This window comes from Haemaphysalis longicornis, unplaced genomic scaffold, assembly GCF_048455015.1.
Source record: "Haemaphysalis longicornis isolate Haplotype H1 unplaced genomic scaffold, Haemaphysalis longicornis Haplotype H1 scaffold_3, whole genome shotgun sequence".
Lineage (NCBI taxonomy): Eukaryota > Metazoa > Arthropoda > Arachnida > Ixodida > Ixodidae > Haemaphysalis > Haemaphysalis longicornis.
In genome coordinates this window covers 186,273,162-186,417,340 of record NW_027526335.1, presented here as the reverse complement: position 1 = coordinate 186,417,340, position 144,179 = coordinate 186,273,162, and the positions used below count along the sequence as shown (strand labels likewise).

Here is a 144,179-nt window from a genome sequence, read left to right as displayed (position 1 = left end):
ACGGTGAGAAAAATTTCGAGAAGATATTTTGAGATAGCAGAGTTCGAGTTAACGAGGGTTTAATTTGACGGACAGGCACCAGGAATGTTTTTCCCTTCCCTTTCTTGACTCTGCGCATGAAGCAAAAGCGGCGGGGCGCACATTCTATAGGCTGCAAAAAGTTTACTGTTTTTTTACGTTCCTATTTGGAACGAAAATACCAAGAGCGATCCACTGGGATACCCCTGCCGTTGATGCTTGTACTGCTGTTAGTGGCCACGAAGTGCCAAGACTGCAGAACCAATCCTGCATGCCAGGGGAAGGTGCCGCTGTGTTTACTACTACCTCTTGTAATTTGGGGGGGGGGGGGGGAAGGGGGGGGACTTCTGAATCCTTCCGTGCATTTTTTAAAGCTTATTAGTGATCTCTACGGCGTTTTTACCAGTTGCTTCAGCGACAAGGAGCTCCACCATGACAGCGTTATGGATGTGCTGCAACCATTATTCACAACAAACACCTTAACGGCGTTTATTGCGACCAGCACGTGAGACCTTGACAGCAAATTTGGTCGGGTTCTGTATGCATTGTGACACGGATTCATTTCTATATAAAATGTTTAAACAAGTTCCATGATTACATGCGAAGGTGGGAGAAAAACCTTAAACTTAGCCGTCGCTAATGATCGAGGGCGAGTTATGAAAATGTGTTGGCCAAAAATGTAAATTTAAATCTCCATGTTAGCGTTATTCCTAAACATGAACCTGTGTAGACTTTGTGCATGATTTCCCGCTTTACATTTCATTTGCTGGGCTATTGAAAATGAAAACAAAATGTGTATTTTGTTCCAGTTCCGTTTATTTGAACCGCGGTGTTAGCGTTCTTGAAGCTTTACCTCTATATAGTGTACGTGTTATATTTCATTTTTGTCGCGGTCAATATATTTTCTTATCTATGTTTTCCATTTGGTTTATGTGCGTGTAATTGTACTCTCAGCATACTTGTGAATTAAATTTGTGTTAACTTGATTCAACTCCTTGCTCGACCGTGTCAGGTGAAAGGTGGTGCAATAAATAGAACGTTGCGGGAATAGTTCTATGAAAGACGGTCATTGGGACAACTGAGCTAACCGCTGGGCTTACCCTTTTTTAGTTAAAAAGTTATTTTGCTTGCGCGTCTCATTTTCTGTTCGGCCACCACGGTGACCCGTAATTATCCCAAGCGGGCTTAAATACTGCTACAATAACAACTCACGCAATAAAAAAACAAACGCAACTTATGATATTAGCCCACATAACTGCAGTCCGAGCGTAAATTGCAAGACAATGAATAAATTCTTCTGAGAAGCTATGATCCCAGTCCTCATATTTTTTCGTGTCATTTGCGTCGACCAATTATATGTCTCTTAAACAGCACAATAAGGACACAATCATAAATCAATCATGAACTGGCTCATATCAGGTAATTTCACGCAAAATACTTTTTATGGGAAATTGAAATAGCGAATATGTCGCTTCAATTACTCTATTTGGAATCCGCTACGAATGCTGCACCAAAGGAAAATCCGTAATTTTCCTTGTTGTTGTCGAGCGGGAAAGGCAAAACTAACGCAAAATGAGCTGCAGCGTTTATTTTTCATTTCGTTACCCACAGTCCACTGTACCTACAGTATATTTAAGCAATCGGACGACCCACAGAACAAATTTCGAGCGCTCCGTGCGTAAAGCAGCAGCGTTTCCTGGCCCGACTGGGCGCCCGGCAGTGCGCGCTGCCAGCCGCCGCTTTCGCTTTTAGTGGTTGTTGACTACAGCGCCGCCGCTATTTTCTGCGCGAAACGAGCACCTCGCCGGACGGCCGGTCGGGTCACTCTAAAACTTCTAGTACACTCTAGCGAGGGGCATTAGATTGGATTCGATTGGATTGGCTTGGATTGGATTAAAGTGGATTGTGTTGCGTCATAGCCGCGGCAGACGCACTGGCGCCGGCGCGTCCCCTCACCGTTATGCGCGCTATAAAATGCGGTGCCTGCGCCGCTCCGCTCCATCGTTCCAGCGCCGTTCCTCCGCTGTCCAACGCTGCAACGTGAACCCCCTATGCGTCGCATCTACACAGGGGTTCCCGCGAGGGGAGGTGGAGTTTTAACACATGGCGTATTTACTGTGAGAATTTCCGGAGTGTTCATGGTCATCGCCTGGGCGTCTACGTTCTCGCAGAGCAGGTGAGGACACTGCTGTAGGTATTTATACCAGAAGACAAAAGGACGTTGAGAGCATTAAGATTTGTAGCTGAGAAGAACTTCTTGCTGGGCTAGTTGGTGAGTAGATGCCATGGTTTGAAGCGCAACAAAAGCGCACGTACGAAGAACAGAGTAGACGAGACGAGTTGGAATTTAGCGCCTGTCTCGTCTACTCTGTTCTTCGTCCGTGTGCTTTTGTTGCGCTTCAAATCATGGCAGCATTAAGATATGTCGGGCTAGTTGGTTCATACAGAAAGAAAGGTAAACTGCGCGAGAAATTAAGACAAAAGTAAGAAATAGATACCCCACTTAGAAGTGCAGTCAAAGGTTCTTATGTGTTTCTTCCATTGGCCTTAACCTTTAGCGCAGTTTACTCTTGCTTAAATAGACAAAATTCTCCTCGAAAATCAGGTAGCGCATTCGATAAAAATGGCTTCCACAATCTTCGCAAATTCGGCAGCGCACGCTTTGGTTGCTTGCGTGTGGCACCGAAGTTGATAAGCGATACTTTTTTTCAGAAACTGTAAGCACATCCCTACAGTAAATACGCTACCAATCGTTTCGTTATATCTTGATTTCACCCGGCAACAGAAATTTAAGCTCTCCGAAGGCAGCGTTTGTATACAAACAGTGAGTGATATGCATAGTGTATATTCCGACTTACCGCAACGGATGATTTAAATGGCTTGTTATTCAAATGTTTTCATCATGCGGGGAGCTCAATCTTTTACAAAAGGCGGCGCCTATAGAAAACGAGATTAATACCGAACGGTCGCAAAAATATTAATAATAACACGCTCAAATAAACATGCATATTTCCATTTATGCACAGATCGTGCGCTATAAACAGGTAATACATTCAAACTTCTACTGCCAATGTCCACTTTTATTAGAGCAGGAAGCACAATCGTATCGGCCACGCCTTTTCCGCTATTGAATTGTGCAATAAATATACATTTTTGTAAAAGTTTCTACATCAGTACCGTGTAGAAAGTAGGTTATGCATTTCACAGAAATTCAATCTTGAAAGAGGGCGTGTATACGTATTACCATGTTTTCTCTTCTTATTCATCTTTTAAGAAAAAGAAAGGTATGTTCGTTTTTTACACGCGTTTAGCTCCCTTTCGCCTAGACGGTTTATTGATAAGATCTTAAACATTGACTCTTCAACACATCCCAGTACGGCTACTATGTGTCTATCAGCTAGATCACCTCCGTCGCCCTACGCGATGCATTGTTCTGGGCGAGTTTAGCATTTTTACATCAGACTGAAGATCCACGCCCCCTGGATGAGAGCAGTGCGACTTTCATATAGTGGCCGCGGAGGAGCTGTGAGCTGATTTAAGGATTGCGCACATTATGCAATAAACAGCCTTTTCGAAGCACTCATTATTGAAATCGATCATCTTTGTTTCAGTGAGAGGACATATGCGGGAGGCTTAAACTTTTTCGAATGAAACCACGAAGTCTGCCATTTTTTTCGCCATCGGGAGGGGGGGGGGGGGGGGGGGCGAGGAGGGGGCGCCTAAGCCCGGGAGGCACGGTTCATCTAGCGCTTTGAACCATGGATAATCCAGCCCTTAACCGAGGGCTATATTCCCTCTCCCTCGGAGCACCTTCGGAGAATCAAAAACACCAGCCGTTCCACCCTGGAAAGGGGGAAGTCGAGCGAAGCTTTCGCAAGGAGGGATTTGCTTTGTAAGGGCCGAGGCGCGATCTCCACGTCACAGTCTAAAGACACAAACGATTGGTGGGCCGGCGTAGGCTCTACTGCGCCGAAATGGTGGCTGCCGATGAGCCCGCAGCATTGCGCAATCACAGTGGGGAGACGCAAGCCGGAGCACTGCCGACATCACGGAGTGCTGACGACGCGGGGTGGCTGCAACCGCCGCAGCCGTTGACGGAGGAGGCGACGAGGGGGCGGACGGGGAGGTGGCGGTGCGGTGAGTGCGGAGGTACACGTTGAGATAATTTACCTCCGCATATTTTCATTGCTGTCATATAGATGGCGCCACAACAGCACTGCAAAAACTTGTTTTTCTTATTTGTGCTGATATTTTAACAAGATAAAAGACCAATTTTCTCGGTGGGTGTACAAGCATTGTTGACATACTAATGATATTATAACAAAATACAGTCATGTAGGGGGAAAGCGTTGCAGTGAAAGCGCATTAATTATATATTTACACGGAGTACAAGTAGTGCCAAAGTTCACCTTGCTCGTCAATTTGTTGCCGGAACACGTGGATTCACGTGCGTGCACGTTGTACTGTGGTTTCGTGGGCTTCCTCACTGCCTTTTTTTTTTTAATTGTGAATACCGGTCGTGCTGTGACGATGGGTGGATATCAAAGCAACATCCTCTTCTTGAATTCGCAATGCTGAACAAGTGCTGCATCCCTCAGTGCCGTGGAAATTACCACTCCGCAAATGAAAGGTGTGCGTTTTCATACAATCCCCAAGACGATGAACTATATATACGCCGGAAATGTGCGCGCGTTATTCCACATGGAAACTTACGGCCTTGTTATGCAGCAGACCTTTTTCGGGCTTCCGAGCGAAATTAAGAGTACGCAACGTTTCGCCTCCATAAAGCACATTATATTGGGCAACGTAGCGCGTACCCGAAAAAGGATTATTTAAACGAGGACTCATGTCGGCGGGCTGCACTCCCTGCCCGAAGATGTAATTCACGGCACCTCGTACGTTGACGGACAAACAAGCTGAAGGATGAGAAACTCAGACAGTACGACTGAATAAGGCGATTTCAGTGTCAGTTGCAGAAAACCATTATGTCCCATCAAAGCGATGGATCAAGGGGACCTCGTGAATGCAGCAATGTCTGTTATAAATACTGCAGCGCATAATTATGTCATCGTGGAGCAATTATCACAAGATTAAGTGTTCTTGAAACTATCGAACCAGCGCTGAGTGGTTACAGACCTCACCTCGGAGCTCCTCACCAACGACGAGTCGTCAGGAAATGACACATACGATGACGGAGACACCAGCACGTAATATGGTGTAGAACGAGCATTCTCCTGAAGAACTTTTGTGAATTAATGCATGACGACATTTTGAAAGCTTGTTCGAACTAAAAAATGTTGGAAACGCTAGGCAAAGCTTAGCTCTGAATGTGCCTTTGCTTACGATGTAAATAAATTTGTTTAGAAAAGTGCTCTCAGTCTTTTGATCTCGTTTATACAGCATGGACAATGTCTTAGCACCTATAACATTTGGTAGTGGCATCTGTTTACTACCTGCCCATACCTACCCGAGTGCTCGCTATCGAAAATGAGAAAAAATAATGGTTGGCAAATACGCATTATCGCCCTAAGAGAGTCAACCTTCAATTTTTGCTAAACATCGAATGTTAACGCACTGCTACGAGTCGCTTCTGTTCATTTTGACATTCGTGAATGCTTTACGTGTTGGTAATTTTTTTCCGAGATGCGACTATGGCTATGTGTTCAAACAGTTTTTTTTTTTCATATAATAATTAGAACAAAATTTGTGTTACCTATTGGATACATAACCAAGAATCAAAAACGAAAAAAAATCCCTCCACCTCCCCGAAGGGGATCGTGCGGAAATGCGAATGCATTGGGTGCACCGATGAGTGCGCTGCGAGAGAGACCCGCGCAAACACGCCAGCCCGCGCGCGAGCTCTCTCCCCGCCGAGCTCCGCGATGCGAGCGCCCTCACACGCCCGAGCGCGCTCTTCCTCTCCCCTTGCCCTCCGCTACTCCCGCCCGAGCTACCACCTGCTCCGGTTGCTAGGCGAGCCACAGCTGTTGCTAGGGCACGGAGAGATAACACCTGCGCGCGGACGCCGGCCAACGGAGCACGACAGCCCCCGACTAAGAAATGCATTCCCATTTAAAATGAGCTTCGAGCATCAGATATCTCTTCCTGTTCACCACCGCACTGTAAATCTGCTTGAAGCTCGACGAACGACGTTATCGAGCGCTTGCTAGTCCTTTTGAGCAAACATTTTTTGGGGCAGCTAGAAAGAAGAAAAATGTTTGAATGTGTGAGCCTTACTTGTCATCTCATATTTCCAGCTGTATATCTTCATTTTTTGCTACGGGGGTAGCCTGTTCATTAACTCACAGAGCATGCGAAAAAACAAAACGCCCATGTGTTCGAGAATTCGGCGCACGTTAAAGATCCCCAGTTGGTCAAAATTAATATGGAGCCCTCCAATAGGGCGCGCCTCGTCGCCTGTGTAGCGTCGGCGCATTAAACCTCATCATCAATCAAATCAAGTGCGTGCTAAATACACTCATCCACGTCGACGGGGCGCTGCATCCGCCCCCGCGTTGTGACGTCACTCCGGCAGCCTTCAGGCCTTAAATGTGTTGAGGGTGTTGCGCGAAGGGTGCCCGCTACTCGGTAAAAGGCGACGGCATTAGAGAGGAGAATAATGTTGGGCTGTAGCCATGCTCCTTCCGCATATGGTCATGCTTGACTGTGCAGAAACACCATGTGGGAAAGCAGGTAGACAGACACAAAGCTTACACAGATTCCCCAGAAGTCCGCTTCACCTCCAAACACGTGTGCATTGCTGGAAACACATTTCACGCGCAATATACGCCGTTCCGAATCAAAATACGAAGGCCCTAGTGATTTTATGTTTACAGCAAAGCTGTATACCTCTAACCCCCAACGGTTTCACCTCCGTGGGCAAAAATTCCAAGCCGCCCAGGCCTCACACGCCCAGCGCATGCGTCAGGCTAATCAGGCATACCACATAGAGCTCGGGATTCGTTTCAGGAAACCACAAAACAAGCATCGAAACCGCATATGGATGATAAAACGCCGGCGGACAATGAGACCCCCTTCCACACCATGTGTTCCTTGTAGATCATGTTTGCAGATCATCTTTGAAGGCTAGGCAGGACTAGTGTCACTAAACAGAAGTTCTTGCCCAAGACTCCGAGCGCATGGTTCAAGCAGAGTCCTTCAATGCTTCTCTGGTCATGAAACTCCCGGCCAAGTTTCGTGCGGGGACAAAGGCTACCGCGAGGGGCGCCACCGCAGATCTGAGGGCATCGGGCGGCCGCCGCTGCTCTGTAGCCAGACCGGCCAGACCGGCAGGCAGGAACGCAGTAGCAGCGTGCCCGTTTGCGCGAAATTTTTTCGCCACTCACAAAATGACAAGTCCATTTGAGCGGCCCACAACACGTAAAGTGAAAACGCACTGCTGATAAGGCGGAGAGCGTCTGTTTTATCTTAGTGGTCCGTTCCCTACCAAACGCGCTCTGACCATGCCCCCGGCTGCCCTCCGATCAACACCAGCGCCGCGGCGCGGCAGCGTACGAAGCTCTCCCATAGCGTGATGGCGAAGTTTCATGACCAGAAAGGCATTAAAGACTCTCGTTCAAGCTAGGCAGGACCCACCATTTGCCGCATTTTTGGCGCACTTGTGCTGCTGAAACGCTGTTACACATGTTACCTTTGATTCGCATTCGTAACGGTTCAGTCGCGCCCAGCCGCAGAGCAGGGAGGACAAGCTAAGCCTGCCAGAGTTGACCGACTAAAACGCATAAACAACAAACGATGGCGCTCATGAACTGTCCCAGTGTAAACAAATGTCACGTAATGCGCACTGGCCAATGATCATGGCATCGACAGGGGAAACAAGAGGAAAGAATGCCGACACTCTGTACCCTTATCTAGTGACTCTAGCCGAGCGCAAGCGACAAGCCCGCCGAGACGACCCTCCTCCATCACCATTTGTATTGCATTACAACAACTTTGCTTGACATCCAGTTTCGTAGAGCGGAATGGCGACCAATTTTTTTTCTTTTTAAATGCAGAGCATTTCTTAGCCTCGCCTCTTCCTGCGTCGGACGGCGTCCACAGCTCCGCGTCCGCAGCAGATGCGCCTCTCCTCCTTCCCTCCTCTCTCTCAACAGCAGCTGGCGCGCGCATGCGTCGTAGTCAGCCCGTTCGCTCCGTCGCGGTCTCGGCGTAACAGGTGCGTGATAGCAGCGCGGTGGGGCGTGGAAGGGCGTGCGCTGCTTGCGCATGCGCGCTCTCCCCCCCGTACTGCTCTCCCTCTACTGCGCGCGCTGCAAATATAGCGGCTAGCGGTCGCTCGTGTTTCAGTCACTGCGTTGCTCCTTCCGTTCTTGGTTGACGCTCGCTCCACCCTAACGCGACTTTACTCTCACCTCTCTACCCCAAACCAACACCAACGCAACTATAACCCAACTACCCACCCTAACGCGACTTTACGTGGCGTTAACGACCCCCAATGCTCTGCATTTACTCGTGTTCCCCTCGCGGGAAGGCGCGGAAATTTTTTTTTTTTCATACCCTGAAAATTGTTGGTCCACGCTCGCTACGTCGCCGGAGACATATGCTGGATTTTAGCCATACACAACTGCGCTGTAGACGGGCTTGACAGCTATTTCGGCGCGCTCTTGTCTGGCCTTTACCCGCTCTTAACGGGTGAGGCGCGCTCGCTGTCGCGGTGGCGGGTGTTCCATCTGTTGTGCTTTTCGTGTACTAATAAAATCCGCCAAACGCACCAGACACCCAACAAGCCAGAGGCGCGTAGGCAGCCATGACGTGCGCACACCAGTGAAAGTATTGACAAATCTGCGAAAGCCCATTAACAGTGTATGCCACCGATATGAATCATTTCAGTGCATGCCCATACATCTGCGTGCGCGTTGAGGGGCTCTAGATCCACAATTTTGTCGTACGGTTGCAAGCCATTGCTGCCGCACTGCTAAGGAAGGCCGTGTCGGTAGTAAACGTACAAAGCCGCAAAACGCTGCCCATTATCCCTGGCTACATGACACGGTCGCATGATCGCAAGCTGTTGTCGGCCGAATAATAGTGCCCCCACAATGCCTAACTTGCCGTTTCTCCTCCGATCGCGCGATCAACTTTTACATTACTCGTTTTTTCCAGCTTTCCTTCCATGGGCACTTCAACGAAACCTATTATGCATATGGCAAGGTTTAAGCGACAACCCACATTGATGCTTCGTTAAGGTGAACTTCAGCACTTCAGGCTTCACTCGGAACATCATCCACGCCAGCAAAATGGGCGAGGTATGGCAATGGCGCCACTACAGCTGCCGCACTGGGGTATGGATAGGTGCGATCGCTACACTAAGACTATCATCTTAAAAATCTGTGCCTGACTAAGACTCAACTGAGGTTTATTTACAGTATATGGCGTCGAAGGGACGCAATAAGCTACGGTTATGTCGGCTGCAACGAACGGTGGTCTCTTTAGACTGAAGTTAAGGCCCCACCACATGGACGTGTAATAAGGGCGTACTCACGCATGTAGCTCGGCGTAGGCACCGCCAGCGTAGAGGAATGCATTGCTGAAGACTTGTTGCGCCGAAGACTGAAAAGCAGATATCCGCGCACTGCTCCTGCCCGCACCACGCAAGAAAACCAGTTCCGCTGGCACGTCAGAATGGACGACTGGTTTGGGGCTCGGTGTATTGCCTACATGTTTCTTCGTAGGTTGAAACTTGGTTATCGCGTAGAAAAACAGTGCTTGTTTTATCTACCTCGTTTCAGATGCAATTTAATCCTCGCAAATAGTCAAAGAAACTTCGGCTCACGCGGGTAGCTTGGCGTTAGGCCTAGGCCGTACGGCGGCCGTCGCGGTTATTACGGCTCCCAAGGGGTTGCTCGCCCTCGCCGGCATAGTGCGCGGCAACGGGTGCTTCCTAGCCCGCTTACGTCGATGGGCAAGTACGTCGCTATTGGCGGTGAGATGTTTGAGTGGCGCCCTCTGGCTCTGACGTCGGCTTAGGGATTCGCGCCGCTGTCGTCTGCTACGCTCCGCTTGTTAGGGGTAGCAGTGCCTGCGCTAGAAATCGCCCGCTTTGATGTTTTAGTGCATTAAAAAGCCTATTTTTAGTAATTCAGTTATTTGTGCCAGCTTCTGACACATCTGAATAATTTCAAGTTGTACCCCCCACAAGTTTGCAACACACGAGGAGAGATAGAACAACTTTATTCAGAGCATTGGTCAGAAGATCGTGTGTAACTCGTCCTTTATAGCTTATTCACAAGGTTCAGCACTCAGAGCTCCTCGATAAGTATTCAAAATATGTAGGCTTCCCTCAGTATTTTTGAGATGCTCTTATGAAGACTTAAGAGTCGAATGCTACGTACCAGGCAGCGGGCCCCTACACGCGCATCGCATAGCAGGAAATAAAGCGGCCGTCTTCTATTTCTTTCGTTCTTGTTGAGTTTTATCATGTGAATGTTTTCTTCTGTGCCCAAGGCATTAATTTTTCTGCAACGTCACAAACATCTTTTTAGTAGGTTTGGGGATGTTTGGTAAGCTCACAAAGATCCCAAGCAGCAGAAATCGCCAAGCCCAAGCATGGCAAATCATCAGTGGCCAATGTGTCCGAGCTTGGCAATACCTCGGCCGCCAATATTGGCTGGTGTTTGGGAAAGGTGACAAGCCAACAATTGGCCAAGCCCTGGAAGGCCAATATTGGACAACGCTTGGCAAAGTATCTTGCCATGATAATGCCAATGGGTGGACCCCACGCTATTTTCATGCACATTTTTGGCTTTGTGGCCAGTCCTTATGGCCAATGCTTATTTTATGAGTTGCCTCGCGGCCCGATTTCTGCTTTATAGATGCCATTATACAGGAAATTATTTAACGAGTGCGCATTAAATAAATAATGCGCACTCGTTAAATAATTTCCTGTACAATGGCATGTATAAAACAGAAATGGGACCGCGAGGCACAATAAGCGAACTGCATCAACTTTGCGAAGCAATTATACATACGTGACTTGCCAAAAACAATTCAGCAACACAACACACCGGGTCTCTCTGTGTAGCTTTTTTATTATGCACATCAAATATACGAGAAACCTGGCTTAACAGTGGCAAGAACACGAACACAAACACAACAGTCGAGAAAAAATTTTAAAAAGCGCTGCTCATGAAGCGCGAACCGATTATCATTCGTTTAACTGCTTGAGATGCCTACAAAACAGAAGAATTCAGGTAAATGAAAACAGGACGCTCATTCCCGGTAATTCGCCGACGTGCCAAGATCACAATATGTTGTTGAACAGCACTATTGTAGAATAGCCCAGTTTGGAAAGCTTGTCACTGCTGCATCCGCCACTTGTCCACGGGAAACACCTGTGCGTCGTAGCGCCTGTAATAAATAAAAAAAAATAGTTCACTATAATGGTCAATTCACGCTGATTACTAAATACAGCACCTATACAAGCCTTACCACATGCCCGTGTCAAAATATTCAGCCTAAAGTTCTACCTTGTTAACACTCGCTATGAAACATAAAACGTACTGCACTTCATTTTTCAATACTGCGTTTTACGGGAGCAGTTACTTGGCTCGTTCTTGAGACAACAGTCCAGAATTTCACCGAAAATGGGCTTCACTCGTATTGCAGTCGCGCAAGGTAATATAAAAAGTCCAGTAGACAAAGCAACACGCCAGCGGTTCCGTGAAATTTTGTTGTGCCTTCGCTCACTTCTGCCCCGTCAGACGCGCAAGACGCGAACGGAACCGACGGAGAAGCCCAGCGGTAGTGTAATTACTTAGTCGCTCGACAATACCTTTACGTTGCTCAAGAAAATAATGAAACGAAATCTTCATTAATAGCTAGAGTTTAATCAAGCCAGCTTAATACATCCGCAACTCTTATACTGCACACGAGTCTTGCTTCAACGCTTGCTGAACGTCGTGAACCTGCAGTGGGAGCACGGCTGCTTGTTCGGAAAACACAAATCCGGAAAAAGGATAGCTAGAACTGGCGTCACACAATTGGAAGCACATGTATGTGACCACTTTTTTCTTCGCAAGAACCAACAACACTAAGCAGCACTCGCGAGCGCCAGTTATAAACGACAGCTGAAGTTTTGGCGGGAACGAGTGCGAGCACTCCCGCACCGCGAAAAAATGAAATGGTGACTTACGTTTTCAGCGGCGGCCGTAGCAGGCAAACGATGTTATTACACCAGTCAGGTATACTTCACACAGCCACCGACACCAAAACGCACCTCACAGACACGTACAGGAGTACTACCGCAGTTTCAATGCCACAAAAGAGACGGAGCCGTCGGTGCAGCGCCCGTCCACGGGCCCCGCCGCGGGTTCAAACTTCAAAGAACGCGCAAAGGCACAACGCTGAAGTAGTTCGACGTTCACCGTTGCGTTAGGACACACAAATGACCAATTCCTACTGAACGTTTAACACTCTCTCTCACGCTGCTTTGAATAAGCTGCACTTTAGTTTAAGTACGCTTTGTATCGTGGCACGGTGCTGTGGCTCTTTAGGTAACTACTTTTTGCTGCGTTTTGGCGGTTTTGGCCTGTTCACCGCGCTCTAACCGCCGCGGGCAACGACCGCAGTGCTACCCTCGAGTGGTGCTGCTTGCGCGCCGGGTGCGCATGTACACACGCAAAATAACGCACACGAGTGCTCTACAGTGAGACTTCATGCAACAATATGCAAGGCTGTCGGCATTTACACCTGCCAATACTTTTTATATAAATGTGCTACTTGACACAAGCTTGAAAATGATTTGGAACTACTTTTTTTGTTGTGCGCTGCGCGTGAAAACAAATTCAAAAACACGCAAACTTCAGTAATATTTTGAGTGAACTTGAGTGGTCATTCAACTAACAAGAACATGCCAAGACGTGCGCAAAGGCACTCATAAATACCTGCGTCACATTTAGGCTACTACTCTTCATAAAATTTTATGATCAAAAATTACGTCTGAATGAGCGCGCTGTCCAGTGTGATTTTTTGCGCACCGGCCAATGCGTGTCCTCAAGGCCGGTCGTATAGCGCTCGTTGTCCACGAATGGCTTTTGCGTACAGGCCGGCGTCTGGCCAAGCTATCGGCTGTCCAGTGTGATTTTTTGCGCACCGGCCAATGCGTGTCCTCAAGGCCGGTCGTATAGCGCTCGTTGTCCACGAATGGCTTTTGCGTACAGGCCGGCGTCTGGCCAAGCTATCGGAAGCCAAAGGGAAGCCAAGGGGCGTCCAATGATTGGCTATCGGCCAATGCTGCTTGGGATAGTGTGGATATTTTCTTCAGGCGGTATGGCATACGTTCCCTTCTTCACAAACTGGCTTTCGTTATGGCTGCGTGCAAGAAGGTGCATATCCGCCGCGTGAGTTGTTTATTCACATGCAAATACAAGGAGAAGGTTTGTGCTACGCCACCAAGATCGCGCCCCAGACAACGTTGTCCAGATTACTTGAAGGTGGCTTTTGGGCTCCGAATTTCTATTGTAACCATCGTTATCATAACGAACTGACTCTCAACCAGAACAATTATGTCATGATCACGGTTTTAAAGGCTTTATATACTCGCTAACGAACGTAATAAATAGTATACGTGCATATTTTACAAGAACCGAAACCGATTAATGTTTCCAAGCAGCTCTTAATTGTGTTGCAACCCTTCCAGGCGTAAAGAACAAATCCTGGTCTACTTGGGATGGCTTTCTGTGAATTTAGAAGAAAACTACCCTTACTCTCTTGTCCTGGAGTGAGGACCCGGCCCACTAATCAGCTCGACTTTACTATAACAAAAAGTTTTCTCCTCCTCCTCCTCCTCCTCCTCCTCTTGAGAGCAGTTTTCCTATAACGCATATCTGGCTACTGGGGCGATATGGCTGTGAGAAATGAAACCGAAATTTCACCCCAGGTCTGAACAAACATAGTGTTACTGTATCTTTACCGTAGATGTGATTTGTTTTGCTCAATAAACCTCCATACTGGTTAGAAGCCTGGTATAAAACGAGCACGTGCCTATGTACACAGTGGGCTATTTGGAGCTCAACCTACATTTCTTGCGCGCCATAGTGCATGTCGGCATACTTTCATGCCATGACAACGTAAAGTGATGTGATACAATACTTTCTAGCGTTCGGAAAGGTTGCAAAAACTGTTTTACCTTACAAATGATTACCTTGAATCGTAATGCCTTCTGCCAGAACCGACAGCCCCGAAGGCCTGGAATTTGTTTTGGTCTACTATTCTCGTTGTTGTCGATTACTAGCAGCTGGCTGTTACCTTTTTTCGAGAGATCGCTTTATACAGAAGCTGACGCTTAGCTCCGGCTCTTCGCGGTCCACACAGGACCGGCTTCGCAAGGAATGGGGCGACGGCGGCAATGTTTGTTCCGTAGCGGTATCCAAAACTATACTTCAACTCACGCCTTGAGCTATTGTATGCGATTTTAAGTCTATTATTATGATAAAAAGTTACGCACACGCGAAGTCTGGTGCGGAGAAGCATCAGACGTGAACCGAGCGCAAAGAAACAGCAGGGAGAGTGAGCCCGACTGAAGCAGACGACAAATGCGAGAATCCCTAAGCTGACGTCACGGAGGCGCGCTTCGCAGCGCCGCCCGTGGTCGCGCTCACCGCCAATTACACATCCACGCGGTTGGGCCTTTATGCAGCCGTCAAACATATATACACAAGCTTACCAGAAAATGTATGGTCATCGTCCACGGGGTGGCCGTGTGGGAAGCTGGCAACGTGTATCTGCCCAGGAACCGGCGGTAGTGCCGGCCCGATGCTCGGAAAGCGTACCTTTGGCAAATCCGCATCCTCAGGCCGCGGTGGCCCAACCATCTCCGGGGTCTGGGTTCTCCCGGACGTTGCCGTGGCCGAAATACGTGAAGAGGGCTTGGCCGCGTCATCTGTCGTTCCCCTCGTAGCGCAAGCGGTGGTCGGTGAATCCGGGGCTTCTGCCTGGAAGCCTTTCGCGGATCGTGATGGTTCCGCTGTGTTGCATTCACTGTGAATCGCGTTGGGCGCCTCCGGTCTAGACAACTCCGGTCTGGATTTGTCAAGGGCCTGGGAGTCATCAGAAGGCGAGGATGAGCCTGGAAAACCTGATCCTTGGGGTATCCGGAATGCCCCGAGGGAGTCATCCTTTTTGCCGGGCACATCGTCTCTCGTCTGCTTTTCCAAGGAGGTTTTCGTTGACTTTTCATGACCTTCGATTCGTAGGGGTCTGGGTGACCTCGGCGATGCCGGTGTCTTCACCGATGCCCTTCCTGACGTTTCTGGGCTTCGGTGAGTGCGGCTTGGTGAGTGCGGCACCGCAGGACCTAACGCCTTGGTTGACCGCTGATTGTGGTGAGACTTCCCTGGCGAACGCTTGGCGTGGTGGGAAGACCGGTTCTGTTTAGGCGGCGGCGGCGAAGACATGGAGCAGCAGCGTCTGGGTTCTCCGCGTGCGCAGATTAGAATGAGCGGCGGCGGTGGTGGTGTTTCAAGTGGACACGGCTCATAGCCATGCCGGGAGAATTGGCCTGTCGTGAGGGCGCTCAACGCAAAACGGGGATAATAAATAAACTGAAAGCCTGAATTCTAGGAATTGAGAGAATGTGAATCAAAGAGAACAGCTAAACACACATTCAAGCTGCAAGCGAATGATGCGTCACGGGACGTTAACAGGAATCATAAAATACAATGCCTAAGAAAAGAAAGCAACGTGGAGAAGAAAGAAACCCGAGAAGGGAGAACAAGAAAGCGAGAGCTTTTATTTTGGCAGGGGGACTATAGTAGGTCAAGTGGAAGAAGTTGGAGTAGATGCGGTGTTTGTGCTAGGGACATCTTGAAGGGTGGACAGTTGTAACAGAAACAGGTGGGCCCCATGAGTAGGCGGCCGAGGTCACGTGGGGTAAGGAGAGCAGACTCGTTCCTTCCAACTGCTCGTGCAAGACCGCTTTCAATACAGTAGTGTGCAATTAAAGTCAGCTTGGGGGGTTCCAACGTATGAGGGTCGACGTACGAGGAGGAGGCATTTGGTGGAGTGCCTAAAGGAGTACTGACATGAAATTTCCAAGCTTAGATAACTATATAAAATGCTTCCTTTTTATCAGGAGATATCTCCCAGCAAGTTTCAACAGCAACCGTGTGGCGTAACGTATTTTACATCCTTTTTAATCTTCACCCGCACGAGAAAGCCCAACGCGGGTCGACATGACATCATCTGCTACTTGCTCCAAACTGCCGACGTCGGGGCTCCCGTGACGAGGCCGACGCGCTGCCTGTGGTTGGCGCGCGCTGCTCCGGCGTGTGTACACGTCATGGTTTAGGGACTGACGTCACGTTGCCCGAGCGCGTGGGGACGGTGAAGACCTCGGCCGGTCTGGGCGCGCGCGTCCATAGCGGCAGCGGAACGGCAAGAATGGTGACGTCACGTGATACCTCCTGTCATGGCGTCCGCTCGGCGTTCGTTTTCGCGAAACCGAAACTGACACAAATAAACGACGTCGTAAATGAATGTTTACGCTGCGCTCGACCGTCTAATGTGTCATTCTATGATTAATGTGCTGGTAAGCACGCATAGCAGCGAAAAAAATGTAGCACGAAAATTTCGTCTCAGTACTCATTCAAGGTTAATAAGTACAATACAAACTTGGGATAGTTGGTACATTACGTTGGTACATTGTCCTAAAGGTTCCGTAGCTCGTGAATTTCGGACAGTGCCGAATTGGGGCTGGAGATTGGTGGGTGTAGGGGGGGGAGGCACAGTAGGGCAGGAGGTCGAGGTGGAAGTGATGGGGTGTACCATTTGCCGAATGAGTCTGGGCTAAGGCAGCATCGGAGAAATACTTGTCTAAGAAACTTTTCGCTGGTCTTGGGAGCGGGGGTAGAGCTGATAAAAAGCCGCGGTTGGAGTGAGGGCCTTTAGTTGTTTTTTTTTTCTTTTTTTACCGTAGGAGCTGTTCCGCTGGCGATAGTGACGCAGAATGTGGAGGCGCCAAATCCCGTGAGCAGCAGAGGTTTAGATGTTATGCCCTCCCGTGAAACTGAATGGGCTACCTGGTTCCTCGATGACGACTCCTCGTGTCCGAGTGAAAACCGATGCAAAGATGAATTGCACTAGATTTTCAGTATGAAGATGTGATACAGGAGTTTGTTGGGGATGGTATTAGTCGACGTGGGACTTTTTAGAATCTGCAGAGCTTCGAATGAGTCCGTTACGATGCGTATACGGAAATGGGCGAAGGAGTGAAAGTCGAACACGATGAAGTCTATGGCTTGAATGCTTGAATGGAGTTCCGCTTCCAGGATGGTAGCACATGGAATATTAAGAGATCATTATCCTTAAATGGAGCTGGGATCAGGTGAAGCCCATGCGATACCAACTAATGGAAGAGCGATGCTTGCGCCGGTGTTTGCTATTCTGGAGGGCGTTGGTACGGGCAGCATGGAGGGGGCGGGCGTTACGCGGGCCGGGATGGGTGACCGTAAATCCCGTGAGAGAATGGCAATTCCAGGGAGCCAGAGGCAATACGATGTAGCGGGGTTGTGGTGCATTGAGATTGATAGGTGATGATGAAGATACGTTTATGGAGGGATTGATTCGCTTGCTCGTGAATAATATTTACCAAGGCGGGAAGAGCAACTGAAGCTTGAACGTTTTCCAGAAGATTACGTTTTGGTAGCCCATAGGTAGTGCGAAGGGTGGCTCTGTGCAGGCGTTGACATGTTCTATGGGCGTTTTGTTAAGGTCGTAGGATTGGGCCGCGTAATATATGGTACCAATGCCATTGGTAGCAGCGTGTTTTAAGGTCTGGGTTGCCTTCTGTCTGGCTACACCAAATTTGTTGTAGAGGCGATGCATGGCACGTTGAATAGTTCTCCATTTAGCCTTCAGTTGTAGCCGTGTCGAAGGGCTATTTTTGCATCCAGTTGGGATTACGAGTAATCGTATTGTTGAAAGTTGCGGTTATAAGTGTACCGGCGAGAAGAGTTGGCAAGTTATAGTGTGTGAGGAGGGGCAGGTTGTGGACAAATACGGATAAGCATTCAGTTGTTCTTTTTTTTTTTTTTTTTGGGGGGGGGGGGGCGCAATTGCAGACCATGAGAGGCCAAGGATCTTTGAAGGATGTTTGTTGTGGCTTGGAGTTTGGTTTGCATGTGTCCAGGCATAAAAAGACAGCTGATTCAGTCCGTATAGTTACGTCACCGCGCATATTATGAAGCGTGCAGCAGAGTCACGTTCGAAGTATCGAGCGACCCTCAACATGCCGAGGTTAAACAGGATTGCGGGTAGTGTGGATCCCTGAGGTACCCCGCCGTCAAGGTACTAAGTGCGAGGAGTCGAGCCTAGGTAGGATTTTTTAAATTCGTATTGGTCGAGCTTTCAGTAACGTGCGCAGCTAGATTTAAGCCTGGGCGCGCTAGGGTACGCGTGTGACAGTTCCTCGAGTATAGGGCTCCTACGCTGCCCAGGGTGCGCTCTGCAACCGGCTTCCGGGCAGTACTTCCGGGTAGTACAAAGCTGCGTGGGTCCCATAGGATCCCGTGTTGACAGAAGCAAAATGAGCTCGATACTACCGATTGTTTTGCGACGTGGCGTCCAGCCAATCCCCGACACGTCCAATCCCTTCCGACGATCAACTTGGCATTAGGGAAGAAAGCTTCGCAGCGCGATGAAAGTGCTGGGACGGTGACGGTGCTGTGCCACTCGCAGGTTAACCGATCAGTGTTAGTATGAGGGGAAGTTTGAAGTGAAAGCTTCTTTTTAAACTAATACACTAGGTGAGGAGGACTTTTCAACAACCGATCAAAAAAAGAAGAGTAACGCGAAAGGCGATGATCGCGCGTGAAGGCCAGCGAGTCCGGCGGACCGCAGGCTCGTCTGTTGCGGTGCGCCGCATAATTGTGCACCTGCGCACTTATGCGTGCTTATTAAACAGTGCTGGTTTGCGTCGCTCTTACCAATACATGGTGCAGCGCTATCTTGTCGTTTTATTGAGTGGCTCAATAACAAAATTCAGCGAGCGTCAGAAGCGTGGAATCTGTTCTATGATTCCGAAAATATGATTCCGAAAGTGGTCGGACTAACTGAGCGGCCGGTCTGTTTCCTTGTTTTCTCTCACTTTATTTAATTGCGTTGTTGCATCATGTATTCCCAGTTCGCACTTAATAGGCTAGAATAAGGTCAGCAACATTTTGACGTGTACGGCCGAGTTGCATGAAGCCGACATTGCGGAGGGATGAACAGCTGAACAGACACAATGGCTGAACCGACACAATGGCTTTGAAGGCAAGGAGGGAAAAATCGGCGAATTGCCAATAATATTTGACAATAATCTGGCGAACTGTGAAAACGGCGGGGAGCAATGCAACTGGAAGCGATCGATTCTCTGTACTTGTCTCGCCGTTCAACCCCTTTTCAGGACAAAGCTGGCGTGTTGGCGTCCAGATTGTTAGCGATGACCCCTGCACTAAAAGATAACCACAAAGTCAGTGACGATCGTATGTAAATATTTGGGCCACACACGCTGTGTTCGGAGCAAGTAAGTAAGTATTGTTGAATAAGGCGGACTTAGCCTTGCATAGCTGGTACAGATGTCTGCAGGCAGCGGACCTACGATTTCGTGTTTGTTCCGCGTCCTTTAATTTGGCTTAAATAATTTGTTTATTTGATGCTATTGCCTCACCTACTCGCTAGTATACATGCTCCCTGCCGTTCGTAAATCGTGCGGCGTAAAACGTTTTCTCAAGAATCATTTGTTTTGCGAAAATACGAAACAAATTTTCCACTCGTTTTCAAGTCGGTGCCAGGCCAGCAGTGTCAGTTGAGTCGGCTGCGCTTCTCGCGTCCGCTTGCATGTTCCCGCTGAAGCAACCTTTTGCAGTTACCTTAGGCTATATGATGCGCAGCGTTCTGTGTTTATGCTACTTGTGAACTTTCCTTCGTCGACCGCAGGCAAGAGAGAGATATAAAACATTTATTATCATGTCCAGCAGTAGTGGGGTGGGGAAAGAAGGGATGGGGCGGCGAGGTGTGTGGTGGACCTCCCCGCTACGGCCGCCTACTCACTGCGCGTCTCGGTGGAGACGGCGTTTTCGGCCGTCGCCGCGCGAGGATGTCAACTCCAAACGGAAGCGATATGGACCCCCGTATTCGCCAAGCACATCTGCCCCACGGTTTACCCGACCGACCACTGTCAACACTGCAACGCAGCCAGGGCTAAAACACCACATCTTTTATGGGACTGCAGGCCCCCAGAAGACACCCAAGACCCAATGCCACCAAGCATGCACTCGCCATAAGAAGCGACGACATCGGCCATCAACGCGGCACGGCCCGGCAGGTGACCGCAGGCAAGAAGAAAGGACGATAATTATCGCCAGGAAGCTGGACCACCCGACCTGGCGACACTGTCCCACTCCGCGACGATCAGGACAGCTCGCTCAAAAGAAAGCCAATAAATTGGCTGGTTGTAGCGGATATTATTTCGTCTAGCCGCTACAACTACTTCAAGGGCTATTTCACTCAGTATGCATTCATTTAAGCGCGCCACAACGCGACTAAAGTATACGTACACCTAACTTTCGCTCTGGCTTGTAATTGAAGAATGGCGGCGAGAATCGTCTGCTTCTGTACTACCCACTACCCAGACGCATCGGACACGAGGGGGCGCTGCATGTCGCCAAACTCCAGCGCAGGAGCCATATGGCGAATTGGTTTACGAGCTGAAGAGCCTTTCGTGCGTTAACTACTAGAACAAGGTCGCTAGGAGAGTGTTTATGGTAGGAGCGATTGATCGCTTGGCATAACAGCCAGAGGCTATCGTGTGTTCTGAGGCTTGGGCGGACGCCAGACTGATCAGGGTTTAAAGAATGGTTGGACATATTCCAGGTAATGGGTGATGCGGTTCTTGATGAGCCGTTCTATGTGTTTGCAGAAGACAGAAGGCGGGGGTGGGCGAGATAGGGCTGAGGTTGGTGAGGTCAGTTGGGCTGCTGCCAGGTTTCTTGGGTATGGGAACAGGGAAGATGAGAGCTAGCTTAAGAGGCTCAGGAACGTCACCAATCTCCCAGCACAGGATAAAATAGTCGAGTAACACGACAAGGGTGGGTATTGGCAAGCTGCGAAGGTGTTTCTACGTTGCACCGCTATGTACGGGGACTGATGTGGGTTTACCTTAATGATGGAACAAAAATAAAGGAAGCGATCACTGCACAAACGCGACAATGAAAATACAGCCATTGAGTGAAAATGGGAACTTTTTACCAGAAAGAATGTAAAACAAGATTGTAGCTCACATAAAATGCGACGAGATTAAGAGATCAATGACTACTACAAGTCAAATGACAACGTGGCTGAAACCCATTACTTTCGCCCTGAATCATAAAACGGAAGTAGAGATGGATGGCGGGACAGCTGCACGGAGGGATTTCTCGGCGATCTAGCTCTGCTATAGATACATAGAGGAAGGCATTTTTTTCCTATAGCCCTTTTATGCCCAAATAACTTTTTTCTTAAGATTGTGAAAACATTTTATGGTCTAAAGAACTTCAGACGACGCCACAAATATGAAGTAAAAAAACTAATTCATTAATACGGACACAATTACTCACTGGGCACTGGCTGCCCATATATATACAGTCAAACCCGTTTATAGCGAATTGCATTATGCACAGCGATTAGTTCGATATATCCAATAGTTCGATATAGCCGAACCCGCCTATAACGAGCTTATTGTTACGAGTTCGCAATCCGCGGGAGCCCCCCGCTCCCTCCACAACTCCGCCATCCGCGTATGCAGAAACGAACACAGTACAGTAGCCATTACCATACCAAAATAATCCATTTATTGCAAGTAATAAAGCTACTTTCCGCCTTAACTGCCCACGCTTAAAAAAAACGGTGATTTTTGTTTTCACTTTCGTTTTGGCTGCTCCAACTAGCACAGCATTCTCTACACGAAACATTGTTTGCACCAGTTCGAGTTCGCGTCCTCAAAAATCTAAGAAGCATTGGCGGAGCACATCGACTGCCGAAAACGCTTCATTATAAGCGTCGGACGGATTTCACTCGTGACATCATCGGGAATGTTGGCGAGCTCTTCCCACAGTTCACCGATGCTGCTGTCTTGGTCCGGACTCGCTGACTGGGCGGGTTCAGTCGCGACTACCACGCATCGGAAACAGTTACGGAAAGTATTTGGCGTCACGTCGCTCCGTGCGAGGCGCAATGCCTCAGTCACGCTTTCTTCCGTGGTCTCCGGCCAATCCGCATCTCAGTCGCCGCTCCGAGATCATGCATTTCGGCGGCCATTCTAGGCGCTCAGAGTTCGATATATCGGATGTGAACTTCGTTATAAGGAATATGTTTCCCATGTATTTCCGTAACTGAATTATTTTTGTTCGATATACAGCATAATTCGCTCTATCCGGGTTCGTTATAGCCGGGTTTGACTGTATATATATACATATATAGCGAATCAGAATAGGAAATGAGGGGCTCGTAGAAATAACACAGAAATAAGGGTTGGCAGTCAAGAAAACCTCGGAAAGCAAAGGGGAGGTTGTGGTAGGTCATTTAAACAGATAAAGAATTTGGAAAGAAAGAAAGAAAGAAAGCGAAGAAAAAATGCCCGCCAGGTGGGATCCGAACCCACGACCTCCAGAATACCGGTCTGGTGTATATATATATATATATATATATATATATATATATATATATATATATATATATATATATATATATATATATATATATATATATATATATATATATATATATATATATATATATATATATATATATATATATATATATATATATATATATATATATCTGACGAAGGCCGGTCCCTCGGCCGAAACGTTGTTCTCTTTTTTTACCGTGGTCGAAACCATTTTTGTGTATATTCTACCGGCGTCCAGGAAAACTTTGTTGCTATATATATATATATATATATATATATATATATATATATATATATATATATATATATATATATATATATATATATATATCAGTTGAACAAGAAAGCTACTGTAAGGTCCACTCCCGAGGTCAGTGGCCAGGCGCCCTTGCCTTGGGCGTGAAAGGATAGACCCCCGCCGCTTGGTCTAGAGGCACAGCACTGCCAAAACTACGCTGTGATCGTCGTAAATTCGCTGTGGCGCGTGCGTTCGGGAGACGGCTTGTCTCGGTGGCGAGAATTCCGCGGGAATGATCCCCTTTACAAAGGGAGATGGCCACGCCAAGTTCCGACGATTGTGCGCGTAGCGGACAATGAAGCGGTAATTATCGTCGTCGGACCGCACGGCAGCGGCGGCTTTCCCGCGAGATCCCATTGTCGCGCGCCACCGTAGGAACGGCTGCTTTTCGGTAGCCGCCGCTTTTCCCGCGACCCTTCGCAGTCGTGTGTACGCGCCGCCGCGTGCTTGCTCGCCTGCGCATGGGCTTTTGACCCGAAGGTGGTGGCGCCTAATTGAATTTTTGGCAAACGGCTGAGTGGCAGCTGTTTACGTGAATTTGGGCCCTCCCCTATGCGTCTACGGAAGCTGGAGGGGCGTTCCCTAGAGAGATCAGTACCGAGGTGTTATAAGGCCGAACTTTGCCGTTAAAGAACGTTCTTGTCTGAACTCCCAGCTGGGCAGTTCCCGGCTAGGCAAGAGTCTCGACCGTTAAAGCTAGGTTGGGATTTGTGAGACCCCTAAGCTCGAGGTAGATTTGAGGATTGCGTCGGAAGTTAAGGGTACAGCAGTGTACCGGACAACTAGACGGGTCCTGCCGCGGGAACAGAGTCCTGGCCGCCGTAGCTCGATTGGTTTGCGCACGCTCGGAGCATAGGAGAGTTAGACGGAGCTGAGAAGCTCGAGTAACTTGTACGCGCTTAGAGCTGGCAACTAACTGTACTTCGAAGTTTTTACTTTTCGTTACTCGTGTATGCAGTTACTCTAATGTGATTAACTCTCCGTAATTCCCTTCATCAAATACAAACGCCTCGGGGTTGTCAATTCGGCTACCGACTTCAACGCCGTCACCCTACCAGCCTCCTCCCAATTCAACCGGAGCCGAGGCGATTGGGTTCCTGATTGGAACGGGACTTCGGGAAAACGAACACCGGTGTCTTTACTGCTACCTTGATCAGCATGATTTACGGTTCAAGTGAAGACAATAACGTACAGTTTGTGTTGCTATCATTTCAAAAAACAACGAAATTGCTAAATTTCGCTTACCTGCCACTAGCCCATTGAGGCCCCGGAAGTGATTGGAGTTTACACGCATAAACAATACTTTTTTAGCACACGGAAGTGCGTGCGGCTCTCTCTTCGTTAACCTTTGAAGGTCCGGGAACCTGCGTCTGTGAACAGATTATGCTAAATATCCAAAAAATAAAGTGCGAGAGAAAAAAATATTGTCTGAGTTGTTGCTCCTGAGCAACATTGGGCGTCAAAGGTCTAGGGGGGTGAAGAGTCTGCGGTGCTTCCCGGCGGCTAATGCCGCTTAGCCATGTCCTTCGTCGAAATCCGCTCCGTGCGGGCCACCTTTGTGCCCGATTAGTCAGCAGCCTGCCGTCCCAAGTGCTATAACCGGCAAGAGGCGGCCAACTGTATATTCAACTTCTTCGCCACAACGTTTATGTTGCTGAAAAACTTATTTTTGAGCCTGAGGATGTGGGGAGTGGTCCCTCACTCCAGGAGACCGTGAGACGGCCGTGCTGTCTCAACCCTAAAGACCAGGGGCGGCTGGGAATCCGAATCGGCGCTAGTCGTAAGGTGGAGTGTAAGAGTAGGGGTTAAAGGTGAGAGGGACAGGTTATGCGTGCACCCCTAGATACGGTATATGCCCCGCCCTCCGCACTAAGCGTCTGTTACGCTTCAGAAACAAACAATAGGGGTAGGCGTGAGGACCAATAGAATAATGATGATGCTATAGTAAATTCGCATCAGTTCATGCTAAAACAGGGTTTTCCTTGACTTCGCAAAAGCTTTCGATAAGGTGTGCCTTAAACTACTTTTTTTCAAGCTTAGCAAATTAAACCTTGACCTAAATGTTTTCGCGTGGTTGGAGTAGTTTCTTTTTAACCGTTCACAGTTTGTAACGTGCAATAATCATGAACCTTCACTTAGTCCCGTGTTATCAGGTGTTCCGTTCTCGGTCCTCTTCTTTTTCTCATATATATTTATGATGATTTGCCAGACCATGTCTCTCCTAACATACACTTATTTGCTGATGATTGTGTTATTTTTCGCGATATAAAAGACACTAACGACACTAACGATACTGCTCCCCTGCTTACTATCTCAATAATACCCCGCTTTAAGCCGTTACATCATATATCGGTACTATGGTGTTTACATCTCAGATAATCTAACGTGGTCATTGCATATTGAAAATTTAATGAACAGCGGTAATAGCATGGTAGGATCTTTACGTCGTAATTTCCGTTCCGCACCGGTCTCATTGAAAAAACTGCTTGACAAAACTTTAGTTCGATCTATTCTTGAATACGCCGCATCTATTTGGGATCCTAACTCTGAAACTCTAATTAAAATATATTAGAACTAGTCCAAAACAACGCCGCTCGCTTCATCCTTCAGAACTACAGCAGGACAGCTAGTGTTACATCCATGAAAAATTTCTTACACTTACCTCATCTGGCTACTCGTCGTAAATAAAATCGGCTCTGCTTGTTTCATAAAATTTATTACCATAATTCTTCTTTACGCACAGCCCTCATCCCCCCCCCCCCCCTTCGTATGTTTCGTCCCGACCACACTCACAAAGTAGACATTATGACTTGCCTAACTAACACGTGCTTTCATTCATCCATTCCTGGAACATCGAGCGAATGGAACCCCCTTCCACGATCAATTGCTGGCATCCAAGACAGCGAACGCTTCCGCAGTCCTTTGTCAACAATGTGATGCAAGGTGTCAGTGAACCTGTACTGTTGTTGTTTCTGCCGCACTTGTTTAATTTTTGATGTATTGCTCCTCCTACAGCAGTCCCCACTCCCCTCTGTAATTCACTTGGGCTTGAGGGTAAAATAAATAAATAAATAAATAATGTTGCTGCATCAGTACCCAAACTACCCGCTTGCTTGAGCAAGACAGCGTGTACCAACATCGGGTATCTCGTGCTCCAAAAATAATAAAAGGCGTCGAACGGGGTGGGCAGACAGTGGAACGAGAACAAGGCAAACCGCAAGCTGAAGACCCGCATTGAAAAGATAGGTAATGTGGAAGCGTATGCCCGCCGGCTCCGCCAACAAAACTGGGCGCAGGTGTCCGATAACAACAACAAACTCTTGGAACCCACAGCACCACGCATTGGCTTCGCTTACTTAGGGGTACTTGCGGTTCAAAGTGCTCACGGCACAGGTGCTACGCCGATTAACTCACAACAATCTGCGCACTGAAACGACTTATCACAAGAACTGAAACAACCTTTGGCGACTCGACTTCACATTCAGCCCTCCCAAGCACCCGACTGCTGGGTGCGCCCCGTCAATCGTCGGTCTTAATTGTGGCTGCATTGTGCCGTTTGCACATGTATTTCGAACTGAATGTATCCGCAAATGGCGGCAGAAAACACCCTGCGCCAGTTACAGTAGCCAAGAAGTGCTTCAGCGACATCACACATGATTTGCAAATTATTTTCGTGCAATGTGAGCTTTAAAACCGTGACCTTCCCCGATTTCCTGGTCAACATCGACTTCCCTGTTCACACGCAGGTTGTGCAGGATGAACATTCCAGCAATTTACTAAAGGGATTGGCTTCTACCCCGCGCGGAGCACCGGACGGACCCCCCGCCCTCTACCCGTAAGAGCATCTGCCCGCAGAACTGACGTCACACTAAACTGGTCCCATAACTTCCTGTGACGTCACTAAATTTACGTCATTTGATATGGATTTTTCTTTAGAGCAAGGGGCTACGGCGGTGACGGCGTGTCCGCCATCGTATTTACATCCAGCTGCTGCCTGGGTGGACCTCTGAGATTCCGGCCACGTTTTCTGCAACGCTGACCCATCTTTATCGCCTTGCACAGCGGCTGCCTCGTGTCGCTTTTTTCTGGTTGAGAGGATTGCTTGTGATTACTTATAGTTCATCTCACAAGCTAGCTGCAGCACTGTGGAGGCTACATTGTTGTCCCCCTCAGGGCGCCTAACTCACCGCGAAGGAGGCGACAAAAGGCGCCAGGGCCGTGCGGTGCCACTTGCCGAGACGGGAGAAGGGAGTGTCCTTTCAGGATCCCCTTCACGGCGGATTAGGCGCCCTCAGTGGGCGCACTATTGATAACAATGTAGCCTCCACAGTGCTGCAGCTAGCTTGTGAGATGAACTATAGATGGTGTATTCTTCGAAACGTTATTGCTGCCGTAGTTAATTTTGTGTTGCGCTGTCTCGCGGCGCTTTCCGGAATAGGAAGGCCACCAACGTTTGTGGTCAATGAACGTTTCCAAAAAAAAAAAATATGCACGCCTTGGCTAGCCCAACGCATCCTTTGTTTGCACCACCGCTTCGCCCCGCCTTTTCCCTACTCCTAGAACTGTTGTAAAAGGGTCGAAAGTTGGGCGAGTTGGTATTGACGCATCTTAAAATTCAACTGCGCGCAAATTAACGAGGACGTGAACACACTGAAGACACCACAAGCGCAGACTCACAACTGGTTTATTGTTACAAAAATAAGAACATTAAATACCCAGGCGCCCCACATACGTCACATTCTCAGCGCTATCGGCTGCACACACAAAAAAATAAAAATAAAAATAAAAAAAATAAAAACTCAGAAGCACACGAATGACAGATAATTCCGCGACGATAACACCATCACACATGAAATATCCTCCCCCTCTTCACCACGCATGCCCTGAAGAGGCTTCAAATTCATGTTTAGTGCCCATCTATGTAGGCGACTTCACGACTAAGCAAGGCAATAGATGGGTGACTAATACAATCTGAACCAGCTTTTAAAATGTGTCTGGCTTCGACAATTTCTCTTGTCTGCTGATTCTTATGCCTGAATAAAATGGATGTGCGCTCAAACACAGGGGTACATTCAGGGGTACATTCAGGAACGCATGCGCGGCAATGGGAAGACATGTGGCTCAGGTCCCGTTTCTCTTTCGAATAGTTATGTTCCTTAAGTCTTGTATTTAAACAACGCCCGGTTTGGCCAATGTATACCTTACCACATACAAGCGGTATGGAATAAACAACCCCCGTAGCACATTGGACGAACTTCTTTTAAGTGCGAATGCACTTTATAAGCGACCCCAAACCATCCACCGCCGGCGGCGGCGGCGGCGGCGGCGTCCGCAGTGCTCCTCTATATTTAAAAAAGAAACAGCATCCGGCGCCAGGTTTCGATCCGAGGACTTTGCGGCCGCAGCGCGACGCTCTACCGACCAAGCCACGGACGCGACGGTGATATCAGTGTTAGGGACGCGCCTTATATCTTTAACGCATTCAAACTACGTCGTCAGCGGCGTGCGTTGGCGACTCAGCGGCGTTATAGCGGCTTGATAACTGCGTGGTGTACACGTGATACTACAAACCCGATGGAAGAGATGGAAGAGAAGGCGGCGAGGCGGTGGGCTGCGGGGGCCGAGCGCAAGCGCCGCAAGCGGGCCGACAACCGTGCATTCGCACTTTCACATTCTCCCCCTCGGGGAAATGCGGGGGAATTTTTTGTGATTAATACCACATGCTCCTTGACGTTTTCCTGCCCTTTTGTTCACTTTTGGGCAGATCTTACTTAACTTATTAGGAGCTGAAAACACTATTTTTACGTCATACCGCCCAGCCACTCGTTTTATACCGTGTGACAGCTTGTGAACATAACAGCTGTCACACTGTTTTATACTGTGTGACAGCTTGTGTTTGAGCGCACATCCATTTTATTCAGGCATAAGAATCAGCAGACAAGAGAAATTGTCGAAGCCAGACACATTTTAAAAGCTGGTTCAGATTGTATTAGTCACCCATCTATTGCCTTGCTTAGTCGTGAAGTCGCCTACATAGATGGGCACTAAACATGAATTTGAAGCCTCTTCAGGGCATGCGTGGTGAAGAGGGGGAGGATATTTCATGTGTGATGGTGTTATCGTCGTGGAATTATCTGCCATTCGTGTGCTTCTGAGTTTTTATTTTTTTTATTTTTATTTTTATTTTTTTGTGTGTGCAGCCGATAGCGCTGAGAATGTGACGTATGTGGGGCGCCTGGGTATTTAATGTTCTGATTTTTGTAACAATAAACCAGTTGTGAGTCTGCGCTTGTGGTGTCTTCAGTGTGTTCACGCCCTCGTTAATTTGCGCGCAGTTGAATTTTAAGATAGAACTGTTGTGTTGCCGTCAGGTATGTTGTAAGCTTAAAATTGTCTAATAGTTTACGTGTCATCGGTTCTACGGTACAGCGTTCGTTGTCTAGTTTTGCTTTCTAGTAGTGTGCCATGCCTTGTGCTTTGGGTACTGTGAGCTCAAGGATAAGATGAGTGGATCAGTATTTTTTATCGCGTCATGCCGTGGCTGAAGAGGTAGCTGGCTTTGATGTCATTACAACGCGAGTGAAGACAGTGTCAGCGCGTGCAGGGATCAAGTGTCGTCTGGTAACGCAGGACATCGTCGAACGAAATCCGTACTCCCACGTAGCTCTGCAATTTTCCTCGCAGGTCAGTGCTACTTTCGCCGAGAAGTGTAATCATCCTGACTACTCTGCGGAAACGATCTCTGCACGCTGCGCTGCAGCAGCCCTGCAGGGAGCGCAGCTCCAGAACCATGGATGACCTGGTGAATGCGTAGAGCCCAGCTGCCCGTCCAGGGATGGCATCTACTGGATCTACCTCGGCAACCATCCGCTGGCTGGCTGGGTTTCTCTGCAAGGAAGCTCAAACTCCAACTGTGCTAGTTTGGGAGAAGTTGACCCGATATAAGATCGCCGTTGGTGTCACGTTTGACCCTTCTGCTAAATATATAGCGCTTTGAAGTTCGGTGTGCATAAGATAAATAAGTGAGGCTTCAGCTACTGTTCATCTATGTTTTTCAAATCTGTTCCTTCGAATACCATTACGTCTCCCAATTGGAAAGTCCTAATTCTAGAGCCTTGAAGTAAGCTGCAAATTTCAGTTAATATGTTGACAGCCATTATTGAACGCCGGGGAAACATGTAAAACGTTTTGTCTACCTTGAAATTTTCCATAAACAGTACCTGGAGCTTCCAGTAAATGTATGTAAATGGTTCTTATCTGTTCAAATGCATGTAAAGAAGTGGCGAAGGCAAGATAAGATAGCCCTACACTGCCCCCATTAGTTGATCATCTGCTTGTATATCTCAGGGTTTTGATCACAATTAACACATGTCTTTTATTTCTCTGGTCTTTGCTCCTGTGCTTTCTGCCTCTTCTTTCCCGGTTAGGACACGAAACTTCGTCCAGTCAATATTAAGTCTATCATTATACACAAAGTAAAAATAAAATTGCCCTGCGGAGGAGACTAGTAGGAGACGCTTTCCCGCTGTATGAATTATAAAAAAATCGTTTGACTTTTCTTTGTATGCCCTCAAGTTGAGTTTTCTGGTAGCGCTCAACAGCGGAATTCAAAGCTCAAGCAGCTCTGGTGTTAAAAGCTGCTGCATTCGGGTCGCGGGTCAGCGTCGTACCAGTTCCTCCAAGCGATTGCTAAAGTGTACGCCGTCATGCACGACCGAATGCCTTTTTGCGGCCTGCACGTTCTCGGTGCCGGTTCAGGTTGACACCGCAAAGTTCGTTGCTTTTCCTATTCCTTGCAGCAGCCACATCATCTCTACGTGGTCCTCTTGCCTCCGGTGCCGTGCAGACCTCGATCTTTACATATTCCGAGACGCGCCAGCTAGCTCAGTTCGGTAACCTGCTTCGCAATAGATCTGCTTCGCTAACCCTCCTCCGCGTCCCTGCCAAAGTCGCCGACCAAGTCGCGTCCCTGCCAAAGTCGGTGATCATTCACTCCCCCATTGCAACTACCAGGTTTCGGTCCTCCATCGTGTCCCGCGGTTGCACCTTTGCCTGTTCCATTACTGCTCCGACTGTTTGTCCGGGTAGCTTGCTGACCTTCACTCCACCCTCCCCATGAACCTGCCACCCTCCATGGCCCACCCATGACCCTCAACCCTCCTCCTACCCTACCAAAGTCGCCGATCATGATGATCTGTCGCCTCCTTCCGTTGTCTTTGGCAGGTTCAGCAAGGCTTAAAGGCGGGCTATTTGGCGGTGCATGAACATCTTAAAGTGCAGAGATGCGCTGCCTGACGTGAAAACGCACGACAAACAGGGAGAAAGTACACAGGAACAGAGAGAGAGAGAGAGAAAATGACTTTATTGAATGTTCCTGCGGAGGGAGGGGGCTACGGCCACGCAGGGCCGGCCTCTCCTAGACGAGGGTCAGGTCGTCCCCGAAGCACGAATTCAGGCGCAAGGTGTTGCGCCTCCCCACGTGGTGTTGCGCCTAACGTCGTCTGTTCCTGTGTACTTTCTCCCTGTTTGTCGCACGTTTTCACGTTAGGCAGCGCACCCCTGCCCTTTGGCAGGTGCTCTAGCAGGTGCTTTGCCGACCGGATCACTCGGGTTCGTCACGTCAGCATATCAACTGGTTGTCCTCCTCCACCCTGTTCTACCGCCTCAGTGTTATCCTTGTTATCAGGGTCCGCACTGGGACCGGGATGCCCACCATTGCTCTTCGACGCAACATCCCCAACCTCCGGCGCCTATTCGCTTCCGCTGTCATGCCACTCTGCGTACTGACACCGTTCCAGCCTGACGGCATCCACCGCCCGAGTCGCAAGCTCCTCAACCCGTATTTCGAGCTGGGCCTGCTTCTCCCCCGCTTCGTCCAGCTCAGCTACTGTGCGCATCTGTCGCTGAGCGGCTTTTAAGTGCAATGCACTTCTTAAGCGACCCTGAACCTGCGTCCACCGGCGATGTCCGCGCACGTGGAGATGGGCGCGCGCAGCCTGGCCGCTGACATAGCACATACCCACGCGGGAGATTGGCCAGGAATCTCCTCGTCTTCCTTGGCAACGGGGGGAGATGGGCGCGCGCTACCTGGCCGCTGACATGGCACATACCCACGTGGGGGATTGGCCAAGAATCGGGCGTGAGAAGGGCTAATGCACCTGCTTAAAGGAGTACTGACACGAAATTTCAAAGCTGAGATCCGCTCTAGCAATCAAGTACAACGACAACACAAATAGGTGTCTGTGAATAAATGCGTCTTTCTTTCTTTGTAGTTGTGTGTGTGTGTGTGTGTGATCTCTCTTTCGCGAACATTACCGAACCGCGCAAAATCAACTCCTGCATTCGCACTTTCACATTCTTCCCCTCGGGGAAATGCGGGTTCTTTTTACGTCCCCCTGCTTGGCTATTCGCCAACGCGCGCATCCATCAGGTTTCCCTTAAGCTCATCCACCCTGGCGTTCCATCGCGGTTCACGGCGTTCTAAGCCTTGTCTGGCTCGCTCACATGGCATTCACTCGAACAGCGCCTTCTTGGCATCGGCCAGTCGCCCAATGTGGGTCTCTTGAAAGTAACATTAGCGCATGCACTCCTCGCACTGCACTTGGTCTTCGTCTCCGCAGTGGCGTTTTTAGTTTTCTGGGTCGCCGTCCAGCCAACCCGTAGGCCAACCCCTCCCCAATTAATTATAACCCGTTTAATCTACCAGATTTAAGGGAAATCCCCAAGGTGGAGTAAGTTTCAGCGAAGGAAAGTTTGACATTCACCTTAGTGCAGTCATACGGCTACAAAGGAAAGCTATACAGCTTCCTCAGAAACTTCGCAGTTGAAGAAAAATCCTGTACCAGGACGAGCGAGTTCGCAAAACGCGTGCAGACTGAAACTGGCGACTTCTCGTTGGCGTGGTACTGCCATAACCACCGACTGCTTGCGGGCACAGTTCTGAAGCAGCCGACCCTTGGTCTGGTGCAAACATGCCTCTTATGATACAGGCGCGAGCCAGGCAAGCTCCAAAGATGGGGGAAAAAGCGCATCACATTTGAGAGTCACCTGTGACGCGGAGGGCGTTCATCCACTGCGTACGCCTCGACTAGCGATTGTTATGATTCCAAGTGGTAGGCTTACCTGACGCATTTTACAGCCGACAACGTGGCAGTGGCGTGGTATGCCGATTACTGAGATATCAAGAATGCCCAGCCAACGATAACACCGGATACAAAGCATGTTGTTTCACAGAGCCGAAACTGGTTTGAATTCTTTGGACATCGCGCAATCCCGTAGCACCCTGTGTGGACGTTGCACCCAGTGTGCTTTAGTTGGTGCGGCCACCGCAGACCGCGCATGGTAGTTTTTCTTCTTTTGGGCTCTATAAAAGAAGCACCACTTTATCGACCAGATAACAATGAAAAGTGTGTTTATTTAAAGGGACAGACAACCGATTTTTGCCGCGTATATGTTCTCTAGCTCATATGAAAGCCAGCGTTTCATATAGACCGCCAACCACAAGCAATTTCTAAACAAATTGGCCGAAATAATTTTAATTTGGCAGCAAACTTACTGAAATCTGAAGGGTGGCGGTTCGTAGTGTCGAAACTTGACACTACAATATGTGTCCCTGTCACATGACCTGCAAACCTAGCAGCTACTGTAACTGCTGAAACGTTTATTTACGCATTGAAAACCTTTTAACACAAGTATTTGTAAAAGGTTAAATTGTATATGTATTTCTAAACATTATTTTGAAAACCTAGCCCGCCGTCGCTAGGTTGCTCTCAGTGTGGCTAACTGAGCCTCCATGCCCAGAATCAACGGCAGCGTTCAGTAAACAGGCCCAGTGAAGGAGCTTTGACGATTCTGCCTGAGTCAAGGGCAGGGAACCCGCGACTGCTCGAGAACCCACGCGTTGTGGTGCAGGTAGAACACCTCGCGACCGATATTTCGGTGGGCCTCGATGCGGAGCGGTGGGATGACTTTAAAAATGAAGTGCGCGAGTGTCTCAGGGCCTGGGGCAAGCGGCTGGCACAGGAGGAGAGCGCGGCGATTCAAGTCGTGTCAGACGCGATCCTCCTGCTCTCGTCGCCTGTCTCCTGCGGCCCTGGGGTAGCCGCTGCACTTGTTGAGCTTCGAAGGGAGCATCGCCGCCTCCTTCGTATCCGATGGGATGGCTTACACGCTATCGCTCGCGCCGAACGTTGGGAGTTAGAGACGTGGTGTTCTCGCAACATTTTGAGGCGTAGATTAGCGCGATCGTCCACTTCTCTTTCGTCTGTCATCGATCCGCACTCAGGCACCGTTGTGAGCACGCCAGACGCTGTCTTGGACGCAGCGCGCCGGTTTTCCATTGACCTGTACAGAGCCGAGGCAACAACACCCGAACTATGTCCCCTCGAAGGGCCGCAGGACCCACCTGCCGTGAGTGATGACCCAATCACCGAGGGCGAACTGCTCGAGGCACTTCAGAAATCGAAACGCAACCGCAGTCCATGGCCTACCTCCGGAATTCTACCTGAAGTTTTGGAAGCAGTTGGGGCAGCCTTTCACAGCCCTTGTGAACAGGCTGCTCAGTGGTGGGGTTCTGTCAGCATCTCAAAGGGAAGGGCTGATCACTCTCCTGTGCAAGGACGAGGCGAGAAGCTCCGACCTGCGAGTCTGGCGCCCCATCACGCTGCTCAACTGTGATTATAAGCTGATTGGCCTCAAGGCTGACCGATCACATAAGCAGCATCGTAGGTCCGTACCAGGCGTGCTGCGTGCCCTTTCGCTCGGCGCAGCTGCACGGTTTCCCTATTAGGGACTTGTTAGAGTGGGCAGATATTAAAGGCATTCAGGGGCTGCTTTGCAGCTTCGATCAAGAAAAGGCATTCGATGTAGTTAGCCATTCGTATATTTTTGAGACTTTGGCCAAGGCGGGTTTAACCCTCAACTTCCAGAACATGGTTCGCGTACTCTATAATGGGCCCACTTCCGCGCTTCTAATCCACGGCCGCGTCTCAGATAGCTTCTCTGTTGAGCGGGGGGTCAGGCAGGGCTGTCCTCTCAGCCCTGTCCTGTATGTACTCGCTATCGAGCCACTCCTACAGCGGCTCGCGTCTGATCCGCGCATTGGTAGTATTCCGCTGCCGCCGGGTGCCCCGCGTGTTCCCATCTTCGCCTACGCCGATGATCTGACGATCGTCGTGCCAGACGAGAGCTCTCTCTGCTCCGCGCTGGCCGTGATCGATCGGTATGGCCAGGCAAGTGGCGCGCGGCTCAACAAAGCTAAATGCTCGGTGATGTACCTTCGGGACACACCACCGCAGCCCAAACATGGTCTCCCGGTGGCCTCGGAGTCCAAGGTCCTCGGGTTTCGTTTCTCCGCGACTGGTCCATCCCCTAGTAACTGGAATTCCGCAATGACTAAGCTCCAAGTAAAAGCGCATGATTATGACTCGCTCCGCTGTCCAGTCACTGCCCGCGCCACGATCGTGCGGACTTTGCTGTTCTCGCTGTTGAGTTACGTCGCCTCTATCATGACCGTGCCTGCGCGAACCAAACTGGAGGCGGAGCGCATCGTGTTCCGTTTCCTCTGGGGCGGCAAGCCAGACAAGGTCAAGAGGCAGGTCGTGCAACTGCCCAAGAGCAAGGCGGGCCTAGGCCTCTCCGATGTGGGAGTGTTGGCGAGAGCACTGCATGTGAAGTGGACGCGGGCGGCGCTGGATTGCGACATTCCTTTAACCAGCTGCTTCGCGTCCTATTTTCTAAGCACCCGGCTACGTCTGTTCGCGCGAAGTTCTGTCCGCAATAACGTCGCCCGCGCGGGCACGCCATCGTTGTTTTACACAACGCCCTGTTCGACCTGCAGCAAACTCCAGATATAGACTTGTTCGCGACTCCATTGAAAGTATTGGCGGAAATGCTGTCCCCCAGCCTCCCGCCGCATCTACAGCAGTATTCTCTCACGCGTCAGAAACCCAGCTGGCATTTCATATTGGCACAGTTTTTGGAGCCTAGCAGAGCAACTTTCCAGTGGCTGTTTGCGCGCTTGAACCTTCCTATCCTTCCCACACGGAGGCAGGCCCCTGTGGGGTTGGTTCCAGCGCTCTGCGGGGCCCCTTGTTGGTTTTGCGGGGCGCCCGAGCCCACGGCGCACATCTTCCGCGATTCCGCACTCCCGCAGGCACTCCTTCGAAAATTGGCACAGTTGTTTGACATCCCTGGCATCCCGTATGAAACTCTGAGGTTCCTCAATCCGCTCCCGCGCGCACCAGTAAACCAGTTCGTTTTGGTCCTCGTGGAGTGTTCCCATCAGGTTTGGGTGGCCCGCTGCGCTGCCGCTTACTCTGAGCGGCGGCCAGGCCTCCACGAAGTGCTTGCAAAAGTGCGGAAGGAGGTCTGGTTCCACCTGAAAAGAGAGCAGCGCAGGCTTGGGCCCCAGGGCTTCGCATTAACCTGGTGTAGTCCAGCAGTAATCTTGGAAGAGGCTGGGGGGAGCATCAAGGTGGTGTACTAATGGTTTTCTTTGTTTTTCAGGCTGGCTAACGTTCTTTCCTTTCTACGTAGCCATGGGCATTCACACCGCCACCCTTGCGCCCAGGGGGAAGGGCCGCCACTCTAAATCAAAAGATTCCCCCTCGCTCCGGGGAGGACCCTACCCTGAGTGGCGTTATCGGAGTTGATTGATGATGGTTGGTTGAGTTTTGCTGCTCCGGGGTGCGGCACATTGGTGCCAATCCCCCAACCATCTGACAACGGTAGGGGTTTCCCCAGGCATCGAATCAAGGGGGGGGTGTCTCAATGGCTCTGGGGGGGGGGGGGGGGGTTCATAAACTAGAAAAGCTGTTTTTTATCCCACTAGTTAAATAATAGACGTCTGTTAACCAAGCGCTCATCCCCGTGACGTACGTTTTTCATTTTCTCTCTCTCTCTCTCTCTCTCTCTCTCTCTCTCTCTCTCTATATATATATATATATATATATATATATATATATATATATATATATATATATATATATATATATATATATATATATATATATATATATATATATGTATATATATATACACTTGAGAGGCGGTGCTTTCTATTCAATCTAAGAAAAAAACAATTTTAGAGAAATTCATTTGTTACCATGAAAGGTCCGTATTGAGTTCTTTTTAATTTCTCGCCATTTTTCAACGTATAAGGACATTTTCGAACTTGTTACCAGGGCCAGTTACGAAATTTGGGTTCTTTAAGCAATGTTTAGGTTGTACACGAATTATGCAGCACTTATAAATCAGGCACCGATTGTACGCTCCCGATTTATTAAAACGCCAGAATTAGCTTCCGTAGCGCTTCGCCTCGCCAAATTGCCCATTTTAAATGTACATGCTGAAAAGAGCTTCTGCAAAGATGACGGTTGTAAACAAAGAACGGCATCGAATCAATGAAGAAAGTAAATTATATGTGTTTACTGCACTTAGTTCAAGTCAAAGGCGGCCTCAGTCGAAGTAATTTTGGGTGAGTGCTTCGGAGAACTCGTGCACAAAATGTTCTCGTCCTGCAGTTGCTCCCGCACCCACCCGTCACCCGTACCATTCATATGAATGTCACGGTAGCAGGCGAAAGTTTCCGTGACTAATCTGCGGCCGTTGAAGCTCCCCTTTTCCTTTACTTTTTTTTTTTCGCTACTACCTGGCTGGTAGCAATGTGCTCGCAGCGTGGTCAGCCTCAAACCACTTTGCCCCTTTCCTTTGAAAGCCTTTTTTGTGTGCACGTACGAACTTGCCACGAGTGGTCGAAAAAAAGGAAATAAATACGTGCAACGCTAACAGCAAGCTCGGGGGGCGCACTTTGTTTATTTTGCCCGAGGCTACTGCCAAGAATAGCAGACGTACAGCCCGCGCATGCGCAGATCGATACTGAAAAAGGTCCATACAAGGACTGACAAGAGTGAAATTTTGGGGATTCAAGGGGGGTGTCTAGAAAAACTAGGGGGGGGGGGGTCTACACACCCCCTAGGGGGGGTGTAGGGGGGGGGTGTAGGGAAATGTAGGGAATGAACGTGAATTGCGTTTCAATCAGATCGTGGGGTTCCACGCGAGGGGATGCGGGCGTAGCGCACCTGAAGGAGAGGAGATCGCGGAGAGAGTACTGCACATGCGCACAGCGCCGCCCACCGGCGGAGTGAGAGTGCGCTGCGCCACGCGCCCGCAGATGTTGGGCGAGAGTGATCGCTATCGGAGAGAGGAGAGGGGGTGAGCGGAGGACACACGCAGCTGTGCGGACGCGGACGACGACGACGACGGACGCAGGACAGGGCCGTCGGCAAGAGATGCTCCTCTCAGCGTCGCATCTAAAAAAGTCGCGCCCGGGGAGAATCGAACTTCCCAGCACCACAACGTGAAGCCAGATTTTACCTATCGTCTAGATCAACAGATCGCGCATTTGCGCAAAATAGACCGTCAATTGCATTAAAAAAAACACATAAAGGAACAAAAAAGCCTGCGATTCAAACTTTTTCAGCTGGGGACAAGTTTTTAAATATCGTTTTTCATTTCGCATACAGACAAAAGTATGTTGCCGAGCTACTCTATGTCATGGTTGCCAGCATTATTTTTGGGAGGGACACATACGGCTCGTAGATCTAAAAATTCCGATTTAAAAAGTTCTAGGGCGTTATCAGCAAAACCGTTTCTCGTCAAGGTGCTTTAAGTGATGCCCTTTCATTTGGGATAGAGAATATATACTCGACAAAAATCGGTTGTCTGTCCCTTTAAGCCAGTCTACAGAGTGCAAGCAAAAGCAGGAGCTTGAAAATTTTACTTCAGTGCCCCTTTCAACAGCAAAGCTGCTGGCGAATTGTTTGTGTAGGGTGCCCGCAGTTAAATATACAAGAAAAATGCCGAGCGCTCGTGCATGCGTGCCTCGAGTGCACAATCCATCAAGCTAAGCATAATCACTTAGGATAATTGGCCAACATTGACAAAAAAAAGCCTCCAGCGTTCACTGTGTGCCTTGAGCACAAGTTCGTCAAGCCAAGCCTACCCACTTAGGGAGATTGGCCACCGTTGGCCACAAAAAAGATCCAGCCTTCACCACATCATGGCAACGATTGCTTGGTGTGAGAAAGACTTGTCATACCCCCGCGAAAATGGAAAAAAGCATTTCTAGCAAGGTATAATAATTTATGGCTTCATTTCTAACTCGATTATTACATTCTAGCTGAATTCGACAGCTTCTAACTAGAAAAATTCTTAGTCTAGCTAGAGACGATTATTTCCAGCTTGCGGGTTTGTTTCTTCTAGCTGGACTGACAATTGCTAGCTGGAAGTAAATCTCAATCCAGCTAGAAATAAACTAGAAACTGAATTTCTAGCTAGAGGTTCCGCTATTCCTTGCTAGAATATTTCTAGCCAGAGGAAATTTCTGGTTCAATAATCCAGCTAGAAAAAGACATATTTTCACCTGGGTATAGTGCATGCCCCTCGTTTGTTTGTCCCCATTTCGTGCGCTGGCGCTCTGTGCCACGACTTGAATGTAGTAGCTGCTGTAGGTTATAACTGACTCCACATGGCCAGGCTGCGAATAGTTCCGCGACGGCCAAAAAGAGGCCGCACTTCGAGAGGCTCAGCGTGCAAAGCATCCGCTAGAGACAACAAGTTGTTCTTGCAGAGTGGCGTTTGAAAATGTTGACCGAAAACGACGAGCTCACTCTGGCCTTGCTCAACATAAGGTCATCTAAATGCCACAAAGTTGAGTTTTAGTATCGTGGTTGATGTCGGTCTAGCCCCATGCCAATAACTAGCCATGCCAATAACTAGTTTGGCATGGCATTTGAATGACCTTATGTTGAGCAAGGCCAGAGTGAGCTCGCCATCGAAGTCTTGAACGTGAGTGAAAGGTTGAATTTTTTCTAGTATACTTAGTGCAAGGCCAAGTTTGACAAGAGTGCTAGTGTGTTTCAGATAAAACTAGGTGGTGCCACTGTCTCTAAGTCACCTTGACAAGAATTTGCTGAACAGCAGGAGGAGAAAGGCAACTGATTTTCCCATGAGGAGCCTTCAAAACTAACCTTTGCTGATTAGTCCTCTCGTCTGATGATTGTGCATGAAGTTTATCATAGGGATACATGCTATGTAATAATGTGGGATACAGGGGAGGGGGTTAAAGCTACACCCCCCAAAATCCTCAAGAGTTTGTGGCATCCAGAGGGACACTTTGACACGGTTTATTCCGCCGAAAGCAATTCCCCCTGAGAGTTTCACAGTGGTGAACAGAAGGTATACGCTACTTAAACACCTTTATGGGGAGCGATCCACTGGCAACATTAAAGTGGGCGAGACCGTGTTAACCTCCCAAAGTGCTAATCTCGTCTCGTTTCTTAAACGGGCCACGGAGACAAAATTAGATTTGAAAGAACTCGTTTTTGGAAGTTCACCCTGCTCCATTTCAGCCATGAAAGGCGTTACTTTACCCTTTAAAACAAAAACAGAGTAAAAGATGCAAGAATTATTGAAAGTTTTAAATTTGGCACTACAGTGATGCAATATGTGGGCAGAAGTGATGTCGTAAGGGGCGGCACTACAAACATGATTACCAGTGTGTTAAGTGCATGTAAGCATTGAAGTGCTACGAAAGTCATAACTAGACGCTGCAGTACAATCGCACAGTCATGTTTCTTGGCTAAAGCTTTGGTCAGTGTCCGCCAGTCGTGCAATCAACATTCCCCGACATAGAAAAATCGCCAGAAAGCAGCTGCGGAGTTGCCACTACTTCCCGTCTTAATATTTTCGTTATTAAGGGAGGATCATCATCATCGCTCGGAGCTGAGCGGATGCATTCCACGTCAGCTCTACCTTTTCACGGTATTTGTGGCGAAACCACTCAAGATAACCTCGCGAAACCTATCACAGGGAGCGCCCGAAGTTCTCCGACACCGAGGGACACCAACCCCTGGAGGTTTGGACCACGGACCGGCCTTTTTGAGCCGGCTTCCCTGCCCTAGGCTGGAGCCAGCGCTAACTCTAACTGCAGCTTCGGTGCACCGAGGTGGAACGACGGCGGCGGCCTTGCCCTAGCCGCTTCCACCCCGTCTCCGGCATCCATCGAGGCTTCAGGCGACTTCCCCCGAGAGCCGGAGCAGCGCAATGGACGGCATCGAAGTAGAGGGTGAGCCAATCTCACCGGAAGATATCACGGAGGAAGCTGGCTGGCTAGCAAGCCACCGCCGGCGAGGCGCTCGCGCCCTTGTCAAGCTGAGCCCAACAGCAGAACATCCTCTCGAGCAAGGCGCCGTTGGCTCTCGTGAGCCGGATCGAAAGCCGCGAGCGCAACAGTCACTACGAAGACAGAATCGGGCGCCGCGTCAACCGCACTTGCCGAGTGAAGATATAAAGATAGTGCTCCGGCCGAGAACAGGCCTCGATGTAACCAAAGTCAGCCACGCGGGGCTTCGTGACGGGGTGCTGCGTGCCACCGGCCTTACCTACGACGAGGCAGTCGAGGATCTCCTCCGCATTAATTCGGAGAAAAATATCATCGTTGCGAGCACACCAAGCATGCAACGTGCCCAAAAATACAACGACGTGAAGGCACTCCACATCGGAGGAAAGACGTACGAGGTCACCGCGTATGCGGCACCACCGGAAGACACCGTCAAGGGTGTAATTCATAATATCCCAGACTACGACAGTGCCACAGACATCACTAACAGCCTGGTGTACAAGAAAAATCCCACCATTCTTCAGGCAAGACGAATGGGCCGGACCAACTCAGTCCTTATCGTTTTCGAGGGTAAAACGGTCCCGCACTACATCTACTACCGCGGGGCCGAGTACCGCTGCTTCCTTCACAAGAAGCGCCATGAAATCTGCGACGGATGCGGCCGACTAGGACACCGCGTGGATGTCTGCCCAGCCCCGGATAAGAAGATATGCAAGCTCTGCGGCGAAGAGACACCGGGCGAGGACCACTCGTGCGCGCCCAAGTGCGCAAGGACCACGCCACCGGGGACAAGAAATGCCGACTCCGCTTTCAAACCCCCTACGTACTGAAGAAGCGCAAGTGGGACAAGCAGCGCAGGAAGGAGCAGCAAGACCGCCGGCAACAACAGCACGGTAATCCTGAAGGAGGCAACTCGTCAAGACTTCTTAAATCTGGTGGGGCACTGCACAGAGGCCGGGATCGTTCAAGCTCCTTCCCCCGGTTGCCCCAAGAAGAGCGGCAAAGCAGGCGAGACACAGGCCGCCGAACGGGAATCCGGGACCCCTCCGCCCAGGGCCGTAGCTGTTCGCGATCATCGTCGCGTCGTCACCAACCGAGCAAAGAGGGCCGAGGGCCGGAGCCTCCAGCGGCGACCATCCCGATCCACGTCACGCGGCGGCGAAAGGACCACCCACCACAACCACAAAAACAAGGTGAGCTGGGCAGCCACGGTCTCCCACGGTACAAATGAGCTGAAGGGTAGGGGCACACTGGATCAAAACATTTGCGACTTAGACTCCAATTCGCGTTCCGAACTTACCCGAATCCGCCAAATGCTAGAGATGGTTCTCTTGGAGAACCGAGCGCTCAAAGCAGAGCTAGCTCAACTCAAAGGCAGTCCAGCCCAATCTAATTCCACCCACGCCCCTACTACCGCTGAACAGCACCCCCAAGCTGCCGGCAGTGCCGACCCCGTGGCCGCAGAATTGCGAGAGCCTACATCCGCAAGCGCGATGGACATTACCGGCAGCTCCGACCTACCGGTGGCCTCAGAAATATTGGGGCGCAACTCCGGAAGCGCGATGGGTACAGTCCATGCTACCTCTCCGCCGCCGAAACGCAGGGCCACTGAGTCACAACCCGAAAATCAGACCGCACCCCCCGGACCTGATAGTCAGGTTCAGTATGTCACTCAGACCATGCTCCAGAAATTCGGGGACCAGCTCAGTGAAACCCTTTGTCAGAACCTCAATTCAAAATTTGACAACATGCTTGCCAAATTCGCAGACACTATTAATGCTAAGATCGCCAGTCAGAACGCGCGCGTCACAGCCCTCGAAAACACCTCTCTGAGACCGATGCACGAAGGGGGAGCGGGACCCATCAAGCCCACCAAACCTTACTTCCGTCCATCCTCGGCGGACAGTTTTAAAAATCCTGCGGACCATGCTTAATTCCCTTAATCAGACCACCCGTAAGCCTGACGAACTTACCGTCTGGCAATGGAACTGCCGAGGGTTTCGGCGCAAGCGAGCGAACCTCGAACATCACATAAAACTTAACCACTCGGACGCCTTTCCTGATGTAATTTGCCTCCAAGAAACTGGCGCTTCTGCCAGGCTCCAAAATTACAAATCCTTCTCCGACATGGAGGAAGACACAGCCGTAGCATCATCCAAATTAAAACCGGCTGTCACCACCCTCGTTAGGCGCAACCTCACGGCCATTCGCCACGAGACCGGAGCGGACACAGCGTCGGCGGCGCACGTTCTCGTAGAGTTAATTCCAACCCGAAAAAAGGACTGTGGTAGCATGTTTGTCCTAAACGTATATAGTCCGCCCAAGAACAAGTCCAAATTCACCAACCTCCTAAGGAAAACTCTCGAAATCTCCCGTGGCCACGCTTTACTTATTGTAGGCGACTTCAATGCCCACCATACCGAGTGGGGATACAAACGGGACACCGTTAAGGGTCGTAGCCTTTGGCTAGACGCCCAACAAGAAGGTCTCAGCCTTGTTACAGACCCATTGTACCCAACCCGAATCGGCAATAGTGTGAGTGGAGACACGACGCCTGACCTATGCTTCACTAAAAACATGCGGAGAGAGGCCACGTGGTTTAACACGCAAGAAAATCTTGGTAGCGACCATTACATCGTAGCCATCACAAGCGTCTTCGGTGGCGTTACGCATAAATCTGGAAAAACGCTTCGACTGGTCGACTGGGACGCGTTTCGAAAAATTCGTGCAGCAGAACGAGCTTCCCACTCTGACTCATAATTCGACTCGGGAGCGGCAGAGATAGTCGATATTGAGGCATGGGCTGAGCAACTACGTCGAGATGCTGACACAGTTACCAAAAGTATACCCGCAGAGGCAGGCCTGTTTCAAGCAGACGCACGGCTTCTTCACATGTGGGAGGCCAAGAACAGTCTACGACATCGACTCAGCAAATATAAACTAAATCGCAACCTGCGTCGTCGGCTTGCCCGACTTGACAGAGAAATCGAAGACTATACTCAGCAACTCTTGCGACAAAATTGGCACGCGGCTTGTGATCGCATGGAGAAAGAGATCGGGATGGCTAAAACATGGCGGATGATGCGTTGTCTAATAGACCCTGACAAAAGTAAGACCACGCAACGACACAATCTAAATATTGTCCTCCACAAATTTAACGGAACCAACAAACAGCTTCTCCAGGCCCTTCAGGATCTCTACATTTCCCCTTCGGCTACCGAAACGCTCCCCCCTTACTCGGGCAGTGATAACGCCTTCCTCGACAGTCCCATCACTTTAAGCGAGGTACGGGATGCCGTTGCGGCCCTCCGGATCGGCTCAGCGCCGGGGCCGGACGGCATAACAAATAAGATACTCCGCAACCTAGATGACGACTCCATCGAGACTCTCACGCGCTACTTTAACGTGTGTTGGGACGCGGGCCACATTCCCGCTCAATGGAAAACGGCCAACGTAACCACCATCCCAAAACCCGGAAAAAAGCTCCAAATTGAAAACCTTCGTCCAATTTCCCTCCCCTCTTGTGTAGGAAAACTTCTGGAGCATGTAATCCTAAACAGGATCAACGGCTACATGGAAAAAAATTCTTTATACCCACACACCATGATTGGCTTCCGCCCCAAACTCTCGACACAGGATGTGATGCTTCGACTGAAACACGACGTTATTGACGGAGCGCGCTCCTCGTCAACAGATACTCGTGCCGTCCTCGGGCTCGACCTCGTTAAAGCCTTCGATAACGTCAAACATTCGGCCATCCTAGAGAATCTCAACAGCCTGGGGATCGGAAGGAGGGTGTACAACTACATCCGCAACTTCCTCACCGATCGAACAGCAACTATCACTATTGGCGGACTTAAATCAGACAAAATTCACCTAGGCAGTAGGGGAACCCCTCAGGGTTCGGTTCTTTCCCCCTTCCTTTTCAACGTGGCAATGATCGGTCTGCCCAATCTCCTCAATAGCATAGAAGAGCTCCAGCATAGTCTTTACGCCGACGATGTAACACTGTGGGTGTGCGGCGGTAGTGACGGTCACATTGAGGACACTCTCCAGCAAGCCATAAACACAGTCGAAAAATACGTTACACCCCGGGGCCTCAGCTGCTCACCCGAAAAATCAGAGCTTCTTATCTACCGTCCCACCAGTAGAGGGAGGAAATCTACTTCCACTCCCCCTTCAATCCAACTTTTTGCCGCCAGTTCGCACCGCATTCCCATCGTCTCGAGTATTCGCGTTCTTGGGCTTCGAATACAAGCGAATGGACACAATTCCGAATCGTTGCTAGCGCTTGAAAAAGTTGTGCACCAAACAACCAGGCTAATATCCAGGATAGCTGGTCGCAACCACGGAATGAAAGAAGCCAACCTCCTACGCCTCGTGCAGGCCTTTGTAATAAGTCGGGTGACGTACGCCACTCCGTACCTCCGGCTACAGCGGGCAGAGGCAATTAAAATAGACGCTCTACTCCGCAGAGCCTACAAGCGAGCCATCGGTCTCCCACTAAACACGTCCACCGAGCGATTTGAGGCCCTGGGCCTGACAAATAGTCTGGACGAACTGATCGAGGCTCAACGGCTAGGGCAACTCGTACGGCTGACCTGCAGCACAACGGGGCGCCACATACTCGACTCGCTGGGTATAGCTCACCCCCACAGTGCGCCTACTAGTGTCGCGATCCCGTCAACAATACAGGAAAATATTCAGGTCTCTCCGCTCCCGCGTAATATGCATCCTACACATAACAGGGAGCGGCGAGAGGCCAGAGCCCGTGCCCTGCAAAGACGCTTTGCGAAAGTCGAGAACGTTGCTTATGCGGACGCGGCTGATTACGCTGGTCGCGAGGCAATGGCCATAGCGGTGGTCAACAATCAGGGCAACACCATCGCCTCCTGCTCTATCCGAGCGAGAGACTCGGTGGTTGGAGAAGAGGTAGCCATTGCTTTAGCCATGGTTGCCTCCACAAAAATCAAGACAATCATCAGCGACTCTAAATCAGCAATTCTAAATTTCTCACGAGGACACATATCAAGGGAGGCGTCCGCAATCCTCATTTCTGGTCTCCACCTCGAAAACCGGACAGGCAAGATCAACTTAATTTGGACCCCCGCCCACTCCGGCCTTGCAGGGAACGAGTCTGCGCACGAAGCCGCTCGAGGCTTTACCTACCGAGCGGACGGCCCTTCCGATGCGGAACTCGTCCCAATGTCAGGCAGGGACAGGCTGTTATGGTACAGTGATATCAGCGGTCATTACCGTTTAAGCCGGGCCCGCTTCCCACCCGCTCACCCATCCCTCAGTAAACGGCATTCGGTGGTCTGGCGACTGCTACAGACCCACTCGTACCCAAATCCCCTAGTGTATAGCTATTGGTACCCAGGGCGCTATTCCCCCCAGTGTCATAGACGTCAGGAACGAGCGGACCTGGCGCACATGCTATGGCAGTGCCCGCAGGCGATCATAAATGGCCGCACAATCACTAACAGTGAGCAGTGGGAGACCGTGCTGCTCAGCTCCAGCCCGGAAGATCAACTCTGGGCCGTCCAGCTGGCTGAGGACGCTGCCAGAGCCCAAGGGCTCACGGCCGACAACTAAGCTACACAGCTGGCAAATTGAATAAAGTTTACTCTCTCTCTCTTTATTTGAAGTTTGCAGTAACATTGGTAGCATTGTTATTGGGACAAAGTGGTCTTTCTAATGAGCCAAATTTGTATTTCGTTTCTATGGCTCCTAAGTATGGTTCATTCAGCTTGCAGTGTTGTTTTTTTTCTTCTGTTTTTTACAGAGGTCGAACAAGGGTTCTCCACATGTGCTCTTGCACTGCCCACAGTACTCTGATGTCCAGGTACCCAATGCAGGGTCCCATGTAGTGCAGGGTTAACAACCACATTTTTAGTTTGGGAGTGGTTGTTACTCCCCTTGGTAATGCGTTCTGAGCGAACCGTGCCTTAGCTGCCTCTAAGGATACGAAAATGCTGGGGTTCTGCACAGTGGGTGATGGCCGGCTGTTCGAAGCTGACAAAGTGGAGAAGACTATTAAGGTGAATGGCCACTGCCGAAGCAGAGCATTCTGTGCAAACATTGAGTAATACCTGCTCGACAAGCACAAAACTAGTAGCACGTTTCATAGGACGGTGGTTTAAGGCTACAAGGCCACATAGACGTTTCTATACGCAAACATGTGAAAAGAGCAGTTGCGAAACGTGGAGTCCATTAAGCATATACCTTAAGATGTGACCTTTGTAAGAAATCTAAGTGCAGCAACAAGTTTTAATAACTTATTGCTGTTTTCAATGGGTCTAGGCCCTCTGAAAAAAAGAAATGAAACTTTGTCAGAGTAATTAGAATGCCAATAAAAGGAAATAACTTCTATTTTTTGTTCATATTGACCGCACATTATGCGTTAAAAATGTACTGAGATCAGTGACAGGACATCCACAACTCAGCTACTTGTTTTCTTCTTAAGGTTAGACTGTTCCGGAATTATATGTCCCTCTGCTGTTCCATGGTAAAGGAATGAGGTGCGAAATCTTATGTTGGTTTTCCCGCTACATTCATCATGTCGATACATTCATCATGCGCTTGCAGAACCCAGCACGCTTTTACTCAATGCATCCATGTGTGTTGAAAGGGGGGTCTATTGAAAGAGCAGTCTGCGATGCGATGGCGAGAAAGGCCAAGCCGAACGGTCCTTCCAGTAAGCAGGATAGGAGCTCGAGGCAAGCTGGTGCAATGGGGCTAGACCAAATGGTGATGATTGTGCTCTGGGGTAAAGCCGGTGCATACCCGTAAATGGGAAACTGTCCGTTTCATTCTCTATCAGACCCAGCCAAAGCCGCCTATCTTCGCTACAATCACTACTCCTCATTACAAAGCAGTCATAATTGGCTCACATTTGCCCCCTTTTGAAACAGCAGCATGGAGGAAGCACAGAATGATTCAGGCAGCACCACCTGTTGCGTTCATTCAGCACACTTTTTTGCTTCGTTAAAAGAACATTTCTCATATGTCATACATAGGGTCATTCATAAAATACATAAAATACGAGACCACGCACGGACAGCATCATTGCTGCGGCGATGGAATGGAGCCCTGACTGTCGGGCACCGGCTGTGACCGTCGCTTCCACATCCTTATGAGCGCTGAAACACTCAAACGTCCACGACGTCGGAAGCACACAGACTCGAGCACCGAGACCTATTTGGCAAGCAACCTCTACACCGAAAGGCACAGGGGAAACTACCACCTTGAAATGGACCCCCGGTCGACAGCAAACAGGCTGCGGCAATCCACCCGACGGCTTCAACACCTGGACGCAATCTTGGGTAGCTCACCTACGCGTCCTAAACTCACAAACAAAATGCCGAATCCAGCACGCGTTAAAAAGGCAACACAACACTGCCTGCTCTCTTCGCTTCCGCGCGAATACGTTAGGCACGTTCGTCGCCGTCTCGGTTGGGGTTCGTCACCTCTACGAACCTTTGCCGTATTCGCGCCGGCGCAGTGACACGCAGACCGGACAGTTCGTGCAGCTTGTCTTCTATCAGCCAGTCGATGGTCAAGCTGTCCGGGCCTTCCCCTTCGCCGAAAACCACGATCTCGTAGACCAGTTTGTGCATAAGCGACCGAAGTCGCGTCCTGACATCCTGGGCGACATCGGCGTCCAGTTTTTTTTGCGAGTCGAACATCTTGTCCCAGCGGCGACTGACCTCGTCGAGCACCAAGTCGAGATACAAAGCGCTACTACAGCGCACCGCTGTCTCTGCTTTGTCTTCTTCCATGATAAAAGTAAACGAATAATCCGCCACAGCAGCAGGAACTGCCCTGCCAATAGCTAACGCAGCAAGCGTGCAGGACTTCGTCAGCTTCGCGCAACTCGCGCAGCCAACAGCACCCAACAGCACTTTCGAATGTTTCTAAACGGACGCAGCCAAACACAAACCACTAAAGCAGCCAAGTCAAGCCAAGTACTTCTGTCAATCGTTTTGAGGTCATTAGTAGCCAATCCGAAGCCGCTCTCGTTTCCGACATCCCCAGCCGGTCTCCGTCCGCGGCGCGGCTGCGCTACACGGCTACACCACTGAGAGCTAGCTGCGCGGCCCGAAGGCCTGAGAAGGAAACGGGGCGAAGCGGACATGTTGCTTCGGGTTCCAAGCGCTAGCGGCAGCCAGAGTCGGCGCACCATCGGCGACCCTACGGAGGACTGCGGCTCGCGATAGCAGCCCTCCCGGGATGAGACTGCTGCGTAGCGGCCTGTCGGCGTGATCCGTTCCTTTGTGTGTCGTCCGTCCGCGGCCACCCGTTTTCGTCGCGCTGTGTCGGCCCAAACTGTTTTGAGCCGACCTCCTTGCACCACTACGACCCGACGAGGAGTTCCGGCTGGTGCGTGATCGACGTCTACAGAAACGACCGCTGCGTGCCCGGTTCGACCATGCCCGGTCTGGCCTGCCCGTCGGAATGACTGTCGTCCGCGAGTGCTGCCCATTTGACGAGCGAACCGTCGACATACTGAGGTAAGCCCGATCGCCGGCCCTGTGGGTTGCGCTAGCGAGGCGTCCCTTTGTATATGCGGGTGTCGCGGGGCCGTGTCGGCCGACGCGCGTGTGTCTCTTATTTCTCGCGTTTCGCTTCGGTGACATGTCGCCCGAAGCCTTCCCCGATCGGGGCAAACATCCTCCGCACGTATCGGCGTGTCCGCTGTGTACGGAAGGTATGCGCAGTTGTCGCGGGGCAACCAACTACGCCATCGCCGAGGTCGCCGTCAGCTGGGTAGTGAAGCTGTCGAAACGGACCGTGATTCGCACGGCCGCTGGTTGCCTGTTTTCGCGCTGAAGGCCCGTTGTTTTTCCGTGCCTGCGTCCCGCGTAAAGAGCGACCCCGGGAAAGGACAGGGCGAAGCCTTGGCAGCTTTGTGGACTCTGCCGTCCTTACTCAACGCTGGGTCTTTCCATTGTGAGTCGTGCGTGCGTGATGGTCAGCGCGGATCGCCTTCTCAGCCCTTCGCCCCCGTCGGCCTCGCTTTTCCTTTCCCCCTTAATGCGTGCCGCTTGTCGTACCCTGAACCGAGAGCTTTGACTCCGAGAGAGCGACATATTGGACATTGTGCCGTCCGACTACTTTATGACTCTACCCGATAGCGGCGCTAGATCGGATTCGGCAGGAATTCTTTTGTTGTTGCTGCTGCTGCTCTTGTGTAATTGCGAACGCGTGCGGCGTGTGCTGGCTCTTGTCAGCGATCTCCGGACACGTATCGCTCGGAGATCGGTGTGATTCGAGCGCTTTACTCACGGGGAATTTTATTCCCCGAAAGCCCCGCTGTCCGAAGTCTTTTGACAGCGGTTGACTAATGACCGCTATCGCGATGACGTTGGTTTCGATCGAATTCGTCGCAAAAGCAAGAAAATCGGTCGCCGTTTGTGGCCGGGTTAGTCGATCGTGTACCGCTACATTTTCAGACATTTTCCTAGAAAAGGCAATGTTTTGTGGTTTCTCGCTTAGATAAATGACAGGACTGACTGAGTGGGGGAACCAATTACATTGGCACTGTGGATCTAGCCCAGTCGTCGCAGCTTCGAACGCGGCTGCCGTGTTCACGCGCCCCAAGGATAACGTAGCCTCTGCTGTTGACGCGAATTCGCCCCTATCGGTTTATATCCTTTTGGAGGTCTTGTGCGGCGGCCCGTTTGCGTCATTTCCGTCTGCCCGCAGTAGTCAAGGTAGTCGCGTATGATTGGATTTGGCAGCCGCGTACCCCTATCCTTCGTGCCCCCAATCGCTGCCTGCTGGTTCGTCTTACTGGATAACTCTACGTTACAGCCTGTCGCCTGCGAAGCTTGCAGGCGTAGCCGTTTACGAGCCACTGCTGCGTTATTTCCTGGAAGCATTTGATCGCGGCCCAGAAGTTATTTGTGTTTTGCGTTGTGGAGTTCACGTGCGCTGTTCCCCGTCGTCACTTCCTGTCGCCGGCGCCGTCACGCGCGCCTGGGCAGCGGTGTTTTTTTCTCTCGTCTGTTTGGTGAAAAACCCGCTGGATCGTCGTGTACTGTTTGGTTGACCGCCGCCGCCTGCCCGGCGCAAGGTTTGCCGGCCCCTTCTTTTGTGTTTTTTGTGCGTGTGTAAAGTGTGCACTTGCATGTCGGTTGTACTTGCGGTCTAACAAAGCCGGTTGCAGTTTTGGTTGTGCTGTAGCGTGCGGGTTCGGCGACCGCTACGCCGCTGTGCTTTCTGACAAATGCACTGACCATTTCGTATGGCACACTGCCAGTTTACATTGCGACGTCGTCGCGTTTAGGGCAAGGCTATGCTTCGATGTTTTTTTGTGTGTGTTTGTTTTTCAGGACACGTTCAAGGGCGCCCCAGGTTGTCACGCTAATAAAACTGATGCGCTGTTATTTGACGTTCGAGTCGTCGCCGATGCTTCGAGAATGTTTGTTTGATGGTGGAGCGATTTGGTGGTGAAAGCCGCGGGAGGATTTTTAGCGACTTGGGTGTTAACTCGAAAAGTTCGCGGACGCCGTTGCGTCTTCCCTGGTTTCATAAACCGCGTCGGTTTTTTGACGTCGAGAGAGCCTGCGTTGCGCAATGTGAAGCGCGGACGCGCACGGTTGTGTCGCCAGCGGTCCTCAAACCACGAGCCAGCGCGAGAAAAAAAAAAGAAAAAGCAAAGGCGACGACAAAAACGCGCGTCCGGGCTAAGTTGTCGCTATGTGGCAGTGGTGAGGCGCGTCTTTTTTCGGAGCCCATTGGCGGAGGTGGCTCGGTGCGCGAGCGCTAAAACGTGGTCTCTTCGTCGACCGTGAGCTCGGGCTCACCCGCGAGGATAGGTTTGGTGCCGCCAGTGGACCGAGACGTTCCCCGCGAGGTGTACTTCCTCTCTGCGCGGGTTGTGGCGATCCGAGATCGCCTTCATTCCGACGGGTTGACTGCGCCGTCCGACTTCTCATCTTGGAGCGACCCCGTCGACTTTCGCGGCATGACTCCGCAACCATCCTCCGGTAACCTTATTTGCCCCCATTTCGTGGAAGCGTTTAAACTTGTCATATCGATTGCGTTTCGGCGCTTGGGAGACCCGATCGGAGGGCGCCAACGTGACGTAATCGCGATTGTTGTCTTTTAGAACGGCAGCTTATCAAGCACGCAGTGCAATTAAATGAGAAAAAAATGTAACGCCGGCTTGAAGGCTGGCGGTTTTCGCAATTTGAAATGTCGTTCATTTTGAGAATCGGAATGCGCTTGACCATTGTCGACGCGTTCCTTTTGTCTGCTTGGTCCTCGTGCAACGTTCGTCCGTTGCTGGGAACAACAGTCGGCAACAAAACAGCGCTGCCGATTAGCTGTCCACACGGGATCGCGTTGTCGGTTTAGAACGAGCGTTTTGAGAAGTTCATCAACGGATTTCGCAATACGGTGATACAGCCGATACAAGTGACAGAGAATTTACTGTGCAGATCTTCAATATTGTTGCCGCCGAGACTTTTGCTGTAATCATTCATTTGGCCTGTAATGTTAGCAGTGGGATTTACAAACAATGCATAACTGACAGCCACAGAGGTGGTTAATCCACGAGGTTGGGGAAGTTTGCCTCTTTTACCCAGGGTTGCGTGCGGAGACGGTTATGTTGAGTGTTTCCAGTTAAGGCTTAGAATTTTGCCCCGATTCTGCGGTGGTTGTCGCTGTTTTTGATGGCAACCTTTCTGTGGCTTTCCTCCTTGTCTGTGTAGCACAGCTGGTGCCACACTCTCTCCTATCCATGAGTTCTTCCCTGCTGACAGGGATTCAGCCCTGTTGCACGTAGTCCAAAAAATTCCTTTAGAGGGACCATGCAGACAGAATACAAGTTTGTTTTATTCGAAAGATTCAGTATTCTTAAGGCCCCTAACCACTTGTTCAGGAAGCAAACACTTTATTTTCTGAGAAAAAAATGAAATATTTGAAGTCAATTTCAATTTCCCCCATGAAATCGTGTTTTTATGACGTCGATAATGATGCATTACAGCAGGGCCTTTAAAACTAAATACAGCCTGCTGATTAGGGATGCTACCTATCATTTGTAGATATTTACCATGTTACAGGCGCCAGTTTGATTATCTTGTTTATTGCCCACTTTCATGGGTGGCACTGCAATACTGTTGAAGTGGCAGTGTTCACACTTTGCCTCTAGCCGGACTTCTACACCTGCCGTGTTTTTATTTCGGTTCATACTAATCGTTTCTTCAAACTTAAGCTATGACTTTACAAAGCATGGTTCGACAGACAAAACAGCGACCGTGCCGCTGGTGTCAGTTGGTCAGCGTTGTTTCAGACTTGTCCAGCGTGTTAACGACGTCAGCCGTCAGAAGTGCTGCACTAACCGCGTCGGTGTTTTTGTGTTCGTTCGTAACCTTAATTTTTTACGCCACAATTCTTACTGATATAAAAACAACGTGCTCTACCTTTAAGCGCGAATAGCTCGTTGGGGAAGCTTATTTTTTACAAGCCCTGCCTAATTTGCGTTTGCTTTTGTCGGCCTCCGCCAATCGCAGAGCTGCCACATATGACATCGTAGGTTCTGTTGCGGGAAGTGAGCTAGCGAGTCGCTTGGCCATTCCTTTTTTTTTCTTATTATACAGCTTATTTGAGCGAAGTGTGCGTTAAGAGTGGTGTCAGCAGGATTTTAACGAGGCAATCTTTCGAATGAACCAAACTTGTGCTTTGTCTGCATGGTCCCTTTAATGTAATTATTTAAAAAGATATTTATCTTTTGTTGGTCAATTTTGCTGATTATGAGTGTACACAAAACCCTCTCCCATTGTCTGCCAAGCACTGCGAACATGCAGGGAAGGCCATGATAACTTGTCTTAAATCTCATTAATACTCATGCTGCACGAGCATTTGTAAGGACATCCGAGTCGAATGACCTCCGAAATTTCAAATGACATTCAAACCGAAAGTAGTTCGGCTGATCTGCACGACGATTCTCAAACGCAGTGGGAAGGTTTTGCATTAGCCCACCATGTTTTCGTGTCGCCATTGCTTCCCTGTTTCGGTCATGGAGCTTGACCAAAAATTTAATTCTATAGTTAAACTGGGCCAAGAAAAACTCCATTACTAGTAATAAATTGATAATAACCGGCGAACATGCTCAAAATAGTTTTTTTTTTTTTTTTTTCGCACTGCAGGTGTTACCAAGTCATAGCAAGTCATGTTGTGATCGTGGATCGAATCAGAAAACAAAACAAGTGAACAATTAAACCGTGCTCTTACAAATGGTTTTCTCATAAATAATTATTTTTGTAAATATGGCATGCAGAAACTGCACCCGAGAGTGCAAGCGTTCACACTTCAAAGGCCTTGAATGCTTGTGCTACACAACAGTTTTCACTTGACAATTGAACGCTCGCTCACTTACAAGTGCGTCCTGTGTATTTACAGTCGGGCATTCGATAGGCAATTGGTTCAACAGCCTTCGGAAGGCTTTTGGAACGGCCATGTAGCACACGTATATAAGAGCCTCGAAGGTCATTTGGTGGTGCTGCTTTGACTCAAATGGCATTTCAAGCAAATGCCTTTGAAAAATGTCATGTGGCAGCTCAAAGGCAGCATTTGAGTCAAATGAAATTTGGTTCAAAGGCCTTCGAAATGCCCGTGTACGAAAGCCAACAAAAAAAAAGGGAAGAAAATCTTGTATGTAATGTTACATGCATGCAGTTGACTTGCATGTCGACAAAATTCACAGGAAGCATTGTACCCGTGACCACACTGTCATGGAGGTGAAATGCTCTACTAGTTTTACGTTATGTTCCTGCTCCTGTTGTGTTCCTGTTCGACTGGGTTCCTTTGACGTGGGCGTTGCGAAGGCCCTTGAACCTTGAACATCATTTGACTCAAAAGCCACCTTTGAGCTTCTGCACGACGTTTTTCAAAGTTATTTGGTTGAAATGGCATTTGTATCAAAGTAGCACCACCAAATGACCTTCGAGGCTTTTATACCTGTGCTACATGGCCATTCTAAAAGCCTTCCGAAGGCTGTTGAACCAATTGCCCACTTCTGAGCTGCTACATGTTTTCCGAAGGCATTTGCTTAGAATGCCATGAGTCAAAGGAGCACCACCATCGACCTTTGCGGTTCTCGGAGACCTTTGAAACGCAAATGTTCGTACTCTTTCGCATTTACAAATTAGGTTTAAGTGAAACTTCCTTTTAAAAGAGCACATGCATAACAATCTCTCACTTGTTTTTGTTTTCTGTTGCTCTATCTACAATTACAAGGTACTTCTTTCTGTACTCCCTACACTGGCACTAAAAAATAGGAAAAAAAAAAACAGAACAGAAGCCTACGGTAGCCATATTGCGCATTCTATGTTGAGCATGTTTTGTGCGTGTTTGCACATTGTAATCAATTTTATCACTCTCGGTGGTGTTTGTTTTTGCCTAGTTTAGTTCCAAAGTCAAATTTTTTTGTCAAGTGATGAGAAGAAACTGGGCTGCAATGGTGACACCAAAACATGGCGGGTGACCGTGAAAACTTTGAGCTGACTTTGAGAATTGTCGTGTAGATTGGCGGAACAGAGTTCAAAGCGCATTTGAGGTTTCGAAGGCCATTTGACTCAAATTTTCTTCCAAAAACGGTTGTGTAGCAGGGTATTAAAAAATCTCTATCAAAGCCTCATTTCCTGCCGAATGAAATAGTAGCGAGGTTGGAACCATTGTTGTCAACGTTAGGGTAATTAAATTACCATGCTTGTGGGCCACTTGGGGAATTTTGTATTCGCGGTCGCGTGGTAGTGCAATTTCCGAGCGAAGTGCAGGGTAGTTTTTTTTAATTTGGTGAGCAAGTGACCAAGAAAAAAGATTTTAAGTTGTCAGCTGTTTTGGTGGATAGCCTATGGGCATTTAACTCTGTGGGTTGGCCATTTTGAAAGAGGTGGCAGAGCGCATGCCAGTTGTGAGTGCTACTTTTCACCTCCAGAGTGAGTGTTTGTGGCTAGTTATGTGGCATCACGTACCTAAAAAATTCTGTCCCAATCTATTGTAGCTAGGTTATTTTTTTTTCCGTATATTTTCTGCAGCGTCACGTGCCTGAAAAATATGGTTTCAACCAAACCAAACGAAACCCAACGTGAAACTACGTATTTTTTTTGTTTGAATTTTTTCTTTCAATGTTGTTTTTTTTGTGTGTGTGTGTGTGTCATTGCAATGCTTTGTACGTGAGCAGAAGTGTTCCAACCAAACCTAACCTTAACCTAAACGTAGTCAAATCAGATTTTAGTTCATTCGGCAGGCTGAACGGCTTTCCCTTTCAGCCTAGAGGCAGTGCACCAATCTGCGCATTCATAGGACCTCTGGATTGCCGTTCATCAAGGGACAATTAATAGTGTCCCTCAATAGAGGCTTAAGGGCCAGGAAGACAAAAATACAACTTTGTTCAATTTGGTAGCTTACTCAACTCCACTCCTGCCATGAAAGCCATTTTTCACTGCGAATATCCAAAAATACTGAAAACCTTCAAATTTCACTCTAGAGTGACGTAATATGGGCACGCACTAAAAACATAGTCATCAGTAAAGTCAAGCCAAGTCATAGTCAATTGACATGATCAAACTCAAGTAGCTGCCACTAATTGGGCCAGCAAGGTTTTGCGCCATAGATATGTTGCTTGGGAGTCGCCTCTATTTCATCGGTTTCCCTAATATCGGTTATTTGTTTGATGTTTGCGATAAATCGGTGTCGTCATTCTCGGTACAAGGCAGTTTTTTTTTAAATGAACCATTGTTGTATTTTGTCTTCATGGTCCCTTTGATGCCCTGATTTGTGGCTAATTGTGGGGCATCTTTCGGCCACCCTCTGTGAGGAGTTTCGCAACTTGCACCGTCGTATGAAGTTGAAACTGTTTTTACAACTTGCCGGTTTGACATAACAACTAAGAGCTTGACGTACCTTTTTGTGGAGCTTGTCACGTGAAGCTTGCATGGCGAGCACTTATTTCTGCTCTTCCATGTTGTTGACTTGTTCGGAGGAGACAGAAAAATGTAGCGCAGATTATGCCACCACCCCGTGCATCCATCATTTGTGAGCTGACGTCTCTAACGCCGCTTTGCTCTTCCCTTATTTTCCATGGCTATTATCGCGCAGGGCTGGCTATGCTTGCGGATACCATGGTCTATTTACCACTGTGTAAATTATCCGGGAACGATTGCCGAACCTGACGTCGTTAAATAGTCGTGTTTATCAGAATGACGTCTGACACTATCTATTGATTTGATAGATTGATTATGGGGTTTAACGCGCCGACGCAACGCAGGCGATGTGGCGTGCCGTAGTGGAGAGCTCCGGATTAATTTTGACCACTGGGGATCTTTACGTGCTCGGAAACCTCGTACACACAGACGTTTTGGGTTTTCGCTTCCATCAGAAAAGCTGCCGCTGCTGCCAGAAATCGAACCCGCGGCCTCGTGCTCAGCAGCGCAATGCCTTAGCAGGGGTGAGACAGCTGCGCATATTGCGCAGTTCTGATACAAATTTGTTTTCCTGCACCAGGCTGCTCCAAAAGCTTGAAAATTGCCAAAATTGTGCCAAACTGCTCCAAAACAGTCTGAGAGCCAAGGATTTTAACGCTCCTGTCAGTTTCAGTGGGGGAAATGCTTACCAACGGCATTATTTTCCAGCACCCCCAAGGTGATGCTGTTTGTAAAGGTTCAATCTGATTGATCATGAAATTGTCTCCGAGATAGTTTTTTCGAAAGTCACAATGTCGGGTTGCACATGTTATATTCGGTGCGTTCTTACAGTTTTTCCATCAAAAACTATTGCAAAGTCCTGTAGAAAAAATACTTATGTGTACTAAGGCGTCAAACTACTTGTGCAAGTTGATGAAAAAAAACGGCAATTTTGGTGTAAAGATGTGAAAACGTGGCCGCTGGGCGGAGCAGTTGCTTGTGGTTCAGGCAGAGTGGTCTTCACCGATGTCTACCTTGGTTTCGTTATGGGGATAGCTGGGTTTACGTTTAGTCCTTTGATATGTTGCAGGACTCGAAAGACAGGAGGGAGTTCATCAAAAACATGGCGCCCGCGAATTCGCGGTGTTTCGGCCTTGAGTGTGAGTCCGGTGCGTGTTTGAAGGGAAATTTCGGACTCATTGCGGTGTTATAAAATGCTAAGTTATTGCTGCCTTTCACAGCGAGCTTCCGAGCGGTGGGAATGGGACGATCGACGCTGCAGCAGCAGCGGCGCAGGCTACATTGCCGCAAAATGTTCAAGCAGTGTCCAATAGCGGGACGGGCTATTATTTCACACTAGTAATAATGGTTCATTTATCTGAGTGAAATTTAATGCCAAAAGGGAGGTGGAACATATGAACGCTTTGCGCAACTTTTGCCGTGGCTCTCCACTTGTGTGTAAAGCCGAGTCCTGGATAACAAAAATAACGATTTCGGCATTCACATGATTATAAAAATGCCTTACGATTGCGTAGTCCGTAATTGCATATTTTCAACGGATATTTTCAACGTAAGAATATAAAAATGGTTTGTAAAAAGGTAGTGCAGTTCGTACCTTGTGATACTCTGGCAGGAAAAAAAAAAGTTTATTGAGAGGCTGTTTCAGTGTTATATATGTTCAAAACCGATTAAAAAGTGCACTTTTTCCCCGCGAGTTGCCAAAAAATTTGATTTTTTCTAGTCTCCTAAAGTGACATAATATATGTCTTCTGCTACAATTCTCTTCTGCTCCAAAATGAAGATTTCGCTGCTCCAAAAACTGCTCCCGAATCTGATTCAGCTGTCTCACTCCTGCCTTAGCCACTGGGCCACCACTCAAGGTCTGTCACTAATCTATCAGAGATAGATTTTTTATTCGTGTGGCTAAGGCGTTGAGAACACAAGAACGCGGGTGCGATACCCGGCCGCGGCAGCCATTTTTCTGATGGAGGTGAAAAGCAAAAATGCCCATGTGTTCAAGAATACAGCACACGTTAGAGATCCCCAGGTGGTCAAAATTCATCCAGAGCCCTCCACCACGGTGCGCCTCATCGCCTGCGTTGCGTCATCACGTTCAGCCCTACAATCAATCAATTTTTTTATTCGTGTCACATTGTCAACAATTTACTGAGGAGTTTCCGGAGTTTAGGCGTGTAGCTCTCTGTTTCGTCGTGCCTTTGGTGCCAGCAGCCGGCATAAATGTAGGTTGTTTAGGTGCTCAGCAGTCTTGTAGCTCGGGGCTTAATCACGGCGTTTTGGCATTCTGTAGAAATTCAAGTAGTAACTGCTTTAGCGGCAGGTGATCCGAATTGGCCTGCGGCTCTCCACTACAGCCCCGGCATCTTGTAGCCCAGGTAAATTTAACACATGAAAAAAAGCTGTGAAATTCAGGGTGTTGGATGCCAGATCCGCTTTACTAGGGTATTAATTAGATTTGCTAAAGGTCACAAATGAAGCAGCAATCTCAAAAAAATGGAAAAGTTAGGCCACATTTTGTCTCAGCAGGAGCTTTCCGATAGACTTCAGGAGCAGCTGGGTTAGGGTATAAAGGATCGATAATCTTCTTGTTTTGCAACCAGTGGTTGCCTAGCTTGTATCACCTTTTCCTTTCATTTTTGTTGCCCGACCTTTCCTGGTCTGTTTTTGGTGTGTTTGTGACTGCTATCGTCGGCAGACAAGTTGAAATTTCTCTTCGTATGTGTTACAATGACTGAGCCGAAACACTTCCTCCCCTACAAAAGCTGGTGGTGTGCTGCAGAAAGTCAGAGAAGTGAGCAGATACAGTCGAGCATGTTTTTGACAGCCCTCAATAATATAAATTTTTGCAACCGTTGAAGTCTGCTTGAATATATTAGGTGAACGCATGACCTTGGTAGCTTTGCGGCTGGCCTTCTTTATGACTGCAGCCATTTGACTACAGGGTAATATTCTTACAGAAGGACACAGAAAAGAGGGAATAAAATAAAATAAAAGGGCACAGAAACGGTACTAACATTTTTTGAAGGGGCCAGAAAGGCAAAGTGTAACTTTGCTCAATTTGAAAAGCATTAGCCTTTGATAACTCGCTTGGCTACATTTCAGCCATGAAAGATGCTTTTTTTTTTAACCAAAAATTGCAAGAGATATTTCACGGCACATAAGTGGACAATATAATTTCGCGCTACAGTGGCATAAATGAGCCGAAGTGACGTAATATAGGCCGTCACTAAAAACGTAATTGCCATCGTGTTAATTGCACTTTAGCATTTAAGTCATATGACCAAACAAAACTATATCTTCATTATTTGTTTGAAGCTTCCGTTAAGAGGTATCGTTATCATTTTAACAGCGTTTTTCGTGAAGCGGACTTGTATTTTAAGTGGTTTTTATAAAGCAGTCTTGTATTTTATCTTCATGGCCCCTTACCTTACTTTTATCAGGTTGGAGTCTAGGATGTGTGAATTTTGTTCCAAGTTGTTTTTACCACTTTCTTTTTTTTCACCAGGAAAGTGTGCGACATTCCGTCTGCTGTGATTACAGTTTTACAAGCCCACTGAGTGACAGATCGTGAGCAGGAGGAACAAAAAAGCCGGTGTAACTGTTTAACAGCTGAAAAGATTGGTTTTGAAAACTGAGATAGTTTGCAGCCGCCTTTAAAACCAGCATTGCAACATTGTGGTTTACTGGGCAGCTGGGATTATGGCTTCTAGTGTTGTTGTTAATGTTTTTTTTTTTTTTCTTCCTGTGAGCTTTTATACTCGCTGATGCTCTAGCCTTCCACTCAGCACAAAACCAAAATGATGACGTGAGTAGACTTGCGCAGTGCAACTACATATAAGGGTTTGAAAAAAATCCCGGGCCACCTTCACTAACATGAAAGCTGGGAAGGGCCTCGAAGCATGCGGTGTAAGTGTATTCTTGGCGCCTTGGTGCTTTTTCCAACGAAGATGAAATCGCTGGGGGGGTGCAGGTGTACAGCTTTGTTGTAAAAGCCTTGTTTTTGAAGCACGTAGCGCACCAGCCGGAGGCGTAAACGAGTGTCCCAGTGTTATTTTAGTATGTTTTACGAAGCGTTCTGGTGTGACGCATAAACGCCTGTCCCAGTGTTTTAGTACCGTGACTGCGAGACGATTTTACGACACGAAACGTCAACAGTTCGCCCCTAAAACTAGCTTCAGTGGCGCTTTTCTTAACCACAAGTATTCATCACAAATGGGCCAAAGCACTCGTCGGGATTATTCAAAACAAGTGCATCTGCGTTAGTTGTATTATGTGCGGCTTCTGCAAGGTGTTCTTCATTGTCAATTAATGCTATTTTGTTTCTTCCTCCGGTAACCGCGTCAGGCCTTGGAATTCAGGGAGCGGCAGCTTTAGGGACCCGTGCTTGCTCTTGTAACTGGTGGTTTGCTGAAAGAATTCTCGCGTTGTTTTATCTTACTCACCGGTGGTTTCCACTTGCTGGGGGCCTGTTCCATTGGTGTTATAGGATGAAGTTAAAATATGTTGCATGCAGGGAGGGCAGTTCATACTTTCGACAGGTTGTTGTGGTTAGGAAAGGAAGCAAACTGTGTAAAATTAACACCTGATCTAATGAAGTAACCAGAAACTGCAAGTTATTTCGTTACATCGAAATCTTCATAAAATGGGGGTTGTCACTTTACAAGTAGTTCTATAAACTTGATGTCTAAAGGGAAGTGCATCCAAACAGCTACCATGACATTGTAATTGCGGCAATCATTGCGCTCGCCTGCCGATAATTTAGCATCGTGCCAAAAGTCCTTGCCATGAAGTCGTCGCGCCCCACTAAACGCGTGAACACAGCGCTTTTCGTCGTACCGCTTCTCTGCTGAGTGGAATGTTCTAAGTGCCTCGTTTTTTTCTGGCGGGGCGTAATATTCTTCGTGGCATTCTGGCGAAACACACATGTGAAATTGCGCCTTTTTAAAATGTGTCTGTATCTCAAAATACTTCGTTAAATCGGGAATGTTATTACTTGGAGTTCATAAAAAATTGAGCCCGTATAGGCATTTGCGGGGCTTTGCTCATTAGGTCGGGAAATTCTTAAGGTCGGGTTTTGTTCGATCGAATTTTGGTTGTAATAATAACCATGAAGGTTGACATCAATGCCCTTCATGATGGCCCGTGAGCTTGCACAAATTGCTTGCAAGCTGCACAAATGGTCATAAGAAACAGCTCTGGAGAGGACTTACTGCACCACTAGGGGGGTGTTGAGAGTGAGCAGACACCACTTCCAAGTGGTAATGGCTGCCTCATCTGCATTCTCATCCTCATCACACTCACTGTCAGTAGAGAGGAAGAACACAAAACATTGAATCTTCTCCACCATGGCTGGCACTTCCTTCAGACCACCTTTCTGCACCTTGCATGTGTGCTGGCCACAACCTGAATTTGTGGTTTAAATTATTGCTTGATTGATGGAAACCATAGATTGTCCCAATTGATTATTAGTCATTTCATCAAAATGTGATGAAACTGCAAATTAACTGGACGCAGTGTAGGTCCTGCTCTGCGTCCCGTTAGCTTGCACTATTTCATCACGTTTTAACGTGCCCCAACCAGCCCACCTGCTCCATATTCTAAACATACATTTTGTCAACTATTCACCAGTCCCTCTAGGTTGGTACGTCCTACTCTGTGACTTCTGTTCCATTGCTCAGTGGAAAGAAACGGAGCAATTGAACAGAAGATGGGAACAAGAAGAGTGCAGTGGGTCAGGGAACAAACACGTGTTAAGGATATATTAGTGGAACTTAAGAAAAAGTCGTGGGTGTGGGCAGGGCATGTAATGTGAAGGCAAGATGGCCTTTTGTCATTAAGGGCAACAGAGTGGATCCCTAGAGAAGGCAAGCGTGGCAGTTGGCGGCAGAAGGTGAGATGGGCGGATGAGATCAAGAAGTTTGCCAGGATGAATTGGTCGCTGTTAACGCAGGACAGGGATAATCGGAGATACATAAGAGAGGCCTTTGCTCTGCCGTGGGCGTAGACAGGCTGGTGATGGTGATTACTATGATTGTGATGACTCTGTGACTGTGTGAAACAATGGGGCATGTTTAGTTTGGACGTTCCGCGGGTACCTCATTCTCATTACTGTTGCAAGGGGCTGAAAATAGCGTATGCTTGGTGTACTGGTTACCGGAAACCTATTTGATGTTGAATTAGTTTACGTTACTGTATTTTTGTGAATCAGAATAATGATATGCCAAACTTTTTTGGGCTTTATTTTGAATATAACATACTGATACTGGTTTTACTACGACTACGGGAAGAGAATTCACAGCTGTGGCAGCTGCACTTAAAATTTCGGTATCTGGAAAACCTTATTTCCGTAATGTTTGCCTAAAAAGATAGCGATATGCAAAACTATCGCAGCTGAAATACGCACGTGCACAGCACAAACGACCAGAAAAAAGAAAAAAATCGGCAATTTGAAACTGAAATTGAGAAGCGGGCGGCCATTGTGGCCAGGCAGCCGGCGAGAGAGTGGCCAGGAGCGGCTGGCCAGCATGTCATTTCTACTTCATGGCTGTTTGCGCGATCCGCCGGCAGGTGCAATGTCGTCTACGACGGAGCTATTTTAAACATTTCTAATTTATTAACAATGCATTTCACAGGGCCGCCGATCATACCTCAGTTGGTTTGGTAGTATGTACTGTTCGTTCAAAATAAATTTGGCCGAGGTGAAATTTATTTTGAAAGTGGAACAGACCCGTCAGTGGCCGAGTGACTGGAGCGTTGTTGTGCTGAGCCCAGAGATGTGGCTATGAAAAGCAGCGGTGGTGACCAGAGTGCAAGCTCCAAATTTGTTTTTTTACATTTGTCAAAAGCAGAATCCTGAATGAGTAACGTGGCAACCGTAACTTTTCTTTATTTTCTTCTTGTCTGACCAACCTCGAGTGACACGCCGAAGTTCCTGCTCTTTTGTAGTTGCTGGCAGCAATTTTAAAATCGGTTATCTTTCTAATGCAAAAAAGAATGCCACGGAGGATTCACTGCACTCGCTGCTGCTGTTCTGCTGATAGCGGAGAACAAAAATGCCCACGTTTCAGCACTTCAGTGCGCTCCAAGGTGGCCAAAATTATGTTGTACTTTTTCACTATCACGTCCAGATGTAAGATCTTTGGTGCAAAAAGCCCCATTTTGAACTTCCGGATTTCACAAATGAAATACTGTAATGTTTGCTTTCGTGGAGTTCTCAAAGCAGTTCAATTGCAGCCAGTGTGTGCGTGAGCCAGTAGGGATGGCAATTACCACTTAAATGTTTCGGCTTCAAAATGGCAGTGCACTGTGTTGCTATTTCGCGATGCATCAGGGAGGAGCAAGTTGCAGATGCTCGAGGAGAAGTGATCTTAAGGGATGCCTGCGGAAAAAGAGAAAGAAAGAAATTGCATCATAGGGCAGTTGAGACAGTGAACACCAAATAAGGAATATGTTTTGCAGTGTGTCTTCCACTTGTAAAGAGAGCATACACACCTTAGGGAACGAGGTCAAATCAAGGTACGGAGCTGAAATGGAGCTGCACCAATTTATTTATTTATTTATTTTGCTGTTCAATTAAGTTTATTGATGTTCTGCTAGTACCTGTAGGCATTTGGCTAATTGTGGGTCCAATACAAACCAAATATGCTATGTTTGCAGCTACAGAAACAACACATCAGTTTGAAAAATAGCAAGTAAATGAACAGGCAATAGCATTTCGTAACCCAGCACGTATCCTCATATCTTAATATGAGATAACGTAATCAACATCATCATGACTAATCAATGAGAAAAAATAGTTGATCGTTATTTACAGACGTAGTAAACGTCTTTTTCAAGCTAGACACTTGGTGTTTTTTGGTATACTATTCCAGATATGGGAGCCATTGAATTGGATTACTCTTTGTCAGCAGGTGTTACAGCAAACCGGCAAATTAAATTCGTCATTAGTCGCAGCTCTTGTAATAGACGGAAGCAGTTTATTACAATGGCACGAACAAATAACTACGTCCAGTGCTGCTTGCAAGCATGCGCTGCAACCTTTTAAAACCGGCCAAAAAAAAAAAAGCAAGCCTGGAGCTGCTGTCTTGGGTCCTCTGTGCGATGGAAACACGGCACTTTGTTGTGATGCACTTTTGTGCATTTGACAACACAAACAATGGCGTGTGTTTTGGTTTGGTTGTGTAGTAGCAATTTTTTTATTTCCGATATGAAAAGAGATACAGAACAAAGGAGGGGGCGGACGGAAGCTGTCGTGGACAGCGTGACGAGGCAACGGCCCTTTTATACTCGGTGGCAGCTTCGCAACAAAGCACAGAACCCAGCCCAAACGTTGTAAACATCTGACGTTTGGATCAGTGCTAAAGAAGGGAAGCTTTAGTCTCCTCATTTAATGTCGACGTCTTAGTGTCCACCTTTAGTGTTGTCGACATTTTAAAGTGAAGCTTTAGTGTCCTTTTTGATGTCGTCGTACACAAGTACCGCCTGCAGGAAAGGGAAGTTTCTCTCTCTGACAATGATGATGAATGGTCGTGGGTGAAGGGAAAGGAAAAAAAAAATTGCTCCCACTTCCCCTTGTGGGAACCCCTGTGTAGATGCGACGCATAGGGGGTTTCGTTGTTTCCGTTAGGTTGATTCTCCCATCGCGTGAAACGTGCCGTGAACCCCCTGCCGCGGCTATGACGCAACGTGGCGCGGCTATGACGCAACACAATCCACTTTAATCCAATCCAAATTCAATCCAATCGAATCCAATGCAATGCCCCTCGCAAGAGAGTGTTCGCTATCGGAGAGGAGAGGGGGTGAGTGGCAGAGAGCGCAGCTCTCGCGGTGAGGAGAATGGGGGAGGGGTGTGGACGGACAACGACAACGCCGTATGGAGGGACAAGGCGAGTGAATGAGATGCCGTCGCATCTAAAACGCTTCCCATGGCCAAAATCAAAACTGGGTCTCTAGCATTATGAAGCCGTCGTCTATCCGACTGCTCCATTTTGACATGGTCGATGCGAACGCCAAGCAGCAGGTAGCGATTCGCGCTGTACGCACCAAACCCAAATGTTAGGCCAGCGGAGTGCACACCCGAAAGCTGCTGTGGGTATTCTAGAAAAGTGGTGCGTACCTCCAGAGTAGCACATAGTCGCAGTGTGGGATTGGCTAACCAGAGGATCGATCATGAGTAAGCTTCACGTTCAACCGTCGTCATCATTACACGGAGGGGTGCATGATTTTATTCTACATCATGCCTAGTTCCTGCAATTGGGAGGGTATACACGCACTGACACATGCATACACACACACACACGTTTAACTCGCAGCTGAAGCATGTGCAAAGGCAATTAGCTGGACATTTTGCTGTACATTGCAAGTACGCCCTTTGACCACAAAGAATTCAAAGAATAAGCTTTACCTTTAAGTGTCACGAAATTATTTTATGACAGTAAGAAAGAAAGGTGTTTCATCTAGCTTTTTGGCATAAAACCTTTCCGCCTTGCTCGGGACGTAAGCTCGTACATAGAATTTTTTGGGGCCTGCACACTTTCTGGCCTAGGAAATAAGAGGTGAGCGGGAAAGAGAAGGGAGGCATTTACGTGGCAGGGGTGCCAGTCGACTGTCGTCTTTAGTTGACATTTGCAACGAAAGGAGCTGATACATAGCCATTTTTTAATGCTACTTAACTTACAGGATGATGTGGTCTGAATGCAGGACGAACATAGGCTACGGTTCTGTGCATTTTTTGTTCTGGGTGCGCGGAATTTACTTGCGGGAAAGCCAACTTTATCGCGAATGCTGTAACTGGCTATAACTGTGTGCATCTTCCTGAAGAGCGGCCACTGCCAATGCTCAAGAGAAACAAAATTGCTTTGTACCTTTTGCTTAAATTCGACCTCTGTGTTGTGCGCTAAAAAGCTTCGCTGGTCATCCACCTTCAAAAAGTGGAATGGATCATTTTTATTTGGGGCTGTTGGCATCACCTGTCGTCGTAATTGTCGTCTCATGTACAGTACGAAAACACCGGGAAACTCATTAACGCCTCGCGCTAGAACGTAGCGCGTGCTAAAATACACTGGGACACTAGTTTATGCCTGGTACTGAAGTGCTTCGTTACGCATACTTTTTATAAAAAGCACTGGGAGGGACACTCATTTATTCTTTGCCCTGTAGCGCTTCGTAACATGTATGAAAAAAAAACACCAGGACACTTGTTTACACCTTATAAGAAAGCTTACAAGAGAGCTTCGTGCTTCAAAGCAGAGACTTTTATAGCAAAGCTGTATACCTGTACCCCCCAACGGTTTCATCTCTGTTGGCAAAAATGCCGAGGTGCCAAGAATGCACTTACACACTGCATGCTTCGCCCCTCCTTCATCTTTGTCTGCAAAAAGAGACTCTAAACGTACGAACTGCGTCTATGAGGGTAGTAAGGGTCTCAGTATGCCTTACATGTAAGCACTGCAGTCAAACCTGTTGGTTTCTCCAGCACGGTGGCTCAATGGCCGAGGTGGTGTGCTGCTGAGCCCAGGGGTGCGGGTTCGATCTTGGCTGCAGTGGCTGCTTTTCTGACGGAGATGGAAAGGGAAAATAAAAGCCCTTAAGGTTCTTAAAGGCCTTAAATTAATCCGGAGCCCTCCACAATGGCGCGCCTAATAGCCCACGTGCAGCTTTGGCTCATGAAACCCCACAATCAATCAAACCTGTTAGTTTAAGGCAGATACAGTGCCTGTTCCCTCCCGCTTAATTGATGTGCGGCATACTCTGACCGTAGCACTTGAAATGAGCCCGTAGCTAGCCTGTAAATATTACGGGCAAGCCTGTAGCATTTGCGGGCCTGCCCGTAGGCACTGAAGAGCTGGATAGCAGTCCTGGGTGTAATATGCCCTTGTAACCTTTGCTCCAGCGACAGCACAGGAAAGCTAAGGTTGTTCCACTTTTTTTTTTTTCTTTCCTTTCTCTCTTTGTCTGGGCCTCTGCGCAGGTTAACTGGCGCAGCGGGTACCATGAAGTTGTATTCCTGTAATTTATTTTGCCCTTGGTGGTGATGATACGGTTGCACACATGGCATAGTGATATCATCATGAACTACTACTCACTACAGTGAGGAGAATAACTATGAGCAGCATGGAAGGCAGTCATGGAGCAGAATGGCGCATTGTTGTCCCACTTAACAGTACTACTTGTCCCACTTGGGGAGTGGTGCCATGATTTCTTTTTGTGATGAGTACGGGTGTGTCGTTAATAGGAATGAGAAACGGAATCGCGGTTGCTCTCCTTGAAAGGGGCAGTACGTGTAAGGAACGGTTTCCGTAGTGTTTGCGGGCTTATGAATATGTGCTTTGTCTGTCGTCATATTCTGTGTGGTCACTAAGTTCGTCTGCGGGGGAACGAACCTTGAGCTTTATCTTTATTGCCACCCCCTTTCTTTAAATGTGTAAGTTGCACTATTCTAAGTCAAGACAGTGACCATTGTTGCAGCGTTTGCGTGAGCTGTTTGCTAGAAGATTTAGTGCAGAAGCAATGAGTGGTCTACTCACAGATACTTGGAGAAACTTGGAGGCTCACTGAAAGGGTTCAACTTAAATTGAGGGCGTCTCAACAGGCAATGGAACAGAAGATGATTGGTGTTACATTAAGGTACAAGAAGAGAGCGGAGTGGGTCAGGGAACAAACGCGTGTTAAGGACATATTAGTAGAAATTGAGAAGACGAAATGGACCTAAGCAGGGCATGTAATGCGAAGGCGAGATAACTGTTGGGTAACAGAGTGTACCCCTAGAGAAGGCAAGCGTGGCAGAGGGCAGCAGAAAGTTAGGTGGGCAGATGAGGTCAAGAAGTTTGCGGGGATAAATTGGTTGCAGTTGGCACAGGACCGGTATAATTGGAGATCTATGGGAGAGGTCTTTGCCCTGCATTGGGTGTGGATAGGCTGATGATGATGATGATGAAAGATAAAGCTGGTGTCCTGCAACTGTAGCAGTGAAACGGTACGTAATCCTCCCGTTGGATGTGGCATCGAGCATTTACCCTCAGAGTACTATGTAGTACTAATTCCTAGTACTAGTGGGTACTAGTAGTAGTGCCCACAAATGCTTGTACTAAATCACAGCTCTTTAATAGTACGGAAATGTCCTCCGAATTTTTTTCCGATGACATTGTGGTATGTTGACAAGCATGTGTGAGCAATGTTCATCGCAGCTGGCTTTTTTTTGCCAGAGACCACTGATCCGCCTTCACGATTTCTGCTATGCCACTCAGAAAGTGCCGTGCTTGTTTTAAGGAGTCGATGTTGTTTTATGTGGCACCGGGGGTTGCAAATGACGGTAACATTCAAATAAAACAAAAAAAAACTATAAAAAGTAGCCTGAAGAGTAACAGCAAAAGAGTGCGTACAGCCTTAGTTGCTCCTGGTTGCCAGACGGCCCATGAAATCCCACCGCCTCTGCTGCCAAAGCTGAAAGTTTTCACCTCGCAAACAAACTTCCACTATCCGACCGCTTTGATTGGAGCAGCAAGGCTGTGATGCAGTGGTCACATGATGCACTCCCTATGGGGGGGGCCTCATGACGGGTTCGTCCCCCGTGTGAATTCCCTTAAGGGGGCAGTTGGGTCTTTGGGGCCGAAAAACGGTAAAAAAAAGTGTTTTCTCAAAAATGGCATTTTTGGCCTCTACGGCCATTTTTCTATCAGTCTGTAAATTTCCTCATCAAAAGGCATCATATTTTGTTGTTATTATATTATAATAGCATTTTAAAGTGCACTCTACAGCTCAGTAAGCGCAGAATTCGATGGTGAAACTGCACTTTTCTTGCAATGCAAAGCTAGCATTTCATCCTCAGATATCTTGGCACCCAGAGCAGGTACAACTTTAATTCTTGTTGCTTCTGATACCGAAATGTGTGGAGAATACTATGTTGGAAACAAATTTTTCAAATGAAGGCTTTGGAAAATTATTATTGTGTTCAGTTGGCACCACCCGCGAGCCATTTCTGGCAGAGCGCGAGAGAAGCGAAGTTCCCTGTGTTGTAAAACGACCAAAAATAGCTGAATCAAAAAAGTTCTTCCTATGTTGTATTCTTTAGTCATTTGTCTGCCTAGCCACATGGTAATTGCCATTCTGTATGGAGTGGTTATTTTGTAACTGTGACCCAAAATAATGGCAATTAATCATTAATTGACTCAAAATATAATCAACTTACAAAAAATCTAATGGCAGATTTGAAATCAGCACAAAAAAACTCTATAATGCAGTGCAGTTTCATTAAAATTGGTTGGAAAATAAAAAAAATAGCTCTAAGACCAGTCTGCCCCCTTAAAGAACATACTGACACTGTTCTCCATTGGGATGAAACACTTGGGTTCATGAGGTCTTTTCTGGGTGCTTGTTGGAAGTGGTATGAAATGGGTGAAAATTTTGGAGGGAGATTCCACTCGCAATAGTTTACACATTTCTGCTCTGGTGCCAGTACTCTTCCCTCCTTGTGCTCCTCCTTGTTTCGTGTTCTCGGTATTCCGCAAGGGATTGACCCTGCTCCCCTCCTGTTGTGCGCGTGCAGGGTTAGAGTGGGATGCTGGACCGCCCATCAGACGCCTATACCGACCATAGCTTCAAGAAGAGGCCCCGGCTGGAGGACGCCAGCTGGTGAGCCCTTCCTCTGTGTTTATCTTCCTCCCCTCCTTTGTTGGCTCGCCTTTATGAAAGGGCAAACTGGATTGCGCGCTGTTTAGTGTGCTTTGTGGTCCGGCATTGTGGCAAGCCATATTGGCCCTGCAGTGCACTACAAACTCCCTCCTGGGTTTTGGGTACTCAGTGCATCAGTGACAGGAAAAGGTTTGCCGCCGAAGGGGTGCAGGTGATCTACGGGCACGTACGACTGTTACTTCAGATGAGGCAGTGTTCTGCTTAAGTTGCGAGTGAACTGTTGACTCTTTCGTCTTTTCTGGGCGACGTACAGTGACTGGTGCCAATGATTTCAGCAGACAGGTTCGTCCCATATCCAGCTCGTGCATCTGAACTTTCCTTCGGAACAGAGTTTTCATTTTCTGTGTGTGGGAGAAGAGTATGCGAGTGGGAGGCCAATCCAATCAGGGGGCCACTTTCCTGCGTGCTTGTTCGCGTACCACACAGAGAGAGGGGAGGAACAACACACTGCGGATGACCAGAAGAGGAAGCCGGGACCCACACATGTTGGCAGAATGCGATGGCCTAAATGCAGCCCCCCTAGCCTGTTCATCATTATCAGCAGCAGCAGCAGCCTGTCTACGCCCACTGCAGGGCAAAGGCCTCTCCCACACATCTCCAATCATCTTGATTTCGTGCTAACTGCGGCCAATTTATCCCCGCAAACTTCTTGGTCTCATCTGCCCGTGCACCGAACTTTCTGCTGCCCCCTGCCACGCTTGCCTTCTCTTGGGGTCCTAGCCTGTTCTTTTAAATTATGCCTAATGCTTGCCTCCGGGAAAGTGGTAAATAAAATCCACTCAATCCCATACCCTCTGTCTGCACAGTTGTGTGGCGCTGTGAATCTGGAAATACAGCATTTTTGATGAGGACAGAACTTACTTATTCATTGCAGAACGAGCTCAGAGGAAGGCTGGAGTGAGCGTCGTAACATTCACTCAGTGGAAAGAATACTTAATCTGTAAAGTCTGTTGAAGTTATCTGAAACACCGGCACACATAAGGAAAAGGAGGGGTAGGGAGGCTAAGCTGGAGTCATGACGCAAAGGCTGCACAACTGATTCTGGCAGGTTTGGTCACCTCGGTGCTCTCGGGTAGTTGTATCCTTGGGAGCGCTGGCGGGACTAGTTTGAGGCAGGCCAGAGTGACGTAACATTCATCGAACCATGTTGAGGGTGTGCTCAGTGCGCTCTGGTGTGTGTGTGTGTGTGTGTGTGTGTGTGTGTGTGTGTGTGTGTGTGTGTGTGTGTGTGTGTGAGTGTGAGTGTGAGTGAGTGAGTGAGTGAGTGAGTGAGAACAGTGTGTGTGTGTGGACAGTGTGGCAGCTCCCCATTCAATCCAGGCGAGTTCATTCTCTCTGTTCCGGCACATAGAGAGGGGGTGCCAGCAACAATGTCTTCCCCCCTTCCCCCCCCCCCCCCCCCCCATTTCCGGTGCAGTAGCCAGCGGCTGTCTGATCCCGAGCAGCATCGCTCGGCGAACCAGGTGAGCGACGTGTCGTCGTCCTCATCTGGCCACCACCACCAGCAGCCGCCTCAGCAGCAGTGGGAGGACGAGGGGAGTGGCCAGCATGGCGGGGAGCTGAAGCGAGCGGGGCTCAAGCGGCGGGCTCCACCGGACCATGCGCCTGGGCCGGCCCCGGGCCCTAGCCGTCGCCAACCCTCTTCTTCTTCCTCCTCTTCCCACGCCTGGGCTGGCGGGGCCGGTGGCAGCAGCTCCGGCCGCCAGCACCACAACAAGGCCTCCACCGTGGCGCCCAACACGTCCAAGGTATCGCTGCGCAGGGAGCACTTCTTGTCCTCTTGGTGTGCTCACCCAACTCGACCTTTTCCTCTCCTTTCTCTGTCCCTTTAAGACTGCAAAACTCTGCTCTATCCTTTCACTACCCCTCTCCCACAGTGGGTTGCATCCAGGTGAGGTAGCTCCCTGTTGACCTCAGTAATCTCCCCCGTGCACTTCCTTTCCTTTTCCACGACTGCTACTACCTGTTTGTATGTGTGTCTCACTGAACTGAGGAAACCGTGGCGTGGAGGACTTCCAAGGCTCTGGCCACTTGATTTGACCGCTCTGAGGGTGACTTACATACTCGCATCTGGTGTTTCGAGGTGAATGTGGCTGATGTGCGTCGCGCTGCTCAGCGCCTGAAGGGGGCGCTGCATTGTAGTACAGTCATGTCTCGTTATTACGGGCGCCTCAGTTCCCCAGAAAAATCTTCTGCAAGTTGAGTCGTCCATAATAACGAATCGTGGTAAAAAACACAAGCATTACGGAATTCTCATTGTTTTACATTTACTAACATTTAGATGCATTTTTCAATGATTATACCATTTAGAAACTTTGTTTAGTAGATCACACTGGTGCAGCGATGAGTCAGAATTTGAAGAAATTGTTCGGTACAGTACACAATCATCCGCAAACAATCTGATTGGAGAGGTAATTGACCTGGGAAGATCATTGATATAAATGATAAAAAGAAGGAAGTCGAGTACGGATCCTTGAGGCACACCCAGGGGTGAGACAGCTGCGCATATTGCGCAGATGTGATACAAATTTGTTTTCCTGTGCCAGGCTGCTCCAAAAGCTTGAAAATTGCCAAAATTGCGCCAAACTGCTCCAAAACAGTCTGAGAGCCAAGGATTTTAACGCTCCCGTCAGTTTCAGTGGGGGAAAATGCTTACTGACGGCATTATTTGCCAGCACCCCCCAAGGTTATGGTGTTTGTAAAGGTTCATCTGATTGATTATTCAATAAAAAACCGGCATAAAATAGTCCCCGAGATAGTTTTTTCGAAAGTCACAATGTCGGGTTGCATATGTTATATTCTGTGCACTTTTACAGTTTTCCTATCGAAAACTATTGCAAAGTCCTCTAGAAAAAATACTTATGTGTTCTGAGGCGTCAAACTACTTGTGCAAGTTGATGAAAAAACAGCAATTTTGGGAGCACGGTATCTCTGGAACGACGTTACTGGACGCCGCCATCTTGGTGTGGTGAAAATGTGAAGACGTGACCGCCGGGCGAAGCAGTTGCTTGTGGTTCAGGCAGAGTGCTCTTCGCCTATTTCTACCTTGGTTTTAGTTATGGGGGTAGCTGGGTTTACATTCAGTCGTTTGATCTGTTGCGGGCACGTTGCGGGACTCGAAAGACGGGAGTTCATCAAAAACAAATTTCGGCTTTGAGTGTGAGGCCAGCGCGTGCTTGAAGTGAAATTTCGGACTCATTGCAGTGTTATAAAACGCTGAGTTATTGCTGCCTTTCACAGCGAGCTTGCGAGTGGTGGACATGGGACGATTGACGCTGCAGAAGCTGCGGCGTAGGCTACATCGCCGCAAAATGTTCAAGCCGTGTCCGATAGCGGGACAGGCTATTATTAAGAATGGTTCATTTATCTGAAGTGAAATTTAATGCCAAGAGGGAGGCGGCTAAACATACCAACGTTCCTCAAATTACATTCGTAGTGAATGTGCACCTTGGGGATTGAAATGGGAGGGCTGGTGGGGTGCGACGACTGTCACCTCGCTTTGCGCAACTTTTGCCGTGGCTCTACACTTGTGCATAAAGCCAAGTCTGGGATTACAAAATTAATAATTTCGGCATTGACATGATAATAAAAATGCCTTTGGTTTGCTTAGTTTTTCAATTCGATATTTTCAACGGGAGTCCACGCTATCTATGCATAGGGCCTAAGAATTTAAAAATGGTGCGTAAAAAGGTAGTGCAGTTGGTACCTTGTGATACTATGGTAGAAAAAAAAACTTTATTGAGAGGTTGTTTTAGTGTTATGTACGTTAAAAACCGATTAAAAAGTGCACTTTTCCCCCGTGAGTTGCCAAAAATTTGATTTTTTAGGCTCCTAAGGTGACATAATAAATGTCGTTCTTCTGCTCCATTTCAAGGTTCTTCTGCTACAAAATCAAGATTTCGCTGCTCCAAAAACTGCTCCCAAATCTGATTCAGCTGTCTCACCCCTGCACACCTGACATGACTGAACAGAAAGAAGAGTCAAAATCATTAGCACTTACAAAGTATGTTTGATTAGACAAAAAATTCTGATCCAAGCTACAATATGAGAGTCCAGATTTAACTTTCGAAGTTTCAGGCAAGCTAACTGATGAGAGACAAGATCGAATGCTTTGGGCAAGTCGAAGAAAATGCAGTCAACGAAAGATCCATTATCCAGAGCACAGAAAAGGTCCTGTGTGAAAGAAAGAAACTGGGTCTCAATGAAAAGGATTTTCTAAAGCTGTGTTGGCATGAAGAAAAAAAAATTATTTTTTAAATTAAATGGGAATAGATTGTGTTCGAAAAGCTTACATGAGATGCTAGTTAATGAAATTGGACTGCAATTTAATGGGTTGTGGGCATCGCCGGACTTTAATAATGGTACCACCTTGCCAATTTTGTAATCTTTTGAGTAAGGTATTCAAGTTTATTGACTGGGTGAAAATGTGAGTAAGAAATAATGTGAGTAAGAAAAATGTGAGTAAGAACTCCTCCTACGTTAAGTTGTAGTCAGCAGAGCTTTCTCAACGGTTGTTTTGGAACGGGAAGGGCTTGCCCGGGCCCAGTGGTCTTGATTGACGGTGCGTGACCACTTCACTCTGCATCGCAGGCGAGCACCTCCGAGGGAGACTACCAGCTGGTGCAGCATGAGGTGCTGTACTCGGCGCAGCACCAGTATGAGGTGCTGGAGTTCCTGGGCCGCGGCACCTTCGGCCAGGTGGTCAAGTGCTGGAAGAAGGGCACCAACGAGATCGTCGCCATCAAGATCCTCAAGAACCACCCCTCGTACGCGCGCCAGGGCCAGATCGAGGTCAGCATCCTGCACCGGCTCGCCCAGGAGCCTGCCGACGACTTCAACTTTGTGCGCGCCTTCGAGTGCTTCTCGCACAAGTCGCACACGTGCCTCGTCTTCGAGATGCTCGAGCAGAACCTCTACGACTTCCTCAAGCAGAACAAGTTCTCGCCGCTGCCCCTCAAGTGCATCCGGCCCGTGCTGGGCCAGGTGCTGACGGCGCTGCTCAAGCTCAAGCAGCTGGGCCTGATCCACGCCGACCTCAAGCCCGAGAACATCATGCTGGTGGACCCCCAGCGGCAGCCCTTCCGGGTCAAGGTCATCGACTTCGGGTCGGCCTCGCACGTCTCCAAGGCGGTGTGCTCGACGTACCTGCAGTCGCGCTACTACCGGGCGCCCGAGATCATCCTGGGCCTGCCCTTCTGCGAGGCCATCGACATGTGGTCGCTGGGCTGCGTGGTGGCCGAGCTGTTTCTGGGCTGGCCCCTGTACCCGGGCTCGTCCGAGTACGACCAAATCCGCTACATCAGCCAGACGCAGGGGCTGCCCGCCGAGCACCTGCTCAACGCGGCCGCCAAAACAACACGCTTCTTCCACCGCGAGACCGACTCCAACTACCCCTTCTGGAGGCTCAAGAGCCCCGAGGAGCATGAGGCCGAGACTGGCGTGCGCTCCAAGGAGGCCCGCAAGTACATCTTCAACTGCCTCGACGATATGGCACAGGCGAGTTGTTATAAAGCTGCTTGGGAGTATACGAGATGCTAAAACTTCATGATGTAGAGCAGTGGTTGTCAGCCATGAGCGTGCCTGCTGGGGACCCCTTTTGGGCTTGCAAAAGTGATGGGGGACTCCGAGATGAAATGAATGTCAAACAATTTGCACTTGCAACTTGCAAGGCCCACAACCTTACGAATCCCTGCCTTTTGTGCCGGAATTGTATGACAGTGAGTGTCATAATGTTAAATGGCGTGTTGTGCAAAAAGAAGATTTTAAAATGTATGTGCTACGCGGAGAAACTAAACTTGCATGTCACATGGTGAAGCCACCTTTTCTCATTGCCGGCAAGTTCTGACAAAATGCAGGAAAGAATGGCGGGGTGGAACATTTTGCAGGAGGCCTCGTGGGCCCTTATTTGAGAACCACTGATGTAGAGGCTGGGGAAGTATTGAGGTGGCTTGCCTAGCGAGGGCATGGCATACAACCGCACCCAAACCAAAACTTGGACAGGTTTTGGCCAAACACTGCACTTGTGTTTGTTGGAGTGGGATGTCGTGATGTCGTGGAATGCCGAGGGGGCCAAAGGGCTAAGGTACAGTCTTTGTCAAAATTTTCTAGGCCAAGCCAACAGTGCAGAGGCCGGGGGAAAAAAAAAAAAAAATCAACGTACAGTCGAATCCCGCTACAACGAAATTGACGGGACGTGCAAAAAATTTCGTTGAGGCGAAATCTGCCCCAACATACCACGGAAAAGCCAGAAAAATAGCCCCGTATGTTTCCGCATCATTGGCAGCATAATACAATGTTTAGAAAAAGGAGTGACACGCAATAACTTCATGTTTATTCGGATAACAAATATACCAATGGTTATGTTTTTTCACTGCACGCAAAGAACGCGTTACGGAGGGGGGTGAAGAAATGCAGGCACAAAACATGCCCCCCTCTCGCTTGTGGCAGGAGCAGTGCCGTTATCTTATCCTCTGACCGGCATGGCAGCTACTGACCTTGGCAGGCAAGACGCGCGCGCTTGCATTGAACAGCACGGCGCGCTCGCAACTAAGATAGGATGACTTGGCTTCAAGACTGAACACGCAAACATGATTTTTGCTCTTGGCTATGAAGAATGGTAGAAGGAATACGACAAGGACAGCTGCTCACAACGCATACATGACGGCGCCGCGCCAGCAGCGGAGCACATTTGTGCGATTTCAACTGGATACGGATTGGCTGTAGCTCCGGCTTGGCGAACCGGCCTGCCGCCTCATGTAAAGACGGCCAGCTACATCGTTATCACCATCAAACAATGTTGTCTGCCTATGACTTTTTTTTTTTTGTTTTGGGTGGCAGTGTGGGTGCACCGCGCATGTATTCGGTGAAACTAAGCGTCCTGAATGTATAAAAAGTTACAGATAGCTGGCGCTATGCTTATTTTATTTTAAAATAATTGTTCAAACCCAGCCGAAATCATCGAAAATTTCGTTGAAGCGAAAGCAAGCCTGACAAATGGTTCGTTGTGGCGAGGACTTTGTTGCATTAACTTCAATGGCTAGCTAACGAGGAATTGGAAATATTTCGTTGAAGCGGAAATTTCGTTGAAGCGGAGTTCGTTGTAGCGGGGTTCGACTGTACAAGCTTTTGTCCTGAGCAAGGCTGAAACATTTTATGCCGGAAAGCTAGAGAAAACACCTTTTGTTGTTGCTGTCATAAGATATTTTTGGTACAGGTAAAGGTGAAGCTTATTTTTTCAATTCTTTGTGGTCGAGAAGGCTTGGGGTTGCCCTAGAAAATTTTGACAAAGGGTGTACATGGCTAAGGAAAAGAGTAAGTTAATGTCATCCAAAGCTAAGTAACAACGATAGCTTGTAGTCGGGAGTTGAGGTGATATCTCATTTGATTTCATTAATAGGACGAAAACATGACTGAGCTTCCATTCTCAAACCTTTCCAATTCCATTCTCGAAACTTATACCTCAGCAGCTTCATGACTTGGCGAATTTTAAGAAATAACTTCAAAAGATTACTTTTTTTCTACTCAAACTATGTGCAATCCAGCAGTGTATGTAAGGGTGCAAGTGTGTTGAGAGTATTTAGTGTCCTCGTAACTTTTTAAGAATGATAGTCTTTCTCGTGCTACGGAAATGCCGAAGTTTTGGTTGGCCCGTTTGTCACTCATTGTAGCCGCCGTGCCAAAAGTTAAAAAATCTTGAACAAAAAGCATATAATAGGCAGAACCATTCCAAAGTACTCAAACTGGTAGTTTGCAGTGTAGATATCAACATTGTTCAGTCTTACCAAGAAAAGGTTAGGAATATTTGATGTGGAACATACATACATAATTAACAGCGGCACAGTTCCTCTCATTAAGAATGAACCTGGGATTGGCTTGTTTTTCCTTGGAGGGTATGCAGGCAACCTATGGAGGGAAGAGTTAAAAAAAATGTGTGATCCTTATCCAAGTTTATGTGATGTACAAGCAGCTTTATCCGGTTAACGGCAGCAAGAGTGCTTAACGGGAACTTAGTTCCTAGAATCCAGTTCCTATGGGTCTTACGAATTCTTGACTCATGGGCTTAAAAAGCATTGTGGGCCAATACGAAAAGTTTTACAAATCCATCTAAATGTTCCTAATGGCCTTGTTTGCTTATTTTAGAAATATACCCCATCTCTACCGAAATAAAAAAATAAACGAGAAATGTGTTTTAGTTGATCTAGTTTTCATTAGATGGCGCTAGCAATCTTCACTCACTTTTTTTTTTTTTTTTTTTGAGCACAGAAGTGACATATCTCTAAAATAAGCAGACTAGGCTGTTGTGCACATATGTACTTTTCTAACTTGTCATGTTCGTGCACGATGTTTTTTAAGACCATGGGTCATCAAGTAATGGGGCTCTTCGATTTACAGTCTCGGACTCACTGCAGATAGTCCGCGGGTAGTCCAAGGATTCCCCAAAGCCATAGGTATACGGGGGGAAATCGAACGTCGGACTGCTTCTCGGATACTGTAAATTGAAGAGCCCCAATAAGTCCCATAGGCATTAATGTCAACAGGTGAGTCCCCCTGAAGAGAACTCTAGGTAGTGCTCTTGGCATCGCCAAGCGGGCTCTTTCAGCATTTCGAGACCGCTTCGTGACCGGACAGACGTTGCATTGCGTCCCTGTAGGTGAACGTGCCGACGGACCTGGAGGGTGGGGAGCTTTTGGCGGAGAAGGCGGACCGGCGGGAGTTTGTGGACCTGCTGAAGCGCATGCTGACGCTGGACCAGGAGCGGCGCGTGGCGCCCGGCGAGGCCCTCAACCACAGCTTCGTCAGCCTGAGCCACCTGGTGGACTACGCGCACTGCGCCAACGTGCGGGCCTCCGTCCAGACCATGGAGGCCTGCCGGCGGCCCAGCGCGTCTTCGGCGGCCGCCGCCGCACACTTTGCCCGCGGCCCGTCGCCCAGTGCGACGCTGTACGCGGCCCAGGGCCGGGCAGCGGCTGCGGCGGCGGCTGCGGCTGCGGCTCCCAGCAGCCTGTGCGTGTCCTCGATCCTGTGTCCGCCGGGCAGCGCCTACAGCGTGGGCTCGCCCGCAAAGCACGTCGTGGTGGCGGCAGCCGCAGCAGCTGCGGCTGCGCAGCAGGCGCCAGCGGCCGCCGCACTTCAGCTCCAGCAGTATGTGCCGGTGTCGGTCGTCGAGCAGAACGGACGACAGGTGGGTCTTGAATTCTCTGTGATGGTATGCTTAACCCTTTCAGCCTTGTTCTTTTTTATTTCTAGCAAAACAGTGTTTTCTGTGCGCTTTCCTAAATTCTAAGGTCCCATAACCCCACAAACAAAAAATTGAGCTGGAAGGAAAAGTATTGCCAGATTTTTTAACGAGGCAATTACTTAGGACATATGGCAATTGAAAACTTCATGTTAAGCAGAGACGTCACTTTTGCACATTTTCCTCAACGATAGGACTACATGAACCTGCAAACAAAAATTGAGCTTTATAGTGCACGTATTTATAGATTTACAAGCTTGGAATTAAAACGGAGACCGCCATTTTTTTCAGCCTCAATGTCGTAATTCTGTCTCCCCCGGAGTTTTTTCTTCTTTGTAGCGTGCAGCTGCAGTAAAATGAAACAACAGTGATATCTATAGCAATAGGCATCATTGAAGAACAATTCCGCAAAGAACTAGCAGTTTTGCTTTCGTCCTCTATACCATAGAAGAACTTTTATGTGATGGTGTCAGTTGACACAACTAGGGCCGAAAGGTTAAGGGTTCTTGGGATTGTGATTGTGTAGTGGACACGGGACGTTTGTAAATTGACCTTATTTTACCGCAATGAATATGAAGTTCTCAAGCTGTTGTTCTTGCAACTAGGATTCTTTTTTGGGGGAGTCTTGGCCTACCATGCGCGTCCTCTGTCCACTGCTAATTTTGTGCGAGCTTTTGTGGCAAAGCCCGTCGCTGCTAGCAGAGAAGCCAGTGCATACAGTGGAATCTCAGTCATACAAATTTGGTTGATATGAATTTTGTTGTGGTACGAGTTTTCACAATTCCCCAACCAAAATGCATTGTATATAACGTGAAACAATTCGGATGATCCGTACACATCTATCACTCCACTACAGGTGATATGAACACGCTAGCCGCAAGCCACGATGCGCGGTCCATTTTTTGTTTGAAATTCGTGAAAAAAAAAATGCTATCATTGTTATACAGTCGAATCCCGCTACAACGAAATTGACAGGACGTGCGAAAAATTTCGTTGAAGCGAAAATTCGTTGAGGCGAAATCTGCCCCAACACACCACGGAAAGGCCAGAAAAATAGCCCCGTGCGTTTCCGCAACATTGGCAGCATAATACTATGTTTAGAAAAAGGAGTGACGCGCAATAACTCATGTTTATTCGGATAACAAACATACCAATGGTTATCTGTTTTTTTCATCACCCAAAGAACGCGTAGATATGCAGGCATGCAGGCGCAAAACGTATCGCTGTACAACAAGGCGTGTCCACCGAGCTGATCACTTGCAGATAGCTGCTAGGCCGTGGGAAGCCCCCCTCTCGCTTGTGGCAGGAGCAGTGCCGTTATCTTATCCTCTGACAGGGCACTGCAGCTACTGACCTTGGCAGCCAAGACGCGCGCGCTTGCATTTAACATGACCGCGCGCTCGCGACTAAGATAGGATGACTGGGCTTCAAGACCAAACGCGCAAACATGAGTTTCGCTCTTGGCTATGAAGAATGGTAGAAGGAAAACGGCAAGGACAGCTGCTCACAACGCATACATGACGGCACCGCGCCAGCAGCGGAGCACATTCATGCAATTTCAACTGGATACAGATTGGCTGTAGCTCTGGGGCTCCGCGTTGGCGAAGCAGGCCTGCGCCTCGTGTAAAGACGGCCAGCCACATCGTTATCACCATCAAGCAATGGCGTGCGCCTATGAGTTATTTTTTGTTTTGTTTTGGGTGGCGGTGTGGTCGCAACGCGCATTTTCGGTGAAACTAAGCGTCCTGAATGTATAAAAAGTTACAGATGGCTGGCGCTATGCTTATTTTATTGTAAAATAATTGTTCAAACCCAGCCCAAATCATTGAAAATTTCGTTGAAGCGAAAGCAAGCCTGACAAATGGTTCATTGTGGCGAGGACTTGTTGCATTGACTTCTATGGCTAGCTGACGGGGAATTGGAAATATTTCGTTGAAGCGGAAATTTCGTTGAAGCGGCGTTCGTTGTAGCGGGGTTCGACTGTAGATACAAAGCGGTGTGTTTCGAATGCACCAAACTTGTGTTTTGACCTCATGGCCTTTCTGCCCCGTCCTATGGGAGCCCAGCATCCCGCCAGGGCTCCTCGAACTGGATGTTGACACTGTTTCTCCCCCCTCCCCGCTCTGTGCAGGTTCTGCTGACCAATCCGGTGCAACCCGCGGCGTGGGGCGGCAACCGTCACCACCAGATGCTGGTGCCGGCGGCGTGGCAGGCGGCTCCCCGGGGGGCCCCCACGGTGCTCTCGGAGGACGCCTGGAGCCGCTCGCTCGTGCTGGCCGAGCGCGCCGCCCTGCTGCCCACCGAGCGCGTCATCCCCCTGGCCGCCGCGGGCGCCCCGGCCTGGGGCCACGTGGTGGCGGCCACGGCTGCGGCTTCGGCTGCGGCCGCTGCCCACCGACACCACCAGCAGCAGGGGGCCGCTGCGGGGCAGCTGGTGGCGCAGCACCACATCCCCGTGTCGGCGGCCTCGCTCGCCCTATCGTCCTCCTCGTCCCTGTCCAAGCGGCACACCAAGGCCAGGTAACAGGGGGCGCCACTCCTCCTTGGGGAGGCTTCGGAGAGGGTGTTCGTTGATACCGTTCATGGTCTGTGCCTTTCTATCATGAACCTGCATCGTTAAGTCTGTTCACATCCGATCAAGCATTTAAAGGGGCCCTGAAACAGGTTTTGCCGATGCATGGGTGTTCGCATTTTCAAATAATTCAATGTTCTAGTAATCATCTTCATCAAGAATTTTGTTAAAGTAATGAGTATTAGTGAAGTTATTGCCAATGAAGTTATTCCCAATCAAAACATCACATTTTGGTCTGCGCCGCCCTCGTTTCGTCCACCTCCTCGCACCGCACATGCGTGACTGCCTGTGAAGCCTCGCTTCTCTATGAATCTCCAAAAATATTCGTTTGCGAGCGTCGCCTGCTACTGCGATATTTGGCGCCCCAGCATCGCTTTTGGACAGGGCCGCCCGACTTCGCGCGTTCCATTTGGGTCGTTTTTTATCATTTTATGAATCCTGCATTCTGCTCACGACTAGAAAAGCTGGTGGAAGGAATAGGGCAGGACTTTTGCGCCTCCACACCATGCCGAAAGATCACGCAAACAGAGAACGACCCTGTCACCATGCATTCACGGCGGACGACATGTCTTGGTACATACAGTGGAATCTCGGTGATACGAATTCGGCTGATACGAATTTCGCTGTGATACGAATTTTCAAAATTCCCTGGCCAAAATGCATTGTATGCAATGTAAAAAAATTCGGATGATCCGTACACATTTATTACTCCGGTGCGGGTGATACGAACACGCGAGCCGCGAGCGTAGACGGGAGGACGGGAAGAGGGAGTTTTGGTGCGGCCGCGCGGCCTTGGCTGCTTGCGGGCCCAAAAGCATTTTTTTTTTTGTTTGTTTTTTATAGTTCTCCCCCGCCGACGGAGAGAGGTGCTCCGAACGAGGCGAACGTTTCACCCTCCCTGCGACTATTCTCTCTCCCCTCTCGTATCTCCCGCCCCGTTCTCTTCTCGCTGCGACTTTCGTTTGCGCTGCCTGCAGCTCAGGTGCCTCTAGCTTCCTTTTTGTATTACACTTTGTCAATAAAGCACGGCCGGGGGTGGAAACCAGGCCTTCCCTCTTGTTTCTGATGGTGAGTATTCGCTGTTTCGCCTTCTCCACATTCCTCGCTTCCCTTTTTGCCCCGCGCTGACTGCTCTGACTGTCCTGTCGTCGCCTTGCTTGTCGTCGTGCCGTGTTTCCTGCGCCACTTGTCCGTCGATTACGTGTATGGAGTTCCAGTGCGCGCGTCTGTTCGCACTCGTGTTTTCTCAAGCACCGACCCGCAAGAGCCATGTCAGCACCCCAAGGTACGACGTCGCGAAAGCGAAAGGCGCTTTCTTTTAAGGAAAAACTAGAAATTTTGAGGAAAAGTGGATGAGGAGCCGAAGAAAAAGCACGCAGACCTCGCCAAAGAGTTGGGTCTAGCGGCGTCCACTCTCTCAACACTTGTCGGTCAGCACGACCAGATAATGCGCAATGTGCAGCTCTTCGGGTTAAACAAGAAGGAGGCGAAAACGTCCCATCACGTGAAGTTAGAAGAAGTTCTTTTGACGTGGTTTAAAGAGGTCATATCAGCGGGCGTCAACATTGACGGCAAAGTGCTGCGCGAAAAAGCCGCGGACGTAGCACTTTCGCTCGGCATCGACGACTTCCAGGCCTCCGGAGGATGGATCCATAGGTTCAAGGCCAGGCATGGCCTTGCCTACAAGACCGTCTGCGGCGAAGGCAAAAAGGTCGACGCATCCGTTGTTGAGGATTGGATATCAACAACACTGCCCGCGTTAATTGAGGGATACGAACCTCGAGACATTTTTAATGTGGACGAGGCTGGGCTATTTTATAACCTGCAGCCCGAGAAGAGCTTGTGCTTCAAAGGCGAAGCCTGCCATGGTGGGCAGAAGAGCAAGCAGCGAGTGACCGTGCTGTCCTGCTGCAACTGCGACGGATCGGAGAAGGTGCAACTCACAGTCATCGGCAAGTCGCAGAAGCCGCGGTGCTTCAAGGTAGCCGGGCAGTTACCTTGCCTTTATAAGGCAGACAAGAAGGCGTGGATGACATCGTCGTTGTTTTTGGAGTTCGTGACCTACCTGGACAGAAAGATGAGCTCTCAGAACAGGAAGATTGTTTTGATTTTGGACCAGTGCCCAGCCCACCCAAAGGAGATGACGCTGCAGAACGTTAAAGTTGTATTTTTACCGGCAAATGCAACCAGTCACTTGCAGCCGCTTGATGCTGGCACCATCAAGAATACCAAGCACCACTACAAGAGCTTGTTAGTGCGCCGTCTCCTGGCAAAAATTGACCGCAAGGATGAAGACTTGCACATCAACCTCCTCGATGCTCTACATTTCATTGCGATGGCTTGGCAGCGTGTGTCGCCTACGACGATTGCCAACTGCTTCGCTAAGTGTGGTATCTCCGGATCCTGTTTGGCCACCGCTTCGCAAGAGCCGGATTCCGTCGAGATCGAAAACTGGGACCAACTTGGCGTGGACTGTACCGCTGAGGACTTTGTGACCGCGGATGACGACCTCGCAACTTGCAGCCTGCGAAGTGTTGCAGACATTGCGGATGATGTGCAAACGTCGCAGGTTGAAGTTGCGAGCAGCGATGACGAAGACAACGGCAACAGCTGCGATGATCAGCCGCCGACGGCAGCAGAAACAATGCACGCACTGGACGTTCTGCGGCATGCGGTGGCATCGGACACTGTGCGCGAAAACACTTCTGCACAGTTCTTTTCCTTCCAAAATTCTTTGCTGGCTGACCTGGCAGAAAAGAAGACGCAATCTGACATCCGGCAGTTCTTCGCGCGAAAATAAATCTTGTGTGTAGGCCCTTTGCCTAATGCGTAAACCACATGGCTCATTTTTGCACGAGGTTCGTGTGCATCGGCGATGGGCACATTCTTTGGACGCTCGCGTTGACTGCGGTTCGGCACGCCGGCTGTTTACTGTACCACGGCGGCAGCTTTCGCCTCCGTTGCTGCACGCGGCAGTGAGAGGAGCCTTACGGCTTGCGCCAGTAGGGAGCTTGCTGGGCCACCTCCGCGACAGATATTTGGCGCGGATGACATTTTATAGGGCAGTTTTCGCCCATATTATCAGCTCCTTTCCCGCATGAGCAATGACCATGATCCTTGAGCGGCATTCTAAAGAAATGTTAGAAGCTGTCGCTGGAGCGTCCTGCACCACTTCGCGGCAGGAGCCGACGCCATGTTGCCGCTGCCTGTCGCGTGCGCGGCGCGTTTCAAAGGGCAGAAAATTTATTTTTTTCTCGCTTTCTGGTGATACAAATTTTCGGGTGATACGAATATTTTTGCCGCCCCCTGAGATTTGTATCACCGAGATTCCACTGTAGCAGAGTCCAAAATATGTGAGCGAATGACTGAAGAATCGCCTCAAAATTTGCTAGAGTGAGCACGTACATGCGTTCCGAACCGCCGTCGGTTTATATATATTGCTAATTTGGCCACTCATTCGCGCCAATGTCGAGCTTGGTCGTGTTGTGGTGACACCATTTACGCGGGAACACAGGCAGTTGTAGTATTCCATTCCGTTTGTCAGATCGGTCTAAACATTATAACCATAACAAAAGGCAACAGAAGGGTTGCGCGGTATGGCACAGGGACTTCAATTTTCGGAGTGCATCGTGCGTTTTACGTCCCCCTCCCACCCTTCCACCCTCGTTTTTTCCGCTGATGGCCTGGGGCCCCTTTTATCTCTGTGAAGGCTGTTAGTTCATTTGCTACATGCTCAGTGCTGGCAGTTGCGATATGTGGAGGGGCGGTTGCCGGCCACAGCCCTGGCAAGCCCACAGATCGTCCGGCTGCACCGGTCGATCTGTGGACCTGCCAGAAAAATGCACTATACATTGTATTGTGCTTTGGGCAGCCGCATCTGAATCGGTATGCTTATACAAATGAACTATGAGAGGGAAGAAAAGCCTGCGTTATATATGGTCCCACACTATAAGCGGTTACTGTAGTTACACGATTGTAAGTCGACTCGAATGTAGGTCGACTCCCCCCTCAAAATTGCATCTCTCTCTCAAAAAAAAAAAAAAAAAAGTTACAAGTGCAGAAAGAGCCCGTTTGAACGCTGCTGTAAACGAGTGCCAAGAGAGCTCTTCCGTCAACTACCAATACCCCCCCCCCCCTATGGCGGCTCTTCCATCAATGATCGATGCTCCCACTAGAGCCGTTCGCTCGTGGTGCGCGCAGTAGATGTGAAAAAGAAAAGCTTCAATGTAAGCACGCGGAATAACTGTGCTATGGGTTGAGCAGGAAACTTTACTTCCAATCATGAGAAAACATTCGCTGCGAGGTCACAACAATCGAAGTTGCTGGCAGCGGCCACTGTCGTGTGATACCAAAACAAACATGGCGGCTGACAGAAGTGGCCGCTGGCAATTTCCTTTTATTCGTGAGTATGTTATTCACATTCAAGAAGCATTTCGTTCGTCCCTAATAAACAAAATAACTATTAGCGAATTCCTTGATTCAATACGCAGCGGCGCTAACGTAGCCATAATCGTATCACGTTGTTCAGTACATTTCCGAACGCGATGGTGGTGGAAAGTTAGTCGCACAGATGGCGAACGCCAACTTTCAAAGTTACCAGAATGTATGCAACAGTAAATTAATACGCTACGCTTCGACCGTAACCATGGAAACGAGGGTGCAAGGCTCTCCCCAGCTTGTAGCACACCTGATTTCGCATTTTCCTTGCCATTACTAGCGGTACACGGTTTGATTTCGATTCTAAGTCGACCCCCCAACACTGGGTAGTCCAAAAAACAAAAAAGTCGACCTACATTTGTGTAAATACGGTGCGTTTTAAATGGTGTACACTGCACTACAAACGTATTTCATACACAGCTCTTTAGCGTGGGTAGCCCGTGCACTTGTGAAGATGCCTAGAATGCAGGAGTGGAACAGCTGCGCCAAACTGCTCCTGTTGTGCCAAACTCATTTATCAGTGCCATCCTGCGCTGCAGTGCCTGAATTGAGCCGTGACATGCGAACGCCATGATGCCCCGTGCCCGAAAACTTGGCTGAAACATTGTGTTTTGAGTCTCATCAAGGCTGTTGGGTTTCGGTTTCATCAAGGCTATGAATGGTTCTGAAAGTTGGCTTTGGCTTAGTCGTAAGGCCGCAGGCTCTAAACGCCTTCTCCTCCCCACTCTTTGCATTTCAATGTTTCGCATTTGCACAATTTTGTTTGCCGGTGTCGGCTGCTGCACCGCAGTTAATGAAAAATGACCCAAAGTAAAATATTTTTGTGGTTTATCGCCAACAGATCGAATAATATTCGCTTGAAAGGTTGTATAGTTTATTAGACGTAAATTTTGTCGCCCATTTTTGACGACCCTAGCTTTGCTGACCCTGACAATGTGTTGAACAAACCGGTTCTTGAACACTTTGCCCTCGCTTGTTAATTTGGTTTGCTTTTGTTTTGAGGTAATTACTCATTTGCGCCTGTGAACTTTGGGGTTAGTTTTGCTTAGTGGGGGATGGCCCAACATTAACTGTGCCTTCTAACATGCCCTATTTACGTAGTCTACGCCACAAGTTCCTGGACTTTCGCAACCTGGGACGGGCGAAGACATTCAGCATTGCACGCGCTAAAACCGCTCTTTCGATAGAAAAATTCAAGCAAACACCTCGTTTAATGGAATGCCACCACGAGTTTGCCTAAACAGCGTTGTTACAGGACACAAAGCAAGGCCTGTTATCTGATCCCCATTGGCTCTGCGCGTGATGCTTGACCTTTGAACAGTGGTAATGAGGCGTGCTCGCTGGGGCTGAAGGTACATAGCTCCGCATGTTGTAAACCTTCAGATGTTGTACAAGAATCGCGTTCCCAGGTCGTAGTGGGTTCTAGTGCATGGTAAAACACTTGAATAGTAGATGGATTAAACGTAACTTGGATGGGGCTGGCCCAGCAGCCAGCAAGGAGGTTAGAAAGGCACCGTAATGCTGTGAAATGGTGTTACATCTGCTCCAAATTGCATTTCCCGCTGCTCCAAAACCTGCTCCAAAAGGCCTTTCTGGCTGCTCCGAGCGTGCTGCTACGAGCGTGCTGCTACAAAAGGCACTTCTTTGCATGCTCCCACGACTGCTGCCAAACCCATGTACATTGTTCCACCCCTGAGAATGAAATATCGGACAGTCCAAACCTGCAACTTTTTAAGACAAATTTGTTAATCAATATTAGCTCTAGCTTGAGTTCATTCTTATCTAATATTGTTGTAGTAGACGTAATTTTTATTGCAATTATGTTGGCTTCAACCACAGTTTTTTCTCGAGATTACATCATACGTAATGAATTTCTCGTGTGCAGCCGCAGTAGCTTGTACCGGGAGGACGACCTCTCGCTGCACCACCTCCAGCAGCAGCCCCACCAGCAGCAGCAGCAGCACCATCAGCAGCTGCAGCCGCCGACCACCCTGCACTCGTCCTCCTCGCTGGTGGTGAGCTCGCAGCAGCCGTACCGGCACCACCACCAGGCCCAGAGGGCGCAGTTGGACAGCAGCCACCACGGTGGCAGCCACCACCGGAGTGGCGGCAGCAACACGCTGCACCCGCACGTGGCGCAAACGGCCCACCAGCAGCTGTCGCCGGTCAAGAAGCGCGTCAAGGAGAGCAGCCCGCCCAAGTGGGAGGTGGCCACGGCAACCGCCGCCACTGTGCTCGCCACGCAACCGGGCACCTCCTCGTCGGGACGGCACCATGAGTCGTCCTCACACGGGTGAGTGTGCTCAAACCAGCGGATCCAATGTAGTGTTGAAAATCGGGCGACTTGGTATATGTTCATGTTGGCAGGGCTGTATAAACAGGACTAAGAAAAGGCAATGATGAGCGCTTGTCAGACTTACAGTGTTTAAGGGGGCAGTTGGTTCTTTGGGGCCGAAAAACGGTCAAAAAAAGCATTTTCTCAAAAATGGCATTTTTGGCCTCCACGGCCATTTTTCTATCAGTCTGTAAATTTCCTCATCAAAAGCCACCATATTTCGTTGTTGTTATATTATAATAGCATTTTAAAGTGCACTCTACAGCTCAGTTAGCGCAGAATTCGATGCTGAAACGGCACTTTTCTTGCAATGCAAAGCTAGCATTTCATCCTCAGATATCTTGGCACCCAGAGCAGGTACAACTTTAATTCTTTTTGCTTCTGATACTGAAATGTGTGGAGAATACAATGTTGGGAACAAATTTTTCAAATGGAGGCTTTGGAAAATTATTATTGTGTTCAATTGGCACCACCTGCGAGCCATTTCTGGCAGAGCACGGAAGAAGCGAAGTTCCCTGTGTTGTAAAACGACCAAAAATAGCTGAATCAAAAAAGTTCTTCCTATGTTGTATTCTTTAGTCATTTGTCAGCCTAGCCACGTGGTAACTGCCATTCTGTATGGAGTGATTATTTTGTAACTGTGACCCAAAATAATGGCAATAAATCATTAATTAACTCAAAATATAATCAGCTTACAAAAAATCTAATGGCAGATTTGAAATCAGCACAAAAAACTCTATAACACAGTGCAGTTTCATTAAAATTGGTTGGTAAATAAAAAAAAAAAAGCTCTAAGACCAGTCTGCCCCCTTAACGCACCAAAGCTGCACTGGGGCTGTAAGGCACGCCGTAGTTGTGAAAAGGGCTCCGAATTTATTTTGTCCACCTTGGGGATCTTTAACGTGCGCTGAAATCTCGGACACACGGGAGTTCTCTTTTCACTTCTGCATTCGAACCTCGATGTAATGAACTTCAGTGTTACGAAACCCCCGATGTAACGAGCAACATATTTGAAGTTTATGTGTATGAACACCGTGTATTTTCAGCCTCTGTGAACAAAGTCCCGTTTCCCGAGATTTCATTATAACGAAGTTAATGGACATTTAGGCGCGAAATTTTGGTTGTAGAAGTATATTTTGGAGACGCAAGCGCCGAAACGTGGTCTCAATAAACCGCAAATGGCAAAATTGGCCGCCCAATGCAGCAAGTCACGGAGTCGGTGAGTGCGTGTAGTGCCTACAAACTTCTCGCTTACAAACGGCGGCGCCGCCGCATGCCGCCGCTTTGTCCTTTGTTTGTGTTCGCTCGTGTTTTGTTGGGCGTCATCGTTCCAACAAGTGTGCGGTGAAGCATTTGTGGTTCGCTATGAGCCTTGTGCGTGCATTTTTTTCACGCCTGGGATGGCGATTGCGCGCCAGCGGTGAATTCTGCCTCGGCCGTTAGAACGACTTGGGCCAATGGGGAGGCGCGCACCGCACGGCGGGAGCTTCGAAGTGCTCGGGCACGGCCGGCTTGGGGATGCCAGAGACGATTAGGCCTAGCACCGTGGAAGATATTTGATGGGCGCTTTCCTAAGCGGCGCGCATGACGTTTTACGGTGCAGTTTTTGCCAACATCATCAGCTTCTTTCCCGCATAAACAACTTGGTTTGCTTCTCTTGTTGCGTTTTAGTGAACGTTAGGAGCGGTCGCAGGGGTTGCCCGCACCGCGCGGGTAGTTTCCGCGGCTGCGTCAGCGCGCCTGTGGCTAGCGCGGCGCATTTTTGCGTGTAGAAAACGCTCCATGCAGTTCACACTGATGCCCGTGTAGGCAATTAAGCTACGACGGTGCGTTGCACTTCCATTTCTTAAGCGAGGAGTTAGTTGCATTCTGGCAAGCGTAAGTAGTTTAGCTACCTGCTTCGCTTCACGGCTGCCGTATTGTTCCACTGGTACCCGCGGCGATGTCAGTGCGCCAGCTGTGTACGCAAGCCATGTTTTCGTTTGCAGGAACCGCTTCACGCAGTTAACACTTCATTTAACCGCGAATTTCAATCTAATCAAGTAAACTACGAATTTTACGGACTTTGTTACATTGAGGTTTAACTGTATCTGCAAAGCAGTCACCAATCAACGTTCCTGTCACTGCTTTTCCTTATTTCTGTTCGTACTGCGCTGTGAATGTGTTAATGCAGTCGGCACATGCAATGGAGGTCTCGCAGTGTTGTCGAGCAGGCTACCTTGCATGGACATCAAAACGGGAATGAAAGCAGTGAAGGGCTCGGCTCTCTCTTAGACTGGTCCTGTGGGGTGTCTCTCAAGGGGCACTGGCTGAACTTAAAGAATGCACCTCGTGGCAGTACACGATTTAGCGCCTGACCGGAGGCTGAGATATGGTTGCCTTCGTCAGCACAGAAGCCGACAAAAGGCGCAGTTGGTTTTGCACGACGGGGGAGGAAGGTGTTGACTGATGTCTCCCGGATTGGTAAAGCAGTCATATTAGGAGTGAATCGAAGGGCAGGCAAGCACTTGTTGCAAGTAGATGGAGCAATGCTGTTGTAAGGCGTAGTCGTTTCACACTTTCTGGAACCAAAGCAGTTTGCATTGGAACCCACGGCTGAGGAAAAGCTGTGTGTTATCTACCTATGGACCTATGGGTGTTATCTACCTATGGATTTACGGGTGTTATCTACCTAGGGGTGCTATTTACCTACCTACAGGGGGGAAAATTAATGGTAAGCGGTGCAATAGCTACTCTGCGCCCCATACTAGCGTGCACTGTCTGTCGCCTGTCATTTGGGTGTCCACTGCGCGACACTGGGAAAAGAGTGCCGGGTCCTTCCGTCCTCGTCAGCAGGCCCAAACGCAATCGTTTGTACGTGCCTACAGCCCAGTTGTTGTCCTGTGTGTGGTCTCCTGACGGGTGTGTGCCTGTGTGCCCAACACCAGGTCGAGCCGTGCTGTCGGCGGCCAGGGCGGCAGGGGAGCCGGCAAGGAGAGGCAGCGGGGCGGCGCCATAGTGATCAGCGACACCCCGAGCCCCGCCATCAGCGTCATCACCATCAGCTCCGACTCGGAGGAGGAGGACGACTGCACCACGCCTGCCACCTGGTGAGGGATGATTCTCGTCCTCTTTTTCTGCAGAAGCTCCAGTGTTTGGTTCAGGTTGTTTTTCCGTTGAAGCGGCGAGATTCCTTTCGCCTTTGTGGTTACAAAGCCTGCCACTTCCCGTACGCTCGCAGCGCCACCTACTGGTTCACTTCGGCACTCGTTCTATGGTTTTGAGCAGCTAATGAACGGGCCCCGCTGTTCAGCTGAATGGTTAGAATAGTAGCTGAAGGGTTAGAACCACGGGCAACTAGAGCACTAAGTTGGGCGAGTTGGTTGCTAACTAAGGAATTCATCGTACTAGCAAACATTAAGCAGGGACAAGGCTAAGGGGGAGACAAAACACGCGGTAGACTTCAACTAGCATGTGTGTCGTCTCCTTTTTAGCTTTGTCCCTGTCTTAATGTTCGCTAGTACGATGAATTCCTAGTGCAAAATTGTTGGAAAGACTCCATTATTATTATTTTATTTTATTTTTTGCTGTAAAATGTTATCTTGACTCAATTCTGCACATTGTTTTTGTAAATAAAATTTGATTGGTATCTTTCAGGTCAGTTTTTTAATTCTGCATCACCCCAGAACTGCCTGGCTTGTATCTACTTTAGAACGGAATATCATGTTTAGGTGCTTCCTCAGACTGATGTTTATTTCTGTAAGCAAGTCTGGCAGTTGAAGGAGAGTCTGTTTGCAGTCGTCATCGTGTTGAGTGTTTTGAGTGGTCTCCGGCCTGCAGGTCACTGTGGTGCAGAGTCGGAACATGCGGCCAGCGTGTAAAGGAAGGATTTAACACTGAGCGCGTAGCTGAGACAGGTTTTTCACATCAAGGACGCGTGTTTGAAGGGGGCGGCCTAGGAAACGCCATCGGTGTCATGTTGAGGCAGGAAGCCAGTGAGTCATCGCCTGTAAGTTGCCATGGTCGTTTTGCTAGTGTGGGCCTTTGTAAATGAAAGCAGTGAACAGCTTTCTAGTCCTGTTCTGCATAAGCCAAAATGTAGGCCAACCCCTCTTTCTGTATAGGTTGACTGCAAAACTTGGGGTGCCAAAGACAGTGGCCCTTTGAAAATGTCTTCTTATTCATTCCCAGTCCGTGTTTGTCATCAACACAGCTGTTGCAGCTTTGCTTGGAAAGCAGAATAAAAAAAAAAAACTTGTGCCTTATAACATGGCACACCCATCCTTGGCTTGTGAGCTCAATTGCTTTGCAGTGGATGTCTTCCAATGTGACCAGTATTGATTTCGCACAAAACTCACTAGTGAAGTCGGTCACCTTTTCATTAACTCTGGGCACATGTTGCAATATCGGCAAAGTGAGTTCTTCTAAAGATGGCACAGTGGCACCTTCGACTTTATAGTTCTGCCAGTGTGGAAACTGACGCTTGGGCCGCTGATTGCCCTTCACTTCAGCTGAGCTCTTATCGCACATTGTCGAACACACAGCCACCGAGTTTCAGCACCCATCCCTGGGTGTTGACAGAGTACGAAACACAGCACTAGTACTAGAACAGTGAGTTTATGAGAAGGAAAGGGGGAGATTGGTGTGCAGAGGATGTGCTGTCGTGGTGGCCAGAATGTATATTATGACTGCTTTGTGGACATTTCTTGTGGGGGAGAATGTAAAGCCAACCTATATTTTGGTTTTATGCGCATTAACAGTGCGCTTGCAGTCGCTGTTCTTGAGGACAGAAAAGTTTCCAAAAAATCAATTTCTTGTGTTAATTTTATTTGCAGTCCACAGGTTTCAAAGAATGTACCTGCAAAATGTTACTGGCCGCGAGGGCCACCACTGGAGAGGCCGGCGCTGCGATCGTTTTGACGTCACTTGTAGGATCCCCGTTCCTACCTTGCTGCGTTGTTGGCTTGCCGCGCGTGACATTTTGTTCAGGGCCCGCTTTATAAGTGCATTTCCGGGCTAATTTTCGGCGTTTGAAGTTCATTATCAGTGCGTGAAGCGTAGTTTGACCTCATGGGGACTCGTGGCAGGCTGCCCGCAAACAACTTGAACGTGATGGTGTATGCAGACGTATGCGACGGAACCTGGTGTTAAGCGTAAGCTGCGGCTCGTTTCCCCGATCAACATTTAGCTCGGCTACGACGATCACCGAGCTAAATTTGTAGATTTCGGTTGTCATTCTCAAGAAATAGGTGAAGGAGGAAATCATGAAGCGTTTACTGCTCGCAGAAACGCTCCGCACACACGTCCGGCGGCTCGAAACGACGTAGGTCGCGACAGCAACACCTTGTTGCCACGTTTTAAAATCACACTGATCGTGGAAAAGGAGGTCCGCATTCGCGGAAGTGGATGTTCGTGTGGTGAAAAATTGTGCTGCGTAGTGTTATCAGCTGCGATTTTCAATGCGATGCTCAAATATCTGCCGCGATCTACGGCAACCGGCCGCGGATGTCGGGCCCCGCGCCGCCGGCCGTTCGCGCACGGTGGCGATACCTGCGCACAAAAATCGGCCGACGCCGTGGCACGTATCTTGATCATCGAAGGCTTAAATGGCAGTAACCACGGATACAAACTTCCACATACGAGAAAAGGGGTGACAGTGTGGTGAAAAGTTGTGTTAGGGACTGTCATTCGCGACTCTAACGATAGCGGCGATGAAATATCTGCCGCGACGCTAAGCCTAAAGTACCCAACATCGGACTCCGCGCATCCAAAACCGGCGGCGAGTTAGCTGTTAGAGAAGACCCTCTTCTAAAACTCGCCGCGCGCAAGCGTGTTGCTTTGGGTTCCACGAACTTCTTGGGGGCCTCCAACGCTTGGTTCCCCTAATCTTAAACTCCCCATTACCCCAGGACGTGTTTCGCCTCATACGCAACCACGCCTTCTGTTAGCAATTGTGAGTTCTCGTACTTGATGTTAGACTAGAAAAGCGCAGTCTCATTGTAAACAGGCAAAATCCCGTGTTGTAGAGGTCTTAATTAAGGGGGGAGGTGGGTCTTTGGACAATTTTTTTTTATTTTTAGTGCCAGCTTGATGAAAATTGGCAGTCTTGAGCAGTTGTTTATGCTGATTTCAAATATGTAATTCGTTTTGACATAGCAGAATTTGTTGAAGAAATGCAATGATTTGAAATGAATTTATTGAGGCATTTCTTACGGGCGTTTAGAGCAATTTCGCATTATCAAGCTCAAAGATGAATTATATGGACATAATGCCAAAGGTCCACTCTGCCAGGCTATGCTATTTTTATTCATTTCAAAAGCTTTTGCAAATTATGAAAGAAGTTAACATTTTATACCAACAATTTCTATAAAATTATTTCATCATTACTAAATTTTGCTTATAGGTGAACACCGACAGAGGGATAAAAATAGCATAGCCTGCTAGATCAATTCCCTACGAATACAATGATACCAGTCTTGTCATCGTAGCTCAAGAGCAACATAACAAAAACCCCCGTAAGGCGGAGCACGGTCTCGCAAAAAAAGAAACTGAGAAAAATGCATTTGAAGTTTCCGATCATGGTAACTTTTGTTACAGCACAGCTACAATAACAAAAATGGCATCACTTTGTAGCTCAGTTCTTCATGAAAAAAAGCACACTAAGTATGTGCCTGTACCACAAAAATAGGCGTAAAACATTCAGCGTAAAGCCAAGCGGAATCTCTGAAAACAGTTGAGAAAAAGTAGATTTTCCACTAATAAACTTCAGAAACCAGATTTACTATTTCCCAGTTTGTTCCAGTGCCTCTGAAAACTACATACAAGCCCACACATCACATACTGCAGTCTCTTCTGCTACCTGTAATGCTAAAGCAGAGCAGCCAATAAAAAAGTGGCATTATTCCGCTATGCTTTTCAAAACTAAAGCAAAGACGTAGGTGAATTGCAATTTTCTAATCAACGCTAGGGCTGTACAAATAGCATCACCTGCTAGAGCAATTTAATACGAATGCAATGATACCAGTCTTATCGTCATTGCTCAACTGTAAGATAAAAAAAGACCCCGTAAGGGGGAGAGGTATCTCTCAAAACAAAAAACTGCATGGCCATAGCTGGATATTGCAAGTTTGTGATGAACACTATGGTTGTACAAATAGCATCACCTGCTAGAGCAATTCAATACGAATGCAATGATATCAGTCTTATCATCATAGCTCAACTGCAAGCTAAAAAAGGCCCCGTAAGGGGGAGGGATATCTCAAAACAAAAAAAACTGCAGGGCCGTAGCTGGATATTACAATTTTGTGATCAATACTAGGGTTGTACAAATAGCATCACCTGCTAGAGCAATTCAATACGAATGCAATGATACCAGTCTTATCATCATAACTCAACTGCACGATAAGAAAACACCCCGTAAGGGGGAGAGGAATTCCTCAAAACTAAAAACTGCATTGCCGTAGCTCGATATTGCAATTTTGTGGTCAACACTAGGGTTGTACAAATAGCATCACCTGCTAGAGCAATTCAATACGAAAGCAATGATTATCACGAATTTATCACGTCCAAGTCCACGATGACAAATTCCGTGCCACTTTCCGAGCTTTCGCTCGCTGGTTCTTTGTCCAAAAGTTTGAACATGCGCTCTGTCACCGACTGCGACGCCAAACGCTTCTTCACATCCGCCGCATGTTTAGCACGCTCCGCAGATTCACCAGCGGTGTAATACGTGGTGTTGATGCGGTCCTGATTGGCACTCGAGGAGCCGAATGACGGTTCGCTGACGCCTGAAGCACTGCAACTTGTCACGGCCGGAGATTCTGAAAAATCTTGTGTCAGACGCAACAGGCGACATCGTCCCCGCATTCCACGCGCGTTTCCGCTGCTTCCCGTACACTTGGCGCGTAGTTGTTCTGATGCGATCATCTCCCGGCATTGTAGCACGAAAAAGAACACGTTGCACCAAATTGCAGCAGCAGAGAAAAATAGACAGTGATGAGAAAAACTACCGTAGACATGCCTTTAGTTTCAGTTTTAGTAGAGGCGAACGCGAGGAAAGAAACACAAAAATACAAACGCAAAAAGCGCCGGGTTCGCCGCGCCGCCCAATCAGAGACGCGATACAAGGGGCTCGTCTCGCGCGCGTGCGGTCTGGCCAATCAGGGACTCGTAAGCGACCTTTCGAAAAACGGTGAGAGCGAGGGCCCTCGCAATGCTACGCCATTTTGAGATATCGCAAAATACGCACAAAGAAACGACCTTCAAAACGCGTCCAAGATGGCTGCCGCCGGTCGTCTCCTTCGCGCATGGCGCGCGCGCGAAGTTCAAGCATTTCTTTTCTGATTTTCGACAATTTGGGGTCGCCGTCATGTTTACAAAGTTGATTTTTGGACACTTTTCGATCGAATTCAGCGGTGAAACTTTTAGAGTAGGTTCTTGAAGTTACAAAGGCTTCAAAAATGTATTTTTCTCAAAACACGTTTTTTCGCGATTTTTGGCCATTCTAAGACCCGCGTCCCCCCTTAACATAGCCAAGTCTAAACTCGCTCGAAGGTGTTAAAAACTCGCGTTAATACCATTCGTACATTGCGGACAAGTTGTCGCGAAAAGTAAACATATCAGCAGTACAGAGTACTAGTGATCGTTAATTAAATCAGGGCATAAATATAAAAAAAAAGCATTGGAGGGGAAATAGGCACTGCTTAAGCCAAAGTGCAGATCATACCCGCACTTTTAAGCCTGTGCGGCGAAGCAATCCTCTCACCGGTCTCACGTAGTCATTCATTTTTTACCACGCAATGCGTGTAGTACGCGTGGTGAGATCGCAACTGAACGGCACGTTTCTGTCGGTGCAGTGATGCTACCGCTGCGCCAATTGCGCCAAACTGCGCCAAAGTGTTCTGGCTGCTACATCATGCTACATTTCCTCTAAATTTGGCGCTTCTGCGCCCAACCTGCGCCAAAGGGTGTACGTCCCCCTTTCAGAAACGAAACTAACTACTTTAGGTTCCCCATTGAAGCGACATCGCGGTGTACCTGTTTTCAGGACGCAATCCGAGCCAAGTCAAGGCGAACTGGCCGTTGTTGCGAATCTTGCGATAACGGCGATGATGCGTTTTGCGGCTGGCGCCTCGTAGGCGTTGTGAAATCTCCCCATCTCCCCCTGTATAGAGGGGTAGATGGGGAGATTAACAGTCTCCCCATCTCACGGAATTAACAGTCTCGGGTATAATTCCGTGCAGTGCGCTTCGCACCTATTGGGCGGGCGAGACCGGCTGCCGCCGTCGCGACCGTCCGCCTCGCGGTCTTCGGGCCGCGATATGCGTCGTGATGTGCGTGCCGTACCCGTGTGCGTGCCGTACCCGTGAAGCTCGGCAACAACGTCAGGCTTCGTGAAATTGCCGTACTCGCTCGCCAACGCGCCCCGACAGCGTACGCGTCGACCGGGGGCCTGCGGAGTTGTGCTGGTAGAAAAGTAGGCAAGAGATGAGGACGCAGGAGTTGTAGTTACAGTGGAATCTGGATGATAAGATTCTGTGTAATACGAATTTCGGGATGATACGAGTTTCTGATTAGTCCCGGCGAAATTGCACTGTTTGAAATGGGAAGAATTTCGGCTCTTACGAACGGACCTGCAGTGCCCGGCGGATGATAAGAACGAGTCGGCGAGGCGCCCGACTGCCGATCGAGCAAGCTACGGCGACGTACGGGCTCTCTGCCCTCTTAGCCGCTCTTTCTCCAGGAACGGTCAAGCTGTTTTCTGCTCGCGAAAACGCGCCGCGCACTCCACAGGCACGCTGACGCCGCCGCGAAACCACCCGCACGCTGCGCGGGGCGCGGCCGGCCGCGGCAACATGGCGGCGGTTTCGGTCGCAGAAGTGGTGCGGGACGCTCAAGAGACCGCTTCTAACCGCTCTTTAAAATGCCGCTCAAAGCACACGCGAAGTTTCTTGTGCGGTAAATGAGCTAATAATGTGAGCGAAAACGGTGCTATAAAACATCATCCGCGCCGCTAGTGAAAGCGCCCATGAAATATCTGTCGGGGTGGTAAGCCTAAACATCTCCGCCGGAGCCAGCCGGCTGTCTCGGGGGCTTTGTAACTGCCGCCATGAGGCGCACGCCTTCCCATTGGCGCAATTCGTCAGGCTCCTCCCACTGCCACGCGCGTCGCGCGTAATTTTCTGACCGCGGGCGCCGAATCGCCGACGCGCACGAATCGCGTGCAAAAACGCTCCTGTAGTGAGTGAGCTTGGGCAGCGCGAGTGCGGAGATGAGTCCAGAAAGGACCGCTCGGCGACATGGAGGTTTAAAAAAAGCAGAAAAACGTCACGGATTTCATCACGCGAAAGTAAAAGAAATAATTGAAAACTTGTTTTAGTGCTTAATTTTTTGGTCTGTGTTGTTCACACGAATTTCGGATGATACGAATATTTTTCGCGGTGCCGCGAAATTCATATCATCGAGGTTTTGCTGTAAACAGATGAGAATTTACAAAGTGCAGGGGGGAGAAAATAGTATGCAAGGGCAGGAAACGGTGACATTGTTGTGGCCGTGCACCGGCGAGCGAGTACGGCAATTTCACGACGCCTGACGTTTCCGAGCTTAATGAGTACGGCACGCAATGACGACGCCCGTCTTAGATTTCACGTAGAGTTCATAGAGGCATAGAATTCACATACGTGGAAATTGAAGGTGAAATGCGTGCATGTGGCCTCGCAGGGAATTAACATAGTCTCGGGGTTATCGGGGGGGGGGGGGGGGGGGGGGGGGTACTAATGGGCTACCTGCGGCAAACTTGTCGGGAAGGGGCAAGATTCAGCCTGCTGCTGCATGCTGGTTGCCAGATGTGGCTGCCCGCTGCCTTTGTTAACAATAGCGCTGCTAGCGGTGGCTTGTCGTTTTAGGCCCTTACGGTGGCAGCGCTGATGCTCGTGTGCAACACGGGGAGGAGCGTGATGTTCAAGTATGCAGTCAAAGCCGTGGCGCTACTGATTTAGCCTTCCCACGATAGTCTTCCAATAGTGCTCGAATTTACACAGTATGTTCGTTGTGATGAGCAATTTTTAGTTTGTTCATAGTAAGTCTTCTATTGTGTAAAAATGAGAGCTTTTTTTTTTTAATTTTTGTTGTGCAGACTGCTGAAAAAAGTTTAATGCAGACATTCTTCAGGAGACTGATGAAAATGGGGACAAAATATCCATGTCCTGGGTTCTTTTAATTTTTTATTATCCGTGAAGGGCGGGCTTTTAGCGATTATCTATCTCATGAATGCAATACGGGTCTTAAAATTGCTTCTATCAACACCTGCTCCGAAAGCTGGTTTTGCTGCTCCGAAACGCATTTTTGCCTGCTCCAAAAGCTGCTCCAAAGCGGCCTAAGCCGGTAGCATCACTGTGTCGGTGTTGCAAGGTCTATTTTCTTGCACACACAGTCGCGTACATGTCACGTCGCAAGTACAGTAGAATCTCGGTGATACGATTCTGGGTGATACGAATTTCGGGATGATACGAATTTCTGAAAAGTCCCGGCAAAATTGCATTGTTTGCAATGGGAAAAATTTCGGCTGTTACGAACGGACCTGCGCGGCCCGGCGGATGATACGAACGAGCCGGCGAGGCGCCCGACTGCCGAACAAGCAAGTGACGGCTCTCTCTCCCCATTTGTCACTCTTCTTTCTCCAGAAACGGCCGGGCTGTTGTTTTCTGCTCGCGAAAACGCGCCCCGCACGCCCCATGCGTGCCGCGAAACCTCTTGCACGCTGCGCACGCCGCGGCCCGGCGGCCGGCGGCGGCAACATGGCGGCGGCTTCGGCCGCGAAGTGGCACGGCCGCTTGAGCGACTGCTTCTAGCCGCTCTTTAAAATGCCGCTCAAGGCAGACACGAAGTTTCTTGTGCAGTAAAGGAGCTGATAACGTTGGCGAAAACGGTACTATAAAACACCATCCGCGCCGCTAGTGAAAGCGCCCATAAAATATCTGCCGGAGTGCTAAGCCTAAACATCTCGGGCAGAGCCAGTGGGCTGTCTCGAGCATTTCGCAAGTCGTCAGCGTCTTTTTCTGACCGAGGTAGGAGATACCGCGGGCGCGAAATCGTCAATGCGGCCTTGAAAATACATTGGCGCAAAGCCAAGGCGTGCGAATCGCGTGCAAAAACGCACCACGCGGTTCACGCTTGACTGTTGCGGCGTGTAGCGAGCTTGGACACGGGAGTGAGGAGACAAGCGCGAAGCTAGGCGAAGCGTTACGCGCTCCAGAAAGGACTGCTTTGTGACATGGGGGTTTAAAAAAAGCAGAAAAAATCATGGATTTGTTCACGCGAAAGTAAGAAAAGAAATAAACGAAAACTTTTTTCAGCGCTCAATTTTTTGGTCTGTGTTGGTTCATACGAATTTGGGATGATACGAATATTTTTCGCGGTCCCGCGAGATTCGTATCATCGAGATTCTACTGTATTTCATAATGAATTATTAGTGTACTTTTCTCGGCACCAATTGTATCATCCTTGGCGTTAGCTGGCTGCGTACGAGCTGTCGGTGGCGATGGTAGCAACTACCCAGCCACGGCGGTGTCGTCGGGAACAAGCGAGCCGTTGGTTGCTTGCTCGGATTATTTGGTCTGTAGACAACTTTCTTCTGTAATTTGCTACAAAACCGCGAGGAGGGGGCACATGGCGGCCACAACAAAAACGTGCAGTCGCATAAGCACAGGAAATGTGTTCTAGCAGACGACAGCATAACCCGGCGTCCTACAAGTGACGTCACTCGTAGGTGGCGCCACGGTATGTCCTCGGGGCCAATAGCTTTACCATAAGTATTTGCAAAGCTGTCATAGAAGTTGCCCAAATGACCATTTTCACAGGTTTCCAAAGTTCGTGCCTTGTTTTCTCTGGGCCAGCTTTTTTCCTGCGAGGTCAACTGTCGGGTGCAATATTTTGGGATGTAATGGTCAGATTTATATCATTTTTGCTGCATTTGGAAGCTTATGAACTGAACAGTGCAACGAAACCACACAGGTATAGAAATTCCTTCTTGGTAGCACAATTTTTTATGGTGTTCATTTTACGAGAACTTTGGTAACTGATGACCTTACATTTAATAGGTTTACAGCAATTGCGGGAGCAATGCTAAAATTACTGCTGTGGTATAATCGCACTACCTGAGCCCCCTAGAGCACAAAGGGATTAAAAAGTATTCGAGTATTTCATAGGCAGATAATGAAAAAAATTGCCCGAAATGGAATGCAACATAACATGTTGCATGACCCTGAACTTACACCACATAGGCAAAAACTCGCTGCATAATTGATTTCAGGATGTTAAAATGCACTAAATGTGTAAATATCAAGCACACGGATTGAAAAATAGCAAAATTCTCCTCGAGACCAGTGTCACCCCTTGACTCACTGCAGAAAGGGGCTGCACAGATGCCACTCGTGTGAGGAGTGGGCAACCTGACGTAGTGTCCCTGTGATGTCATTCCACTCTACCACCACCCCTGTGTCTCACGTAAACTAGAAGCAGATTCTTTATGGCTTGCCCATCGAACGACTCTGATGGGTTTTGGCAACCCCATCCTCGGGTGGGCCCTAACCCCGTTGCCGTAACGCGTGTTTGTTGCCCCTCCGCAGCACGTGCAAGGGGCGCAGCTGCCGCCGCTGTTCGGCCCAGCAGCAGCTGCAGCACTCGTCGTCATCGGTGCGGCTGGGAGTGGCAGCGCCCCTAGTAAGCTCCACCTGTGCCAGCGTGATGCCCCTGACACCCGAGGAGGAGCGCTGCTCCTACCAGTCCACGCCCCGGCAGGGTGAGTAGAGGGCCACTGCTGCTGTTTGGGCTGGGCTGTAATTGAGGACGGTGCGTGTTGGCGAATGCAAGCAGCAGAGAGCTGTGAAGGAAGGTTGCACTATTTCACGACAGATGTGCCGCTACATTTCTCGCCGACTCTGAAAGCAAAACAGCACCTGCAAGCCAACCCATGCTTCCGTATTGTCGCAGTCAACTGTACGGTACAACCTCGTTACAGCAGACACTGTTACAAGAGACACTTGGTTATAAGAGACATTTGAATGGAAGCGTTTTGGTTGTTTTTTGAGTGCTTGCCATGTTAGCAACATTGCATACAAGAGACCTTGGTTACAAGAGACACATTGTCCAGGTCCCAAGTTTCACAGTAAAACCTCATTATGAGAGACACTTGGTTATAAGAGACATTGAAATGAAAACAGTTTGGCAGATTTTCTTATGTTCGCCATGTTAGCAACTTTGCATACAAGAGACCTTGGTTACAAGACACGTTTTCTGGATCCCTTGAGGGTCTCTTGTAACAAGGTTTTTTCTGTACTGTACTTGGCACTGGGTTTGGTCAGGTTTGGCACTTGTGTGAGGAAATTTGTGGCACTTGCATAATGAAAGTCTGTTCATGGTGTAGGGCCTGCCTCAGGAACCAAGTAGGCAAACTAAATTTATAGTTCAAGCTAGCTCAGTTGTACTGGCACTGTGTTTGTGGGGCAACCAATCCAGGTTTCATCGATAACCCTTTCACGGCTAATAGATTAGCAGTATGTTCTTGTATCTCCATGTGCAGCCGTGTCGCACTGAGCTACCGGTGCGTTCAGTCGGGAAGGAAAAAAGATTGACATTTGAAAGGATTAATTTATGTCTCGAAAGAATTCGCACAAACAGCATGTTGTCACACGTGGGTTATCCATTGTCCCTGTGAGGGTGACTGCTTTTTTGTGTTCAACAGTTCTTTAATAACCCTCACCACTTGCAGTGGAGTGGATCAATTTCAGGCTGCATGGTTTTGGATGTTGGTCTTACAAAAATATTATGATTTTTCAATCATTTTCACTGATAAAATTCTCCTCTCTGAGTAGAACCTTCGTGCTAGTGGTTGGAGCAAGATTCATAAGGAAGAGGAAATGAATGCCTCTGCAATCTTAGTGCGTTTTAGCTGTACTCGTACGCTACCACGGAAGTCGTGAAGTGTAGAATAAAGTTGTAATGCAGGGCCTTCGTATGCACATCAATTTTTTTTTTGCTGGAGTGAGGCACGCATCAAAAGCGCGTGGGTTGTCGGGAGTAGACATTGTTTCCGTCGGGGCGTTCCAAGCTCTCGTTGACAGAGGGGTCTTCCCTCCTTCCGCCCTGTCCTTCGCAGGCTGTGGGAGCCGGGCGCGGCCGCAGGCAGACAGTTCCAGCTGGAGCCAGCCCCTGGGCCCCTGGGCAGCCCCGCTGATCACCGAGGCCAGCTCGGAGGCCACGCCACTCGCCTCTGCCTTCCAGCGGCGCGCCACTGCCGGTGGGTGACACAGCCTCCTCCCGTGTGCCCGGGGAGCGGGTCAGCGTGTGTTGGGGGGAGCCCGCAAGGTCTCGCTCTGTGACCTGTTCTGTTCATTTTCACACCACTCTTAGTAACGACAAATTGGACTTTGTTTGCCATGCTGGTTTTAGATGTGCAGTTGTTTTTGTGGCGCATCAATTGGTTGACTGGTAACTGATAATTTTTTGTTAAATTAAGGCCTTGGTGCGAGAACAAAACTCTCCTCCTTCAACCCGTGCCTGGTTTCTCGCCGACCCCTGAACCTGTTGTTCGTGGCCGCAGTGATGCTGCCCTCCTCGTCAGCCGGCCAGGTGGTGGTGACGAGCAGCCACTCGATGTCGTCGTCGTCCCTGCGGCCGCGCATGGCCAGCTGCATCACGGTGCCCGACTCTGACTCGGAGGGGGGCCCCTACAGCCCCGCCCGCACCCTGCCCAGCTTTACCAGCAGCGTGCTGGCCACCGCCAAGGCCATCAAGCCCGAGCCGCACCGGGAACCACACCATTTGCTGCTGCCCACCAGGTGGGGTGGTTGTCGCCGGAAAGCGATCGCTCCCGTCGGCCGTGAGGCTGCAGTGTACTAGAACAGAGAGGTGTGTCGTTCGGGACTGATGAAAATTTCTGCTGAGGAGCTCCTGTTGTAGGCACTGGCAGTGCCCCGGGCGGTTGCTGCTTACCAGTTGGTTTTAGAGGTTTCGTTTGTTACATTATTCCTTATTTATTGCCCTAAATAGTCTTATTTCTTCATTTTATGGTATAAATATTTATAAAACTGGTCGAATAACTGTTGAGTTCGATTTAAGGGGGGACGCGGCTTTCAACTTCAGAAAAATGACCAAAACATCGTTTTTTTTGAAAGCCACATATTCGGCTTCTATGTTTCCTATTCTGTGCGTCTGCAAAGTTTTTCCGCTGAAAAGCGTCGCAAAGTGGCATAAAAAAATAGTTTTGCCAGACGCGGTGACAAACTATCCGCGCAAAAGGGTGAAAAAACGGAAATTTTCGGAGCACTGTATCTCCGCAACGGTGCCACCGGGCGCGGCCATTTTGATATCGTTAGATCGGCCGAGCGTTCGTCTTTCCGGTTCCGCTCGTCTCTTTTATCTTCGTTCATTCACAAACGCACTAACAGCAGAAAAGAAACGACGCGCAAACGAAGCTAGAAATAGATGCTGAAGCGCTATTCGTCCTCCGGTCGGGGCGGGCTAAGACGACCCTCCTGACTGGGTGCATTGCGGCGCAATGCAAGATGGCGGCCGCCTGAACTGCTTAGCGTGGGCGGTTTGAGTTCATTTTCGCTGCTTCGCTCGGCCAAGTTTCTGTTCAGTCTGTGGTATTAAACACGGACGTTATCGCGATGGGAAGGCCTGAGATCACAAGCCAGATTACGGGAAGTTGTGTGGCTCGAAATGCGGAGGTCATCGAACGCTTCGTGGTGCGCGTGACTATACCGTCGCCAGACCCCGGAGGGTGATGCGGTGTGCGCGCTTGCGATAGCGGTTCGTGAAGTGAACTTTTAGTCGGATTTGCGATGTTTACACGCTTAGTTATTGCTGTGTTTTGATTGTGGGCTCGCTAGCCTTGGGAAAGAAACGGTCAACGCGTCAAACGTTGCGGCGCGCACGGCATAGCCGACGCGCATTGGAGCATCACATGACTGCGCAACCGGTTACTATTGAACGCCAAAGGTTGTAATTAATGCCTGCGACGTTAGATTTAATCTTAAAAGCGACCTGACAAGCCATATCAGGGATAATCAAAGTACGATATGTCGCGGTAAGCGTGCGCTGCGATGCGCGCGAGTCATATCGCCTTTCTTGCGCAACATTTCCCGTGCACTTCTAATAATCATGCAAACAGGTTTGAAATAGGAATATTGAAATAAAAATATGTTCTCTGCGTTAAAAATTTACCTTACTGTCGCAGCATTCAACAGTGATTTTTTAAGTAAATGATTGATACCAATGCATATAATCTATGGTTATGGCATACTGACTGTGCTGCGAGAAATATTAGATGCCTTGAATGTCAAAAGTAGTGAAAAAAAAAAACTTCCATCAAAGTTGGAGTTATGCACAATATTATAGTCGAACCCTGCTACAACGAACTCCGCTTCAATGAAATTTCTGCTTCAACGAAATATTTCCAATTCCCCGTCAGCTATCCATTGAAGTCAATGCAACAAAGTCCTCACCACAACGAACCATTTGTCAGGCTTGCTTTCACTTCAACGAAATTTTCGATGATTTGGGCTGGGTTTGAACAATTATTTTACAATAAAATAAGCATAGCGCCAGCTATCTGTAACTTTTTATACATTCAGGACGCTTAGTTTGACGGAAAACATGCGCGGTGCGCCCACACCGTCACTCAAAACAAAAAAAAAAAAAGTCATAGGCGGACACCATTGTTTGATGGTGATAACGATGTGGCTGGCTGTCTTTACAGGCCGGTTCGCCAAGCCGGAGCTACAGCCAATCCGTATCCAGTTGAAATCGCACGAATGTGCTCCGCTGCTGGCGCGGCGCCGTCATGTATGCGTTGTGAGCAGCTGTCCTTGCCGTTTTCCTTCTATCATTCTTCATAGCCAAGAGCAAAAATCATGTTTACGTGTTCGGTCTTGAAGTCAAGTCATCTTATCTTAGTCGCGAGCGCGTCGTCATGTTAAATGCAAGCGCGCGTCTTGCCTGCCAAGGTCAGTAGCTGCCGTGCCCCGTCAGAGGATAAGATAACGGCACTGCTCCTGCCACAAGCGAGAGGGGGGCTTCCGACGACCTAGCAGCTATCTGCAAGTAATCAGCTCGGTGGACACGCCTTGTTGTACAGCAATATGTTTTGTGCCTGCATTTCTTCACCACCCGCCGCGGTGGCTCAGTGGCTAAGGCGTTGCGCTGCTGAGCACGAGGTCGCGGGTTCGATTCCCGGCCGCGGCGGCCGCTTTTCTGATGGAGGCGAAAAGCAAAAACACCCGTGTGTACGAGATTTCGGCGCACGTTAGAGATCCCCAGGTGGCCAAAATTAATCCGGAGCCCTCCACTAAGGCGCGCCTCATCGCCTGCGTTGCGTCGGCGCGTTAAACCCTACAATCAATCAATTTCTTCACCCCCCTCCGTAACGCGTTCTTTGCGTGCAGTGAAAAAACATAACCATTGGTATGTTTGTTATCCGAATAAACATGACGTTATTGCGTGTCACTCCTTTTTCTAAACATTGTATTATGCTGCCAATGATGCGGAAACATACGGGGCTATTTTTCTGGCTTTTCCGTGGTCTGTTGGGGCAGATTTTGCCTCGGAACGAATTTTCGCTTGAACGAAATTTTTCGCACGTCCCGTCAATTTCGTTGTAGCGGGATTCAACTGTACCAAGCTTCAAAGTAGCTCATTTGCATCCTTGTGGTATGCAAACTTTTGGCAATGAACACGTATGAGTACTAAGTTGCTCTACAGCTCATTAAACTTTGGTAGCACCAGTGGCAAGGAGCCATTTTGAGTGCCCATTTCAAACACCAAAGTTTAACGAGCTGTAAAATTAGTTCCAAGCGATGCATCCAAAAACTGCTTCGATTATTGCACTCACCAGGGTTCATAGTATTGGAAAATATAAAGATTGCAGTTTTATGACCAACACTGTTTTGTCTATTGCTTGACTAAAAATGGCTAATTAGTGCTAATTATCTTGGGAACTAATTGACCTACTTAAAAAATAATGGCATATCTGAAATCAGTGGGAGAAAAGCAGCAAGGCTGACAAGTTTCACAAAGGTTGCTTGAAAATTAAAAGAAATTGTTTTAAGACCAGTGTCCCCCCTTAAGAAATGGTATGAGCCGTTTCTAGAAATGGCTTCAGTAGCTGCTGTCGCCTGCCACTGGTAGCCAAATCCGAAATTTTCAAAACGAGTAACACGATGTTTCGCCTTTTGCCGCTGTTTTAGTGAACTTAATGTTCTTCAGAACTTTGCCACCGAGAGGGCACAAAAAAATCGTCATATTTTGAAGTTCAGCTACATTTTCGCGTCAACGCTCCGGTGCTGAGAGTTTCGTTGCTTTCATTTGGTGCTCATCACGTTCGAGAGTAGGCAGATTTAAGGGGGGACGCGGCTTTCAACTTCGGAAAAATGACCAAAACATCGTTTTTTTGAAACCCACATATTCGGCTTCTATGTTTCCTATTCTATGCGTCTGCAAAGTTTTTAGGCTGAAAAGCGTCGCAAAAGGGCGAAAAAACGGCAATTTTCGGAGCGCTCTATCTCCGCAACGGTGCTACCGGGCGCGGCCATTTTGATATGGTTAGATCGGCCGAGCGATCGTCTTTCCGGTTCCGCTCGTCTCTTTTATCTTCCTTCATTCACAAACGCACAAACGGCAGAAAAGAAACGACGCACAAACATAGCTAGAAATAGATGCTGAAGCGCTATTGGTCCTCCGGTCGGGGCGCAGAACAACGACCCTCCTGATTGGATGTCGCGGGCGCAACGCAAGATGGCGGCCGCCTGAGCTGCGTAGCGAGCGGATTAGTTCATTTTCGCCGCTTCGCTCGGCCGAGTTTCTGTTCAATCTGTGGTATTCAACACGGACGTTATCGCGATGGGAATGCCAGAGATAACGAGCCAGATTACGGGAAGTTGTGTGGCTCGAAAGGCGGAGGTCATCGAACGCTTCGTGGTGCGCGTGACTCTACCGTCGCCAGACCGGGGAGGGTGACGCGGTGTGCGCGCTTGCGATAGCGGTTCGTGAAGTGAACTTTTGGTCGGATTTTCGATGTTTACATGCTTAGTTATTGCTGTGTTTTGACTGTGGGCTCGCTAGCCTTGAGAAAGAAACGGTCGACGCGTCAAACGCTGCGGCGCGCACGGCATAGCCGACGCGCATTGGAGCATCACATGACTGGGCAACCGGTTACGATTGAACGCCAGTAGTTGTAATTAATGCCTGCGACGTTAGTTTTAATCTTAAAAGCGACCTGACCAGCCATATCAGGTATAATCAAAGCTCGATATGTCGCGGTAAGCGTGCGATGCACGCGAGCCATATCGCCTTTCTTGCGCAACGTTTCCCGTGCACTTGTAATTTTCATGCAAACAGGTTTGAGTTAGTAATGTAGGAATAAAAATATGCTCTCTGCGTTAAAAATGTACGTTACCGTGGCAGCATTTAACAGTGATTTTTTTAGGTAAATTATTGATACCATTGCTCAGGGCATACTGGCTGTGCTGCGAGAAATATTGGATGCCTTGAATGTCAAAAGTAGTAAAAAAAAATATGCTCTTGCATTGAAGTTGGGAGTTTTGCAGAATACTCTACCAAGCTTCAAAGTAGCTCATTTTCAACCTTGTGGTATGCAAACTTTTGGTAATGAACACCTGCACTATGAGTACTAAGTTGCTTTGCCAGGCAAGATAAAACATAAAAAAAAGCCAAAAATGTTCAAATTTAAGTAAAAAAAATGCTTAACTTGTAGCCATGGTGACAACACTGCAAAAGGAGGCTGTTCAGTGCGATACAGCCAACCAACTAACCTACTTTGCATTGAAAGCCCATTGAAACCCATCTCCCCTCCGTTTGGTTTGCAAAGGGGGGTATGTACTCTTCACGGAGGAGCTGAAAATGATGTTTTCTTGAAAGAGAAAGGCTGAAAAGGCACTCCAATTTCAAGGCAAGGCCTTCCAGAAGCCCCATGTTCAAAATGACATGAAAGGCTACAACTGTGACGACTTTTGATATGTGAAACCTATGTTGCAACTTCGGGAGCCGTTTTCTCAAAAGTTTTTTTTGCCACCTGTGTCGCTTGTCCCAGGGATTTCTTCATGACCGCTGGGTCTATTTTGATTCCGTTTCTTGCATTACATTCCTTGATGAACTGTTTAGGTCGTGACACGTTTTCCAGATTTGTTTTTTGTGATTTTTTTATTCAAATAATCGGTTCACAGTTGACATGCCTGTTGCACATTAACCTCTAAAAAATGAAAACTAAAAAACATTGTGTTGTAAAAAAAAAATTGTAAAACTGTCACGACCTCGTCCATTCATTTGGGAATGCAAAGCACTTCGAACAAGTTTTCTATCGTGTTTTATAAGCCGCTCAAGCTCGGTACAAGCGGAACAGAACGAAAATTTCATACATAAAAAAGTTATCAAAATATTAACTTCAAATATTTATGGTGTTATTACAAAAGAATTTCCAGTTGCTGTGCCAATTTTCATCAAAATTCACAAAGACATAAAAAAGTTGATTTTGAAAGCCACGTCCCCCCTTAAGGCGTTCGGAAAGGCGTATGAGTTGTGCGGAACGGCTTGGCTTTCAAAATCAACTTTTTTATTTCTTTGTGGATTTTGATGAAAATTGGCACAGCAACTGGAAATGCTTCCGTGATAACACCATAAAAATTTCAAACTAATATTTTGAAAACTTTTTTATTTTCTTTCTGTTCCGCTTGTACCGAGCTTGAGCGGCTTATAAAACATGATAGAAAACTTGTTCGAAGTGCTTTGCATTCCCAAATGGATGGACGAGGTCGTGACAGTTTTAGAATTTTTTTTTACAACACAATGTTTTTTAGTTCTCATTTTTTTAGAGGTTAATGTGCAATAGGCGTGTTGACTGTGAACGATTATTTGAATAAAAAAATCACAAAAAACTAATCTGGAAAACCAAGAGTGTCACGACCTGAACTGTTCATCAAGGAATGTAATGCAAGAAATGGAATCAAAATAGACCCAGCGGTCACAAAGAAATCCCGGGTACAAGCGACACAGGTGGCACAAAAAACTGTTTTGAGAAAACGGCTTCCGAAGTTGCAACATAGGTTTCACTTATCAAAAGTCGTCACGGTTGTAGCCTTTCATGTCCTTTTGAACATGGGGCTTCTGGAATGCCTTGCCTTGAAATTGGAGTGCCTTTTACAGCCTTTCTCTTTCCAGAAAACATCATTTTCAGCTCCTCTGTGAAGAGTACATACCCCACTTTGCAGACCAAACGAAGGGGGAGATGGGTTTCAATGGGCTTTCAATGCAAAGTAGGTTAGCTGGTTGGCTGTATCACACTGAACAGCCTCCTTTTGCAGTGTTGTCACCATAGTAACAAGTTAAGCATTTTTTTTTACTTAAATTTGAACATTTTCGGCTTTTTTTTTATGTTTTATCATCTTGCCTGGCACAGCAACTTAGTACTCATACATGCAGGTGTTCATTGCCAAAAGTTTGCATACCACAAGGATGAAAATGAGCTACTTTGAAGCTTCGTAGAGTATTCTGCATAACTCCCAACTTCAATGCAAGAGCTTATTTTTTTACTACTTTTGACATTCAAGGCATCCAATATTTCTCGCAGCAAAGCCAGTATGCCCTAAGCAATGGTATCAATGATTTCACTAAAAAAATCGCTGTTAAATGCTGCGACAGTAACGTACATTTTTAATGCAGAGAACATATTTTTATTCCTATATTACTAACTCAAACCTGTTTGCATGAAAATTACAAGTGCACGGGAAACGTTGCGCAAGAAAGGCGATATGGCTCGCGCGCATTGCAGCGCACGCTTACCGCGACATATCGAACTTTGATTATACCTGATATGGCTGGCCAGGTCGCTTTTAAGATTAAATCTAACGTCGCAGGCATTAATTACAACTACTGGCGTTCAATCGTAACCGGTTGCGCAGTCATGTGCCGCTCCAATGCGCGTCAGCTATGCCGTGCGCTCCGCAGCGTTTGACGCGGCGTCGACCGTTTCTTTCTCAAGGCTAGCGAGCCCACAGTCAAAACACAGCAATAACTAAGCGTGTAAACATCGCAAATCCGACTAAAAGTTCACTTCACGAACCGCTATCGCAAGCGCGCACACGGCGTCACCCTCCGGGGTCTGGTGACGGTAGAGTCACGCGCACCACGAAGCGTTCGATGACCTCCGCCTTTCGAGCCACACAACTTCCCGTAATCTGGCTCGTTATCTCCGGGATTCCCACCGCGATAACGTCCGTGTTGAATACCACAGATTGAACAGAAACTCGGCCGAGCGAAGCGGCGAAAATGAACTCGAACCGCTCGCTACGCAGCTCAGGCGGCCGCCATCTTGCGTTGCGCCCGTGACATCCAATCAGGAGGGTCGTTGTTCTGCGCCCCGACTGGAGGACCAATAGCGCTTCAGCATCTATTTCTAGCTTCGTTTGTGCGTCGTTTCTTTTCTGCCGTTTGTACGTTTGTGAATGAACGAAGATAAAAGAGACGAGCGGAACCGGAAAGACGATCACTCGGCCGATCTAACCATATCAAAATGGCCGCGCCCGGTAGCACCGTTGCGGAGATAGAGCGCTCCGAAAATTGCCGTTTTTTCGCCCTTTTGCGCTGATAGTTTGTCACCGCGCCTGACAAAAGTATTTTTTTATGCCACTTTGCGACGCTTTTCAGCCTAAAAACTTTCCAGACGCATAGAATAGGAAACATAGAAGCCGAATATGTGGGTTTCAAAAAAACGATGTTTTGGTCATTTTTCCGAGGTTGAAAGCCGCGTCCCCCCTTAAACGAAGAATGACATTAGCGCAAATGGCATTCAATTTCTGTGTTTAGCAACGAATTAATGGCATTGAAACTGAACTCATTAAGCACTTAATGTCATTTTTCGTGTGCGTGCGGCACGGGTATAACCCTTTGATGCCCAAAACTTTATTATTTTTCTTAAGAGTGTGAGATCTAAAAGGACTTCCGACATCACAAATATGAAGTCAGAAAGAAAATCTGGTTCTTTAGGACGGACACTAGGACACCCTGGGCACTGGCGCAAGTAAAGACAATAACGTAATGTTTTAATAACAGCGAAATTGCACAATTTCGGTTACCTGCCACTAGCCCAATGAGTCACCCGGGCTCGGTGCGAGTTGGCTCGCTTTAAACAATATTTTTGGTAAGCACATGGAAGTGCGTGCTGCTCTCTCCTCTAATTTTTGAAGGTCCAGGGTCCTTTGTCTGTCGATAGATGCTGAAAAAACCATAAAGTGCGAGAGAAAAAAAAAATATTGTTTGAGTTGTTGCTCCTGAGCAAAACTAGGCATCAAAGGGCTAAGGGTGCGGCCAATACACAGATAATTTTTAAATTTGAAGAGTGGCGGGGAAATTTTTTCGCAAAGTTCTGGGTACGGTTTTTACACAGGTGCAACCATTACACGAGTATATACCGTGCTCTTTCTATCAGTCCTTCTCCCGTTGACTGGCCTGAGCGAAGCTGGTAGAGTGTTGCTGCCCCTTGGTTGAGCTTTCCTTTCGCTCGTGGACGCTGCAGCAGCAGCAGCAGTGGCGGCAGCCTGCACAAGGTGAAGCAGCGCCACCAGCAGCAGCTCCCCGAGGTGGTGATGCCCAAGCGGGAGGTGGACGAGGACTGCATCCAGCTGCGCAGCCACCCGGGGGGAGGAGGGGTGGGGGGCTTCCTGGAAGGGGAGCGCCTCGTCAAGTGCACCACCCTGCCCACCCTCGGGGGACGCTCGCCCCTCCAGCCGGCCGCCCTGCACCTTGCGCCCAGCTCCTCCCAGCCGGAGCTCTACCGGTGGGTGGCACTGTTTGTTTTCGGGGGGGGGGGGTTTACGAGGCCCTTTGCTTCTTACCATGAGTGGTGAACTTTTGCTGCCTTTCCTCCTCTGGCCACTTTAGAAGACTGCAGCATCAGTCGTGGTGAAGCATCAACTTTCAGGGAAAGTTGAGTGGAAACACTGCAGGCAGGATGAAGCGGTACTTGCTTACAATGTTGCATGACTGCTTTGAGATTCAGGCCACAGTTTGGTGCGGTGCTCTTTCGAATGCGTTCACTCTGCCGTAACCCACTGGGGAGTTGCAATGCGTGAGAGTGAGAGTATTGGAAAAAGTGGGCAAAGTGTGAATTCTCCCTTTCCAAGTCTGGGAAGTTTCGGCCAGGTATTTAGAAAGAGTAGTGTCGCATACCGTCCGCTGTTTGTGCTCTTCTGGAGCTGTGACGGCCATTTTGTGCTCTGCTCCGAGGTTCCCCAAACCTCGCCCTTGTGTGCCACACTGTTCACACGACGAGTCAGTAATCAGCTAGAGAAGCAGGTTCAGCTTAATTTTTAATAACAGCAAAAGAGAAATGTATGGTAAAAAAGTTTTGGAGGACATCTATGTTTAGGTCTTAGGGGGGGGGATGCGATGTGATATAATAAGCATGCTAAGGAATTGGACGTCATTAAAGAGATACCATTTACAAAAACACATTATTCATGAAACTGCCCTATCTTCGCCCAAATAGTTCTGTATCTTCTCCTACTTGAACAACCATGCTGCCTGAGACAGTATGCACTTCTCCACACTGTCTGAAGAGTCGGCCCAGCTGACGTCACAACCTTTCATGTTTGTGAAGAAGCGCCGGAGCCGGACTAGAACGAGCGCACCACCCACCGCGGTGTGGGGTGCATACAAATAGGTATGGCGCATATCTATTTTTATGGTGCCCGCCGCGGTGGCTCAGTGGCTAAGGCGTTGTGCTGCTGAGCACGAGGACGTGGGTTCGATTCCCGACCGCGGCGTCCGCTGTTCTGATGGAGGCGAAAAGCAAAAACGGCTGTGTCTGCGAGATTTCGTCGCACGTCAAAGATCCCCAGGTGGTCAAAATTAATCCGGAGCTATCCACTACGGCGCACCTCGTCGTCTGTGTTGTGTCGGTGCATTAAATCGTACAATCAGTCAGGACGAGTGCGCCAATCGCCTCAGAGGTTTTCGGGCAAAGGATTGGCATTGCTTTTCTCGTACCATTTTCGCTTGAGCTCGATACTGCCAGGAAGCCAAAGACGACGCAGTGGTCTTGAAGGAAAAAACAACTTTATTGGAGCCAACTTGTGCTCCCCTAACAACTCAAAGAATACACAGGCGGCGAAGCAGCTGTCAACAAAGTGACGCGCGCAGGCGAGTGTCGACGAAAGGAATACCGTGGCGTCTGCTTCGCCGGCATTTGTCTCTCGGCGTGAGTGTTTCTCGAATTGTCAAATCGCATCCAGAACCCTAGATCGAAGAAGATTATTCTAGGCAGGTGCCGTTAGTTCAAAACACTCTCCCTATCAAAGCAGATAACACGTGTGGCATAAAGAATGGAACATGTGCTTCATTTGGCCCATGGATAACACAGATAACACAGCCCAGCACAGCCGGTCGGCAAAAACAAAACATAAACAAACCCAATGCATGGTTCGCAGCAATACGATGTTGGCAGTGCAGTCTTACAAACTCTTCCATGGTCGCATCACCGTCATCCACACACACAAACTTGCCAGCTGTTGATCTGGCAGTGGCGTCTGGAAATTCCAACAGCTTGCTCCACACTTTGATACTCTTATCTCTTCCCACTCCCAAAGGTGACTCACATGTGCTCACTGCTCCCTACCTCGCCTTTGCAGGGAGTACTGCCGTCCGACTGTGTATGTGGCCGCGGCCAGCAGCCTGGCACAGCCTGCCTACCTGCCACAGCAGGCGCCCCAAAAGTACGTGCTAGCGGCGGGTGGGTTCCTGGCCCCGCCCCTGGCCCCGCCACCCGCCCACCACCACAGCCGGGGCCCGGCCCCCGCCACAGCCACCCTGGCAGCCGTTCCCTACACGACCCACCCGCTGCCCGCCCACCTGCAACCCGCAGGGGGGCCCCAAGGGGCCGCCACTGCCGCCCCCGCTTTTCCCGCCGCCCCCACGGCCGCGGTGGCGCCCTACGGCTACGGCCTGAACCCGCTCAGCCCTGGCAAGCCCCAATACCAGCACGTGTACCAGATGTTCGGCGAGTGAGTGGAACCGAGGAGCAGGCCGACGCCCGGCAAGGAGCCTGCGGCCGAGCAACGGCGACGGTCAACTCGACCCAGAGCTCGCTTTCATCGTCAGTTGCTAGGCGAGGCAGAACTGCCTCGACAGACTGTGTGTGCGGACTTGACTTGTGTGTGACAGGAACTAGTTTCCCAGCAGCAGCATCATGTCGTGCACTTTGATCGACTACTCCGCACTGAGGCTTGGCTTTGGTTACGCGCACCTCTTTTTTTTTTTTTTTTTTTTTTTTTTTTTTTTTTTTTTTTGTGGGGGAGGGAGGTGCACCCCTTTTTGTTGGCACTCGCTCAGGTGGGGCGCTCGGGTTTGTCTAGTGCTGGGCGGGTGGCCACCTTTGTGTTACTTGCGGCCCCCAGGGCTGGTGCCCGTCGGATATTCACCCCCTGTTACCGTGCCTAGCTTCTTACGAAGGCACCTGTCATCCTCCCAAGGGTTGTGGGGTTAGGGGTCGTCTTTTCTGTCTACCTTTGTACCACGGGTATCGCACCTGCACCGCACATGATGGACGTGCACTCTTAGTCAAAGCGACGCATTGTAGCGGTTTTGCAGTTGTAGTTTTCTTTGTTATTTTTTTTTTCTACATTACTTTCAGTGCAGAAACTGTCTCTGTAGCAGTTAACCCTACTGCTCGCAATTTCGCGAAGATTGTTCTGTCTGTGTGATGGTCCTGTGTCCCGTATCTTCTTTGTGCTTTTGCTTGTGTTTGAGCAGTGTGATGATTGTTCTTCATGTGGATCGGTTTGTTGTGATATTTTAGCACCAGGCCCCTCTGTGACAGCGTGTGTGTTGTGTGTTTTTGCTGCTGGGTTTTGGCACACTTGAAGCGCGTGCGCTACTGCGAGGACATGTTTTTACGGAGGGCTTAGAAACGGAAGAAAATGCCGACGGTCGTCGCTGCAACCTGCGCGGCTCTTGCCAGGCGGTCGTGCCTTCTCATTGGCCGAAACGGCTTCGATCGAAACCTCGAGAAGCCAGCGTGCTTTGTTGTGCATTTTTGTAGGGGTGTCTTAACGTCTCGTGTAAGATTTAAAGAAAAAAAGGTCAGTGGAGCACTTCTTAAGGTTAAAACGTTGCACGGAATGTGTCAAGTGTTGTCTGAGCCATGTGAGCTTACGAGATGCCCAGTTGTTTGTAGGCATAGGCAACTGCTGTCCTAGTGTCTACAAAGGCGGGGTTGACATTTACGGCTGCTCCGAGAGTTGAACCGAAGCCGAAAGACGAAGCAAACCGCCTACCGTTGTGAACAATAGATATTGCGACAACGACCGTCGCGCCGCTTGCCACTAACATGCCCGAAAGGCGTTTGTCTAGTAGTGTTAGATAGGGGTAGTTAGGAGAGAGCCCAATGCATTTTTTGGCAGATCTACAATGCCTTCTTCCCCCAACCCTTTTCCACAGCCCCCGTTTACCAGTGTTCTGTAATTCCGCCTCCCATGCCACCGTGTGAAAATGAACGTCGTGTGCCTTTTCTCCCCGCTTTGGCCTCTCGGCAGACGTCGGACGCAGTTCCTGCAAGGGCGCAAGGAATTTTGACTATATCCATCTCTTCTATGTGTATAGACCAGCCAGATGTATTTTTGTGAAGTGCCTCTCAGCCTCTGCTGTAGCGCTAGACTTAGCGAGACGCAACGTGGTTTTCTCGGGTCACCCCTAGATCTGCACTGGAGTAGGGTGCCGTCTTTCGGCCGGTGTGTATTGTTCACTCGGGCTGAGCACATCTCTCGTGCCACAAAGTGTTGAGGGCGTTCGGAACAGGGTTACAGGGTTCTGGCTTCAGTTGTGTAATTTCGCTCCCATTTTTGCGTCGGATTGCGTCGTTGGATTGCTTCATCAGGGGAATGCGGGCGGACACTTCCAACAAACTGTCGAATAAGTTTATTTGCACTTAGTGGTGGGTGTCCAAAAGTCTTTGCCCCCTCTTGAGCAGTTTGCTAGGTGCAGTTCTTTGTAATGCATTTGTTTCGTAGCGTTGTAAAGTGTTTTCACGCGTTCCTGCGTTTCGTGCATAAGTTTTTTTTTGTTTCGACAGGACCTCTGATCGGTTGTCGAGATGAGTGTCGCCACTGTGTGTTAGGCCTTGCAAGGCTGGAAAATTTGCATGTTGTTTTTTGTTTTCCATGTGGGAGCCTTGCGATTAATTGCTCCACCTAGTTGAGCACCTGTAATGCATTGAGCTTCGCGAGGTCCATTTCAGCCTATATATATATATATATACCAATCGATGTTTTGTCATTTTGTGATCTCGTCGCTGCCTCTGGGCGAACAGGCGTTTGTCGCCGCGCACCAGCATCGGCCACGTATGAGCTTTGCACATTGCGGCGTCAACTTCTACCCTGAGTTAATCGTTCCGTTTCAAGTGTGGGGAGCATCCCTTGTTTTGTAGTGATCCTTTTTGTGGTGCAGTGTGTGACACTAGGATACGACCGGCTGTTCGTGTATTCAGTTTGATTGAAGGCCAAGACAACATCCCGAGGTGTAATTTAGTTGCGCGAAGCGCGGCATGGGAATAGTTGAAGGCTGTGGACGACGGTGTGTGGGTAGTGGCCACTAGAGGAAAGGTGTGGAAGTTGGGCACGCGAGATGCCGCGCTCGTGATAGCGACGGAAGGCGTAGTGGCTCAGAACTGGTGGTGGACTTTTCAAACGCAGTACAATTTTGTGTTTTTTCATTTTTCGTTCGTTCTTCAAACAGGCCTTTGTAATTGCCGAGGGTGTCGCGGCCCCAGCGGAGCTTAATAAGGAAAGAAGGGCCTTGTGAGCCGTTTTCCGCCTTTTTGAGTGTGTTGCTTGTGTTATGTGATTCTTCTAAATGCTTCCTCCTTTTTTTGTCATGGTCACATTGCATCGAGAAGTGAGATAGAGAGAGAGCCGTGTTGTTCAACCCCTCATGTTTTGTTTCCTTTTCTTTTCCCACGAACGCTGCTTTCGTACCACAGACTGTACAGTCCAGATGGAGGGAGGCTTTTGAGTGGACGCATTCTTGCCTTAATGTATTAGCGATTTTTTGGGGGGCTTTTGGTTTCATGATTTATCGTCCACCCAGAAAGAGCTTCACCATATCACCCTCTTCGTTCTTTCTTCACCTTGCCTTGCCTGCACGTCTGCCTTTCCTGTCGCATTCGTTGCCCACGACAAAATGACCGGGAGTCACGGCTTCCCGGATGGTGATAAGAGGTGGCACAGTATCATCCTTTTTTTTTTCTTCTTTTTTTTTCTTCTTTTTTTTTCCTTATCATGTAATTGTGCATTAGGCCTCTGTATCTGCATTTGTGATGCGTGTATATATTACTATGTGCATGTGTTTGTGCGCACTACGTGCGGTTAGGCTTAACAGCCGAAAGTGGGAGAGGGGGGAGCTTGCATATATATTATATTATCTATATTGTACATAAGAGGGCAGAAGGCACGCCAGGTATAACACACACACACACACATTACACCATAGTAACACTGTTGGGCCACGCGTCTTATTATATGGGAGGTCTCTTGCATTTGACCGCTTCAAAAAGCAAAGTATAGACGAAGATCACTAGCGGGGGTGGTTTGGGGGAAAAACTTTCGGGGTAGGGTGGGTTTGGTCTGGCAAAGGGATGCTCGGATGTTTTTTCTGTCGTTTTACTCTTAGATTGTTCTCAAGCGAAGCTTAGAAGGTAGCGCACCACCGTCATGGAGATGCTGTTGTGTAGTGAATGTACTGTCAGATTAGCGTGCACACACCACACAGATTGTTGGCGAATGAATTGCGTGCAAGGTCGGAGCGAGGGTAGAAGTTTTGCGAGTGCGGCGACTTTGTGGTGCTTTTGTGGTTTGCAATGGCGGTGGTAGGGCTGGTAGGGAAAGGCGTCGAATCACGAGTTGAAGCAGAGCTCAACTTTGCTTGCGGGAGTTTTTTTTTTCTTCATCTCCTTACATCTATTCTTATTCTGTGTATTGAATATGTATGTATCGCTAGTCTTGAAAGGAAACGACAAAAAAAAAAGTGGTAACCAGCTTTCTTTGGAAAAAAAAAAACAACCCCCTTGTTTAGTTTTGTTCAGTTTTTTCAGGCTCTTGTCTTTTTCTGTTGCGCTGAATTTGACACCTCTTTATATTTTTTTTTACTCACAGTTCCGCCGTTGTTTGCCTACACAGTTGGTTTTTTTGGAGTTTTTTTTTTTTTTCCTCTCCTTTTTAATCATTGGCCCCAGTGGCGTTTTGGAGCCACACCGAGTGGTTTTTTGTGTGCGGTTTTCGTGCGGCGTGCTGTTTTTGTTGTGGGGACAGTGACTGTATACCGCGGGGTGGGTTTTGGGCGGGTAAACTGACTACCAATGTTTGTGTACAAGCTTTTGACGTTTAGCATCTATTACGGCTCGCTAAAAAAAGAAAAAAGAGGTCGACTAGTGTGGTAGCGACGTAGTTGTTGTTCTCTGTTCCTTTACGACGTTCTCTGCTCTTCTTCTTCTTCCCGGCTCGGGCACATGTGTGTATGTGTGCGTCGTGTGTTTTTAGCAGCGCTGACTACTTTGTACGCTCTCGTGTTTTTTGCTTCTCCATTGCGGGGCTCTGACTTGCAGGCGTAAGATGCACTCTGTCTTTTTTGTTTTTGCTTAGAGTTCTGGGTGTTTACGAGAAGTACGTAATAGTTTAGTAGGATTCACACGCTTGCTTTGATTCTGTCCCACCCCTGTGTGTGTATTGCGTGGGTACTGGCCAGAAGCCTGTTCGCTATTAAAGAATCGAAGAACTGGTTGACTTCCTGCGTCTTCTTGATGTCCTGTGTCAGCATGACCTTTCTTCCACTACAGATGGAAGAAGCTATCTTCTGCTGAAAGGGCCTTAGTTCAGCCCCTTATTTTTATTTTTATATCTTCAATGCCCAGTGCGTGTTAGTTACAGAGGGGAAAGGTGTTTTAGAAACAGTTGTGAATGCACCAGCAGCGGCAAAAACACAGTAGTAAACATCAAAATCGAAAATGCGAGTCAATACGAAACATTGGAACTTAAATGCGTTTATCCAGGAACAAAGGTGATTTTCAGTGGCGGCCTTGAATAAAGAGACCTCGATCGAGCTCGTTATTGAAGGTTGTGGGTGATTCCATTGGTTAAGGGTTTTCGGAATGAGGGAGGCGAAAAATAGGTTAGTGTTAGTGCAGAACGTTTACTTTGGTGGCCAAAGCAGGATGGCAAGTATGACTGTGCAGAAAGATGTTCAGTTTTGAGATGTGCATTGAAGGGATAAATTTCGTGAAATGCTGGAATTCTGGCAATTTTTCTGTGTAGAGCTAAATTAGGAAGGTTCACGGCGGATTTCATAGCTGAAACACTAGACGTATTAGTGTTGTTAAAATAACGCTCACAAAATGGTTTTGCACCGATTCTAAGATGTTGAGAAACAAAATCGCGATGAGAGTCCCATATTAAGCACATGTGTTCAGGTTCAGGAGTTTTGTATGGCAGCAAATTCAGGATGTGACTGTGCCATAAAAAATTACGTTGCAAATATCCAAGCATGCGGTTAGTGTTCTTAATATAATTTACATCAACATGCCGACAGGAGTTGGTGATAATGGGAATACCTGAATATTGATAAGCGTAATTATACGTTTAGTACCTTGAATATAGTAGTGATAACAGTTATCAGCTTGTCAAGAAAATCTAAGGGCACTTGCTATCACATCAAACTCTTTTTGCCATGCCCTGTGGTAGGTAGAAACATAATTGATGTCGGTCTGCTGTAATGAAGTGTCAAAATTGGCAGTGATTCTAGCATAAATAACGCAGTCATCTGTGGGCAACGATACTTGAATAAATTGCAGAAGGTAATCAATGTAAATTAAGAAGAGCACGGGATGAAGCACAAACCCCCGTTGTATACCAGATGTTACAATACAAAGTGGTGATTCAAAGTCGGAAGCTGTTATGAACTGGTTTCCGCTAGAGAAAAATTTGCCATCAGAGAAAGAAGGTTAGGGTCTAATTCAAACAAAAGAGCTGATGATAATGATTACTCCCTCGATGGGCCATAACACGTGCCCACTAAGGTAAATTGGCCAGTCTGTTACTGCATTCTGGTTGGAGCTGGGGAAGAGAGGGAAGGTTAATGGATGTTGCGCCTTCTTCATCTGGATGGGATAAGTAGGCCTCAGTCCAGGTTCCCTAGGACCTCAGCGCTGGCCGCTGCACGGGTGACCAGATAAATCTGGTCAGCGCTGTGGACAACCTAATAGTACTCGAATCAATTACAGCAGGTAAATCGTTACTGTAAATGGAGAAAGCAGGGGATGAAGCACAGACCCCTGTGGTATACGAGATGTTACAAAGTGGTGACTCAAAGTCGCCACTCCCATGAGGTCGCGGGTTTGATTGCCGACACTTGAGCTCGTTAAAATGTGTTCTCTCTCTCCCGGCAGCGGCGGCCGCTTTCCTGGTGGAGGCGAAAAGCAAAAGCGCCCGTGTGTACGATATTTCGGCGCACGTTATAGATCCCCAGGTGGCCAAAATTAATCCGGAGCCCTCCACTATGGCGCGCCTCTTTGTCTGCATTGCCTCGGCGCGTTAAACCCTACAATCAAAGACGCCACTCCATGCTGACTGGATTTCTCTGTTCACCAGTGCAATGGCCACCACTAGAGTCCAAGGGTACCTGTACTGAGGCCAGCTTATCCCACCCAGCGAAGGCTCAACATCTGTTATCCTTCCCTCTCTTTCCCAGCTCGAACCAGAATGTATGCCCTCCCGGTACTCAAGAGAATGGTGTGGGTGTATAAAAGGCAGGGTGTGTTGGCAAGCCCACATTGTGTTAGGTTGGCGGTTGTGGAGTTTGGCCATGGACGGCCGTTCGTTTATTTCTTTTTACAGCGAAGCTGTTTATGGTGAGGCTCCAGCAGATTGTCTTCGGCGGTAGACGAAGGAATGAAAAAAAATTAAGGCCCCAGTCAGGCCTACGGCCACCAGGGGGCTGACACAGGCGGACGCGCCTCGTTTCGGCTCTCGCTTTCCGACTCAGCATCGGCGGATCTACGCTGCATTCGCCAAAAGGACCACCACTAGCGAATGTTCAGCATCACCAGGGACCATCTGATACCAGGGTGAGCCACAACAGGCCTGCCAAACCCATTTTGTCGGCCTCGACAACTTGGCCACCACGCCGGTTTCGCTGGGCCTGCTTTGTAGGCCTAGCCACCGCCACTCGTCGCAGCAACGCCGGCTCACCGCACGATGAGCCAAGAGCCCCCACCCTCGCCGCCGCAAGCCAACAGCATGGAAACGGACTCTTCGGACGAGAATACACGCGGCTCCGCCAACCCTTGAATCACCGTACTGCGTAAAAGAAGCAAGAAGCAAGGCAAAAACGCGTCGCCCTCGACACAAGATGCCGTCCAGCGACCGACGACATCGGCACCGCGCTCCGCCACCACCTCCCCGCGTGCCCGAAAACAATTACACGATCGTCTACCGGCCCAGAGAAGGACTCCATGTAGCTTCCCTGACGACCCAATTACTCACCGCGGCCTTTGCAGAGAAGTGCAACCTCCGCCTCCCAGAATTCTTCCGAAAAGTGACTCATCTGCTCCAACCCGTTCAGAACGTGCTCGTCGCCAGCACAGCCGACCTGGACCTTGCAATCGTGCTCAGCGAAATCGAAAGCCTGCAACACGCCAACCGCCTACTCGAGTTCTCCGCATATATGAAGCCACCCCCTGGCTCCAGCCGCGGGGTAATTCACGGTAATTGATTGATTGATCAAACTTTATTATACGAAAGAGTGAGCCCCCTCCGGTGGGGGGGACCCGTCGATGGGAGCGGAGCCTCATTCCCAGGCCCCGTACCGGGCTAGCAACTCCCGCCCACGGGCCGCTAGGCTCACGTGGACGTTTGTGGAGGGGCTGAGCCGAAGGATCTCCCATCGCTCATTAAGGGGAAGGGGGGAAGGGGAGGGTGTGTCGGGCAGGGCCGTACCCAGAGGGGGGGTTTGGGGGTTCGAACCCCTCCCGAAATCTTTTCCAGGCAGCGCGTAAGCAATACTTCCTGCTGCTTTCGGCAAAACTACCCCCTTCCCGAAACCCATAACCCCCTCCGAAAAAATTTTCTGGCTACGGCCGTGGTGTCGGGTATTGGTGCCTTTAGTGCGGTGCACTCTAGGATGACGTGTTTTAACGTTCCTTTGCTAGTGTTGCAGAACGGGCACAGCTCGGAGTATTGGTGCGGATACATCTTATGTAGTAGTGTTGGGTGGGCCAGAGACCCTGCCTGTATTCCGCGTATTATCGTCTGGTCCCTGCGGGTGAGGGAGTGATGAGGCTCAGGTAGCGTTTGTCTATTTTCCCTGTACATTGTAATGATATCTTTATACGCAGTGATTGGTGTCAATGAGTCGACCCCCGTCTCCTCCACTTCCCGGCGGGACATGTCTCGGGCGTAATAGTCGACGATGTTGTTGCCGACCAGGGAGGAGTGCGCGGGGGTCCAAATCAGTTCGACCTCGTTGTCTGGTGTTTTGTGCCGTTTGAGGACGCGTGCCGCCTCGGAGGAGATCAACCCCCCGCGGTAGTTCGAGTAGGCCTTCTTGCTGTCTGTCACGACGTGCGTCGCCCCGGGTTGGATTAGTGCCAATGCAATCGCCATCTCTTCAGCGTTTGTTGCGTTTCTTGTCCTCGTGGACGCCACGGCGACGAGCCTGTCTCTTGTTGTTACTGCCAAAGCGGCCTTGTCGCTTCCCTTGACCAGGGCGGCGTCGACGTACATGACATTGGGGTTGCCTTCCAAGCGCGTTTCCAAAGCCTTGGCGCGCGCTTTTCTCCTGTCGTCATCCTCCCCCGGCGCCATGTTGCGTGGGAGGGGTTTTGTGTTGATCTTGTCTCTCCAATGTTCGGGGACGCGGCCGGACGTTTGCACCGGTTCGGGCCTCCATCCGATCTTTTCCAGTATCCTCCTCCCGTGTTCGGACCCGCTGAGTCGCATCCAGTGATTTCCCTACACCCCCCCTAGGGGGTGTGTAGACCCCCCCTAGTTTTTCTGGACACCCCCCCTTGAATCCCCAAATTTCACTCTGTCAGTCCTTGTATGGACTTTTTTCAGTATCGATCTGCACATGCGCGGGCTGCCCGTCTGCTGTTCTTGGCAGTAGCCTCGGGCAAAATAAACAAAAGTGCGCCCCCCGAGCTTGCTGTTAGCGTTGCACGTATTAATTTTCTGTTTTTCGACAGCTCGTGGCAAGTTCGTATGTGCACACAAAAAAGGCTTTCAAAGGAAAGGGGCAAAGTGGTTTGAGGCTGACCACGCTGCGAGCACATTGCTACCAGCCAGGGAGTAGCGAAAAGCGCTACGGAAGCTAATCATGGCGTTTTAATAAATCGGGAGCGTACAATCGGTACCTGATTTATAAGTGCTGCATAATTCGTGTACTACCTAAACATTGTTTCAAGAACTCAAATTTCGTCACTGGCCCTGGTAACAAGTTCGAAAATGTCCTTATACGTTGAAAAATGGCGAGAAATTTAAAAACAAAAAACTGAATACGGACTTTTCATGGTAAAAAATGAATTTCTCTAATTTTTTCTCTTAGATTGAATAGAAAGCACCGCCTGTCAGGTGTATATGTATATATATATATATATATTGTTACGTAGAGGAATACGTAAAAATGAAGGTGTATTTCACACACACAAAGAAGGGAGCACCGCGTTGGACCTAGCCCGAACCTCTTCTTCCTCACAGCTGAGCCCCAGCACATGTCCGTAATGCGTGGGGCTATGTACTAACATTTCCTTCTTTAACTACTGACACACTGTAACATAACCCCCGCGGCAAAAAGCGCCGTCTCGGTGCTTCCTAGGGCGATGTTGTGGGAGGGCGATGGTACGGCTTGAGGCGGGAAACGTGGACAATGTCTGTTTTGCCGCTTCCAAGGTGGTAAGTTGGCGAAGGGGCGGCTTGGGAGATTTCATAGGTGACTGGAGTCACTTGACGGACCACATGGTAGGGTCCCGTGTAAGGGAACAGCAGTTTTTCAGAGAGCCCCACGCGGCGGGACGGCGACCACAGAAGAACAAGAGACCCAGGTGAGAACTGCCGGTCTCGGTGGCGGGAATCGTAAAGCGCCTTTTGGGAAAACTGCGATGAGCAGAGGCGAGAGCGGGCAACTTGTCGAGCATGGTCGGCACGGTCAACTGCGGCTCGAGCATATTCCGAAGTTGGAACTGAAGGCGGCAAGAGAGTGTCCAGTGGCAAAACAGGCTCGCGACCGTAGAGCAGGTAAAAGGGAGAATATCCAGCGGTGTCGTGACGGGACGAATTGTACGCAAATGTAACGTACGGTAACGCCACGTCCCAATCCCGATGGTCGTCGGAGACATACATTGAGAGCATGTCGGTAAGTGTTCTATTGAGTCTCTCAGTGAGACCATTCGTCTGAGGATGGTAAGAAGTCGCGATCTTGTGTTGCGTTGAGGAAGCACGAAGAATATCGGCGACAACGCGAGACAAGAAATAGCGGCCCCGATCAGTAAGGAGCTGACGAGGAGCGCCATGATGAAGGATGACGTCTTGGAGAAGAAAATCAGCAACGTCAGAGGCACAGCTGGTGGGGAGAGCGCGTGTAATTGCATAACGTGTGGCATAATCAGTGGCGACCGCGATCCACTTGTTGCCCGAACTGGATACCGGGAAAGGACCAAGGAGATCGACGCCTACACGAAAAAATGGTTCGGTGGGTATGTCCACCGGTTGGAGAAGGCCTGCTGGGGATGTGGTAGGCTTTTTACGACGTTGGCAGAGGTCGCAAGAGGCCACATAACGCCGTACAGAGCGATAAAGGCCTGGCCAGAAGTAGCGACGACGCACACGGTCGTAGGTGCGGGAAACTCCGAGGTGGCCTGCAGTGGGTACGTCATGGAGTTGCTGGAGAACGTCCGAGCGCAGACGCTCAGGAAGGACCGGAAGCAACTCTTGACCCTCGGGGCGGATGTTGTAGCGATAGAGGATCCCATTGCGTAACTTAAAGAGGCGCAGTGAAGGGTCATGGGAGCCAGAGGTGAGACGGTTCATAATTGCGCTGAGAGATGGATCGCGGCGCTGCTCGTCCCCAAGGCGTAACAAATCCGTTATTGCGAGCACACTACTTGGGTTTCTCGAAACAGCAAGGTCGGGGTTGTCAACCGGGTAACGGGACAGGCAATCGGCGTCTTGATGCAAGCGGCCGGACTTATAAACTATGGTGTACGAATACTCCTGCAGACGCAGAGCCCAGCGACCCAGGCGTCCTGTAGGATCTTTCAGAGAAGAAAGCCAACAGAGCGCGTGGTGGTCGGTTATCACCGAAAAGGGGCGTCCATACAGATACGGGCGAAATTTTGCTACAGCCCACACCAGTGCCAAGCACTCCCTCTCCGTAATTGAGTAATTCTGCTCAGCGGACGTCAGGAGGCGGCTGGCGTATGCAATAACACGGTCTCTACCGTTCTGTCGCTGAGCGAGGATAGCGCCAATGCCATGTCCGCTAGCGTCTGTCCGGACTTCGGTGGCGGCAGTGGGATCGAAGTGGGCCAGGATAGGTGAAGTGGTGAGAGCGGATATCAATTTAGAAAACGCTTCTGCTTGAGATGCACCCCAATGGAACTCAGCGTCCTTTTTAAGAAGGTCTGTCAGAGGGCGCGCAATGTCAGCAAACCCCCGTATAAAACGCCGGAAGTACGAGCATAGGCCAATAAAACTGCGGACGTCCTTGGATGAGCGAGGCTCGGGGAATTGCTTGACTGCGCGTACTTTGTCAGGGTCGGGTTGAACCCCATTATTGCCAACAAGATGGCCAAGGATGGTTATCTGCCGGCGGCCAAAGCGACATTTTTTTGAGTTCAGCTGGAGGCCCGCACGTCGAAATATTATGAGGATGTCTGAAAGGTGCTGAAGATGCGTTTCAAAAGAGGGTGAAAACACTATCACATCGTCCAGGTAGCATAAGCATGTTGACCATTTGAAACCGCGAAGAAGAGAGTCCATCATTCGCTCGAACGTTGCGGGAGCATTGCATAGTCCGAACGGCATTACTTTGAACTGGTAAAGGCCGTCTGGTGTGACGAAAGCGGTCTTCTCTCGGTCCAACTCGTCAACAGCTATCTGCCAGTAGCCAGATCGAAGGTCAATAGAAGAGAAATATTTAGCACCGTGTAAAGAGTCGAGAGCATCGTCAATCCTGGGTAGGGGGTAGACGTCTTTTTTTGTAATGTGATTAAGGTGCCGGTAATCAACGCAGAATCGCCAGGTGCCGTCTTTCTTTTTTACCAGCACCACTGGTGAGGCCCAGGGGCTGCACGAAGGCTCGATAATATCCTTGGAGAGCATCTTGTCAACTTCGGCTTGGATGACGTCCCGTTCAGCGCGAGATACCCGATACGGGCGCCTGTGGATGGGGATGGCGTCACCGGTGTCGATTCGATGAGTCACGAGGCTAGTTCGACCCAGCACTGGATTTTCCAAGTCGAAGATGTCACCATACGAAGCCAACAGCTGACGCAGAAGGTGTATCTGATCTGGGGAAAGGTCAGGGCTAATCATAGCGTCGAATTGAGTGGTGGGCGGAGGTGTAGCGGACGAAGTGGGCGGATGGGATATGGTGTTTACAGTAAAAGCGGAAATATGGAAATCGGAGACCGGACAAACAGTAGCGACAGTCATTCCTTGCGGAAGAACCTGGGTGTGGAATGCGAAGTTCAGGAAAGGCAAGGAGACGTGGTTCTGCTGTATGGAGACAATAGTATGGGGAAGGGCGACGTTTCGGGTGAGTAGAACGTCAAGGACGGGCGCAACGACGTAGTCTCCATCGGGGACGGGCATGCTTGAAGAGAGAGGGACATAAGTAGCGGCTTGAGGCGGCAGGCGAACGTGCTCATCAGAGCGTAAGTGGAGGAAAGGTGGGGCGTGGTCGTCGGAGGAAAGTGGGAGCTCAAGTCGAAGCAGACCCGTCGAACAGTCGATTAGGGCAGAATGGTCTGAGAGGAAATCACGGCCGAGAATGACGTCATGAGGGCATTTGTCCAGAACAAAGAACATAACAGTGACGGGGTGTCCAGCTATGCTCACTCGGGCAGTGCACATACCCGCGACAGCCGAAGTTCCTCCGTCAGCAACGCGAACGTGCGAAAGGGCAGGGGTGAGTACCTTGCGGAGGCGAGAGCGCAGCTGTGCACTCATGACGGAGATGTGGGCACCAGTGTCAATTAGGGCATTAACAGGGACTCCATCAATTTCAACTGCTAGCAAATTGTCTTCAGTCGGCAACGTCAAGAGAGGGTTTGCGGGGTCGGTCGTTGATGCAGCGTCACCTCCGGGAGCTGCATCAGCTAGTTTCCCGGAGAAGAACGGCGAGAGTAGTGCGGCGAAAGTCGACGAGGTTCCGGAGAGCGAGACAGGCGACGGCGTTGGGAGGTTGTACTCTCCGGTGGAGCATCTGCTGGTAATTGGGTCTCACGGTGGGGCTGCGAGCGATAGTAGGTTGGGCGGTGTCCATCGTTGCGGGGGGAGTCGTCCCAAAAGGTACTCCTGGAGGACCAGCGGTTCCGACAGTAGCGCGCGACGTGCCCAACACGCCTGCACGTGAAACAAATCGGCCTGTCATCCGGAGTTCTCCATTCAGCGGGGTTTCGGTAGCGCGTAGGGCCGTACACATTGCGTGGTCCGGGTGGGGCATAACTGCGGCGGAGAGCAGGAGTTACGGCGCATACTGGCTGGAAGCCCATGTTGGTAATTTCCTCACGAACGACAGCTTGAATGAGCGAAATGGCTGGAACAGGGCTGGTGACGGCATGGGGCATAGTTTCGGCAGGAGCTGTCGCTTCAAGTTCTCGGCGTACTATCTTTTGGACGGTGTGTTCTAGGGCGTCGCGGTAAGAAGGCGCGGGCGAAAACGACTGAGGGGCTGGTGCGTCGCAAGAAGAACTAGCAGCGGTGTTGGGCAGCCGTTGGAACTGCTGCGTGATGCGCCGACTCTTCGCATGCTCGAAGCGCCGGCATTCTTTCAGTATAGCATCGACTGTCGTACAGTCCTTGCATATTAGCAAGTGAAAGGCGTCGTCAGCTATTCCTTTGAGCACATGCCCGACCTTGTCCTGCTCGTTCATGCTCGCATCTACCTTACGGCAGAGAGCCAGAACGTCGTGGATGTAGGCGACGTACGGCTCGGTCGACGTTTGGGCACGGGAGGCAAGTTCACTTTTTGCGCGTAACTGGTGGGCGACAGGGTTGCCGAACTCTTCCAAAAGCTTGGCTTTACAATCGTCCCAGCTGGTGAGCGTGGATTCATTCGTCTCAAACCAAGTGAGGGCCGTACCTCTGAAGCAGCAAGGGAGGTTGGCGAGCATGATAGTGGGGTCCCAACGGTTGTGAGTGCTGATCCGCTCGTAGTGCTTGATCCAATCTTCGACGTCAACGTTGTCAGTGCCGGTGAAGAAACCAGGCTCGCGGGGCTGAGTAACGACGACCAGCGGGGTCGCCGACTGGCTGGGCGGAGCCATGGTGGCAGGGTGAATATGACGCCCGCTGCGGAGTAACGTGATGAATGGTCACGAAACCTCGAGGATTTGAGCGCCAAGACGAGAGGTAAGGGATGTCGGGCAACCTCCACCAAGATGTTACGTAGAGGAATACGTAAAAATGAAGGTGTATTTCACACACACAAAGAAGGGAGCACCGCGTTGGACCTAGCCCGAACCTCTTCTTCCTCACAGCTGAGCCCCAGCACATGTCCGTAATGCGTGGGGCTATGTACTAACATTTCCTTCTTTAACTACTGACACACTGTAACAATATATATATATATATATATATATATATATATATATAGAACATGAAAAACGTACGTCACGGGGATGAGTGTTTGGTTAACAGACGTCTATTGTTTAACTAGTGGGATAAAAAAACAGCTTTTCTAGTTTATGATCCCCCCCCCCCCCCAGAGCCATTGAGACACCCCCCCTTGATTCGATGTCTGGGGAAACCCCTGGTCGCATCCTCTGATTGGAGAGGTGCGCCTCCACGAGCTCGTCCACTGTGTTGTGGACCCCCATCTCGTACAGCCGTTTGGTCGACGTGTACGCGGGTAGTCCAAGGGCTTGCTTCGTGGCTTTTCTCAAGATGACGTCTAGTTTTGCCTTCTGTGTTCCGGTTAGGTTAAAGTATGGAGCCGAGTAGGTGGTTCTGGTAACCACGAAGGCCTGAACCAAGCGCAGCGCGTCGTTCTCCTTGATGCCCCGATTCTTTTTTGCTACGCGGCGGAGCATGCCGAGGACCTGCTCCGACGTTAGGCATATCTTGTCTACGGCCGCGTCCGCCTTGCCGTCGCTGCGAAGCAACAGCCCCAGGATCCGACACTGTTGAGTGGGTTCGACCTGGATGCCGTCGATCTCGATCTTAAGGCCGCATCTGCTCCTCTTGCCGACGCCCGGCTGGACTACTAAGAGCTCGGACTTTTGGGGAGCGCAGCTCAGGCCGCACGACTTGGCGTACTCGTGGACCGTCGTCGCTGCGCGCTGCAGTGTTTCTTCCATCCACCCCTCCGATCCGGCCCTGTTCGTCCAGACTGTGATATCGTCGGCGTAGAAAGCGTGGTCTAACCCTTCAATGCGTTCCAGCAGTTTAGGCAGGGGTAGCAGTGCCAGGTTGAACAGCAGGGGCGATATTACGGATCCCTGGGGTGTTCCGCGTTCTCCTAGCGTTATCGGGTCCGTCTTCGCGTTGCCTATCGTCAGAACGGCCGCTCTGTCCTCGAGGAAGTTGCGGACGTAGTGGAAAGTTCTGGTGCCACAGCCGGTCCCGTTCAGGTTGCGCAGGATGCTGGCGTGGGTGACGTTGTCGAACGCCCCCTTGAGGTCGAGGGCCAGGATGGCTCTAGGGCTCGATCTGGTTGCTTGTTTGATGACGAGTTCGTGCAACTGAACCATGACATCCTGCGTACCGAGATGTTTTCGGAAACCGAACATGGTCGCCGGCATCTGTCCTGTTTCCTCGAGGTGTCTCTGCAGCCTGTGCAACACCATCCTCTCCATGACTTTGCCCACGCAGGACGTCAACGATATGGGTCGCAGGTTCTCGATCGACGGTGGTTTCCCTGGCTTCGGGATGAAGCGGACCTTGGCCGTCTTCCATTCTTGCGGTAGTCGCGACGTTTCCCACGCCTCGTTGATGTGTTGCAGTAGCTCGTTGGCCGTTCTGCTGCACATGTTGAAAAGCAGCTTATAGGTAATGTTGTCCGCCCCGGGCGCGCTTTTCCTGTTGCTTTTGTCGATGGCGGCCCATAGCTCTGAGATTGTGAAGAGTCTGTCCAGCTCCTCGTTAGGGGTCCCCTCGTACACTTGTGGTGGCAGATACCGCCCCCTTTTCGGTCTGGAGGTAACGCTTTTGGAGGTCCCTGAGCAATTCGGCGCTATCCCCGTCGTAATTATTGATGACTTTGGTCAGGTTCCGATTCATGGTCGACTTGCTTTGTGCGGGGTCGATGAGGTGACGCAACAATTTCCAGGTCTTGCCCGCCGACAATTGCCCTTGTAAGCCTTCGCACATTTTATGCCAGTTTTCCCGGCACAGTTTGGCTGCATACGCCGCTATCTCTTTGTTCAGTAGGCCGATGCGCCTAGCCAGCTTCCTGTTACGCCGCTGGCGCTTCCACCTGCGAGTGAGCGAGTGGCGCAACGCCCACAGGTTGGAGAGCCTGGCGTACACGAAAGGCGTGTCCACCGTCGTGGTGATCTCCTGCGTGTACTTTTGCAGCGTGGCCTGCTGTCGTCTGGCCCAGTCTTCGTGGGATTCCGCAGACGGTTCGGCATCTTCTTCTTGCTTCCTCTCACTCGTGTGCTTTCTCATCTTATCCCAATCCGTTATCCTCGCCTTGCCGTACACCGCCTTATACTGAGGCCCGAGGACATCGATCTTGATGATTTTGTGATCCGAGCCGAGGTCTGCGTCGTCGCACTTCCACCTCGTCTCCAGCGGCCCCGAGGACCACGTGAGATCGGGGGTCGTGTCGTTGGTCACGCTGTTACCCGTTCGGGTTGGGATTCCCGGCTCGTTGATGAGGTACAGCTCGTGCTTTCCCATGGCTTGGACGAGAGCCTTGCCTCTCTTGGACGCAATTTTATAGCCCCACATTGGATGAGGCGCGTTAAAGTCGCCCATGACCAGGAGCGTGCGGCTTTTTGCTAGTCCCATCGCGTCCTTCAGTATGGCATCGAAATCGTATTGGTGCTTGGCTCCTGGTCTACAGTAAACGTTCAGTATAAATACGTTCTTGCTGTGCCCGATGTCTCTCGCGTGCAGCTCGACCAGCGTGTGGTCGCAGCCGTGCTGCGCCGTGATGTGTTGCGTCGCAGCGACCGTATTACGTACAGCCGGTAAAAGGCTTGTCTATAACACAGCGTTCGTACTCTCAGCCCTATCCTGCCCCGCCGGAGCGGGATTTGAATAAAACTACTGCGGAATTATGAAGTCTTAGCCCTTCGCTTTTGCCTCCAACGTGTTTGGAACGAGTATGTTTCGGTAGTTTTCGGATGTAGCTGGTTGAAGTTGAAATCGCTGTTATAGACAAGCGTTTTACCGGCTGTACGAGGACGGCGGTGCTCTTTTCGGTCGGGTCGGTATATGTAATGTACCCCGGCATGCAAGGCTTAACTTTTGTCTCTTGTAGCGCTATGACAAGGGGTTGTCGGTGTGCGTCCTGGCTCCCTATGTGAAGGATAAGCTCCCTCTCCTTGGCTTTTATGCCTCGGCAGTTCCACTGATATATAGCGGTCACCTCATCGACGACCCGTGTCCGATTAGATTTGTTGCGTTGTTTCGGCTTCATCTTTCTGGTTGGTGTCTAATCGTCCCCTTCTCTTGGCAATTGTTTCCTTCAGCCGTTCTGCTCGTTCCTTCTTTAATGTTCCGTATTTCTGCTTGATTTCTAGGGCGTTGAGCCTAGCCGCCAGGCGATCGTGCTTGGCCTCAATCGCAGCTACCCTTTCTTCAAGCCTGCTCAGAGCCGCCAAGATGACAGACTCGCCAGGAGTTAGCTGTACCTGTTCTTCCTTCTTTTGCTCTTGTTGCGGTGGAAGCTCCTCGTCCTCCATCGCTTGCACTTCCGAGTTCTGCGTTGCTTCGGCGGGTACCGCGGGTGGCGACCTTCTCCTCGGCAGCTTGCGCGGTCCCTCTCCTACCGGGTTAGCTAGTGTTTCTTCGTGTATCGGTGTGTGCTGCGCGGTGTTGTTATTCGTTGCTTTCTCTAATTTCCTCATTAGTTCGCGAATCTGTTCATTCTGCTTCTCTATGATTTTCTTTAGCTCGTTCACTATGGTGTTATCACCGTTCATGTTGTTACCGGGGTTAGAGGGTGGGGAATCGGGGGATCGAGCTTTGGGATACCCGCCGGCCCAGCCCACCTTGTTATCGGCGACTCCACGCTGGCCTCCTCCTGGCTCTCCCCGCGATCTCGAACGTCCGCGCTCCACGGTCGGCTCCGCGTCGCCCCGACATCTCGAGATGCTCCGCGCCGACGAAGCCATTCTCCCGGCTGTTTTCCAGCACTGGTTGCCCGGGGCCGGTTGCCTCGAAAGAGAGCGCCCTCGGTGCGTGCTGCTTCCTCCCCTAGCTTGAGGTCCGCGGCTGACGCTCTTCTCCCTCCGGAGTGGTGGAAAGTCCTCGTCCCTCAGGTCCCGTCGTTCTTGCCGGTGTTTCCGCTCCCACTGTCGTTGCCTGACGACGTAAGGTGTCTTGAATTTATTCCCGCATTCTCTGTCTCCGGTGACGTGTTCGCCTCCACAAAGCCTGCATCTCGGCTTGCATTTCGTCTGGTGTTCGAGGCCCGGGTTGACGGTTCCGCAGGCGAAGCAGACGTTGGCGTTCGGGTTGGGGCAGACGTCGCCCCTGTGTCCGACTTGCCCGCACGTCTTGCATACGTCGAAGTGTTTTTTGTAAAGTCCGCAGCGTACGAGGACTGCTCCGTACTTGACGTAGTTCGGCACTTTCGTGCCCTCGAACAGGATGATTACGGCGGTCGACGTCCCGATCCTGTGCGCTTGTAGCGCCTGGGGGTTGTACATGTTCACGATGTTCGCGTTGATGTCTTCCTGGGTGTCCGTGACCGATATTCCCTTGATCACTCCCTTCACTGTGCCTTCCACTGCCGCTTGGTATGCCCAGACTTCGTGGCCAGTGCCTCCTATTGTCAGACACTTTATCCTCGAGTATTGCCTCGCTCGTCTCTCGTCCGGCGTGCTCACGACTATGATATTCTGCACGGGGTTTGGGCAGAATATATCCCCCATAGCCTCCTCTCTTTTGACGCCAGTAGCTGCCAGAATTGCCGCCATCAGCGTCGGCACTTCCGTCCTCGCAACGTTCAGCCCACCTCTAGGCCTAATGACAATCTTGATATCTTCCCGCGGCATGACTCGCGGCATGCGTGCTGCCGTTGTGGCCGCTCTCGCTACTCTTTTGGCAAAACTTTCTCGTTCACGAGGCCTGGATTGTGTCGCCGGTTGGGGGGACTCACCGCTTTCGACGTTCTTGATGTTATTCCGAGCACGCTTGCCGCTCGGCAGGACCCACCCCGCCGTGTCGTCGGGCGCCAAGTCTTCACCGGGCACAAATACACACGATTTTCCGTCAATGTCTCTTAGTCCGTGTTGTTGGGCACTCATGGCGGTCTCCGCTTCCATGTCCGCCTCCATTTGGCTCACCGAACGAGCCGCCGAGGCCGGGAGGCCATCCATCGCGTAGGCCGAACGGCCCCGCTAAGCCTAGGCGTGGTGGTGAAACTCACAGTCCCGTAGAATTAAAAATCCTGGGTCGATCTTCACAAATATGGTGTCCAGTGATGCCGAAACACTTGCTGAACAATCTTCAATACTGTAAATCAAGCACCGATCGAATTTTCCTCCTCAAACTGGACATCGAACTGGGAGCCGATGTAGAGTGCGTCCGATCACCTCGGCCGCTCGCAGCGCCCCCCGGGTAATTCACGGCCTCTACCCAGACATCACCGATGACAACCTCATGGGGTACCTTCAGGGAAATGGACCAACTCTGCTTCACGCCCGCATAATGGGAAAAACAAGGTCAGCACTCCTCACTTTCCGAACGAAATTACCTGAAAGTGGGCAGTGTGTTAATTCGCTGCCGCCCTTTCCGCCGATCGGTGCAAGTGTGCCGAGTGTGTGGGGAACTTGGACATCGGTCAGACGTGTGCCCCACTTCCGACCACCCAAAGTGTATGAACTGCGGACTATCCAACCCACCACCAAGTCACTCGTGCGACCCGAAATGCCAGCTGTGCCTCCTACCTCATACCACGGCGGGCAAGGACTGTCCACGCCGTTTCCTGCCGCAACTCCCCGCACGCAAGCTCAACATGCAGGCCTCTAACCAGGTAAGCTGGTCTGCTATCGCGGCGCGCACTCCTGCTGCTCAACCCCCACCCCCACCCACAACCACCAACCCTTTCCCACCTCTACAACCAACCACTAACCCACTACCACCTCTCAAAATGGAACTGCCACCACCACCCTCAGCCCTACTCGCCATGCTTTCGACGCTCAAAGAGCAAAACGTCCAACTACTCGCTCGCGTTAAAGCACTCGAAGCGGAACGCTCCACTCCACCACCTCCTCCTCCCCCTCCACCACCTCCCCCCTCTGCGACCATTACTGCAGCCCAAATAGAAGAAATTATCGACTCACGGTTCAACGACTACGTCCTGCCCCAGGTACAAAGAATGAATGATCAAGTCACAGCTCATTTCGCCAAGATGCTCACAGATGCTACAGAAACATTCATTCGCACCTTCAATGAACGTATCGGGCACTTGGAACGCATAATGAACCTCGACAACCCACCCGAAACAAAGAAAACTCGTATGCAAGATGGACAATAAGCCACCCACCCAACCCCCGCTCACCATATATCAGTGGATCTGCCGATCCTTCAAAGGCAAAAAGGCGGCACTCGAACATTTCGTAGCTACGAACCAGCGGACATAATTGCCCTCCAGGAAACAGATACGCCCCACCCCACCCTCAGAGGCTTCGACACGTACACGAACCCTCCCCACTCCCGTACGGCCATCCTAGTTGCAAGCACACTCACTGCACAAGCGATCGCAATCGCATTATCAACGGACCACGTTTTAAGTGAACTTATACCACGGAACCCCTCAAGCCCCAGCATATTCGTTTTGAATATCTACAGCCCCCCAACGCACTCCCTCACGGATATCGAAACCTTATTGAATGCCACAGCCCGGCAAGCCAACTCCAATCCCTGCATTGTAGTGGGCGACTTCAATGCCCCCCACATCACTTGGGGCTACCCGCGAGCCACTAAAAAGGGCACAGCGACAGGCCTCGCAGCAACACCATTTTACGCTGCAGAACGACGTCACGCAACCCACCCGCATGGGCACAAGCGTCACGCGGGACACTATCCCAGACCTAACATTCGCGCGTCATACCAATAATCTCACCTGGAGTCCTCTACCGGAAACCTTAGGAAGTGACCACCACATTATCAAGATAACGCTTCCCTATACTCATCATAGACACCGAATCGGGATAGCTAAATTGACAGACTGGAAAGCTTTCCGCCAGGATCCCCTCCCACACCTCACACCTGCGGAAGACTTGGACCGCTGGGCACAGAGCCTCCTTGAAACTCAGTCTCGGCACACCAAAAGCATAAACCTAACTCCAGAAATCCCGGCAGTTGACGCCCACCTAGACTACCTCTGGGAAGCGAGACGTAGCCTCCTAAATCGCTGGCGACGCAACAAACATAATCGCAACCTGAAACGTCGCATAGCACAACTTACCAAAATCGCTCTAGATTATGCGAAGCAACTACAAAACCAAAACTGGCGCACATTTTGCGATCAACTCGCCGGGACGCTCACGACCAAACGAGCATGGCACATTCTCCGAGGTCTCATGGGCACCACCACCTCCAAAACAGCCACCAACCAAACAATCTCGCGACTCATTCATAACAATACCCAGCCGCCCGACAGCCTACTGGCCTCGCTATGAAACAGACTCTTCGCAACGGCTACAACACCTTCGCCGCACCCGGATTACAGGGGAACCCCGAACGAGGCCCTGGACGCTCCTTTCACCCGCACCGAACTTCTACTGGCCCTATCCAGCCTCACTCGCAACACCGCCCCGGGCCACGACCGCATCACCTACAAACTCCTTCGCAATTTGGACGAAGACCACATTGACGCCCTCCTTGAATATTACAATCAACAATGGGCCAATGGCACTCTACCCCCACAATGGCGGCATGCCGACATCAGCCTACTCCTCAAGCCAAACAAGCCCGTTAACCTGGACAACCTACGCCCAATCTCTCTAACATCGTGTACCGGCAAACTACTGGAGCACCTTGTCGCACGCCGCCTAACTGCCCACCTCAACGATACAGAACAACTCCCGCACACCATGTTTGGCTTTCGCGCGCATCTATCAGCACAATATATTCACCTACAACTGAAAGAAGATATAATTGATAAGCTCAGCAAGACGCATCCAAGCACCATATTGTCGTTGGAGCGTTCGACAACGTGTCCCACAGCGCAATTCTCGATCAACTACAAAATACAGGCTGCGGCCAGTCCACCTATAACTACGTCCGCACGTACGGCCACAATAAGCATCGGCCCCCATCGGTCCGATCGCTTTAGCACACCCGCCCAAGGAACACCACAAAGGTCAGTCATCTCGCCCCTGCTATTTAATATTGCTATGGCCGGACTCCCACCACTGCTCTCAAACATCCCGGATATCTCCCATGCACTCTATGCGGATAATATTACAATTTGGACCAACAAAGGCTCCCCTGGCCTCCAACAAGACAACCTGCAGCAAGCTACCGATACCGTCACTTCATATCTCCGCACATGTGGACTTCACTGCGCACCAGCCAAGTCGGCCCTCCTAATACTCCGAAGTAGAACGCGCGGCCGCCCCTTACAACCAACACCAGACCCCGAAATATCAATCGATGGCCAACCAGTCCCGACAGTACCCACACTACGCATCCTCGGAGTGCAATATCACCACGATGGATCGGGGGCAGCATTCCTCCCCCGCCTGCAGAAAACGGTGGCTCAACTCACGCACCTAATACAACGGGTATGCTCTCGCCGCCACGGTCTCAAAGAGGCGGACACGTGTCGCATACTGCAAGCCATGCTCACAAGTCGCATCACTTATGGAGCACCCTATCTGGCATTGAAACGACAAGAATCAGCAAAGATCGACATCCTCATACGCAAAGCATACAAGTCAGCGCTAGGCCAGGCCTACCGTGCTACACATCCACAGATCTTCTCCTCCAGCTTGGGCTCCACAATACCCTGTCGGAACTGATTAAAGCCCACACTACCAGCCAGCTTCAAAGACTTCAAATCACTGCTGCTGGACGACAACTCCTTAAACGCCTGGGCCACCCTACGGCTCCAACCCCCGAAACATTCTGCAGCCTTTCTACAGCAGCCCGAGATGCCATTCATGTCCTTCCACTACCCAAACATATGCACCCCGTCTACAACGTACGTCGCCGCCAACATCGCGCACGCCTACTCCTCAAAAAGTACGGCGCCGACCCCGATACCTACTACACTGACGCAGCCCCATACCGCACATACCCGGCCCATGCCACAGCAGTAATCCACTCAACCAACATCATCACAGCTTCTGCCACAATACCAACCACATCCATTGATACCGCAGAGGAGGCTGCAATCGCTTTGGCCATCACCAATGCACCCTCATCGGACATCACAGTGCTGACCGACTCCCAGTCCGCTTGCCGCCGCTACGCCACGGGACGCATCACTCGCATCAGTTCCAACATCCTAGCACGCCGACCATCGCTCCCAACGACTCGTATAGTGTGGATCCCTGGCCACACATCTCTTCCTGGGAACGAGGTGGCACGCGCCACCGCCCGCGAACTCGCTTACCGGGCATTCCCAGGAGAGACCAACGACGTACCGGCCCACGAAGACCTAACCCTCCACCCCTGCCCCCAACGTACTCCGACATCTTAGCCCACTACCGGAACTCCCGACGACTCTATCCCCCCCACACCCCTCCCTCACAACCACCGACGCCCGCATATGGCGGCGCCTACAAACACAGACGTACCACAATCACACTCGCCTTCACTATGTCTCCCCCACCCTCTACCCATTCAACTGCCCATACTGCAACTCTCCCAACACCACCAGCCACCTAGTTTGGACATGTCCGTCCAATCCCCCCCTCTCCCCCTCTCCTGAGCATTGGGAGCGCGCGCTGCGCTGCAGCCAGCTCGAAGAACAGGAAGCCCTGATTCTCCGGGCGAATACTGCAGCCACAGCCCGCGGCCTACCGGAATAGGATGGCCACCCAGTGCTCCACTTTTTAACCCAACTCCCTTCCCCTCTTTTCTTAATAAACGTTTTCAACAACAACAACTATCATATTTTGAAACGAAGGCTTATATAGTCCCTGCAAAAATGTGTTCCCAGCAATGCGTTTTCGTGTAAGCTGGCTATTCCACACTGTATGTTGCACAGTGAAGCATAACCCCAGTTCCTGCATGTATCACGTTCTCTGCAGCACTTGGAGCTGGTGGCGTTTTCCCCAGGGAGACTGAGGCTTTGCTTTTAAAAAGGAGAGAGTTTGGACACAACTCCTTACAGCTGGTATTTATTGACGCACTTGCCGCGTCTCGCCGTTCTGAACGATGGCGTTCTGAACTACGCCAAGTGCAGTATCTAAAAAAAGATGTCGCACGCCAGTCCATTTCAACCTGGCTATGTCTATGGGCGTCCGGAAGGGAGGGCAACTGCCCCCCCCCCCTTGGAAATTCGGATATTTTTATGCACTACAAAAAAAGGTGCACAGCTTGGCTGGCACATAATTAAAATAACTTTGCCCTGAAGGACGGAAGAGAGGAGAAAACGACACGCGATGTTCTCTATTTTGTCCCGTCCTTTAGCGCAAAGTTTTTTTTAAATTATGTACGGGAACCAATTAGCCCAACAATCCACACAACTCAAATGAGTAGCACACTCAGGTCCTGCGTATCCGTATGGAACGCCCTTCAGGACTGCGGTCAACATTGCACTTTAGACACTGACTAACATTTCCGGTCATGTGACGGCAGTGAAACAGACTGCCTGTGCTGGCTATTGAAGATAGCGAACAATTCTGAAAGGTATGGCGTTTTTCTTTTGTTTTGTTTTCTAAACTCTAGATTTATGCAGTGTTACCGCAAGAACTTCAGTTTTCGGACAAAGTTGCAGCTATATATAGCAAAAAATCTGCACCGCTACACCTAGTAGGGAGAGTGTAACATCCTCCCGTGCCATCCCATCACTTTGGACACCCTTTCCTTCGAAATTGTGAAATGTCGGCACCACCCAAGCCCCGAAACAAAACCTATAAATCAGCCCCTCAAAACGCTTGTACGCCTGTACTGCATTGAAAGCCAGAGAGGCGAGTAGTATCTTTATTGCGTGAGCCATTTCAACAGACTTCATCACACATGTCATCTCGCAATTTGCCCAGAAAAACCCGAGGCGTCTGCAGCTGCTATTCAAGGAAGATTGACGGAGTGCAGTTCTATGTATGTGAATGTATTGTGCTGTGTGCTGGTGATCAGTTGGCGTGAGTCGAGAACCCTCACGCAGCGAGACTGCCCACTCTTCTTTACAAAGTGACAGTAACTTTTCGCTTTTTATTTATTAACTTTATTTCTTTGTTCGGTAATAAAATCCAATGTATATCCTCGAAGTCTGGTTCTAATTCGCTGTTTGTACTTTTTGTAACCACAAATAGCGCCTTTATGGTGCTGTCCAACCGTACCCCCCCCCCCCTCGCTAATGGATGCCCCCCCTTGCGTAAAGTTCTGCGGACGCGCTTGGCTATGTCATGTTCCATTTATGTTTACCTCTGCACGAGATCCACCAATTTTAAAATCGAGATATTCTTCCTTGGACTACTTAAACACGAAACTTCTGGTCTATGTGTGTGTCTTTCTGTTGGTCTGTCCTTGATTCAGCCTTCCGGTCAAAAGTTAACAGAACAAGACCTCTCTTCATCCCCTAATATAATCCTCTTGTTCAAGTTAAGAGGATTATATAAGCGAAACGTTTCCAAACCACTTGTCAGCTAGCTCCGACGATTCGAAGAATTCTCTTCGCCGAGAAACAAAAACGGTCGACCACGGGGCACTTAGCCACTTGACACCACCGAAGCTGCCGCCCGAAGACGCGCAGAAAAACGCAATTTACTGCCACGGCCGCGCCGAGGAGCCGCGATCCCCTCGAGAGCGCGAACGCGCCCCTGGCTTTTTCGGAGGACCATCCCGCCTCAGCTGTCCCAAACCTGCACGTACGCGTTCCTTTTAACGTCCGGAGCACGTCGATACCAGATTTGGGCATTTTCGCCCATCTCTGGCCGATTTACGAGTGTTTTTCTCGAGTGAGGCGAGGCCGCCGGGCTAAGCCTAACGAGGAATACGACCACTCCGAGCATGGCGCCGGCCACGTCGGCGGCCGCCGCCACGAGCGACGCCTCGGGCCCCACCCCGACAGGGGCCGCGGGCCACCACGTCGCAGAAGACGCCTACGAAGATTCCACGGAAATGGATACGACACCTGCTAACTCTCCTCGCCGACGACGGCCCAGCCTGGACCGCAGCTCGGGGAGGACGGCCATTACGGTTCCCGGCACCGACGACGACGCCGACGCGGGTCCGTGCGCCGACGAAGACGCCGCCCCAGGCAACAGGGACCGCGCCGGGTGGATTCAAGTTGTCCCCCTGCGCCGCCGCAAGAACCAAGCGGGCAAGCAAGGGACCCATCCGCAGCATGCCCCTTCGCCCACCGGTAAGCCGAGCCCCGACTCCGCTTCGCAACCCCGCACGCCCCGGCAGCCCACGCGGGCGCAGTTCGCTAACAAAGTCAACGCGGTCATGACGAAGACGGCCAGGATGCCCAATTTCGCTTCCCGCGACGAGAACAGAGTGGTAGTTCGACCACGTGGCGGCCTCGTGGTAGGCAAGGTGCTACTGACCGACCTGCGGAGAGCCGTTTTCGCGGCGGCAGGCGTGGACGTGGCTGCCTTGGAGGAGGACTCCGTGTCGCCCAACGCGGCCCAGAGCATTTTGGTGATTAGCACGCCCAGCGAGGAGCGCACCTTGCAGTACGAGCTGATCCAGGAAATCGCGATCGGAGGCGCGACATACGAGGCCTACGCGTACCGGGCGGCCCCGGAGGACTCGTCCCGGGGCGTCATCCGCGGCGTCGGGCTCGAAGACACGGCGGAAAACATCCACCGCTTCGTGGTCAACAGACACAACCCCACGGCGATGGACGCCCACCGCCTCGGCAAGTCCACGGCCGTCGTCATTCTCTTCGACGGCGGGAAGGTACCGTCCTACGTCAGGTACGGCGGAATGATTACGAGGTGCTACCTCTACCGGCAACACAGAGAGGTGTGCAAGACGTGCGGCCAAGTCGGCCATCGAAAGGACGTGTGTCCCACCCCCACCGCCCGGGTCTGTTTCGCCTGCGGGCAGCGGAACCCGGGGCCAGACCACGAGCAACGCTGCAAGCCCAACTGCAAGCTCTGCGGCGGCCCGCACGCCACGGGCACCAAGAGCTGCAAGAATAAGTTCAAGACCCCGTTTCAAGTCAAGAAGCGACAGTGGCAACGCAAGCTCAACGAGGAGCAAGCGA

At 49.5% G+C, this 144,179-nt stretch overlaps 1 protein-coding gene across 8 annotated transcripts; it reads left to right on the top strand.

Moving 5' to 3' along the window:
- The first annotated feature begins 49,167 nt into the window (after positions 1-49,167).
- Hipk (Homeodomain interacting protein kinase) lies at positions 49,168-121,180 on the top strand. 8 transcript variants are annotated; one of them, XM_077704920.1, is made up of 13 exons: positions 49,168-49,673; positions 70,636-70,721; positions 72,202-72,529; positions 75,372-76,277; positions 79,432-79,962; positions 82,148-82,536; positions 88,911-89,318; positions 92,288-92,449; positions 102,965-103,137; positions 104,494-104,634; positions 104,938-105,175; positions 113,926-114,186; positions 116,039-121,180. In XM_077704920.1, the coding sequence occupies exons 2-13, from the start codon at positions 70,648-70,650 to the stop codon at positions 116,412-116,414; spliced, it is 3,987 nt and encodes a 1,328-aa protein (XP_077561046.1). In that variant the 5' UTR covers positions 49,168-49,673; positions 70,636-70,647; the 3' UTR covers positions 116,415-121,180. The 8 variants fall into 8 exon arrangements, with proteins under 8 accessions (XP_077561046.1, XP_077561049.1, XP_077561047.1 ...); XM_077704923.1 differs by having other exon boundaries at positions 72,199-72,529; positions 113,932-114,186; XM_077704921.1 differs by having other exon boundaries at positions 72,199-72,529; positions 113,929-114,186.
- Positions 121,181-144,179: the final 22,999 nt, after the last annotated feature.

Bases quoted from the DNA above. Each gene is read 5' to 3' on its own strand.
- Hipk (XM_077704917.1), top strand. From the start codon at position 70,648: ATGCTGGACCGCCCATCAGACGCCTATACCGACCATAGCTTCAAGAAG. The intron at 70,722-72,198 runs GTGAGCCCTTCC...TTTCCGGTGCAG, and splicing joins CGGCTGGAGGACGCCAGCTG to TAGCCAGCGGCTGTCTGATC. The intron at 82,537-88,910 runs GTAACAGGGGGC...TCTCGTGTGCAG, and splicing joins AAGCGGCACACCAAGGCCAG to CCGCAGTAGCTTGTACCGGG.